This window comes from Nothobranchius furzeri, chromosome 11 (genome assembly GCF_043380555.1).
Source record: "Nothobranchius furzeri strain GRZ-AD chromosome 11, NfurGRZ-RIMD1, whole genome shotgun sequence".
Taxonomy (NCBI): Eukaryota; Metazoa; Chordata; class Actinopteri; order Cyprinodontiformes; family Nothobranchiidae; genus Nothobranchius; species Nothobranchius furzeri.
The window spans coordinates 19,879,306-20,023,484 of NC_091751.1; the positions used below are offsets into that span (position 1 = coordinate 19,879,306).

Below are 144,179 nucleotides of genomic sequence, written 5' to 3' on the forward strand. Positions count from 1 at the left end.
ACCTTTGGGACATGGTTTGACCCCCTTAGGAAAGTGCTATCATCATGAAACGTTCAGATCACTTACAACTCAATAGATTCTACCTTCCTGTAACGTTTCAGCCTGATTGGACCTTGTTTTCACACAAATGAACCCAGAATGATGTGAAATTGTGCTTTGTGCAACATAATTCTGGGTGCCATTTAAAAACCATAAGTGCTAATGACTCCATTCCTTTTTGGGGTAATGGGGGCTGTTAATTGGAGTACACTAAAACAAACCTGACCTCTCTAGGATATTCAGAAGCCAAGTTATAAGCCCACAAATGTGTAACTGGACTACTTCTTTAAAGTGACACCAGGCCCGGTGACCTTTGGCACATGGTTTGACCCCCTATAGGAATGTGCGATCATCATGAAACGTTCAGATCACTTACAACTCAATAGATTCTACCTTCTTGTAACGTTTCAGCCTGATTGGACCTTGTTTTCACACAAATGGACCCAGAATGATGTGAAATTGTGCTTCGTGCAACATAATTATGGGTGCCATTTACAAACCATAAGTGCTAATGACTCCATTCCTTTTTTTGGTTGTACAGGCTGTTGATTGGAGTACACTAAAACAAACCTGATCTCTCTAGGACATTCAGAAGCCAAGTTATAAGCCCACAAATGTGTAACTGGACTACTTCTTTAAAGTGACACCAGGCCCGGTGACCTTTGGGACATGGTTTGACCCCCTATAGGAATGTGCGATCATCATGAAACGTTCAGATCACTTACAACTCAATAGATTCTACCTTCTTGTAACGTTTCAGCCTGATTGGACCTTGTTTTCACACAAATGGACCCAGAATGATGTGAAATTGTGCTTCGTGCAACATAATTCTGGGTGCCATTTAAAAACCATAAGTGCTAATGACTCCATTCCTTTTTGTGGTTGTAGGGGCTGTTGATTGGAGTACTCTAAAACAAACCTGATCTCTCTAGGATATTCAGAAGCCAAGTTATAAGCCCACAAAGGTGTAACTGGACTAATTCTTTAAATTGACACCAGATCCGGTGACCTTTGGGACATGGTTTGACCCCCTTAGGAAAGTGCTACCATCATGAAACGTTCAGATCACTTAGAGCTCAATAGATTCTACCTTCCTGTAACGTTTCTGCCTGATTGGACCTTGTTTTCACACAAATGAACCCAGAATGATGTGAAATTGTGCTTCATGCAACATAATTCTGGGTGCCATTTTAAAATCATAAGTGCTAATGACTCCATTCCTTTTTGTGGTTGTAGGGGCTGTTGATTGGAGTACACTAAAACAAACCTGATCTCTCTAGGACATTCAGAAGCCAAGTTATAAGCCCACAAATGTGTAACTGGACTACTTCTTTAAATTGACACCAGATCCGGTGACCTTTGGGACATGGTTTGACCCCCTTAGGAAAGTGCTATCATCATGAAACGTTCAGATCACTTACAACTCAATAGATTCTACCTTCCTGTAACGTGTCAGCCTGATTGGACCTTGTTTTCACACAAATGAACCCAGAATGATGTGAAATTGTGCTTCGTGCAACATAATTCTGGGTGCCATTTACAAACCATAAGTGCTAATGACTCCATTCCTTTTTGGGGTAATGGGGGCTGTTAATTGGAGTACACTAAAACAAACCTGACCTCTCTAGGATATTCAGAAGCCAAGTTATAAGCCCACAAATGTGTAACTGGACTACTTCTTTAAAGTGACACCAGGCCCGGTGACCTTTGTGACATGGTTTGACCCCCTATAGGAATGTGCGATCATCATGAAACGTTCAGATCACTTACAACTCAATAGATTCTACCTTCTTGTGACGTTTCAGCCTGATTGGACCTTGTTTTCACACAAATGGACCCAGAATGATGTGAAATTGTGCTTCGTGCAACATAATTCTGGGTGCCATTTACAAACCATAAGTGCTAATGACTCCATTTCTTTTTGTGGTTGTAGGGGCTGTTGATTGGAGTACACTAAAACAAACCTGACCTCTCTAGGATATTCAGAAGCCAAGTTATAAGCCCACAAATGTGTAACTGGACTACTTCTTTAAAGTGACACCAGGCCCGGTGACCTTTGTGACATGGTTTGACCCCCTATAGGAATGTGCGATCATCATGAAACGTTCAGATCACTTACAACTCAATAGATTCTACCTTCTTGTAACGTTTCAGCCTGATTGGACCTTGTTTTCACACAAATGGACCCAGAATGATGTGAAATTGTGCTTCGTGCAACATAATTCTGGGTGCCATTTACAAACCATAAGTGCTAATGACTCCATTTCTTTTTGTGGTTGTAGGGGCTGTTGATTGGAGTACACTAAAACAAACCTGATCTCTCTAGGACATTCAGAAGCCAAGTTATAAGCCCACAAATGTGTAACTGGACTACTTCTTTAAAGTGACACCAGGCCCGGTGACCTTTGGGACATGGTTTGACCCCCTATAGGAATGTGCGATCATCATGAAACGTTCAGATCACTTACAACTCAATAGATTCTACCTTCTTGTAACGTTTCAGCCTGATTGGACCTTGTTTTCACACAAATGGACCCAGAATGATGTGAAATTGTGCTTCGTGCAACATAATTCTGGGTGCCATTTAAAAACCATAAGTGCTAATGACTCCATTCCTTTTTGTGGTTGTAGGGGCTGTTGATTGGAGTACACTAAAACAAACCTGATCTCTCTAGGATATTCAGAAGCCAAGTTATAAGCCCACAAAGGTGTAACTGGACTACTTCTTTAAATTGACACCAGATCCGGTGACATTTGGCACATGGTTTGACCCCCTTAGGAAAGTGCTATCATCATGAAACGTTCAGATCACTTACAAATCAATAGATTCTACCTTCCTGTAATATTTCTGCCTGATTGGACCTTGTTTTCACAAAAATGAACCCAGAATGATGTGAAATTGTGCTTCGTGCAACATAATTCTGGGTGCCATTTAAAAACCATAAGTGCTAATGACTCCATTCCTTTTTGTGGTTGTAGGGGCTGTTGATTGGAGTACAATAAAACAAACCTGATCTCTCTAGGACATTCAGAAGCCAAGTTATAAGCCCACAAATGTGTAACTGGACTACTTCTTTAAAATGACACCAGATCCGGTGACCTTTGGGCCATGGTTTGACCCCCTTAGGAAAGTGCTATCATCATGAAACGTTCAGATCACTTACAACTCAATAGATTCTACCTTCCTGTAACGTTTCAGCCTGATTGGACCTTGTTTTCACACAAATGAACCCAGAATAATGTTAAATTGTGCTTCGTGCAACATAATTCTGGGTGCCATTTAAAAACCATAAGTGCTAATGACTCCATTTCTTTTTGGGGTAATGGATGCTGTTAATTGGAGTACACTAAAACAAACCTGACCTCTCTAGGATATTCAGAAGCCAAGTTATAAGCCCACAAATGTGTAACTGGACTACTTCTTTAAAGTGACACCAGGACCGGTGACCTTTGGGACATGGTTTGACCCCCTATAGGAATGTGCGATCATCATGAAACGTTCAGATCACTTACAACTCAATAGATTCTACCTTCTTGTAACGTTTCAGCCTGATTGGACCTTGTTTTCACACAAATGGTCCCAGAATGATGTGAAATTGTGCTTCGTGCAACATAATTCTGGGTGCCATTTACAAACCATAAGTGCTAATGACTCCATTCCTTTTTGTGGTTGTAGGGGCTGTTGATTGGAGTACACTAAAACAAACCTGATCTCTCTAGGACATTCAGAAGCCAAGTTATAAGCCCACAAATGTGTAACTGGACTACTTCTTTAAAGTGACACCAGGCCCGGTGACCTTTGGGACATGGTTTGACCCCCTTAGGAAAGTGCTATCATCATGAAACGTTCAGATCACTTACAACTCAATAGATTCTACCTTCCTGTAACGTTTCAGCCTGATTGGACCTTGTTTTCACACAAATGAACCCAGAATGATGTGAAATTGTGCTTCGCGCAACATAATTCTGGGTGCCATTTAAAAACCATAAGTGCTAATGACTCCATTCCTTTTTGTGGTTGTAGGGGCTGTTGATTGGAGTACACTAAAACAAACCTGATCTCTCTTGGACATTCAGAAGCCAAGTTATAAGCCCACAAATGTGTAACTGGACTACTTCTTTAAATTGACACCAGATCCGGTGACCTTTGGGACATGGTTTGACCCCCTATAGGAATGTGCAATCATCATGAAACGTTCAGATCACTTACAACTCAATAGATTCTACCTTCTTGTAACATTTCAGCCTGATTGGACCTTGTTTTCACACAAATGAACCCAGAAAGATGTGAAATTGTGCTTCGTGCAACATAATTCTGGGTGCCATTTAAAAACCATAAGTGCTAATGACTCCATTCCTTTTTGGGGTAATAGGGGCTGTTAAATGAAGTACACTAAAACAAACCTGACCTTTCTAGGATATTCAGAAGCCAAGTTATAAGCCCACAAATGTGTAACTGGACTACTTCTTTAAAGTGACACCAGGCCCGGTGACCTTTGGGACATGGCTTGACCCCCTATAGGAATGTGCGATCATCATGAAACGTTCAGATCACTTACAACTCAATAGATTCTACCTTCTTGTAACGTTTCAGCCTGATTGGACCTTGTTTTCACACAAATGGACCCAGAATGATGTGAAATTGTGCTTCGTGCAACATAATTCTGGGTGCCATTTACAAACCATAAGTGCTAATGACTCCATTCCTTTTTGTGGTTGTAGGGGCTGTTGATTGGAGTACACTAAAACAAACCTGATCTCTCTAGGACATTCAGAAGCCAAGTTATAAGCCCACAAATGTGTAACTGGACTACTTCTTTAAATTGACACCAGATCCGGTGACCTTTGGGACATGGTTTGACCCCCTTAAGAAAGTGCTATCATCATGAAACGTTCAGATCACTTACAACTCAACAGAATCTACCTTCCTGTAACGTTTCAGCCTGATTGGACCTTGTTTTCACACAAATGAACCCAGAATGATGTGAAATTGTGCTTCGTGCAACATAATTCTGGGTGCCATTTAAAAACCATAAGTGCTAATGACTCCATTCCTTTTTGGGGTAATGGGGGCTGTTAATACGAGTACACTAAAACAAACCTGACCTCTCTAGGATATTCAGAAGCCAAGTTATAAGCCCACACATGTGTAACTGGACTACTTCTTTAAAGTGACACCAGGCCCGGTGACCTTTGGGACAAGGTTTGACCCCCTATAGGAATGTGCGATCATCATGAAACGTTCAGATCACTTACAACTCAATAGATTCTACCTTCTTGTAAAGTTTCAGCCTGATTGGACCTTGTTTTCACACAAATGGACCCAGAATGATGTGAAATTGTGCTTCGTGCAACATAATTCTGGGTGCCATTTAGAAACCATAAGTGCTAATGACTCCATTCCTTTTTGTGGTTGTAGGGGCTGTTCATTGGAGTACACTAAAACAAACCTGATCTCTCTAGGACATTCAGAAGCCAAGTTATAAGCCCACAAATGTGTAACTGGACTACTTCTTTAAAGTGACACCAGGCCCGGTGACCTTTGGGACATTGTTTGACCCCCTATGGGAATGTGCGATCATCATGAAACGTTCAGATCACTTACAACTCAATAGATTCTACCTTCTTGTAACGTTTCAGCCTGATTGGACCTTGTTTTCACACAAATGAACCCAGAATGATGTGAAATTGTGCTTCGTGCAACATAATTCTGGGTGCCATTTAAAAACCATAAGTGCTAATGACTCCATTCCTTTTTGTGGTAATGGGGGCTGTTAATTGGAGTACTCTAAAAAACCTGACCTCTCTAGGATATTCAGAAGCCAAGTTATAAGCCCACAAAGGTGTAACTGGACTACTTCTTTAAATTGACACCAGATCCGGTGACCTTTGGGACATGGTTTGACCCCCTTAGGAAAGTGCTATCATCATGAAACGTTCAGATCACCTACAACTCAATAGATTCTACCTTCCTGTAACGTTTCTGCCTGATTGGACCTTGTTTTCACACAAATGAACCCAGAATGATGTGAAATTGTGCTTCGTGCAACATAATTCTGGGAGCCATTTAAAAACCATAAGTGCTAATGACTCCATTCCTTTTTGTGGTTGTAGGGGCTGTTGATTGGAGTACACTAAAACAAACCTGATCTCTCTAGGACATTCAGAAGCCAAGTTATAAGCCCACAAATGTGTAACTGGACTACTTCTTTAAATTGACACCAGATCCGGTGACCTTTGGGACATGGTTTGACCCCCTTAGGAAAGTGCTGTCATCATGAAACGTTCAGATCACTTACAACTCAATAGATTCTACCTTCCTGTAACGTTTCTGCCTGATTGGACCTTGTTTTCACACAAATGAACCCAGAATGATGTGAAATTGTGCTTCGTGCAACATAATTCTGGGTGCCATTTACAAACCATAAGTGCTAATGACTCCATTCCTTTTTGTGGTTGTAGGGGCTGTTGATTGGAGTACACTAAAACAAACCTGATCTCTCTAGGACATTCAGAAGCCAAGTTAAAAGCCCACAAATGTGTAACTGGACTACTTCTTTAAATTGACACCAGATCCGGTGACCTTTGGGACATGGTTTGACCCCCTTAGGAAAATGCTATCATCATGAAACGTTCAGATCACTTACAACTCAATAGATTCTACCTTCTTGTAACGTTTCAGCCTGATTGGACCTTGTTTTCACACAAATGAACCCAGAATGATGTGAAATTGTGCTTCGTGCAACATAATTCTGGTTGCCATTTAAAAACCATAAGTGCTAATGACTCCATTCCTTTTTGGGCTAATGGGGGCTGTTAATTGGAGTACTCTAAAACAAACCTGACCTCTCTAGGATTTTCAGAAGCCAAGTTATAAGCCCACAAATGTGTAACTGGACTACTTCTTTAAAGTGACACCAGGTCCGGTGACCTTTGGGACATGGTTTGACCCCCTATAGGAATGTGCGATCATCATGAAACGTTCAGATCACTTACAACTCAATAGATTCTACCTTCTTGTAACGTTTCAGCCTGATTGGACCTTGTTTTCACACAAATGGACCCAGAATAATGTGAAATTGTGCTTCGTGACAACATAATTCTGGGTGCCATTTACAAACCATAAGTGCTAATGACTCCATTCCTTTTTGTGGTTGTAGGGGCTGTTGATTGGAGTACACTAAAACAAACCTGATCTCTCTAGGATATTCAGAAGCCAAGTTATAAGCCCACAAAGGTGTAACTGGACTACTTCTTTAAATTGACACCAGATCCGGTGACCTTTGGGACATGGTTTGACCCCATATAGGAATGTGCTCATCAAGAAACGTTCAGATCACTTACAACTCAATAGATTCTACCTTCCTGTAATGTTTCTGCCTGATTGGACCTTGTTTTCACACAAATGAACCCAGAATGATGTGAAATTGTGCTTCGTGCAACATAATTCGGGGTGCCATTTAAAAACCATAAGTGCTAATGACTCCATTCCTTTTTGGGGTAATGGGGGCTGTTAATTGGAGTACTCTAAAACAAACCTGACCTCTCTAAGGTATTCAGAAGCCAAGTTATAAGCCCACAAATGTGTAACTGGACTACTTCTTTAAAGTGACACCAGGCCCGGTGACCTTTGAGACATGGTTTGACCTCCTATAGGAATGTGCGATCATCATGAAACGTTCAGATCACTTACAACTCAATAGATTCTACCTTCAAGTAACGTTTCAGCCTGATTGGACCTTGTTTTCACACAAATGGACCCAGAATGATGTGAAATTGTGCTTTGTGCAACATAATTCTGGGTGCCATTTACAAACCATAAGTGCTAATGACTCCATTCCTTTTTGTGGTTGTAGGGGCTGTTGATTGGAGTACACTAAAACAAACCTGATCTCTCTAGGACATTCAGAAGCCAAGTTATAAGCCCACAAATGTGTAACTGGACTACTTCTTTAAAGTGACACCAGGCCCGGTGACCTTTGGGACATTGTTTTACCCCCTATAGGAATGTGCGATCATCATGAAACGTTCAGATCACTTACAACTCAATAGATTCTACCTTCTTGTATCGTTTCAGCCTGATTAGACCTTGTTGTCACACAAATGGACCCAGAATGATGTGAAATTGTGCTTCGTGCAACATAATTCTGGGTGCCATTTACAAACCATAAGTGCTAATGACTCCATTCCTTTTTGTGGTTGTAGGGGCTGTTGATTGGAGTACATTAAAACAAACCTGATCTCTCTAGGACATTCAGAAGCCAAGTTATAAGCCCACAAATGTGTAACTGGACTACTTCTTTAAAGTGACACCAGGCCCAGTGACCTTTGGGACATGGTTTGACCCCCTATAGGAATGTGCGATCATCAGGAAACATTCAGATCACTTACAACTCAATAGATTCTACCTTCTTGTAACGTTTCAGCCTGATTGGACCTTGTTTTCACACAAATGAACCCAGAATGATGTGAAATTGTGCTTCGTGCAACATAATTCTGGGTGCCATTTAAAAACCATAAGTGCTAATGACTCCATTCCATAATGGGGGCTGTTAATTGGAGTACACTAAAACAAACCTGACCTCTCTAGGATATTCAGAAGCAAAGTTATAAGCCCACAAAGGTGTAACTGGACTACTTCTTTAAATTGACACCAGATCCGGTGACCTTTGGGACATGGTTTGACCCCCTTAGGAAAGTGCTATCATCATGAAACGTTCAGATCACTTACAACTCAATAGATTCTACCTTCTTGTAACGTTTCTGCCTGATTGGACCTTGTTTTCACACAAATGAACCCAGAATGATGTGAAATTGTGCTTCGTGCAACATAATTCTGGGTGCCATTTAAAAACCATAAGTGCTAATGACTCCATTCCTGTTTGTGGTTGTAGGGGCTGTTGATTGGAGTACACTAAAACAAACCTGATCTCTCTAGGACTTTCAGAAGCCAAGTTATAAGCCCACAAATGTGTAACTGGACTACTTCTTTAAACTGACACCAGGCCCGGTGACCTTTGGGACATGGTTTGACCCCCTATGGGAATGTGCGATCATCATGAAATGTTCAGATCACTTACAACTCAATAGATTCTACCTTCTTGTAACGTTTCAGCCTGATTGGACCTTGTTTTCACACAAATGAACCCAGAATGATGTGAAATTGTGCTTCGTGCAACATAATTCTGGGTGCCATTTACAAACCATAAGTGCTAATGACTCCATTCCTTTTTGTGGTTGTAGGGGCTGTTGATTGGAGTACATTAAAACAAACCTGATCTCTCTAGGACATTCAGAAGCCAAGTTATAAGCCCACAAATGTGTAACTGGACTACTTCTTTAAAGTGACACCAGGCCCGGTGACCTTTGGGACATGGTTTACCCCTTATAGGAATGTGCGATCATCATGAAATGTTCAGATCACTTACAACTCAATAGATTCTACCTTCTTGTAACGTTTCAGCCTGATTGGACCTTGTTTTCACACAAATGAACCCAGAATGATGTGAAATTGTGCTTCGTGCAACATAATTCTGGGTGCCATTTAAAAACCATAAGTGCTAATGACTCCATTCCGTAATGGGGGCTGTTAATTGGAGTACTCTAAAACAAACCTGACCTCTCTAGGATATTCAGAAGCCAAGTTATAAGCCCACAAAGGTGTAACTGGACTACTTCTTTAAATTGACACCAGATCCGGTTACCTTTGGGACATGGTTTGACCCCCTTAGGAAAGTGCTATCATCATGAAACGTTCAGATCACTTACAACTCAATAGATTCTACCTTCTTGTAACGTTTCTGCCTCATTGGACCTTGTTTTCACACAAATAAACCCAGAATGATGTGAAATTGTGCTTCGTGCAACATAATTCTGGGTGCCATTTAAAAACCATAAGTGCTAATGACTCCATTCCTGTTTGTGGTTGTAGGGGCTGTTGATTGGAGTACACTAAAACAAACCTGATCTATCTAGGACATTCAGAAGCCAAGTTATAAGCCCACAAATGTGTAACTGGACTACTTCTTTAAATTGACACCAGATCCAGTGACCTTTGGGACATGGTTTGACCCCCTAAGGAAAGTGCTATCATCGTGAAACGTTCAGATCACTTACAACTCAATAGATTCTACCTTCCTGTAACGTTTCAGCCTGATTGGACCTTGTTTTCACACATTTGAACCCAGAATGATGTGAAATTGTGCTTCGTGCAACATATTTCTGGGTGCCATTTAAAAACCATAAGTGCTAATGACTCCATTCCTTTTTGTGGTAATGGGGGCTGTTATTTGGAGTACTCTAAAACAAACCTGACCTCTCTAGGATATTCAGAAGCCAAGTTATAAGCCCACAAAGGTGTAACTGGACTACTTCTTTAAAGTGACACCAGGCCCGGTGACCTTTGGGACATGGTTTGACCCCCTAATGGAATGTGCGATCATCATGAAACGTTCAGATCACTTACAACTCAATAGATTCTACCTTCTTGTAACGTTTCAGCCTGATTGGACCTTGTTTTCACACAAATGGACCCAGAATGATGTGAAATTGTGCTTTGTGCAACATAATTCTGGGTGCCATTTACAAACCATAAGTGCTAATGACTCCATTCCTTTTTGTGGTTGTAGGGGCTGTTGATTGGAGTACACGAAAACAAACCTGATCTCTCTAGGACATTCAGAAGCCAAGTTATAAGCCCACAAATGTGTAACTGGACTACTTCTTTAAATTGACAACAGATCCGGTGACCTTTGGGACATGGTTTGACCCCCTTAGGAAAGTGATATCATCATGAAACGTTCAGATCACATACAACTCAATAGATTCTACCTTCCTGTAACGTTTCTGCCTGATTGGACCTTGTTTTCACACAAATGAACCCAGAATGATGTAAATTGTGCTTCGTGCAACATAATTCTGGGTGCCATTTACAAACCATAAGTTTTAATGACTCCATTCCTTTTTGTGGTTGTAGGGGCTGTTGATTGGAGTACACTAATGACTCCATTACGTAATTGGGGCTGTTAATTGGAGTACTCTAAAACAAACCTGACCTCTCTAGGATATTCAGAAGCCAAGTTATAAGCCCACAAATGTGTAACTGGACTACTTCTTTAAAGTGACACCAGGCCCGGTGACCTTTGGTACATGGTTTGACCACCTATAGGAATGTGTGATCATCATGAAACGTTCAGATCACTTACAACTCAATAGATTCTACCTTCTGTGTACACGGCGAGGGCTCCCGAGTTGTGAGCTACATCGGCCGTACCTATAACAGAGGCATTTGTGAAAGACAGACGAGTGAAATTGGAATACGAAAACAGCTGTTCCGTGTATTGTCAGGTCGCGAAAAAGACATCTCGCGCTGACGCACACTGTGGACGACGCGCGGGATCAATGCTTGTCCTCTGTCACGGTTAAAGCGAGATGGCTGGCGGCGTTCAAGACCATGAGATCGCCGTGCGATTCCGCCGTGACGGATACGTTCATAGCGTGCGTGATGAAAGGCTTCTGTGTAAGGTTGGAACGCGACAACGTGTCTTGTTTTTCTACGGTACCGTGGCACGAACTTCGCATCGGAGACGTGATATTGTACCTGCGAGAAAAGCCCATGTTCGACGATGCCAGTAGATGGCTCGCGTAGTCTGCGCGCCAGCTCGATCGAGTTGGTGTCTAAATTTAGGTTTACGATTCCTGTAGATCTTGGGCGGCTGTGTTTGCAACATCTCGTCTGTCGTTTGATAATCTCTGGTTATGGACTTCCGCGTTGCCATCACATCGCTCGCATCTCGTTGAGCTCGTTCATCTTCTACTCGCCTGATCGTATCGTAGTCGGTCTCGGCAGAATCCACAGTCCCCATCGTCACACAGAAGCGCAGGAGATGTGGTATGTTGTCGTAGGTGTACACGGTGGACGTTTTGCTAGGTTTGAGAATATAGCCTGTGCGCTCTTCGTCGGCTTGTATCGTGTGCATTTCCGTGGTGTGTTTGGTTTTAATGAACAGATGGAACGAATCCCATGAGGTGCCGGGTGTCAACACAACATAGCCTGGTTTCTGAGCTTCCATAAAACAAACCATGTTAGTCTTGTCCGGACAATAGGGAATACCGCACCGCAAGACACCAAGCCGCCACAACGACAGTCTACCCATGTGGTCGTCACATTCAGGCGTCTTTTGCTTGACTGCACCTCGTCACCTATACACTGTGCGGCAACGCTAGATGCGTGTGCTGGTCAAGATACGTTGGACTTTTTCTCGGAGCCGATTCTTGTCCGTTGAGTCTATCGGCCATAGCTGAATTAGTTCAATCGCTAGTTTACACCCAACTAGGTATGCACGGTGTGTCGTCTTTTCAACAACACGACGCGTATGCGCTTGGTGTCTTACTCGTGAGATATCGAAATGAGTACAGTGTATAGGATCGGGCAGGGTCACCGGGTGACGAGGTGAATGAAAAACCTACTCCACCAGCTCTGTTTAATGCTCACGGATACCGTCAGCTCGTCACGGTCCTGGTCGACTAACCACTGTGCGTTGAGCATATCCACATGTTCCCTTAAGCGATAGCAAGCGTGCTCATTTGCGATGAATGTGAAGTACTGTGTATACATATCATGTAAATACTGTAACAATTGTTCACCGTGGCACACTTCGACCACGCCACGCAACTCTGTGTCAGCGAGGATGTCGGTACATCTGTCGTTCATGCACTCGTAGTCCACGAGCGGTGTCAGGAGCGGGTAGGTGGCATACAGGTTAAAGAATCTACCGCCACTGCGAGCACTAGCCTGCATGCATATACGCATTTGGTTTGAGTGAGATGACGCTGAGCGGCGCAGCACCCACGAGCACAACTCCGGATTGTTGTTCCACATCGACAGTGCAACGCTTAGATTTTGTCCTCTGATAGCTCTGTATATCCTATCATCGGCAGAACTCGTCACGTAGACCAAGTCGCCGTCGAAGGACAACCAAAACGCTTGTATGTCACTATCCCGAGCACATTGGTGTACGCGCTGCTCGCATGTCGTGGTTTCAGGTACTTCGCCTGCCATCATGCACCGCGTCTTGGTCGATTAACGATTCGCTGTTTCTCACGGGAGATGAACAGCGAACTCGTTTTACAGAGACGCCAAAAAATAACCAACAATATCTAAAGTGTAATTTCACCGGCAACGTGAACTGTATTAATTTCACCGGCAACGTGAACTGTATTAGACGTGCTTTACTAGGACGTTCGATCTCCTGCTCTGTAAGACACAGGTTTCGACCGCCTGACTTTTTAGCAAAGAAAGCCCTATCGCAACAATCCTGGGACATGAAGGTATCTGTGTATCGCGTGCGCTTTCGTTCACGACCGAGGACGCCGAATGGTTAAAGCGTAGTCTTAGAGATTCTATCGAACCCACCACTTCGGTTCCCATCGGTGTGGCTGTGGACTGTGTTCGCATTCGACTAGCAAAGAAGAGCAATGACTGTAAACAACGCGAACAAATGGAACGATTGCGCGAGTACACGCGGTTGTTAACAGATCGAACTTCACAAGCCGCGTTGATAAAAGAGGTCGGAATAGATGGCGCTAGACGTAGAATACAAGCGTTGCGTCAAAAAAACGTGTCTCCCATCAACCCTGGGTCTGTTGTGAGTAGGTTCTGTAAGATGATCGAGCGGGTGTTTGAGTATTTCCGTGCTCGATCTATGAAAATGGAGCCCTTTCAGGTAGATCTCTTGCGCGGTGTGGTGTTAGGCGTAACAACAAATCAGTTCTGCGATGATCTCTACAAACACAAGCACACGTTTTCGCTCCCTCCGGTTAATAGACTCACGGTTCTTCATTCACTGATGGATTTATTCCTCCTTCACACTTCTCTTCCAAAACACCATTAATCGACCGTCAAACTGTCATTACACCAAAGTACAGAATAACCAAACAAATATTACAAATAAACATTAACCCAAGTTAACAAATACGCTATAAATAAACACAGTTAACGTACCTCGCTGGCTGCACGTAACCATAAGGGAGTGAATCCGCTTCAGGAACAAAACTTAACAAAAGTAATTCGCTGGTTTCTTCTTCGTCTTCTCTATAGTTTACCCTTACTTTAAACTGCTCATTTATTCATTCCTGTGACTGCGTAGGTTATAGCTTAGCTTCTTTTCACATGCTCTTTTAATTCCCTTTCAGTCACCCAAAATGGACTGAGCGCAACACAGCATGAAACTTAGTTCCTACCCCATAAGAAACAATAGACAAGGGAAATAAGATACATACATAACACAATAAATCAAACAAATTGACATAATTTACATTGTGGCAGTTAAACACGTTGTTGTCCAAACTCGGGTTAGCGCCTCTCAGATCTGAAACGTTCGATTACACCAGGCCAACGCAGAGTCATCTTTATCATATCGAGAAGGAGTTCAAATGTTACGCTAACCCGTATACACTATGTCTTGCCCCTAGACAATGCGGAAAGAGTCTTATGATGAGACTGCTGATAGCAGCGGTGTTGTTGCACTTGGGTATCAACGTTACGATTCGGGCCCAAAACAATAACATGTGTACGACGTTGAGACTAGGAGTGGAGACTGCCGTGCCAAACTACAAATTTTACCATCTTTCAAAGAGGAAGAAAAACCGATCGGAGTACACGGAAGCCCCGAGAATAGTGTGCAGATTCCACGAGGGCTACAAAAGAGCATCATTTGTACATTTTCTATCATCCAGTAATGATGTTAGTATATATATGTATATATACATATATACTATGACACACACAATATATATATATATATATATATATATATATATATATATATATATATATATATATATATATACCAGGTAAGTGTGAGCTATATAACGGAGTACATCTGCAAAGAAGCCCGTTTCCCATGGTGAGCCGAGAAACAGAAGACCTAAATATGCACGCGACAGATTCAGCCTCTGAAGATATTCAGTACCAAGGGTGGTATTTCATAACTAAAGACTAGATCTCCAGGGATGTGTTTTACCTAAGGAATGCATCTAGCGGTCCTTTGTCCTTACAGGACAATGAACACCTCACGGCTTACATAGTGGAATCAGACATGGACACAGCAACCCCTTGTCTCATTCAAATTCTAAAGTCTGTGACAGTAGGCAAGTTCACGAAACACACATGTGTTCGAGGACAGGATATGGCATTCACAGACACAAATTTCAATGTGGCGTCGATCGCCGTGGACGATGACTTGGTGCAACTGTGCGGATGTAAAGGAGTATCATGCGTCGCGTACTTGATCCACTACCTAGAACGAGATAGCAGTTGTGGCGAAGAACACCATCTGGGTAAACAAATGTATTCTTTGTTTCATCAAACAGTAAAAGAAATGCTTCTCAGGATGCACGATGTAATGCACCACTACCCCTTGTTTAACCGCATCATCAAACACCATTTCTCTGAGCAAGAGACTCGACAACCTCCTTCACTCGAGGACGTGATCTCCCCGTCGGGATTGTTGACTAGAGGCGTTTTGTTGCACGAGAGGTTGCACGGGGTTTCTGTCACTGGCACAGACCATTTGACTTTTACAAAATGGACCGGGTCTCTTTGTTGCACAGGAGACAAATGAATATTTGCGTCAGACCGCAAAGATTTGGCCGTTGTTGATATTGCTACAACCCGACCCGTTTCACCGACTCGCGTCGACACGACCAGTCCGCTGTCTTGTCACAACCCTGAAGACGTTACCACGCACGCGTGCCTGTACGACGCAATGTCAGCGTTCAGTAACAACCCTGGGACATTGACGGATAGAGCCGAGGCATTTCCTTATGAATTCAACATACGCACAGGACAAGGTGTCACGTTCAACGATCTAGTAGAGTACTGAAGCAGGCAAACCTACAATAGACACATCGGTCGCTTACCGCCGCGTAATCCCATGTTGCTGATGCAAGACACACGGGACCCTGTGGATGAAACGAACACGGTTCATATGTACACCATAACGTCGAGAGGAAGGCTCTCGGAAACGACTACGCTCTACCATGATGAGAAGTGTTGTTACAATGAGGTGTTTCCACCCGGTCGACCCATCGGTCGACTGAATCTGGACGTAGATATGAAATGTTGCGCGCTGTGTCAAAGTCGATACGTCGCCAACGCAAATGTTGCGACACGTGCGATAAAGTAGCTCAAGCGATGTCGAGCAGCCTATTGATGGTGATAGCGGAATCTTTATTGAACTTTAGAAAGACAAACACTCGGGATGAGACCGCGTTGGCTGGCGTGTGTCTAAAGAGCCTACTCGGAGCAGTTGGGTCGACGTACAGGTAGAGCAGCGGGTGCGTTTTTACAATGACCTGTGTTACGTGAAAACGGTAGACCCTGGCGTGCGAAAACGATGCGAAACGCTCAAATCCGCGTGGACCAGCTTGTTCGTCAACAGGACTCTCAGCAAACTCGCAAAGTCCACGGTGCAACTGGAAACCCGCGTTCCAATTTGAGACTGTGCGCTACTTGGACATGTACAAGGATATGCTGACAAACGTGAAGCGTCTGCTGTCTAGCGGAACGTTGACCGAGTCCAAGTATATAGCGATAGGAAAATGTATGGAAATGTTCAACAAGGCTAAACTGGGTCACTATAAAATGAACAGCTGCGGTATGAACGTGATCGACCTGTACAGAATTTCCGAGACTAAAGACATCAAGTACTGGTGTACCAGCATGAAACTGAATGACGTGGTGCCGTACGCGATAACGAAACACAGACAAATGCATGGTAAACCAGGCAAAGACGCACGTAAATTGTACAAGACGTGGGTTACGACAGGATGGACTCGATGATGAGCGCGGGCAGTAAGAGTCTATTCGTTGGGCTGGTGTACAACTTGGTGGATTCCCAGTTGTGTTGCAGATTAGCAAAAGTTCTGAAACCCGTATCGGCGCTGTTTCACAGATGCAGGACAACGCTTAACATCGACGTCGTGGTCCACGGGCGAGGTGACATGTTCAGCGGTTTCGTCCTAAGCATACATTCCGTACACATCTCTCAGCTGAAGCTGGCGCTAGACACGCTCAGAGTTAAAGCCGGGCCCCTAGGTGCCACGCAAACGTCCAGATTGAGATGGTACCCAGAAGCGGTTGATGAGTATGGCGACACCTGGAAGGGTGGCGCCGTGTGCGAACCCCTAACCGGTCTACACTATGCGGGACCGGGTATGGGACTAGAAGTATCGTTTGACTTCTCTAGCATGTATCCTTCTATCATGTGTTCGTTGAACATTTCGCCGGAAACAACCATACCGTGGCCACCACAAAAGCAAACGCACAATCTCTCAGGGTGGATCTGCTACAGCTGGGAAGAGGAAGGGGTCGAGTATGCGTCATTGATACTCATATACGGTCCCGTGACGAAAACGTACATTAGAGCACCCGGCGTTTTCGCGTCCTCAGTGGAATAGTATCTCAATCGACGCTCGGACTTAAAAAAAAACTCACGGACCCCAACCTGAGACGCAGGAAGGTGAATGTAAGTACGCAGGAAGGTGAATGTAAGGTCTTGTCCAGCTCGTTTTATGGGACGGCGCCACATCCTTGCGGGCCTCTCATATCTGGTCACGGGCGACGGCAGATCGCGGTGGTGAATCGCTGCGTTTCACAGTTTTACCGACACGATGGCTCCGTGTCATCTAAGGTGACATGGATAGCGTGATGGTATCCGTGGGCTACGGACCCCAGGAACCGATTGAACCGGATCTATCGGACACTATCCGCGGCAAACGAATTGACAATCGAGAGGAACGGAGTCGTCTAGAAAAGTTTGTCGGCGATGCAAAAGAAGCGATGAGCGCCAAACTCAAAAGAGCAGGGCGAGATGTCCCAGACTTTCTTGAGAAAGTACGTACACGTTACACTCGTAGAGGACGTGCTGAAACGCATGTACGTCATCGGTCGCGGGAACACTCATGAAAAACTTGAGCATGACCCACTGGGTGGACTCACAAAGGAGGGTTATCCTGTGTACACGGCGAGGGCTCCCGAGTTATGAGCTACATCGGTCGTACCTATAACGGAGGCGTTTGTGAAAGACAGACGAGTGAAATTGGAATACGAAAACAGCTGTTCCGTGTATTGTCACGTCGCGAAAAAGACATATCTCGCGCTGACGCACACTGTGGACGACGCGAGCAATCAATGCTTGTCCTCTGTCACGGTTAAAGCGAGAGGGCTGGCGGCGTTCAAGACCATGAGATCGCCGTGCGATTCCGCCGTGACGGATACGTTCATAGCTTGCATGATGAAAGGCGTCTGTGTAAGGTTGGTACGCGACAACGTGTCTTGTTTTTCTACGGTACCGTGGCACGAACTTCGCATCGGAGACGTGATATTGTACCTGCGAGAAAAGCCCATGTTCGACGATGCCAGTAGATGGCTCGCGTAGTCTGCGCGCCAGCTCGATCGAGTTCGTATCTAAGTTTAGGTTTACGATTCCTGTAGATCTTGGGCGGCTGTGTTTGCAACATCTCGTCTGTCGTTTGAAAATCTCTGGTTATCGACTTCCGCGTTGCCATCACATCGCTCGCATCTCGTCGAGCTTGTTCATCTTCTACTCGCCTGATCGTATCGTAGTCGGTCTCAGCAGAATCCACAGTCCCCATCGTCACACACAAGAGCAGGAGATGTGGTATGTTGTCGTAGGTGTACACGGTGGACGTTTTGCTAGGTTTGAGAATATAGCCCGTGCGCTCTTCGTCGGCTTGTATCGTGTGCATTTCCGTAGTGTGTTTGGTTTTAATGAACAGATGGAACGAATCCCGTGCGGTGCCGGGTGTCAACACAACATAGCCTGGTTTCTGAGCTTCCATAAAAGAAACCATGTTAGTCTTGTCCGGACAATAGGGAATACCGCACCGCAAGACACCAAGCCGCCACAACGACAGTCTACCAATGTGGTTGTCACATTCAGGCGTCTTTTGCTTGACTGCACCTCCTCACCTATACACTGTGCGGCAACGCTAGATGCGTGTGCTGGTCAAGATACGTTGGACTTTTTCTCGGAGCCGATTCTTGTCCATTGAGTCTATCGGCCATAGCTGAAATAGTTCAATCGCTAGTTTACACTAGGTATGCACGGTGTGTAGTCTTTTCAACAACACAACGTGTATGCGCTTGCTGTCTTAGTAGTGAGATATCGAAATGAGTACAGTGTAAAGGATTGGGCAGTGTCACCGGGCCACAAAAAACAGTGCGAGGTGCATGAAAAACCTACTCCACCAGTTCTGGTTAATGCTCACGGATACCGTCAGCTCGTCACGGTCCTGGTCGACTAACCACTGAGCGTTGAGCATATCCACATGTTCCCTTAAGCGATAGCAAGCGTGCTCATTTGCGATGAATGTGAAGTACAGTGTATACATATCATGTAAATACTGTAACAATTGTTCACCGTGGCACACTTCGACCACGCCACGCAACTCTGTGTCAGCGAGGACGTCGGTACATCTGTCGTTCATGCACTCGTAGTCCACGAGCGGTGTCAGGAGCGGGTAGGTGGCGTACAGGTTATAGAATCTACCGCCACTGCAAGCACTAGCCTGCGCGCATATACGCATTAGGTTTGAGTGAGCTGACGCTGAGCGGCGCAGTACCCACGAGCACAACTCCGGATTGTTGTTCCACATCGACAGTGCAACGCTTAGATTTCGTCCTCTGATAGCTCTGTATATCCTATCATCGGCAGAACTCGTCACGTAGTTCAAGTCGCCGTCGAGGGACAACCAAAACGCTTGTATGTCACTATCCCAAGCACATTGGTGTAAGCGCTGCTCGCATGTCATGGTTTCAGGTACTTCGCCTGCCATCATGCACCGCTTCTTGGTCGATTAACGATTCGCTGTTTCTCACGGGACGCCTGAAAATAACCAACAATATCTAAAGTGTAATTTCACCGGCAACGTGAACTGTATTAATTTCACCGGCGACGTGAGCTGTATTAGACATGCTTTACTAGGACGTTCGATCTCCTACTCTGTAAGAGACAGGTTTCGACCGCGTGACTTTTTAGCAAAGAAAGCCCTATCGCAACAATCCTGGGACATGGCGGTATCTGTGTATCGCGGTGCACTTTCGTTCACGACCGAGGACGCCGAATGGTTACAGCGTAGTCTTAGAGATCCTATCGAACCCACCACTTCGGTTCCGATCGGTGTGGCTGTGGACTGCGATCGCATTTGACTAGCTAAGAAGAGCAACGACTGTAAACAACGCTAACAAATGGAACGATTGCGCGAGTACACGTGGTTGTTAACAGATCAAACTTCACAAGCCGCGTTGATAAAAGAGGTCGGAATAGATGGCTCTAGACGTAGAATACAAGCGTTGCGTCAAAAAACTGTGTCTCCCATCAACCCTGGGTCTGTTGTGAGTAGGTTCTGTAAGATGATCGAGCGGGTGTTTGAGTATTTCCGTGCTCGATCTATGAAAATGGAGCCCTTTCAGGTAGATCTCTTGCGCGGTGTGGTGTTAGGCGTAACAACAAATCAGTTCTGCGATGATCTCTACAAACACAAGCACACGTTTTCGCTCCCTCCTGTTAATAGACTCACGGCTCTTCATTTACTGATGGATTTATTCCTCCTTCACACTTCTCTTCCAAAACACCATTAATCCACCGTCAAACTGTCATTACACCAAAGTACAGAATAACCAAACAAAATTTTACAAATAAACATTAACCCAAGTTAACAAATACGCTATAAATAAACACAGTTAACGTACCTCGCTGGCTGCACATAACCATAAGGGAGTGAATCCGCTTCAGGAACAAAACTTAACAAAAGTAATTCACTGGTTTCTTCTTCGTCTTCTCTACAGTTTTCCCTTACTTTAAACTGCTCATTTATTCATTCCTGTGACTGCGTAGGTTATAGCTTAGCTTCTTTTCACATGCTCTTTTAATTCCCTTTCCGTCACCCAAAATGGGCTGAGCGCAACACAGCATGAAACTTAGTTCCTACCCCAAAAGAAACAATAGACAAGGGAAATAAGATACATACATAACACAATAAATCAAACAAATTGACATAATTTACATTGTGGCAGTTAAACACGTTGTTGTCCAAACTCGGGTTAGCGCCTCTCAGATCCGAAACGTTCGATTACACCAGGCCAACGCAGAGTCATCTTTATCATATCGAGAAGGAGTTCAAATGTTACGCTAACCCGTATACCCTATGTCTTGCCCCTAGACAATGCGGAAAGAGTCTTATGATGAGACTGCTGATAGCAGCGGTGTTGTTGCACTTGGATATCAACGTTACGATTCAGGCCCAAAACAATAACATGTGTACGACGTTGAGACTAGGAGTGGAGTCTGCCGTGCCAAACTACAAATTTTACCATTTTCCAAAGAGGAAGAAAAACCGATCAGAGTACACGGAAGCCCCGAGAATAGAGTGTGCAGATTCCGCGAGGGCTACAAAAGAGCATCATTTGTACACTTTCTATCATCCAGTAATGATGTTAGTATATATATGTATATATACATATATACTATGACACACACAACATATATATATATATATATATATATATATATATATATATATATATATATATATATATATACCAGGTAAGTGTGAGCTATATAACTGAGTACATCTGCAAAGAAGCCCGTTTCCCATGGTGAGCCGAGAAACAGAAGACCTAAATATGCACGCGACAGATTCAGCCTCTGAAGATATTCAGTATCAACGGTGGTATTTCATAACTAAAGACCAGATCTCCACTGGTCTTTAGTGTTTTACCTAAGGAATGCATCTAGCGGTCCTATGTCCTTACAGGACAATGAACACCTCACGGCTTACATAGTGGAATCAGACATGGACACAGCAACCCCTTGTCTCATTCAAATTCTAAAGTCTGTGACAGTAGGCAAGTTCACGAAACACACATGTGTTCGAGGACAGGATATGGCATTCACAGACACAAATGTCAATGTGGCGTCGATCGCCGTGGACGATGACTTGGTGCAACTGTGCGGATGTAAAGGAGTACCATGCGTTGCGTACTTGCTCCACTACCTAGAACGAGATAGCAGTTGTGGCGAAGAACACCGTCTGGGTAAACAAATGTATTCTTTGTTTCAACAAACAGTAAAAGAAATGCTTCTCAGGATGCACGATGTAATGCACCACTACCCCTTGTTTAACCGCATCATCAAACACCATTTCTCTGAGCAAGAGACTCGACAACCTCCTTCACTCGAGGACGTGATCTCCCCGTCTGGATTGTTGACTAGAGGCGTTTTGTTGCACGAGAGGTTGCACGGGGTTTCTGGCACAGATCATTTGACTTTTACAAAATGGACCGGGTCTCTTTGTTTCACAGGAGACAAATGAATATTTGCGTCAGACCGCAAAGATTTGGCTGTTGTTGATATTGCTACAACCCGACCCGTTTCACCGACTCGCGTCGACACAACCAGTCTGCTGTCTTGTCACAACCCTGAAGACGTTACCACGCACGCGTGCCTGTACGATGCGATGTCAGCGTTCAATAACAACCCTGGGACATTGACGGATAGAGCCGAGGCATTTCCTTATGAATTCAACATACGCACAGGACAAGGTGTCACGTTCAACGATCTAGTAGAGTACTGAAGCATGCAAACCTACGATAGACACATCGGTCGCTTCCCGCTGCGTAATCCCATGTTGCTGATGCAAGACACACGGGACCCTGTGGATGAAATGAACACGGTTCATATGTACACCATAACGTCGAGAGGAAGGCTCTCGGAAACGACTACGCTCTACCATGATGAGAAGTGTTGTTACAATGAGGTGTTTCTACCCGGTCGACCCGTCAGTCGACTGAATCTGGACGTAGATATGAAATGTTGCGCGCTGTGTCAAAGTCGATACGTCGCCGACGCAAATGTTGAGACACGTGCGATAAAGTAGCTCAAGCGATGTCGAGCAGCCTATTGATGGTGATAGCGGAATCTTTATTGAACTTTAGAAAGACAAACACTCGGGATGAGACCGCGTTGGCTGGCGTGTGTCTAAAGAGCCTACTCGGAGCAGTTGGGTCGACGTACAGGTGTTGGAGCAGCGGGTGCGTTTTTACAATGACCTGTGTTACGTGAAAACGGTAGACCCTGGCGTGCGAAAACGATGCGAAACGCTCAAATCCGCGTGGACCAGCTTGTTCGTCAACAGGACTCTCAGCAAACTCGCAAAGTCCACAATGCAATTGGAAACCCGCATTCCAATTTGAGACTGTGCGCTACTTGGACATGTACAAGGATATGCTGACGAACGTGAAGCGTCTGCTGTCTAGCGGAACGTTGACCGAGTCCAAGTATATAGCGATAGGAAAATGTATGGAAACGTTCAACAAGGCTAAACTGGGTCACTATAAAATGAACAGCTGCGGTATGAACGTGATGGACCTGTACAGAATGTCCGAGACTAAAGACATCAAGTACTAGTGCATGAAACTGAATGACGTGGTGCCGTACACGATAACGAAACACAGACAAATGCATGGTAAACCATGCAAAGACGCACGTAAATTGTACAAGACGTGGGTTACGACAGGATGGACTCGATGATCAGCGCGGGCGGTAAGAGTCTATTCATTGTGCTGGTGTACAACTTGGTGGAATCCCAGTTGTGTTGCAGATTAGCAAAAGTTCTGAAACCCGTATCGGCGCTGTTTCACAGATGCAGGACAACGCTTAACATCGACGTCGTGATCCACGGGCGAGGTGACATGTTCAGCGGTTTTGTCCTAAGCATACATTCCGTACACATCCCTCAGCTGAAGCTGGCGCTAGACACGCTCAGAGTTAAAGCCGGGCCCCTAGGTGCCACACAAATGTCCAGATTGAGATGGTACCCAGAAGCGGTTGACGAGTATGGCGACACCTGGAACGGTGGCGCCGTGTGCGAACCCCTAACCGGTCTACACTATGCGGGACCGGGTATGGGACTAGAAGTATGGTTTGACTTCTCTAGCATGTATCCTTCTATCATGTGTTCGTTGAACATTTAGCCGGAAACAACCATACCGTGGCCACCACAAAAGCAAACGCACAATCTCTCCGGGTGGATCTGCTACAGCTGGGAAGAGGAAGGGGTCGAGTATGCGTCGTTGATACTCATATACGATCCCGTGACAAAAACGTACGTTAGAGCACCCGGCGTTTTCACATCCTCAGTTGAATATTATCTCAATCGACGCTCGGACTTAAAAAAAAAACTCACGGACCCCAACCTGAGACGCAGGAAGGTGAATGTAAGTACGCAGGAAGGTGAATGTAAGGTCTTGGCTAACTCGTTTTACGGGACGGTGCCACATCCTTGCGGGCCTCTCATATCTGGTCACGGGCGACAGCAGATCGCGGTGGTGAATCGCTGCGTTTCACAGTTTTACCGACACGAATGCCCTGTGATCTACGGTGACACGGATAGCGTGATGGTATCCGTGGGCTACGGACCCCAGGAACGGATTGAACCGGATCTATCAGACACTATCCGCGGCAAACGAATGGACGATAGAGAGGAACGGAGTCGTCTAGAAAAGTTTGTCGGCGATGCAAAAGAAGCGATAAGCGCCAAACTCAAAAGAGCAGGGCGAGATGTCCCTAACTTTCTTGAGAAAGTACGTACACGTTACACTCGTAGAGGACATGCTGAAACGCATGTATGTCATCGGTCGCGGGAACACTCATGAAAAACTTGAGCGTGACCCACTGGGTGGACTCACAAAGGAGGGTTATCCTGTGTACACGGCGAGGGCTCCCGAGTTATGAGCTACATCAGCCGTACCTATAACGGAGGCGTTTGTGAAAGACAGACGAGTGAAATTGGAATACGAAAACAGCTGTTCCGTGTATTGTCACGTCGTGAAAAAGACATCTCGCGCTGACGCACACTGTGGACGACGCGAGCGATCAATGCTTGTCCTCTGTCACGGTTAAAGCGAGAGGGCTGGCGGCGTTCAAGACCATGAGATCGCCGTGCGATTCCGCCGTGACGGATACGTTCATAGCTTGCGTAATGAAAGGCTTCTGTGTAAGGTTGGAACGCGACAATGTGTCTTGTTTTTCTACGGTACCGTGGCACGAACTTCGCATCGGAGACGTGATATTGTATCTGCGAGAAAAGCCCATGTTCGACGATGCCAGTAGATGGCTCGCGTAGTCTGCGCGCCAGCTCGATCGAGTTGGTATCTAAGTTTAGGTTTACAATTCCTGTAGATCTTGGGCGGCTGTGTTTGCAACATCTCGTCTGTCGTTTGATAATCTCTAGTTATCGACTTCCGCATTGCCATCACATCGCTCGCATCTCGTCGAGCTCGTTCATCTTCTACTCGCCTGATCGTATCATAGTCGGTCTCGGCAGAATCCACAGTCCCCATCGTCACACACAAGCGCAGAAGATGTGGTATGTTGTCGTAGGTGTACACGGTGGACGTTTTGCTAGGTTTGAGAATATAGCCCGTGCGCTCTTCGTCGGCTTGTATCGTGTGCATTTCCGTAGTGTGTTTGGTTTTAATGAACAGATGGAACGAATCCCGTGCAGTGCCGGGTGTCAACACAACATAGCCTGGTTTCTGAGCTTCCATAAAAGAAACCATGTTAGTCTTGTCCGGACAATAGGGAATACCGCAACGCAAGACACCAAGCCGCCACAACGACAGTCTACCCATGTGGTTGTCACATTCAGGCGTCTTTTGCTTGACTGCACCTCGTCACCTATACACTGTGCGGCAACGCTAGATGCGTGTGCTGGTCAAAATACGCTGGACTTTTTCTCAGAGCCGATTCTTGTCCATTGAGTCTATCGGCCATAGCTGAATTAGTTCAATCGCTAGTTTACACCCAACTAGGTATGCACGGTGTGTCGTCTTTTCAACAACACGACGCATATGCGCTTGCTGTCTTAGTAGTGAGATATGGAAATGAGTACAGTGTATAGGATCGGGCAGGGTCACCGGGCCACAAAAAACAGCGCGAGGTGCATGAAAAACCTACTCCACCAGCTCTGTTTAATGCTCACGGATACCGTCAGCTCGTCACCGTCCTGGTCGACTAACCACTGCGCGTTGAGCATATCCACACGTTCCCTTAAGCGATAGCAAGCATGCTCATTTGCGATGAATGTGAAGTACTGTGTATACATATCATGTAAATACTGTAACAATTGTTCACCGTGGAACACTTCGACCACGCCATGCAACTCTGTGTCAGCGAGGACGTCGGTACATCTGTCGTTCATGCACTCGTAGTCCACGAGCGGTGTCAGGAGCGGGTAGGTGGCGTACAGGTTATAGAATCTACCGCCACTGCGAGCACTAGCCTGCGCGCATATACGCATTAGGTTTGAGTGAGCTGACGCTGAGCGGCGCAGCACCCACGAGCACAACTCCGGATTGTTGTTCCGCATCGACAGTGCAAACGCTTAGATTTCGTCCTCTGATAGCTCTGTATATCCTATCATCGGCAGAACTCGTCACGTAGTTCAAGTCGCCGTCAAGGGACAACCAAAACGCTTGTATGTCACTATCCCGAGCACATTGGTGTACGCGCTGCTCGCATGTCATGGTTTCAGGTACTTCGCCTGCCATCATGCACCGCTTCTTGGTCGATTAACGACTCGCCGTTTCCCACGGGACGCCTGAAAATAACCAACAATATCTAAAGTGTAATTTCACCGGCAACGTGAACTGTATTAATTTCACCGGCAACGTGAGCTGTATTAGTCGTGCTTTACTAGGACGTTCGATCTTCTGCTCTGTAAGACACAGGTTTCGACCGCGTGACTTTTTAGCAAAGAAAGCCCTATCGCAACAATCCTGGGACATGGCGGTATCTGTGTATCGCGGTGCGCTTTCGTTCACGACCGAGGACGCCGAATGGTTACAGCGTAGTCTTAGAGATCCTATCGAACCCACCATTTCGGTTCCCATCGGTGTGGCTGTGGACTGTGTTCGCATTCGACTAGCTAAGAAGAGCAACGACTGTAAACAACTCGAACAAATGGAACGATTGCGCGAGTACACGCGGTTGTTAACAGATCGAACTTCACAAGCCGCGTTGATAAAAGAGGTCGGAATAGATGGCGCTAGACGTAGAATACAAGCGTTGCGTCAAAAAACCGTGTCTCCCATCAACCCTGGGTCTGTTGTGAGTAGGTTCTGTAAGATGATCGAGCGGGTGTTTGAGTATTTCCGTGCTCGATCTATGAAAATGGAGCCCTTTCAGGTAGATCTCTTGCGCGGTGTGGTGTTCGGCGTAACGACAAATCAGTTCTGCGATGATCTCTACAAACACAAGCACACGTTTTCGCTCCCTCCGGTTAATAGACTCACGGTTCTTCATTCACTGATGGATTTATTCTTCCTTCACACTTCTCTTCCAAAACACCATTAATCCACCGTCAAACTGTCATTACACCAAAGTACAGAATAACCAAACATAAATATTACAAATAAACATTAACCCAAGTTAACAAATACGCTATAAATGAACACAGTTAACGTACCTCGCTGGATGCATGTAACCATAAGGGAGTGAATCCGCTTCAGGAACAAAACTTAACAAAAGTAATTTGCTGGTTTCTTCTTCATCTTCTCTACCGCTTTCCATTACTTTAAATTGCTTATTTAGTTATTCCTGTGACTGCGTTGGTTATAGCTTAGCTTCTTTTCACATTCTCTTTTACTTCCCTTTCCGTCATCCAAAATGGGCTGAGCGCAACACAGCATGAAACTTAGTTCCTACCCCAAAAGAAACAACAATAGACAAGGGAAATAAGATACATACATAACACAATCAATCAAACAAATTGACATAATTTACATTGTGGCAGTTAAACTCCCACCAAATCTCAACTTGAGATTTCCTCATACCTTTGAACCTTCACGTTATAAGCATTTACAACAGTTTAACACATGCTTATTCAGCTTCAACCAGTAGAACTATTTTTTGCACCAGCCTTTCAAGATAAGCTGGCCTAGTTGAATGTTTTCCCCGTTCGTCCAAAGTTGAGTCGCTAACCAACAGCTTCACCTCTCTGACCCTTCCGTCAGCAATGGGGTACACCTCTGTGACTCTTGCTAGTCTCCAGTGATTTCGCGGAGCACAGTCCTCTTGGAGAATAACAATGTCATTGACCTTGATGTTTTTCTTATCCCCATGCCATATCTGTCTTTGCTGGAGATGAAGAAGATACTCCCTCCTCCACGTTGTCCAAAACTCATTCGCCAAGAACTGCACCTGCCGCCATCTCTTATGCAGGTATAAATCCTGCCTTACGAACTGACCTGGAGGTGGCAATATGATGTTAGACTTCATCAGCAGAATGTGATTTGGTGTGAGCGGTTCAAGACTTGTTGGATCATTCAGGTGCTCTGTTGTCAGGGGTCAGCTATTTAGTTTAACCATCACTTCAGACAAAAATGTCCTAAGTGAGGCGGTGTCAAGCCTTTTAGCAGACTGATCAAGGATCGTTGTTAGGACACTTCTGACTGTCCTTATTTGCCTCTCCCAAATTCCTCCCATATGGCTTGACGATGGGGGATTAATTACAATTTCACAGCCATATTCCTTCAACTGCTCCTGATCCCAGTTCTTGATGAGTCCATGAACTCTCTTTTTGCACCCACAAAGTTGGTACCTTGATCACATCTCAACTGCCTAACATTCCCACGTATTGCACTGAATACGCGCAATGCATTGATGAAAGCATCCGAACTGAGGTCATCAAGCATTTCGATATGTACAGCTCTGCAACACATACAAGTGAAGAGAAGGCCATACTTCTTCAGTTCCTTTCTTGCATCCCTCACATAGAATGGTTTGAAGCAATTCATGCCACAATATGTGAATGGAGGGGTCATTTCCACTCTGTCCTTTGGCAAATCTGCCATTTTTGGGTCGTGCTTGTTCCTTCTATACTTTCTGCATGTGAAGCACTTAAAGATATGGGAGGCAACTGCACCTCTGCATCCAACTACCCATATCCCATTAGATCGCAATTCATTTACAGTCATACCTCTTCCTTGATGCTGCACCTTCTCATGATTATGCTTAATCAATAAAGAAGACACATGGCTTGTTGTTGGCAGAATAGCAGGATGTTTAACGTGCGGATGAAGATCACTTCTTGTCAAGCGGCCGCCTACTCTAAGCACACCCTGCTCATCCAAAAATGTTGTTTGTTTTGTCTTTGGATTTTACGTCCTTGCATTGTTGCAAATTCTTGATTTCACTGCTGAATACTTCTCTTTGGACCAATCTAATTAAGAAAAGTTCAATCAATCAATCAATCAAAGCTTTATTTATATAGCGCCTTCCGCAACCCTGTCAGGAAAAAGTTCAGCTCGTTGTCTTTCCTCAACACTTGTACTTCCATTGAGTTTGGGGCTAAGACCCTTAACTTGTTTGCATGACGTTTAAGACAAGCAATAGCCTTAACAACTCTTTTCCAGTCAGAAAACTTGGTCAGGCGATCCAGTAATGTTCTATTTGTCCTTGCAATGGTGATGAGTACTTGAGCCCTTTGAAGTTCTGGATCAGTATCACTAACCTCTCCCACCTTGGGATCCTTTGTGGGTAGTTCTCTTTCCCACAAAAAGTCTGGGCCAGTGAACCAATTTGAAGCAACGAGCCGATCTGCCGATAACCCTCTCGAAATGGTCCGCCGGATTGTCTTCAGACTGCACATGATACCATTGGTTGACATCTGTGGTGGCTTTGATTCTCTGGATCCTATTTGCCACGAAAACATGGAAGCGTCTGGCATCATTCTTAATATACCCGAGAACAACCTTAGAATCAGTCCAATAATATTCTATTTCAAGGTTGTCTATTTAAAGCTCATGGTTTAACATAGCACCTATCTTCGCAGCAACCACTGCCGCAGACAGCTCAAGCCTTGGAATCGTTGTGACCTTTGTGGGGGCAGCACGCGCTTTCCCCATGACAAGTGAGCAGTGTACGCTGCCATTAGAGTTCACTGCTCTTAGGTAAGTGCACTCCCCATAACCTGTGAAGCTAGCATCTGAGAAGTGATGTAACTCATGCTGCTTGACATCTATGAAGCTTGCTGGTATGTAGCACCTCTTAATTTTTACTTGACACAAGTTATGGAGATCTTGTAACCATGACTGTCACTGTGATCTGCACTCCTCTGAAAGTGGTTCATCCCAACTAACTTTCTCTCGACTCAACTGTTGCAAGATCAACTTGCCACGCAAAACAAACGGTGCTACGAAACCCAGAGGATCGTAGATGGAAGCTACTGTGGATAGCACTCCCCTTCTCGTCATCAGGTGTTTCTTGACAGTTACTCTGAACTGAAAGTCATCAGAGGATACGCACCATTGCACGCCCAGTGCTCTTTCTAGGAGTGGCTCCCCTAAATCTATGTCCAGCTCTTTGACACTGTCAGCACATTCTTCCCTTGGTATTGATTCCAATACCTTCTTGCTGTTGGAAATGAACTTGTGCAGTCTAAGCTTGCCTGCACTGCAAAGCTCTCTAGCTTCCTTGATCAGTTCAATTGCCTCCGCATCAGACCTTACACCCACCAGTCCATCATCAACATATAAATTTCTTCGGATGAACCTGACAGTGCTTTCGTTAAATCGATCCTGACCTTCTGTGGCTAGATGTTTAAGTCCAAAATTGGCACAGCCAGGTGAAGAAGCTGCTCCAAACAAATGGACTTTCATCCGAAAAACTGATGGTGGAGCCTCGAGATTATCATTCTCCCACCATAAGAACCTCAAGTTGGTCTTCAGGCTTTACATGGAATTGATGGAACATTCGTTCCACAGCACACATAATACAAAGAACTCCCACCAAGGTGTTTGTGAGCTCAGGACCTGTAAGAAGGTAGTCATTCAATGACATGTCTTGAAATCTTGCCGAGCAATCAAAGACCACTTGCAGTTTCTCTGGTTTTTGAGGGTGGTATTCGCCATAGTGGGGAATATACCAAGCTGATTGTCTATCAAGCTCCTCTTCTGGGACCCTTTCTGCTTCACCACGACTGATAATGTCCTTCATGAAGTTCATGTAATCTGCCTGATATTTCTGGTCACTCTTGAGCCTCCTCTCCAAGCACTTAAGGCGTTGGACAGCACATGGTTTGTTATTTGGTAACTCTGGCCTACGTCTGGCCATTTCAAGATGTCCGTCTTCTTTGTGTCTAATTTCTTCTTTCATTTTGGTCAAAAACTGGAGATCTTCTTGCGAAAGATTTGCCTCTTCTCCAAGTCTTTCACTGAAGTCCGATTCCAGCACCTTAAGTACGTCTTCTGGAGCCGTCAGTTCCTTAATTCTTGTTTTGAAAACATAAAGAACGTTGCTCTTCAGATTACTTGTTACTTTGGGTTCAGGAATCACTTGCCTTACAATGATGCGGTGACTTACTCCAATCGCATCACTGTGTAGTCTTCACTTGGATCACCATAGCTTACTATGCTCCAGCCTACGTCAGTTTTCTGTGCGAAGGGCTGGTTGTCCTCACCACATACAACTTCTCTTGGCATCAGTGCTTGTGGACAGTTATACCAAATAAGAAGACCGATTTCACAGTTCTTCGGCGGGGCAATGTGTTCTGCAAGATGCTCTAAATGAGGCCATGCCCTTGCTGACTCAGATGTTGGAATGTGTGTGCGATTGGCAGGTATGAATTCACGAGTGTAGACCGTTGGCACTGTGATCTTCTTAGAAGAAGATAACCCTCTTATTTGTAAACCTTTGATTCTTTTGCATGGTACAATTGTCTCCTTGGACGACATTGTGGACAGCTTCAACTTGACTGGCTCTGCATTAACATCAAGAGCATCCACTACTTCTTCAAGAATGAATGAAGAGTCACTTTGTGAATCTAACAGAACATAGACAAGGACCTCTATTTGAATTACCAGGCATTGACGCATAAACAGGAACTATTGCTGAAGTCTGAGCACTGTTACCATCATGTACAACTCTATTGGATGTGGTTTCTTGAATGGTGTCTTGCAGCGATTGTAGCTTTCTTTCCATAATGCAACTTGTCCCATCATTTTCTTGTTTTGAGCGATCCTCATGTAAGCATGTGGGGTGGCACTTAGAGCAGGTGTCACAGACCATCCAGTTGCTGCAATTCTTGGATTGATGGCCAGGACTCAAAGAGCCGAAACACAGTTTCTCACCTTGAATGAACTTCACTCGGTCAGCAACTGGCCTTGCAGTTAGTCTACGACACTTGTGCAAGACATGTCCTGTTTTCTTACAAAACATACATGTGCTTATGTTCTTCTCAGTGGTGTTAGTGGTAAAAATCCTTGCACTTGCTGCTTGGCTCTTAGGGGTCACTACATTCTGCGGTTTAGATCTAGTCCTTTCCTGCTCCCCTTGCCGCAAAGCATAGTAAGATGTAACAGGGTTACAAGCAATACTATCCTCCAAGGTCAGGAAAGTTACGAAATACTTGAAATCTGGCAACCTCCCATGCTCCAGCTGATACTGTGTGGCTTTTCGGTTCCATCTGCTGCTTAACCAATCAGGCAACTTGGCTGTCAGCCTTTGATTTTCGACGTCATCATCAAGAATACGCAGACACTCATTGTGAGTCATGGCAAATTCACATCTGCGTAAAAAATCCACAAATTTCCTTAAGTCAGCTCTTGACGCTATTTTTGGCCAGGCATGTAATTTGTCTCGGCAGACCTTTGCAATCATAAAAGGCTAGCCGTATCTCTCATTGAGCAGTCCCCATGCAGTTACATATGCAGTATCTGAACCAATCAGGAAATAACCTTCTAATGCCTCTCTAGCTGCTCCTCCAACATATTTCTGAAGAAAGAATATTTTCTCTGAACTTGAAATATTTTTCTTTTCAATAAGAGTTTGGAAGGATGATTTCCAATGATTAAACTTGAGTGGATCACCATTAAAAACTGTGGGCTCTGGAATAGGTAGCCTATTTGCTGATATAGCCTCAGCTAAGACTTTCACAAGCTCTCCTGTGCTGTCTTGAAGCACATGTGTTGGCACTGCATCCTTTGGTGATTGTGAGTGCCAGTTGTCAGATTTCATCTGGTTGAGTGGCTGCATAACCTTATGAAGATCAGCCCACAGAGCATTCCCTTGTGCTGGGCTGAGCTCATTCTCATCATACACTTGAAGCCTTGCTTTGGCTGCATTCATCCTTTTCAAATTCTCTAAACGATCAAGCTCTCTCTTTAGGTTCTCTACAGACCTCTATCTTGCAGCATTCTCTTCTTGCTGTTTCTTTAAGAGAGCGGCCTCTTGTTTCTCTCTTTCTAACCTGCGTTCGTTTTCTTCTCTTTCTCCTTCAAGACAACGAGCTAATGCGGCTGCTTCTTGGTCTGCAATGACCAACCTCTCTTCAGCTTCAAGATTTTGCAGCTTCTCTTGGTGGTCCTCTTGTTCAGCCATAATTTGCAGTACAGCCCGTGTAGCTGCATACTCGGCAGCAGCTTCTTGTCTTCTAAGTGAAGATACATTTGAGTGAAAAGAATATGCTTTAGAACCGTTAGAGGCAGAAAGTGAAACACTGGAAGTTGAAGATGCGAATACAGAACTGTGATCTGGCCAAATCAACTCCTCAGCTGTACCCTGTATTTCAAATTGAGCATTTCGTAATACAGTCTTGGTGATCGATCCATCTTGCGACGCATGTCATGGGATGGTTGATCAATTTTTCGGTAGTTATCATAAGCAATGTTCAATTCAGATAATTCCCTTTGAATACCGATTATGTGTTCTTGTAGGATGTCACTAGGATCCTGTTTTAACACAGATCTTTTAGCTACCTTAATTAGAGCTTTCCATCGTTCATATTTGCTGTCAAAGCGAAGCACTTGATTTGCTCTTTCTGAAACTCCTTTCCCTTTTCTGTTAATGTCCGGGCTCTTTCACTTCTACGAGGCACTTCAGGTGGTGCTATATTTTGCCCGATATTTGATTAATCTGTCTGCTCTAACTCGGTCTCTTCTTCCAGAGCAGCTGCTGCACCCTGAGCTTCTTTACTTGTATGTGACATTTTGATTATTTGTACACAGGCAACATACAAGAGCAAGCTGCAACACTATTTGTCAATGCTGAATAAGGGGCTTAACTAACTAAAGTCACTCCCCATGTAGAATATTACAGAGTAAGTACACTTAACAGAGTTCTTATAGACCCTTTTACTACCTACGTCATCAAAAGTTGCGCGCGCAGCCTGGCAACGAGAGTGAAGGCTTCCTCATTCACACTCGATACTAAAGCAGCGTTTTAAACACTTTGTTTTGAAGTTCTGAGCACATAAAAATGTCGGGTAGTTGCGTGTATGGATGCCAGAATCGCTTCTCTTCAAGCAGTGGAGTGAAACTTTACAAAATTCCGAAGGGAGCACATCCATTTCAACAAAATCGGAGGCGTCTGTGGCTGCAGGCCATCAAAAGGGTTGATGAACACTGGACGGAAAACACGATCCGAAATGCTCGAGTTTGTAGCGCCCATTTTATATCAGGTAAGGTAATTATGTACTAAGGTTACATATAAATTTATACACTTTATTTCATGCTTCAAATTAACATTTCATTCTAATTCATCTGTATTTTCCCACTGTATTTCTCTAAAATTAACACGATTGTACTCTGAGCACGCTAAAAAAAGAAACCTATGCTATTCTCACCCTGCCATGCAGGTACAGTTGGCTGTGAAGACGTAGTTCTCTGGTTTGTTTACTATGACCCAAGCCTCGTACATAGCAGTCTTGTGTCCTTGTCTTTGGCTAGGAAGGACTTCTGCCTTCAAGACGCAAAACTCAGAGTCTATGTCGTGATATTTTACTTTCTGTACGTGTATGCATCTAACGATTTGTATGCCCGTAGCTTCTCACGTGTGTACTTACTGGGCCTCTCCACTAAAAACGTATATATATCGGGCCACTGGATATCTGGCCACGCACCTACATCTTCCACCCATTCCATAATGCCACAGGGATCCGGGAGTCTGTTGCCATTCGTTAAAGTGAGTTTACTAATATAACATTCAAGATTTGCCGGTGATAACCCCGCAGCGTAGCTTGATAAAGCCTGAAACAACGCCATTCTCTGTTGCCAAGCTGCGCGCGCATTCCCGCTGACGTCATATTGTTTACAAACAGTAAAAGGGTCTATTATAACCTGTCACACACCGAACTTGTAAAGACACTGAACCGTAAATACAAACTGTGGATATCTACCAAATGTACAAAGTGTACTGCTGCTCCTTAAGAGCCAACTATTATTATTCAACTGAACATGAACTCACATCTCTTATTTAAGTGCACATTCATATACGTGAAACACCGTGGCTGCCAGGTTATACACAGTCCCTCTTAGTTTTCAACTCTTGTGTCACTTTTCAGACCAAAACTTTACAGTCTGACTTATAGACTTCTTCATGAAAACCTTATGAACCTGTGTGGCCTAAACAGTGGCTTATCTGTGTTCCCGTCTTGATGAGCTGCTGAATTTGCGCTGATAGGGCGTGTTTGGGCCTCGAGTTTGACTTTCGCTCCCTCCGGTTAATAGACGACACCACGGTTCTTCATTCACTGATGGATTTATTCTTCCTTCACACTTGGATATCAACGTTATGATTCAGGCCCAAAACAATAACATGTGTACGACATTGAAACTAGGAGTGGAGTCTGCCGTGGCCGAACTAAAAATTTTACCATATTTCAAAGAGGAAGAAAAACCGATCGGAGTACACGGAAGCCCCGAGAATAGAGTGTACAAATTCCGCGAGGGCTACAATAGAGCATCATTTGTACATTTTCTATCATCCAGTAATGATGTAAGTATATATATATATGTATATATACATATATACTATGACACACACTATATATATATATATATATATATATATATATATATATATATATATATATATACCAGGTAAGTGTGAGCTATATAACGGAGTACATCTGCAAGAAGCCCGTTTCCCAAGGTGAGCCGAGAAACAGAAGACCTAAATATGCACTCAAAAAATTCAGCCTCTGAAGATATTCAGTCCCAACGGTGGTATTTCATAACTAAAGACCGGATCTCCACGGGTGTGTTTTACCTATGGAATGCATCTAGCGGTCCTATGTCCTTACAGGACAATGAACACCTCACGGCTTACTTATATAGTGGAATCAGACATGGACACAGCAACCCCTTGTCTCATTCAAATTCTAAAGTATGTGACAGTAGGCAAGTTCACGAGGACAGGATATGGCGTTCACAGACAAAAATGTCAATGTGGCGTCGATCGCCATGGACGATGACTTGGTGCAACTGTGCGGATGTAAAGGAGTACCATGCGTCGCGTACTTGCTCCACTACCTAGAACGAGATAGCAGTTGCGGCGAAGAACACCGTCTGGGTAAACAAATGTATTCTTTGTTTCAACAAACAGTAAAAGAAATGCTTCTCAGGATGCACGTTGTAATGCACCACTACCCCTTGTTTAACCACATCATCGAACTCCATTTCTCTGAGCAAGACACTCGACAACCTCCTTCACTCGAGGACGTGATCTCCCCATCGGGATTGTTGACTAGAGGCGTTTTGGTGCACGAAAGGTTGCACGGGGTTTCTGTCACCAGCACAGACCATTTGACTTCTACAAAATGGACCGGGTCTCTTGTTGCACAGGAGACAAATGAATATTTTGCAAGCGCTAAAAGCGATCACACGCAAATCGAGCCTGTGGACTCTGTCGGGACCAAAGTGTACACCGCCGGTGGTGTGACAAACTCACCCGCTTCGTCAGACCGCAAAGATTCGGCCGTTGTTGATATTGCTACAACCCGACCCGTTTCACCGACTCGCGTCAACACGACCAGTCAGCTGTCTTGTCACAACCCCGAAGACGTTACCACGCATGCGTGCCTGTACGACGTGATGTTGGCATTCAATAACAACCCTGGGACATTGACGGATAGAGCCGAGGCATTTCCTTATGAATTCAACATACGCACAGGACAAGGTGTCACGTTCAACGATCTAGTAGAGTACTGCAGCACGCAAACCTACGATAGACCCATCGGTCGCTTACCGCCGCGTAATCCCGTGTATAGCTGATGCAAGACACACGGGACCCTGTGGATGAAATGAACACGGTTCATATGTACACCATAACGTCGAGAGGAAGGCTCTCGGAAACGACTACGCTCTACCATGATGAGAAGTGTTGTTACAATGAGGCGTTTCTACCCGGTCGACCCGTCAGTCGACTGAATCTGGACGTAGATATGAAATGTTGCGCGCTGTGTCAAAGTCGATACGTCACCGACGCAAATGTTGAGACACGTGCGATAAAGTAGCTCAAGCGATGTCGAGCAGCCTATTGATGGTGATAGCGGAATCTTTATTGAACTTGAAAAGACAAACACTCGGGATGAAGCTTGTCTAAAGAGCCTACTCGGAGCAGTTGGGTCGACGTACGGGTGTTGGAGCAGCGGGTGCGTTTTTACACGCTTTATTTCATGCTTCAAATTAACATTTCATTCTAATTCAAATTCAAATTCAAAAATACTTTATTAATCCCAGAGGGAAATTGATTCTCCATTCCAACTGAACTGATCTATAATCAAATTGTCCGGAAGAGGCAAGGGAGGTAAAGGACTCGGAAAAGGAGGCGCTAAGCGTCACCGTAAGGTTCTTCGTGATAACATTCAGGGTATTACCAAACCTGCTATCCGCCGTTTGGCTCGCCGTGGTGGAGTCAAGCGTATCTCCGGTCTGATCTACGAGGAGACTCGCGGAGTGCTCAAGGTGTTCCTGGAGAACGTTATCCGTGACGCAGTCACCTACACCGAGCATGCCAAGAGGAAGACCGTGACCGCCATGGATGTGGTCTATGCTCTGAAGAGGCAGGGATGTACCCTGTACTGATTCGGAGGCTAAACTTTATAAGAAATATAAACACCATCTGTATTTTCCCACTGCATATTAGTATTTCTCTAAAATTAACACGATTGTACTCTGAGCACGCTAAAAAAAGAAACTTATGCTATTCTCACCCTGCCATGCAAGTACAGTTGGCTGTGAAGACGTAGTTCTCTGGTTTGTTTACTATGACCCAAGCCTCGTACATAGCAGTCTTGTGTCCTTGTCTTTGGCTAGGAAGGACTTCTGCCTTCAAGACGCAAAACTCAGAGTCTATGTCGTGATATTTTACTTTCTGTACGTGTCCACAGACAACATAGTTGTATGCATCTAACGATTTGTATGCCCGTAGCTTCTCACGTGTGTACTTACTGGGCCTCTCCACTAAAAACGTATATATATCGGGCCACTGGATATCTGGCCACGCACCTACATCTTCCACCCATTCCGTAATGCCACAAGGATCCGGGAGTCTGTTGCCATTCGTTAAAGTGAGTTTACTAATATAACATTCAAGATTTGCCGGTGATAACCCCGCAGCGTAGCTTGATAAAGCCTGAAACAACGCTATTCTCTGTTGCCAAGCTGCGCGCGCATTCTCGCTGACGTCATGTTGTTTACAAACAGTAAAAGGGTCTTTTATAACCTGTCACATACCGAACTTGTAAAGACACTGAACCGTAAATACAAACTGTGGATATCTACCAAATGTACAAGGTGTACTTCTGCTCCTTAAGAGCCAACTATTTATTTGAGTTTGACTTTCGCTCCCTCCGGTTCATAGACGACACCACGGTTCTTCATTCACTGATGGATTTATTCTTCCTTCACACTTCTCTTCCAAAACACCATTAATCCACCGTCAAACTGTCATTACACCAAAGTACAGAATAACCAAACATAAATATTACAAATAAACATTAACCCAAGTTAACAAATACGCTATACACACAGTTAACGTACCTCGCTGGCTGCACGTAACCATAAGGGAGTGAATCCGCGTCAGGAACAAACCTTAACAAAAGTAATTCGCTGGTTTCTTCTTCGTCTTCTCTACAGCTTTCCCTTACTTTAAACTGCTTATATATTCATTCCTGTGACTGCGTAGGTTATAGCTGTAACTACCCGATCCGTACCGGAAACCCGATCGGTACCACGCATGCGCGAAGGGCGTCTACTTCCGCTCGAAACATTTTACGATAGTTACGGGTCAGAGTATCTGTTAAGATGTTAAAAAATAATAAGTATCTATTTAAATGTTTGCAATAGTGAAACATTTCAATATAATGTAGATTAAAAAAAAAAACGTCGGACCGTACAGATCGGGTCTACCTGATCCGTACCGCGCATGTGCAGATGCTCTATTCTTCTTGTGATCCGTTCAATGGCAGTTTACTCCGCAGTGTACGAGGATACTGCCACTTGCTGACCGAGCGAATTAGCCCGATTGTAAACTGAAATTGCGTTGTTACAAATCATGTTTTTATATGCGTGTTAAATTTGATTTAGTGTGTTTATGCTTGTATGTGTGGAGACGATTGATTTGAATTATCTTGATGTTCTGTTGATAATGTCCACTGTAAATTGTCAGTAAACACTGGCTGATTAGTCTTCAGGTAACCTATTACGTTTGTTTTTTCTCCACACAATAGGTTATATTTTCATTTAAAAGATGAAAATGTGTCACTGTGATACAGCAGATATTCTTAATTTGCACTACATGTCCTATGAATGTTTTCCAATATGAAATGTAATATATTCTTGCACAAAAGCCAATTTGGCTCATCACCTAAAATTTGTTTACTTTCTACTTTTGTTAGATTTCTTAGTTTGCCACTTTGTCTTGAAATAACTTAATTCTTTGTAAGACCATAGTGATCATTTTCACAATGCTGCAAAATTAATGTTTGAAAATAGTTTATCAAGGTATTCATAAGTTAAACATATTAAATACAGATTTAACTACACTCATGTTTATATCCATATAAAATAAAACAGGACCACTTTATAATTTCCACAGGTTTACTGTAATAATGCGGAACACAAACAACAGATTACAAGAGCATGAACAACAGAAAAAGGATTGAGAGGATGGTTACAACCCAGATGATTTGAATAAGGAGACACATATTGATGGAAATAAAAAGCTTTTTATTTTCAGCGTGCCCTTTCTGGCAGTGTGGTACTCTGAGTACCAGGTACAAGCCCAACAGATTCACTTTCTCAAACAGAGTGTGACAGTGTGAGTGTCCTGTCACAATGTCCCGATTGATCATCCTTGATCAGTCCCTTTGGCTGACTGGTTAGAGTGTATGACTCTCACCCGGGAGTCTGGGGATTGAATCCCACCCGGGCCCTCGTCATGGACGTAATTTTGGGGGGGGACAGGGGGGACATGTCCCCCCCACTTTTTCCAAAGTCATGTTTTGACCCCTGCACTTTTTACCATCCAAAAACAATGTTATGCTATCTTAGGTGTGTTCTTGCTGTGTCTTTGTAAATCCATGCTTTCGTTCTTTTTTAAACACAGAAACAGTTTTGTTTACCTGTTTGTAGCTACGGTTTCGCCGACAGCTGCCGGCTTCTTCAGCGTCAGCCAGCACCGGCAGCTGTCGGCGAAACCGTAGCTACAAACAGGTAAACAAAACTGTTTCTGTGTTTAAAAAAGAACGAAAGCATGAATGTTATGCTATATTAAATTGACACTAGTTGAGCTCTAGGACCAAGCAGAAAACAACCGTTAGTGTTGAAGCCTGTTTCCTATTAGAGCAAACTGTAAAGATACCCCCCACCCCATGTCCCCCCCACTTCCAAAGTGAAAATTACATCCATGGCCCTCGTTTATCCATCTTGCCACAAGAGCATTACAGTTTTTGCTATAGTACTCCAAGAAGAATGATCAAAAACTCTCACAAAACTCTCCAATATGTCCATTAGGACACGTTCTGGTAACTGCAAAATTTATGCCAGGTGACAATAGTGAAAATACAAAATTTGTCCATAAAGTTTCAGAAATATGAGGACTGAAAACACATTACACTGAGTAGTGTTTCATAACTATTACTTCATTCTACTACTGGATAATGTATCTGAAGGAGCTGCCTGTGACTATAACTACTAATTCAGTTATATCAACAAATGAAAGAAACAGGAAAATCAATAGATTACCTCCAGTATAAGACACCTGTCAGCCTCAGCCTTTAACAGAAAACATGATTATCACATTAGACTGAAATGAAGACTACCACCATGTATGTAAACCTGCATTGTGATGAATAGTCTCAACATTGTGTGGTTCTGTCCTACAAATAGTCATCTGATTGTTGTCTTCTCACCGGTCTGATTAGACTTGGTGAAGGCTTGGAGGAGGTTGCCTTTGGTACCCTGAAGACAGGCTGGAGAGTCCCCTGGAGAAGAAGGGATGCTTCTTCTGTCCAGAAGGCAAATCTTTGTCCATGCCTTTAGAAAACAACGCCAGTCTGAATGGACTCTAGTTGTGTACTGCTGCTTTCTTCAGTATGTTCAATCTCAGGGTTTACAGTAAGCTACTTTCACAAACATTTGTTTGACCTGATGTCTTGCCTGAACCAAAGCTGCAAATATGATGGTGCCAGTTTGTCTAAAGTGCCTGCCACACCCCTCAGTGCCGAATCTCTCCATCAGCTGAATGCACCACCACAGGCGAATTGCTGGCATTTCCTCCTGAAGACAAATATAATGTAAGGTTTATGAAGACTGGAGACTGGCACAGATACTTTGGTGGTACTGTCTGAAAAAGCTTACCTCTGTGAAAGATGGTGGAGATGAGGTGCAGATGCAGAGAGCATACTGTAAAGTAAAATCAATCTTTAACATGTTAAAATGTTACATTCAAGTAATGGCAAGAAAATTCTCACCATCAGCATAAAGATGCCGCAGCAATTTCCCATGAACTGCTGGGGAAAGAACTGTAAAAAGAAACATGTTTCATTAAATGAGGAGAGCTGACATGCACCTGCTAGTTGTTAATTGCATTATGATGCACCTGATGAGCTTTCAAACTTTTGCACTGAAAACATACCTCAAGGTCTCTTCCTGTTTTCTCCTGACAAAAGCACGTCATTGCCTGCTTGAACAACACACTGCCTTACTAGCTTCCTTTTCCGTGTTCCAAAGGTCTTCTTCTGGGTGTCCTGTGCACTCTCAATATTGCGAAGAACCTACAAAAAATTTACATGAAAAGCAGAGAGAGAAATATAAATATTTATTATTCACCAGGTCGCCATGGCAATGCTCATTCTGGAAATATAGAAATACAGAAAAGTTAGCTACTAAAGCAGTAAAAATGTTGAATACACTAACCACATTTCCCCTTTTTCCCTCAACAAATCTCCTTTCCCTTCAGTCAGCCCTCTTCAAATGTACAGACTGTTTCATTCAGAACCGTCATCTCCTCAACTCTTGTGTCGATGTCCTCTTCTGGGTCTGCAACCTCAAAGTCATCGTCCATGGGACAGGTGTTCATCACAGCAGGAAGACGTGGATGTCGGTGGAAGACCAGGAAATAGGGACTGTGGCGGGTGGAGTGCTGATCACACAAAATCTCTCCATTAATTCATTTTCTCTTGCACTTGTCAATAACTTCTTTTTTTTATAAACAAAATTAAAAACATTCTTAAGACGATGCTACACTGTGAAGCAGCGTAAAAGTCATACAAAATGTCAAAATAGGAATACCTGCTTTGCAGTGTTGATGCCGTACACCACAGCAGCAAGGTGAACGTCCCAGTCGTCATGGTTCTGGTTCACGTACTTTCTGAGAGCACGCTTAATGTTCTGGTTGGTCCTCTCATCCTTGAGTTGTATTGGAGAATAGATAAAGAATCATGACTGATTTCCCATGAGTTACTCAAGGTTAGATATCCAAATGCTAACCTGCCCGTTGGTCTGGGGGTGGTACGCACTGGAGACAGCATGTTTAATATTCAGCATGCTGAAAATGCTGTCGTTGAGCTGCAGTGGCATGAGCAGACTTGGTCTAAATACATCATCTCAAATGTCAAGTTACGACTAACACTTTCACAAATTTTACCTGGTTCACAAACTCCTTTCCTTGGTCAGTGATGATCTTCCTCACCATGCCAAACTTAGACTTCATGACTGCAGAGACCTCAGCAGCAGTCTTGGACTTAAGAGGTTCTGCAATCACCCAGATCGGTCATGGTCAGGACATATCGGTTCCCTAGACGTGTTTCTGGGAGTGGTCCAATTAAATCCATGCCCAGGAACTCCCAAGGTTCTTTACCTGCAGGTCACAGAACTTATCAAGTGAAAATTTAAAGCTAACCTGCAGCAGACAAGCTTATTAACTTGAAAATTAAATGTAAATAGCTTTAAGATGTACCTTGACGGGATGTAATGTTGGTGCCACGGTCTTGATTGGGTCATTCATCTGGCAGCGATGACAACATCTGACCTGAAAGGCGTATTCCAAACAATACGTCTAGCAAACCCTAAAGCAGTTGATGTAAATTGATAATAAAATAAAAAGACAGAAACTAATGTTGAAATGTAAGTGTGAAAGTAAACACATTGAATTATATAGCCTACAGATGTTTTAGAAAAAATTATGACGACCTGATTTAGCTTCTTCACTCACATAAGGCCATTACCCATTCACTGATGTCCTGGTTCAATGTTGGCCAGTAATAGCCAGCAACAACCCTGTTTCGGGTACCTCTGACACCATTGTGGTTCCCGGTACCAGGGTTATTGTGGCACTCCATCAAAACAGGCTTCTTCTCCTCCTCTCACATGACTAGCAGGCGCATGCTCTGCATACTGGGGCCAATGTAGAAGAGTCTGTTGTCTGGAACAAGATAAAAATGAAAAAAAAAAAAAGATGAGAGTTGCTGACTAAAGTAAATTGAAATGTCTGACAGATATTAAAGTTTGAGATCTGCACCAATATGGTACATTTACCTCCAATTGCAATTATCTTTAAAAAATATATATAAAGGCTATATATATATGATATTGTATTTATGATTTAAAAAAAATCTAAAATAAGACCACACACCAAGAAATAGACCTATATATAGAGTTTCGATATTACAGACACTACACGTATACACTGTACACTGATATTACTCGTTACACCCTCCTGAATCAACGCAGGCGTCATGCAACTTTAGAACAATAACAGAGTCTGTACCCTCAAGCAGCAAGGGCAGCTGTAGACCATGATAAAAGATCATCTTTAATTTTCGTACTTACCTTTAAGTCTGTAATTAGGCGCCATTCTTCTTATTTTACGGTGCTTTTGTTCAATCGTCGGAAGCTCTCCGTTGAGGAGAAAATCATGAATTTCGTTGTATTCTGAGGTATTCATTGTTTAAACGTCCCGCAGTCGGTAACTGTCGCAAAGTTGGCAAAGAGAGGAAGTGACGTAAAATTTGCGCATGCGTGGTACCGATCGGGTTTCCGGTACGGATCGGGTAGCGACAATAGCTTAGCTTCTTTTCACATGCTCTTTTACTTCCCTTTCCGTCACCCAAAATGGGCCGAGTGCAACACAGCATGAAACTTAGTTCCTACCCCAAAAGAAACAACAATAGACAAGGGAAATAAAATACATACATAACACAATAAATCAAACAAATTGACATAATTTACACTGTGGTAGTTAAACACGTTGTTGTCCAAACTCGGGTTAGCGCCTCTCAGATCCGAAACGTTCGATTACACCAGGCCAACGCAGAGTCATCTTTATCATATCGAGAAGGAGTTCAAATGTTACGCTAACCCGTATACCCTATGTCTTGCCCCTAGACAAAGCGGAAAGAGACTTATGATGAGACTGCCGATAGCAGCGGTGTTGTTGCACTTGGATATCAATGTTATGATTCAGGCCCAAAACAATAACATGTGTACGACGTTGAGATTAGGAGTGGAGTCTGCCGTGGCCGAACTACAAATTTTACCATCTTTCAAAGAGGAAGAAAAACCGATCGGAGTACACGGAAGCCCCGAGAATAGAGTGTACAGATTCCACGAGGGCTACAAAAGAGCACCATTTGTACATTTTCTATCATCCAGTAATGATGTAAGTATATATATATATATATATATATATATATATATATATATATATATATATATATATATATATATATATATATATATATATATATATATATATACTATGACACACACAATATATTTATACCAGGTAAGTGTGAGTTATATAACGGAGTACATCTGCAAGAAGCCCTTTTCCCAAGGTGAGCTGAGAAATAGAAGACCTAAAAATGCACGCGACAAATTCAGCCTCTGAAGATATTCAGTCCCAACGGTGGTATTTCATAACTAAAGACCGGATCTCCACGGATGTGTTTTACCTATGGAATGCATCTAGCGGTCCTATGTCCTTACAGGACAATGAACACCTCACGGCTTATATAGTGGAATCAGACATGGACACAGCAACCCCTTGTCTCATTCGAATTCTAAAGTCTGTGACAGTAGGCAAGTTCACAAAACTCACATGTGTTCAAGGACAGAATATGGCATTCACAGATGGATGAAACGAACACGGTTCATATGTACACCATAACATTGAGAGGAAGGCTCTCTGAAACGACTACGCTTCACCATGATGAGAAGTGTTGTAACAATGAGGTGTTTCTACCCGGTCGACCCGTCAGTCAACTGAATCTGGATGAAATGTTCAAAGTCAATACATCGCCGACGCATATGTTGCGACACGTGCTATAAAGTAGCTCAAGCGATGTCGAGCAGCCTATTGATGGTGATAGCGGAATCTTTATTGAACTTGAGAAAGACAAACACTCGGGATGAGATCGCGTTGGCTGGCATGTGTCTAAAGAGCCTACTCGGAGCAGTTGGCAAGATAGCTGTGTACATGAGACGATCGTCGGGCAAACCCAAGTTGAGTTTGCGGATATTGTGGTATTTGCTCGTGGAACTGTGCAGCGTACGCGGAATAGAAGAATACAAAACTCTACTGCAGCCTATGGAACGGTTTTCTCTTCGATATGTCCTACTGTCATACCTCGAATGATCACACTCATGCGGACTGTGCGATCTGCGTAAAGCGGTATCGCGGTCCACTTCAAACCAACGGTGTTTAAAGTTGCCCAACGGGCCGTGTGCGGACAGATGGCCCCGTATTCTTACAGAAACGCTAGGTTTGAGTATGTTGCGACCTTCAACGATCAGTTCAACACTCTTGGTTCCGGGTTCGACGACCCTCTGTCTCTTTCTGTGGGCCTTTCGCCGAATCCTATAGCGAATGACGTTACGAGTTTAGGTTATGAATTTGCAGGTTTGTTGGATGAGCGCAGCAGCGAACTGGCGCTCGCACACGATATTCAAAGTACACCTGACCACACTTCCATCGTTCTGTCTTCCGCGTTGTTATGTTAATGCACCGTTAATCTACATTAATCGTACAGTGTTAGACACCTCGCCCCAGCATGGAGTTAAGGATATTGCTGCTACTCTGCATCACCGCTCGCATGGGGTCACCCGCGACCTACCATGCCCTGATGAACATAGCCTGCATCTCTGCACACTCATCGTGTCCTACACCGATGGCGTACATGTCGTTCTGTCTTGGAAACGTCCTCCAATGTCACATTAACTGCCCCTTAGGACAACCTACTGTGTCGGGTCCCCACACGGACGAGGTCCGGATTGTGCGGAGCTGTATGCAGCAATGGTACGCACGTCGAAAAACGTGTCGGCGACCCACGGTTAGAATGCTGCGTACAAAACAGACCATGCCCAAGAAGAGAGGTAACCGTGTTACCGGGCTCGCCGTGGCACGATAGTATCTGTGGTCACCAGGAAGACGCGAGACTTATCGAAACGCTAGCCGAACCTCTGAAATCACAATGGCTAAGTTCTACATTAAGCCAGGCGTACACTGTGCGACTTTTTCACTTTTTTGAGCCGATTTTCCAGTCGTGCGAGAATCCACGACATCGGGGCGAGTTTTGCGCCGAGCGGTCGTGTAGTGTACAGGGGGTTACGAGAGGCGATTAACACCACGTGACCAGCTGCCGATCAGCAGTCGTGAGGTCGCACGGACTTCTGGCGTGTTTAATATTTCGCTCATCCCTCGTGAGGGTATCGCACTGTTGAAGCAGCGCTGCAAGCAGCTGCGACCCAAAAAGTATCAGAACCGCTCACGGTGCATGCGCAATCCTGCATCAACGCCGCTCGCTATTTCCTTAATAACACACGTTGTTCGTTTTTGTTTCTACACGTTTTTTACTTACAAAGCTTGTCAAGAAAGCGTGTTTGTCGTGTTCATGTCAAATTAAACTGATCACAAAACACAGATTTACTTTCTTTATTTCGTCTCATCCAACCCCCATAAATCCCTGTGTGTCCTCCTGCAGCACTCCCGAAGGACAACAGGCAAAACAAGACAAAAAAGTCTGACGTGTTGAGTAAAAACTGCTATTCTTAGCATATTTTTAGGGTCGACGTGTTGCTACCAGACGTACAGTGTGAGCAGTCAGGTCGCATCCGAGAACTGGGTCGTACAGTGTGAGCGCATGACTCGTGAGATCTGCTCTGCGAGGAAGTCGTACAGTTTGAGCTGAAGCTGAACGCTGCGAGTGAAAAAGTCGCACAGTGTACGCCCGGCTTTAGATGACCTGACCATCGCCTGGAGTAGAGCGTTGTCTCACCTCGACTACAAAGAAATGTATGCTTTGCTCGGGGTCATAGATATTGATGATATAATGTCCGTGGATCATTTATTATCAACCGTGAAGAGCACTGTGCACTACTGGACAAGCATTCCAAACTGGTATCGCAGTAGGGTCTGTAAACTGCATCTAAACCACACACAGGATACCTGTAATAGATTCTACACGCTACACTTCATGCGCAATAACTATACAGAGCTGGAGACGTTGGCTTACTTGTTAACTACCGCGAATAGACACCGCACGTCGTACGCACTGTACAAAGCCGTAGCTGCTCCGTTTATGATTGATGGACTAAATCCATGTGAGGTTACAATTACACACAACAATGGTCTGGTAACAGATCTGGCGACCGGTCACTCCTTCGCAAACTCTACAATCACTATACCCATATCAGCTTGTTACGTATACAAACAATGCACGTTATACTGGTATTTGTACCAAAACGATGAGGGGGTACAACTCACACCCTTAGCGCCTGGTATTACATACACAGCTACATATCCCGATCGCGTTGACCGCAAACTTATCTATGCCTATAGTTATGGTTACTCTTATTGACGTAAAGGCTTTCTTGTGGATGTAATAGATGCGAGACAGGCATTGCAGAATAACGAGTGTAACACGCTTCAGTACAATCTGATTGTCAGCATTTGTTCGCCTCAGGTTCCTTAAGTGGTTTCTCTGTTTTTACTGTTAAGTTCCTGGTCTGTTTATAACATGATTCCTTTCCAAATCCTCATTTAGCAGTCTGGGTGTTACTAAAATAAGATACGTGTTCCTTTCTATCCATTGCCAGATCTTCCTGTGTTTGGGTCTGGCAAGCACGCAACACCTGGACATCTTTTCAGTTATCTGTGTCTTGCCCTTCACTGACAGGTATTCTGTCAAGGGTATAAAATAGAGCCACCTTCAACCTTGCACCAAATCATGCATATAAAAAACATTTATAGGTGTGTGGAGGGATGCTGAATCTAGCACTGCCATAAAGGCCAGCTTTTAAATATGTTGACTGACCTGCACCTAAGACATCTGAAGCCAATCTGAAGATTGCAACTTAACAAGTGTCTTATGCACCTCTTTAATGGAGTACTGGAACATGTACCAATGCCAAAACAATGGATTACACCATCCCTGAACACACATAGATCGGTTCTACAAATAAAAGTTGAAACATTCTTCAATGCATTACAATTTCCCTGCTGTACAGCATATGTTGTGTTTTGGATGCTGGTATGCTGGTCTAGCATGTGATGCTAGACCAGCATACCAGCATCCAAAACAACATGTGCTGGTTTATTCAGCAGGGCTAAGAGATAAACAAGTCCTCAGGACAGTTCAGACAACTATACATAATCTACCGCCATTTAAAAATTCTGTTAGTCATCACACACAGAGCCAAATGGTTGCAGCCACTGAGGAATCTCCCTTTATCTTCGGTAACACAGGAAGAGGTTAGCACCCTAAAGGATGTCTGTTCTTGTTGGAAGAAAGACTCTGACGTCATCTAACTGGGCTCATACACCTATCTCCTTCTCCCTCATTTGTCCTGACAGCCTCTCTTTTTCTCCTTGTAAGGAGGACGATGTTCATTCATGGTGCCAGAAATGTAAATGAAATTACTTTAGAGAATGAGCTGCAAACACCATTTTTTGCTGCAACTTTTCCATTGGGGAGATCCTTAGAAGGTCAGGTGTTTATTTGACTTTAAAAAATGCATAAAAAAGGAAAAGCCATCACAGAAAAAAAAAATATTAAGGGGTCTGCCACTTGGCAGGGCTCTTGCTGCTTGCACCCCCACACATTTTACATCAAAACTATCAGCTCAGCCATGGGACGTGTGCTATTATTTTTATGAGCGATCCGATTCACCATGGTGAAATTATTAGCAAAAAACATAGAAAATTGTTCATTTAGAATGTGTGCATGTCTCAGTCAGCCAGGCCAGCTAGAGCTTTGTGTGCAGCCACTTACTCTTCTTCACTGGAGGAAATGATCTCTTGATTGGGAGCGTGCATCCCCACAAATTCTACTTCAAAATGACTGGTTCTACCATGGGAAGTGTGGTATGTCATGTGTAGCGACATGAATGGCCTCATTTTGTGTCCCAAAGGTCACACTTCCCCAGCTAGGTCACGTTGTCCTGGCTGAACTTCTGTCCCACAGATTATCCATCACAGCAGACATAAAGTCTGCTGAAGACCATCTTTAATCTGACTGCTTTTATCTGTCTGCTGTTCCTCCGCAAGATGAAGGACACTTCAAGATAAAAAAAATAATCATTTTTAATAAACTTTTTTTACTGTTTATTACAAGGTTCAAAATAATTATCATAAATAATCATTATGGTTCATTATAAATGTAATTAATTACTGAAATGACTTATTATTCTTTGGATTAATAATAATTATTATTTATGATAATCAGTAATGTTTGACAGTGTGAAGAAGGTCACTTGCACGTGTACACATCATGCAGAGGGGACTGAATTCAGGGTAAAGGTAACTTGCTCTCACATGTCTTTGCTCCATAACAACAAGCTTTCTGTCCCTGAGAGGGCGTGTCCTGAGGTTTTGTTAAAACCAAAAACTCCTCAGTTCAACTTCGGTTCTTGAACCAACCAGATACTCTCGTGGCGACGAGAGTCATCCCAGAGGACGAGGGTCGGCCACCCGAAGCCTCACTAAGCTGTTCTTTCACGCCGATAGAATTGCTCCGAATAAATGCCACCTGTAACCAGCTGACGCAAAACTCCTTCAGAGTTAAGCCAGATGCAAGCTGTGTACCCTGCGACAGCTCTTGGACCAGAGAGTCGGTACCACTCGGGTCTTCCCTACCAGACTGGGCACCCAGAGGCTGACAACATCCTCCCTTTGACCTCCGGATCCACACAGAAAGTCTAACTGGGTGAGGTAGAACACAGATTGCGTCTGATGCTGTTCTCTCTAAGAAACAACTCAGTTAGCTGCAAAAACAACTTTTTCCACCCAGAACGCGTTTCTCTCTCTGAAAGAAATCTTCTGAGATCCATCCACGCATCCAACATACGCATTCCATTTTAGTTTCCATTCAGACACAGGTTTGCTTTTAATATCAAGTTTTAATATCAAAGCTGTTACAAATTGTCATTTATAAATTGTTATTTTTTAAATTGTCATCTTTAAATTGTTAGTAATAAATTCTTAACTTTTTAAACCTGACTCTTCTTTGAAATGAAACACAGAATGGTGTATATTTGGTTATTGAATAAGCAAAGACTCCATTAAGTCTTCTGTTTAATAAATAAACTTTTGCTATTAATTTAATTATCTTAAATTAAATATTAATCTTTGGATTAAATACAGACCAAGACAGTTGGTGTATGAACTTCTATCGATTGTATAAATATCCTGGATATTTATGCATGATATAAGTTCATATGCTAATTTATTTTATCTTTCTCAGGATCTAACAAAGCTGATAGCAAACAGCGTTAAATCCTAGTATGTAGATCTTCTACGCTACACATGATTTTGGGTTTAACACATGGGCACTATCTTCTACCATGAGCAGGTCCCCTTTTAAATATTCTTCATGATTTATTTTTGTTCTTGTTAAAATTAATTTTAAAATGAAAAGATTGATCATTAAATTCTATTTTTCTAATTCAAAATTCTCTCTCCCTTGGTGTTTGTATTTTACTCCAGCTGATGGTTCTGACAGACCTTTGCTAAGTTAATCACTCACTGTGGCACATTCCACTTGCTGTAGTTGCTGGTCTGGAATCACACTTTAGATTTCAGCACCAACACATTGACTGGAGGTTTCCTCGTCTCTGAGGTGATTTCTATTCAGCCAAAATCCCAACTGAAGATGTGAACTGGCTAAATGTCCCTTTATGAATGTCAGTTGGGTACAAAGACGGTGCTGGCTTAACCTGTGCTTGACCCATCTGAGCACATTTTCAAAGATAATACAATATCTCTCTGACAGTCTTCTCAACCATTTCCAAAGTCATCAGATTTGATGGCAGCTGATGCAACACAGCACAACTCAGACAAGATCAAAATGCATGGTGCTAAATGTGCTCAAGAGTTATGAACAAAGAGACTTTTGCACACACCCCTTTTGCATCTGTATATGAAATTAGGACAAAAAGCAAGGGAATGTGTTTTCCTCAAGAACACATGCAATTAAAAGACTTTCTACAGATCAAAATGACAAAAGGAGAATGAATGAACAGAGCTACTTGACTGTGGGCTGGTGATTACAAAAGGAGAACAGGTGAGCAGGGTGAGGACTGGGGAGCTGAGGGAAAAACCAAAACTGAACAAAACACAAGCAGATCATGTGTTTATTTCGTTCACAAGGGTCTGGTTAACCATTCACTTCCACAGTCCAATCGTTTAAAATGTCATGTTTATTCAGACTCTGATCACCCAATCCAACAATCAGCAAAACAAGAGCCAGTGACAGCTGCCTTTAAAATGTATTAGCATGTGACAGAACTGTATCTAGTAAGAGGGTTACCCTTGCACAACATATTTTGCAATATATATTTTACATGGCTTTTAACGGATTTTAAGCTATTAATTTTAAAGCCAATGACATTTTATTTTATTTTAGTAGGGATGCACCGATAAAAGTTAACCAATACCAGGAACCGATATTAAATTCAATTCAAGTTTATTTATATAGCGCCAAATCACGAGAAGAGTCGTCTCAAGGCACTTCACATAATAAACATTCCAATACAGGTCAGTTCATTAAGCCAGTCAGTAAAAAGTTTCCTATATAAGGAACCCAGCAAATTGCATCAAGTCACTGACTAGTGTCAGGCCTAGTCCACACGTAGCCGGGTTTTTTAAAAACGAATATCCGCCCCTCCAAAAACTTGCATCCACACCACCTCGTTTTAAAAAAAAACTCTGTCCACACCAAGCCCCCACAATGCGGCTCTAAAAATGGTCCCAACCCGGAAGTAAGAAAAATTGCAGTTCCACCCTCATCCACTAGGGGCTGGTTTCAGAAGCAAGCAAATCCTCATTGACTCCCATGTTAAAAATGCCAATTTCACAGCAGAAATAAACATGTTTACAGCCTGGTACCAAAACATGTTTTTTGTCTAAATTATCTAGTTTACACTCATGACATCTCTGAGGGGGGTGAATTTTTTTCTCACTCTTCTGTTTAAGTGTATTGAAAGCCTAAAATTCTGTATAATTAATGAGCATCAGACCCACGTGACCACAGAGCTAGCTCCGTGGAAAGGGCTCAGTACAGCCTCGGTCTCTCCTGGAAACTGTTTCGGGATTTTGAGTCTCTGTGCTTGTGAATTCTGTTTTGGATATAATTGGTGCAATTGTTGGACAAAATGACTTGCTGTGGTATTAATTGCACTAATAGAGCGTCCAAGGAGTCTCCACTTCATTTTTTTCGGGAAGTTAAAATCTCTATTTGTATTTTATGTCACTGCTGCCTTTAAACTAGCTGAGTTTATCGAAGTAGCTAGCTAACTATCATTTTAGCATGTAGCATGTACTGTTTAACCATGAAATTTAGATGTAAAATATGGTAAAATAATTAATAGGGCATATTTCGATGGGTAAAAGGGTAAAACCCGGTGCATTTAAGATAAAAATGGGTTGAAATATGATGGAGCGCTTGGAGGGACACTTTTGTGTTCCATTCTTCCATCCGGTACTCCCCAGCGGTCAGGCCGGTCAGCCTGACCGATGCGGCGCCTAGCTGCTGCGCGGGCTGACCACTCGTGGAGCTCTCGGACTCGGAGACAGATCTGACCGGAGATATACTGCAGCTCGGTGAGTTGGTGTATAGTGCTTGATGTTAGAAGTCTGTATGCCATACCAAGGACGGATAATGGAGTTGCGTGTCTCAGCACTGACGCAGGAGAAGCATGAATCAGGCTTAAGATCAACCCTCCTATATTCATGAAACCTAAGAAGTCCAATTGCCTTCTTTAAAAATCCATTTGATGTCATACTGAACAATGTATTGTATTTGTATTTGATTCTAATTTTAATGATTCTGTTTCAGGTGGAAAAGCTGTGTGATTCCTGTGTCCTGTGGCCCATGACCCTCTGTCAGCCCGGTTCTGGATGTGGCCTTGCTGAGTTCTCTGTAGCAAGGTTTTCTGGTGCTTGTGGCCGTTCCAGAGTGCACCTGATCCAGTCTAACACTTCACATCCCAGCACACGCACGAACACATGCTTGTCGATGTTTGTTGTTCATGATGTTTGTGGTTCATGCTTTACATGTTTAAAGTTGTTCATCCCACGTTTTCTTGATGATTCTTAGAAATGTTTCTTCACAGGTGCAGCTGCTGGTTGCTGTTTTTATGTTGGTTTCCTAGTTGTATTAATTTTTCTCTTATTTACTTGTTTATCCTCTATCAGCAGTCTTTATTCCAGATTGGTTCAGCATTTACATGCTGATGTGGCGATACATAACCCAAACAAATATTACTCAAGGGGAACCTCGTACACATTAAGGCTCCTCTTGATAGAGCAAATCTGTTCAGCACATTCTGACAGACAGACCACTATTCTTCTGTCATTTTCTATGACACTATATTCTATGACGTCATATTCTATGACCACTATTCTTCTGTCACTTCTGCCTACAACCTCTGATTTTATTGAACTGTTTCTCTCTTTGTTTTTTCTTCTTTGGGTTTTATTATTGTTTTATTGTATTTCATTACGTGTTTTGTGTAAAGTGACCTTGGGTGTCCTGAAAGGCGCTTTTAAATAAAATGTATTATTATTATTATTATTGTCATGTTGCTGTACAGGACATTTTTAGAGTTTTTCTTTTTAAAGATGAGTAGGATTTCATTTGAAGTGCAATACTTTCACATTATCATTTTCCCACACTTTCTGTATACCTGTATTTTATTGTTTATCAATAAAGAATGACAAATTATTTAAGTTTGGTTTTTGTTGCACACAAATATAGATCTGTAAAAAATATCTACAAAGCTAATGTTTACATAACAAGTATGATTGGGTTTTGCAATACGGCACTCTGTTTATTTTAGTAAGATTTTTAAACCAAGTAAAGTTAGTAAAGAACACATTTCTATTGGCTGCTAAGAAACTGTTGGGATTTAAAATGGGCCTGTTGTACAAATAACTTGTAAATGATTATTCCTCACTTTTTGTTTTAACCAAAGAAATTCCAGTAATTGAGCAAAAACATTTATTTTTAACACTACATTTTATAAAACAGGGTACAAAGTGTCGGCACATAAAAAAAAACCTTACTAAACTGGGCCCAGAGAGCTGCAGAGTGAGTGCAACATTGTGGTTTGAAGGAAGAACAGTTCAACAGTGTAATGGCTACAGATAAATTACATCATCAGCACATTATCTATAGCAGTCAGGGATATGTTTATCCTGTTTGCCTGAAAATAAATCAGTCATAAAGGCCAAATTCAAAAGCAGCGAGACTCCCACCTGGAAGTCTTTCACTGCTTTTGGAGCTGGCCATTAAGACAATTGGCAATATTAGTTAAAAATATATCATTTCCCCTATTTGTGAAATGAACTCTGTCTGACAAAAATATCCCTGGACTGTCATGTCTGATGTGAGGATGTACAACAACGGCACCATTTAAACTAGAAATAAAAGTAACCATTACATTGTTGACGAACCTCCAGGCCTACTCAATTTTGGCAGGTTTTACACCTGCCCTCCATCTACACCTTTGGGTGATGGACGACATGATGATGGTCATATATGGGTGGAGAAGGTGAAGCCGGTGCAGGTCCTCCTTCATCATGTTCACCAGCTTCACACTGCTGACCACCCCCATGTCATTGCCGCCGCAGTGAATGAAGAGGACATGAGGATCTGCTCTTCCATGCAGGGAGTGAAAAAAGGGGAAAAGGTCTTTCCACCTCAGTCCGCCCCAACCGAACCAGGAGACACGGACGTCAGGGAGGCCAAGGTTGTCTCCGAGGGTCTCTGCAGCTCTCTGGGCACCATGCCTCACTCAGCTGTCACCGATGATCCAAATGGCTATAGAGAAAAAAATAACAGGTTTGGCCTAGCTGTTTAAAGTACAAAACCATTCATGAAGTGGTCAAGACAGGTATTTGGAACTTACACTTGCTGCGTTGTGTAGCTGATGCTGGAGACACAGGCTGCCATGTTGACCTTTTAACAGATCTAAGAAAAAAATGTAATAAAAGAATGAAACTTAAAAACTCCCAGACCTCATGTCATATTTACTAATCAGCTATGGCTGATTTTTTGTTTGGATCACAGTGAGTTACACTAATTCTAATATATTTTTATTTCTATTACACATACATACTTTTTAACTGTTATTTTCACATAACTGTTATCAGGCTCTCTTGTTCTGGTTCTCATGATAATTCCATTTCTTCCAGTAAGTTATCCTGTGCTTACTTCATCTGTATAATGTCTCTTTACTTTTGGTGGATTGTACTGAGTCCAGAATAAAGGCTAGTTGGCTGTACAAGATACAAACAAGTATTACGTTTTGGAAATACATGAAATGTATTTAGGCTGCTATAACTACCGTATTTTCTGGACTATAACTCGCACCTTTTTTTATAGTCTGGCCGGTCCTGCTACTTATACTCCGGAGCGACTTATATAACAAAATATTTAGGCTACACTGCGCTGCTGTGGGCCGACTCCGACCCGCCCAAGAATGAGTTACCCTGTCCCGCTGGGAGGGTTTCAAACACCGCCATCCTCTCCTCTGCTGGCTGAAGACCATAGCAAGCTGCTGCGCCCGCGCTGTTCATTCTGTTATGTTTACCGGTGCTTGTCTTGCAATGTGAAACGCTTGGTCTCAGATTTTGTAAGAAAAATAATAAAATGTCACCCCAAAATACGACTTAAATATATTTTTTCTTCTTGATTATACATTTAATGGCTGGTGCGACTCAGGAGCGACTTATAGCCTGGAAAATACGGTACTGAAAAGTTGCTCAAAGGAAAATATGGGTTCATTACGGAAATAAATTATAAACTTACCGATTTAATACTTTTTTAATCCAGGTACAGGACGGAACCTGTGACACGGTCAAAATGGCGGTGGTGGCCACCTCCCATTATAGACAAAAAGGTGTTATTGGAGCCTATGGAATCGAATTGTCCAGTATGTATGTCGATGGTCCACACGTACCCGGATAAATACATTGTTAAGGACATGCCAGACCTGTAGGCGGCAGTACTTCCCCCGTTCTTAACCTCGTCCTTCGTCTGTGGTCTTCCGCAAGGATCAGTAATTCCGCTTGCAAAAACAAACAAGCAAAAAGCGCTTGGACAATTGATAAAGCGAGCACAGCTCTGAGGGCATCCATGCTGTCGGCTAGTGTAAACACAGATCACACACGTGATGTCAGCATTTTTTTGTCGCGGAAAGTGACGTTGCGGACCTTAAAACTCCGGTTTTGTCTGTCCACACGCAGACACCCAAAACGGAGAAAACTCAGATCTTCTCTTTGGCCGGAGTTTTTAAAAATATCCGTTTTCGTGTGAAAAAACTCAGTTTTCGTGTGGATGACAGGCCAAAACGTAGAAAACTATCTACGTTTTGGCAGATCCCCAGCTACGAGTGGACAGGGCCTCAGAGTCTTTACAGCAATCCTCATACTAAGCAAGCATATAGCGACAGTGGAGAGGAAAACTCCCTTTTAACAGGAAGAAACCTCCAGAGAATCCTGGCTCAGTATAAGCAGCCATCCTCCACGACTCACTGGGGCGATACCAGTGCAGTTGCCTGAAAGTGGCTTCACTGTAATTTGTCATTTCTGTTCACCTAATATTTAGTTTTGTGATAATTCCGATTATATATATATATATATATATATATATATATATATATATATATATATATATATATATATATATATATATACATATATAAAAAAATTAATCCACCACACAGTCTTTTCCTGTTGTAACCGGAGAAGAAAATAAAACCTGTATTCAAATTCATTGCATTTTTTTGTGTGATAGAAGTATCGGTACCGGTAATTGGTATCGGCGAGTATTCAGTAGTGATCTTACCTGTGACACGCAGGATTCGAAGCTTGTATCACCAAAACGAACCACCGCAGAGCAAAGCACTGTGTCGGAGCTTGATTTGTTTACTGAAAGTCACATGACCAATGAGCAACGATGCTTCATTCACCCTTCCACCCACGTGACCGCTTCACACGTTGCTTCAAACATTTAAAGCAACGCAAACCGCGAGGCGCAGGTTTATGGCAAGCCAAATGAGCATTTATTCTGATATCAGGATGTCAGCCAGAATTGTCATGAACATGTAAGCCATTTCTGTCCACTAGTTAACTAGTTAGCCATGTTTGTGTCAACTAGTTAAATAGTGACAACGTAAATGTCAACTAGTTAACTAGTAAGGCCTAAATTCTCTCTAGTTAACTAGTTAAAATGTTTCATATCTTACTAGTTAACTAGTATTGCTCAGTGTGTTCACTAGTTAACTAGTGTGCATTTATGTCTACCACAAGTTAACTAGTGTGCACATTTTGACCCTCACTCGTTAACTAGTGAGACAAATACCTTCAAGTAGCTGACTGGTATGCATTTCTGCTTTTACTAGTCAACTAGTGAGCAGTTTTTGTGTCAACTAGTTAACTACTGAAGCCTAAATGTGTTCACTAGTTAACTAGTGTGCATTTCTGCTGTCACTAGTTAACTAGTGGGCACATTTTCACCCTCGATATTTAACTAGTTGACGCAAACATGGCTAACTAGTTAACTAGTGGACAGAAATGGCTTACATGTTCATGACAATTCTGGCTGATATCCTGATATCAGAATAAATGCTTATTTGGCTTGCCATACAGGTTTGTATGACCTGAGATTGACGGTTCAGGATTCAGTATTCAGTGATAAAACACTGAGTCGCAAAAATGGATCCTGTAGCAAAAAGAGGGCGTTCTGAGATGTGGGAATGTTTCAGTTTAATCTCTCCAAATAAGGTTTGAAAATGTATTTGGTCTAGTCTAGTAAATTACCTTTATAGTAGTAATACTTGGTGCATATTGTAGGGCTATATCTTATAGACCGTCTGTCATTTTCCTTTAATTAAATTAAAATCTAGTTTGGTATGATTTTTCTTCTTTTATTGGTAATTAATATAATAGTTGATGAGCTTTTCAGTTTGGTTGTACGTGTAATGGAATTTAGTATGTCCTATCCTTATGTGAATTTTCTAATCTTCATTTTGTTACTCTATTTCTAAAAAAGATACATAAATTGAGCTAATTATTCCTGCCTAATAATCCAATAGAAATGTGAAAAGTAAAATATTTGAATATGTAGAGAATGTTAACATGTGTAAATTCGATATATTTCATCACGTATCCCATAAAAATAAACATTGTTTCATTTCAAGTATTCACACCAAGACAAGCAATTTTAGTATATTTAATGTAATGTTCAAATTCAAGATACTATTATTATATGATCCTGAGGAAGCTTTTTAATGCTTTATTTGTCCATAAAGTTCAATACACCATTCTTTTTCAGTAGAATTGGCTGACAATACAATGAAATACAAACATTTACCAGCAGATGTCCTCACAGAGTTTTGAAGCATCGAACCTTGAACCTTTTTTCAATACATTTGGATTGTAAAGCTTTGTTGGTTCAAAAGGCTTCACATCATCATCACTAGTATTCAGATCCAAGTATCGGTTTTGTATCGGTTTAGGAAAAAGTGGTATCGTTGCATCTTGTGAGGGATCAAGTCAAATGAGTGGAAGAACACAGGAAATCTCCAAAAATAGAGGCTCTTTAATTTCCTTTTCTTTTAAAATATCCTCACAAAAACTAGCACGAGCTCGTAAAAGAGGTCAAACAAACAAACTGAAACTCAATAAACTGCTAACTTAACATGCTGACTGACTGAAACCATAACCGACCTAGCAAACAAAGACACACAAGGGTATATATACACACTGGCTGATCAGACCATATGAACAATAGGAATTACTAGACAAACATTTACTAACTAAAACTAAAACCACAAATCAGTACAGTCAGATTGTTAATAAACCTAAACACCCTAACCCATAAACCTAACTATTTCACTTCAAACTTAAATTAATTAACAAATGACAAAATAACAATCTAAAGGAAACCCTTCAGTCCCCTCTTCATGGAGCTATTGGTTTGGCCCCATCAGCTCCTCCTGTATTTAGCTGACAGAACCCCTTCACCACTGTTTGCCTGTCCCATCTCAGGAAGCAGGAAGTGGAGAACCTCTCAGCACCGGTAAGAGAAAACATAAATTAACTTAAATTGAACAAATGACAGGCATAAAATACAGCAGTTAACTAAATTTGTGCGTTTGCAATCAGAACTAATGCATTTAAGCCGTCTAAACAATAAATCCAAAGAAATATAAACGTACAAACTGAAATCATGTAAGTGCATGAGTGTACTAACGTTCACCGTTGTGTGGACATAGATGTGGCCATCACACATCTCTAGTTTTTTGTCTAAAAAGATAAAAGTTTTTATCTGCAAAAACAGCATTACCTGAAATAAGACAAATATTCCTAAAAATTAACAACTAATCTTGTTTTAAGTAAAAAAAATTGTTAATGGGATTAGCAAATGTGTTTTGCCTAGAACTGTTAAGAAAATCAGGGGCGCGGCCACAGAATTTTGATAAGGGTGGCCAGAGGGTGCAAAATAAACCTTCGAGGCGGCACACCAAAAATGTTCCTTGAGGTAACTCTGGGAGTGTTTAGCTTGTGGCGATGCATTGCTCCTTCATTCTTTTTTATTAAAAAAAAAACAATAACTATCCAAAACACTTACATATGAGAAATACAAACATTTCAGAAAAGTACGTTTCAGTTTTTAGAAATTTTATTTCAAAATTTATTTTAGTATTTTAGTTTTAAGTTTATTTCACTTGTTGCTGTCGTCACAAAAACTGTGGAGACATGACCCTTTTTTAAAATGGTGAGTAGCAGAAACATATTATTTTTAAAAATTGAGAATATTTCTTTACTCATTAATTGTAAAATTTTATTGGGTTTTACAATAACGTCTCGAATTAAGTAGATTAATTTATGGTTTGAGTGAACATCAATATGATAACACTGGCCTTTCCTGGGGGGTCAGCAATTTTCTATGGGTGGCCATCCCCCCCCCCCCCCCCAAGCCCCAGCCACTCCTTAGGTGGAATTATCTGCAATACTGGTGCCCCGCAGGGAACAGTTTTGGCACCATTTTTGTTTACCATCTACACCGCAGATTTTTCCTGTAACTCTACAAGTTGTTTCCTCCAAAAGTTCTCCGACGACTCAGCAATAGTCGGCCTCATTAAAGAGCAAGTCACCCCTTACAAGAAGCGTACTTCACTCCCACTTCATGTTTGAAAAATGCAACAAATGCTGTTGCCTAGCAGACCGAGAGGGTGGAGCCACTAACAAATACACACACTCACGACATTGTGACATCATAATGTACCAGTTTACATCATAGCATACCTCTTAGCCAATAGCGGTGGCAGATTTAAATTCAAATGCAGTGAAGAGTTTTTACCTGACAACGGCACAACACTGACAGTTTCAGGCAGAAACTTTAAATTTTAACTAAAATGCACTAAAGTGCAAAACTATTGACTACACGTGTCTGCAGCACGATTAGACACGCATTTATATAGTTTATCAGAAAAAAATAGTTGGTTTGGGGGTGACTTGCTCTTTAATGACGGGGATGATAAAGAGTACAGGGAGCTGACTCAGGTCTTTGTGGATTGGTGTAAGCAAAACTACCTCCAGATCAACACCGGAAAAACCAAAGAGGTGGTGGTAGATTTTTGCAGGCAAAGGCACCCTCCAGTATGTCCACTGAACATCTAAGGAATGGGGATTTAAGTTGTTGAGACCTACAAGTACCTCGGTGTTCATTTAAATAATAAACTGGACTGGTCAGATAACACAGCAGCTCTCTACAAAAAAGGGCAGAGATTGCTGTACCTGCTGTAGAGGCTTAGGTCTTTTGGAGTCCAGGGTCCACTACTCAAGACCTTTTACGATGCTGTTGAGGCCTCAGCAGTTTTTTACGGCATGGTTGGCTGGGTTAGCAGCATCTCGGCTAGGGACAGGAAAAGGCTGAACAGACTGATCCAGAGGGCCAGTTCTGTTCTTGGAGCCCCTCTGGACCCACTGGAGGTGGTGACTGAGCGGAGAATGGTGGCCAAGCTATCTTCTCTGATGGATAATATCTCCCACCCCATGCACCGGACTCTGGCAGCACTGAGTAGCTCATTCAGTAGCAGGTTGCTGCATCCACGCTGCATGAGGGAAAGGTTCAGAAGATCATTTCTCCCAGCAGTGGTTAGATTTTATAACGAGGCCACTGCAGCTGGCCATTGAATGAGGAAGATTGTGGTTTTCTTTTGTTAGTTTTTATATTTTAAAATATTACTGTTTTTTATCAAATTATGTGTTTTTGTCTTACCTGTTTGTCTGACTGTACTGTCCTCTATGCTGCAACGATGAAATTTCCCACGTGTGGGACTAATAGAGGTATTGTCAGCTTTCTGTCCCTGAACTCTTAACACCTGTTTCATCTTTGGTTGTAGGTTAATCACCACACTGTAAACTATTAAATGAGTGCCAATATCGCTGTTTCCTGAGTTATCTTCCCACTTATTTAAGGGAGATGAGAAAGGTGAACAGCTTTAGTCCCGGGATCAAATGTAATGCGCAAACAAAGAAAAGGGCCAAAAATCCATGAATGAAACAAGATCTGATGATGTCAGCAGCTCTTTGGTTGTATATTTAGGGTGGCAGCATTCATGGGTGACTTACACATACAAGGACATTTGTCCCATCTGGTTGTTTATGTTCAGCTTGACATTGGAAGGACTTGAGTTAGCCCAGACTGGTTTTTTCACATCCAAATGACATTCCTTTAATTCTCTTTCACCTTTTTTCTTCAATGAATTAGATCTTGCTCCAGTTTCTACTGTAATCCCACTTCACTTGTGATCCTTCTTCATCTTCATTTACACACACGTGTACGCACGCTTGCACACACACACACATACAATGTCAAAACCCTTCAGGGGTAGTTTGGGATTTGTAGAGAGCAGACAAGGAAAAGGCAAGTACTGCCTCTTCAAAGTGTCTGCAGACTTTCCTGCAGCCTCACAAGGATTAAGGCCTCTTCAGACCAGTTCTGATCCCACTGAACACCTCATCAGTTTCACACAAAATCCATCATATACACTTCAGTTTATGCTTCCCTCTTGATTTGATCTAACCTAAACTCTTATTGGTGCAACTTGCAAGCTGGATAAACATCTGGTTGACTTAGGGATCAGTTAACAAACAAGGCGATGCTTTCAAACAACAAAAGCACACAATTTGAGCTACAGGAAGAAATGTTTTAGTGAAGTTTGAAGTAGTCTTCCTTAGAACCTTTCTCCCACTCTTAACACCCACATCAAATCAGCATCCAGTCTCATTCACGCTCCAAATACATTGACCTCTAAAAGTAGTGCTCCAAAGATATAAATCTCTCTGCAAAGTGTCCTGTGAAAATAAGTAATCGGACCAACAACAGATGAAAATTCAAGGTCTTAATTTTTTTGGCATCCACAGCGGAGAGCCCCCAAGGGAGGTTTTGCTCATTTGAATCTCAGTTGACTGATAAAACTGTCAGTGGCAGCGCAAAGAGCTATGATTGCTGTCATCTAAAATAGTTCTGGTAACCTTCAAAGATGGAGAAGAAGAAAGTGGAAAAGAGGAAGAAGGAAGCACGGTCTCTTCTCACTAAAGTGATAGAGACATTAGAAAGCTTTAGTTTATAATGTTGTTGCATGATTTCCTTCAAACAAGCAACCAACAAAACCAATCGATTCACTGCAAACTTTGTTTCCCCTTTAACATGCACACATTGTTGTAGTACATACATATACTGTATGTGAATGAAGTATTTCCATATATATATTTTGCACATTGAGGTATACTGGTTTTCCTCCCACAGGAACCTGCATGTTGGGATAAAAGCTTATGTTTGTGTCTGATCCCTCCAGTGTTATCTTCTATATGTTGTGCCTCGGGATAGTTAAAGGCTTCGTAAACCTCACAGTGATGGAGGACGAAAGCAGGCGATCAGCTTCTCCTCCCACAAACCAAAATGCAGCTACACAAATCTGGTCCATGATAAACAAAACTGTAACTCCAGTAGCTCATGTCATAAACGTAATTATTAACATAAATAATGTATGTTTTTATATAATTTATCTATGAACAAATTCTGAGTAACATTTCAATCCAGTTTGTCACAAGTGAATTTTCAACAACATTAACACTGATCACCGAACCCTGCTGGGTTTGAACACTCAGGGTGGACTCAGTCCATGTTTGACCTGTTCTGGGTTACCAAAATAAAATAAAAATTGACTTTTTATTGTTTGTTTTAGAGTTTATAAAATGCTCTGTTGTTGAATGATCAAGAAAATAAAAATATTAAATTGTACTGTTGCTCAAATATTCATCAATGAGATGGACTGATATGTTTATTTATAATAATAATAGAAATACGCTTATGTAACTGTTTAAAACCGTGACAATTAATTGGGTTTAGGTCTTAATCACAGTTTTCCACAAACAACGAAACTAAAATTTAAACAAATCTAAACATCAAAAATCATGAAACTGTTAATTCACAAACATTTCTATTTAAAATCATTAGTGTTCATTTGAATGTAATGGTGCCAGAAGAGGCAATGCTGTTGTCAAGGAAACGTCTAAAATGTAATAAATAAATAAATAAATAAAAAGAAAGAAATTGCTGCAAACAAAATATGCTTCCATCAAGAATAATAACAATATTAATTTTATACACATTTACAGACCGACGTGAATTGGGAATTACCAAACAGGCTAAATTGACATTTTTTGGTCAAGTAATTTGGGACGGTGTGTGTGTGTGTGTGTGTGTGTGTGTGTGTGTGTGTGTGTGTGTGTGTGTGTGTGTGTGTGTGTGTGTGTGTGTGTGTGTGTGTGTGTGTGTGTGTGTGTGTGTGTGTGTGTGTGTGTGTGTGTGTGTGTCCCTTGCCCCCTACAGAGGCAGCTCTTGCGCGTCCCTGTTTTACCCTGCGCTCTCAGTCTCCCGGCAAAAGGACCAAAAGTCCGCCGGTGGCCTCAGGAGCATCACCGTGCCTCCACATCGGACGCAGCAGCAGCAACGATCTCCCCCTCCCCTCCTCTGAGCCTCCACCCTCCTCCCTCTGTGCGCTCCCCCCGCCGCCGATGCTGCAGCTCACAAGTTGAGCTGATCGTCTCCTGCACAACAAGTCCGTTGTCTCCGGTAGCCCGACCGGCGATGCTCGTTCCCTCGCGTTAGTCATAAATGGGCCTCCTAGGATGTGAAGCCTCGCTGAAAGAAGCAGGAGGAGGATGGAGAAACCGGGCTTGTCTGCAGTGGTGCTGCTGCTCCTGCTGGGCTCATTCCTCTCGGCGTCCTCCGTTACAGCCGGTGAGTTGAACCACAGGTTGATGAGCGACCGTTGCGAGTAAACACGGGGGGGGGGGGGGGGGGGTGTGCACCGGCTGATCAGACACATGCTGTAATCTCCATCTGCAGGACTATAAAGCAAGTCATGCGTGCAGCGCTGGACGGGCATCATGACATGCGCTTTGCATGTGTGTGTCTTTCGTGTGCATTAACTGGTAAACAAGCTTTAGAAAGCCAAAAATGGCTGACAACAGATCATCTCATACTGCAACATGTCTTGACTTAGATCACAGCTAGAAATGTATGACACATGGAGGTTCTAAAAAGAATGTGGACAACATGACTGGGAGAAATCCCTCACCACCTAGAGAAATCATGCCTTTACGGCTTACCTTTGTTTGTTTGTGAACATCCTTTACATCCTGGATGAAGACAGTATCAGATTATTATTGTTTCAGTGTGATCCTATCCTATCCTTCATGCTGGAATGAGTCACGCTCAGGAAGAAAACGAATTTCTCGCTTAAGATCTTACATTGTTTCAAGATAATATGCTGAGAGATACCAGATAGTCCTTTTAAAAGAGCCCAACTCTCTGTGATAAGATCATGTGGGCTTTATCTCAGCCTACAGAGAGGGGCTTTTATTTGGCTCCCTGGAGTCAGAAATGAGTAGTTTTCAGAATTTCCAAAATTCTGCAGCCATCTTTGGACATCAGAAGGCTTGAGAATAGTTGGGAATCTCTCCCTGCTGGAATTGTGTGTCTGGAAGATAAACAGTGAAAAACAAAGTCAAGCAGGGCGTCGTATAGCAATGGATCACTCACACACGGGCACTCAAAACCCTTTAGACCACAGCAGCAGCAAGAAGAATTAGGCATTTTATCTCAGTAATCTCCACATCTGTGGAATACTCAGCAGTTGCAGCAGCACTACGCTGACGACATCAAGAAGTGCAACCCTTCCATTGCATGACCTGATAAATCAAGCTGTGACTTAGAAGTTGTGTGGAGTGGCTAATCTCATTTCCTAAAAGTGACCGATGATTATTCCACGTCAGTCTGGTAAACAGAACATCAAATAAAAACACATTTAGTAGAAAACCTTTAAAAAAAACAGCAATTAACCCCAAAATTCTTTGGGAGATCATCTATTTTTAAGGTAGGCACAAATTCGAAGTGGAGGTTCACTGAAAATTGTGAAAGGCCTACTTGTTCTTTTTCAATTATGATCAGTCAGATCCAGACCGTCAGTTGGCGAAGCAAAATGATTTAGCTCTGCATGTCGGTCTAAGCACGCTCCATTGGACATTAGATTTGGGCTTTCCTTTGAGTCAAAGGCAAATATAGGTACTTAAAGTGACAATGTGTAGTTTTTTTCCATTAATCTCTGGAAATATCAAAATGTTGTTAAAATGAATTAAATGATGACCAGAAGTTGAAAAATGTCAGCAGCTTTGTAACATATAACCATAAAATTTGGTCTAAAGTACGTGGGAGCGGGTCTAAGTCTCTGGTAGTTGCCATATTAGACACTATGTTTCCTTCTACGGAAGCCCGTGAGGACAAAAAACATTTACTGATTGTAGCAAACAGTTGCAAAACTTTTGTCATTCATAAATGTTGTTTTACACATTTACCTCGTCGCTCATTGCCAGTGATGATAGGGAGTCTGACGTGCTTGTTATTTTGCTGAAGGTTGTGCTCCCAGGGATTTTTGATCGTAATGGCCATCCGTTGGTAAGGTCTTAGTCTAACACAAAAATACTACTTGCTGCAATAATTTAGGTATTTACTGCCCCCCATTGCCAGCAAAAATACACATTGTCACTTTATTTAGAAGAAGGATGTATTTGCGTCTTCTTGCCAGAGTATGGTGGACTGCTGCGATGACTGACATTTGTAGCAGAGTTAGTGTCCAATAGCAGGGGCGGATTAAGGACTGAAGAACATCCGGGGCTTAACACACGCACGCACGCGCACACGCACGCGCGCGCACACACGCACGTGACACGCACTAGTCAACATCATATATGTCTTGTACTACATAATTTTTAATCTGAAGCTACATATTAAGCATTTTCAGTGCAGAGTATTGTTCCTGTTAGTGTTTAGTGTGAGATGATAGTAAATATTCCCTTTCTTTCTCCAACAACTTTACCTGATAAGCTAACTTTAGGCAAACCAGCAGCACAACAAATATTTTCAAATAAGACTCACAAACCTGAGTCAGCACCAGTCTCATCAAAGCTGGGGTTCCGTCGCCGTACTTTTGGTCTAAAAAACGTCCTTATGTCCATCCTCACTCATGCATTTCAGGCAGAGAGTGTAGAAGAAACCGGCTGCTGAAGGGCTTCTTCTTCAGTGGTGGAGGCTCAGGCAGGCTGTATACAAACTACTGCCAGCTGCTCCCTCTCCTTTGGACTTTGGTACTGCATGTTAGTCTAATGAGCTTTGAAAGAAACAGACGTACTGCATGTTACTTCCGCGATTTAGATCCGGGGCTTCCTATGAAACATCCGGGGCTTCAGCCCAAGTAGCCGGGCCTAACGCCGCCCCTGTCCAATAGTATGCAGAGACAGTTTGAAGGACAACCATAGAATCTGCCCCATGACTTAGAGCTGTCAATGGGTTGTGGCCAGACTATGTATTCACATAGGATGTCTTGCCAGGCTACCCATTTCATGTATTAGCCGCAGAAAGGAAATAGGGAGCCTAAAGCCGGGCGTACACTGTGCGACTTTTTCACTTTTTTGAGCCGATTTTTCACTCGTGCGAGAATCCATGAGATCGGGGCGAGTTTTGCGCTGAGCGTCGGGTAGTGTACAGGGGGTTACGAGAGGTAATTAACACCACGTGACTAGCTACCGATCGGCAATCGTGAGCTCGCACGGACTTCTGGCGTGTTTAATATTTCACTCGTCCCTCGTGAGGGTATCGCACTGTTAAAGTGGCGCTGCGAGCAGCTGCGACCCAAAAAGTATCAGAACCGCTCACGGTGCATGCACAATCCTGCATCAACACCGCTCGCCCGCTATTTCCCTAATAATACACGCTGTTCGTTTTTGTTTCTACACGTTTTTTTTACTCACAAAGATTGTCAAGAAAGCGTGTTTGTCCTGTTCATGTCAAATTAAACTGATCACAAAACACAGATTTACTTTCTTTATTTCGTTTTCCTCATCCAACCCCCATAAATCGCTGTGTGTCCTCCTGCAGCACTCCCGAAGGACAACAGGCAAGACAAAAAAGTCTGACGTGTTGAGTAAAAACTGCTATTTTTAGCATATTTTTAGGTCCGACGTGTTGCTACCAGACGTGCAGTGTGAGCACATGACTCGTCAGGTCTGCCCTGCGAGGAAGTCGTACAGTTTGAGCTGAAGCTGAGTGCTACGAGTGAAAAAGTCGCACAGTGTACGCCCGGCTTAAGTCATGCTCTTCAACTTCCTGACCGTGGCTACCCGGAAGAATGAAAAAGTGAATGCAAGTCAATGGGGCTAAAGTTGCTAATTTCTAATCTCGTTTGTTAAGTGTCATGGATTTCACATGGTGTCCGTAAATTTTAAAGATGCGTTTTGATGCCAAGAACGTGCTTAGGCAAAAGTTTTTTCTAGGTTTTGTGTTAAACTATGTCCAGGACTACAATTGTGCATCACCAAATTGATGTCATCAAACCAGACTTGGAGAAAAGGAAAGGAAAAAATGGCTGTAAGTTTAGCAAACTTCAAATCATTCCTTCAGGAGGAAAGAACCACTATAAATCTGGCCATGTGGTAAGTTGCAGCTATGCTAGTGGAGAGGAGATTCTCTGGTGACACCATATAGATGTGATGTACCAACGTCCAATTTAATGCTAATTACGAACTACAAGTTGATAAATCTCAAAATATGTGACTGGCATGGTCGAAACACACACCATTTCATTTCAATTGAAGTACAATGTATGGCTGGGTGTAAGGCAAAGCGGATTAGGAAATATCTCTTTTAGTGTCATTGACTTGCATTAATTTTTTTGTTCTTCCCGGGACCCATGAGCCGACCGAAAGGGGAGGAGACTTAGGCTCCCCCTAGACTCTCAGGTCAGAACAAACCAGACCCTTCTATATCACAGGGAAATATTAGCATCCATCGAGACCTTGGCTCAAAACCGGATAAAGCTGTTGTTGATTTAGCGTCCAGGAGAAAGAAGAGAGCATCTACGCTAGTGGAAGCTAACCATTAGCATTAGCAACTTCACCACAAAGTGGAACTCCTTCAGGCTTGTGTTCTTTGTGGAGATGAAACTTCAACTTTGCAGAGTGAATGGAGTCAGTGGTAGTGTTGTATTATTGTTAGCCAGTCAGAGAAGAGACTTTATTTATACTAGAAACCACAGCAGATTTATTATCATTAAGAATGTAGGCTCACTTTAAAAGCTGAATAAAACTTAAAATGTGCTCATGCTAATATTAAAGCTGCCTTATTTTAATGTTAACAGTTCAAACTTTGTGCATCAGTGCAGCCCACAAGTCCGTTTGTGATTGGTCAAACCATGAACACCACATTTTGTAAGATCTGACCCAATATTACTGTTAGCGCACAGACAGTGCAGTGAAATCATAGCTCAATAGCTTTAAAATGCAATGATTATAACGATTCTGTGCTTTGCTATGGCCGAATTTGACTATGTTTGGGTTGCTGTAGATTTAAACCTAATGATTACTTTCTGAGAGCTGTTTTTAAATTTAGGTAATACTAGATAGTGTGTTAACAAGAAATTAATCCTGATGAGCATGCAGTTGTTCGTTTAGACCACATATGTCAGACTCAAGGCCCGCGGGCCAGATGCGGCCCGCGGAGCATTTTTATGTGGCCCGCGAGATAAATATCAAAAATATATTAAAACTGGCCCGCTGGCCGATTTTACCGCAAAGACTTCAACTCCCATGATGCTTTGCAGCGTCAGCGCGGAGCCGACGCGCCCCCTCCTTTGTGTTTTTCCCAGCGCCTGCTTCCGGTGTCTGCAGCTCCGTTGTCTCAAACTACACTCCTCTCACTCAGCGCCGAGTTCACGCGTTTTCTGACGTTGAAGCCCAGAAACGGAGATTCTAGCCGCTCAGTAATGTGTTCACGACTGAAAGAGAAAGTTTTCCAACTAACGTCCAGACAGAGCTGATATAACTCCAGCGAACAGCGACACGCTCAAACCAGCACGGCTCTGTGGTTGCTGTCGTTGTGTTTCCTCCCCGACACACAACAACGTGGTCAAGCTGCTCAGACATGTTCATCAGCACAAACCTATGTGAGCGCCTGTTGTCATCTAATGTTGTCGTTATTATGATGAAGATGAACAAAACAACAGGAGTCTCCTCCTCAGCTCAGATCAACCCCATGATGCAGGTATCTGGCTGGAACAGGTGAGCATCACAGTAAACCAGTGGAGCAAACTGAGCTTTAAATATGTTGGTTTTATGCTCTTTTTCTGCTCCAAAACATGAAAGTTAACAGGTGAGATGTTGCATTTTCATTTAAGATAAAATGATATTTTTATTTTGTTGTTGGCCCGTGAGAAAAGATTTAACCTACAGTAAACAGGAAGTGGAAAGGCTGCAGATGGATGAATAGAATAGAAAATCCCTTTATTGTTCCTCAGTGGGGAAAGCTAGACATCACAGCAGCGATGACACGTATTACAGGAGAAAAAAAGGAGAATAAAAAATAAGAAAAATGAATAAACAAGAAAACATAAATCCTGAATAGATTTTTAAAATGCTGATTATACCACAAGTAATGAATACCACTGATGCCTTTTATTTAAAACTGACTTGCTCGTGTGTAATTTGGTTATTCCACATTCAGTGTTAATGCAGAAATAAGTTTGTTTCCAAGTTTAAAGGTTCTAAATTGCATAAATGTTGATAAAGAAAATGTGCAAATTTGCCGTCACTTTTTCAAAAAATGTTAAGTTTGGCCCTCGACTCCGTCCCAGAGTTTCATTTCGGCCCCGTGTGAGTTTGAGTTTGACACCCCTGGTTTAGACTATTTATACCTCAGATAAAGAGACATTGTTGTGCTAGTCAAGTGTGTGTGTGTGTGTGTGTGTGTGTGTGTGTGTGTGTGTGTGTTTCAATATAATGTCAAGGTCTGGCTCTGCTGTTACTTTGTCAATTGGACTCATGGGAAATATGTCTGATCATAGAAGACCTTGGGTTGGTCGTAACACACGCACGCACACACACACACACACACACACACACACACACACACTTTCCTAGTGTAGAAATTAAATGAGGTAAAGAAGATGTTATTTTTATTTATCACATTTATAAAGTATTTTAACAGTTAGGATTACTTGACAAGAGCAGAAGAAAGGCTGCATGAGGGTGATTTGTGTGTGACGAAGTGGATAGAATACATTAAAGGAAAAAAACTTAAAAAGAATCAGAAGAAAACCTTCTCAAGGGAAACAAAGAAACTTCAATGTGCTTAATTAGGCCTGCATTAATGAAAGAAGAAAGCCTAATTTATGTGAGGTGGAGAGACGATCCCAGGGAAGTTGGACTGAAGGGTGGAACAAGAAAATAGAGTTAGAGGGTAAACGTTACGTGTGTGCATGCTAGAAGCTCCTGTTGGAAGATCTATTGGATCTATTACGGAATAAGAGAATTTATTATAGACAATATTTATCATCTTTTTAAAACTTTGTTTCATTTAAACATTTTGGTGTGTGTGTGTGTGTGTGTGTGTGTGTATGTGTGCGCGCGCGCCTGTGTGTGTGTGTGTACATCTGTTAGACACTTTGCTGTCAGCTCCGCTCAATGTGACCATCAGAGAGCTTGAGGTCAACTCGGCCGTGGTGACATGGGAAATCTTGGAGGGAGACCCCGTAATTGGATTCGCCATCACTCAACAGGTACCTCTGAGTATTATTTACATCACATATGTCAGACTCAAGGCCCGCGGGCCAGATGCGGCCCGCGGAGCATTTTTATGTGGCCCGCGAGATAAATATCGAAAATATATTAAAACTGGCCCGCTGGCCGATTTTACAGCAAAGACTTCAACTCCCATGATGCTTTGCAGCGTCAGCGCGGAGCCGACGCGCCCCCTCCTTTGTGTTTTTCCCAGCGCCTGCTGCCGGTGTCTGCAGCTCCGCTGTCTCAAACTACACTCCTCTCACTCAGCGCCGAGTTCACGCGTTTTCTGACGTTGAAGCCCAGAAACGGAGATTCTAGCCGCTCAGTAATGTGTTCACGACTGAAAGAGAAAGTTTTCCAACTAACGTCCAGACAGAGCTGATATAACTCCAGCGAGCAGCGACACGCTCAAACCAGCATGGCTCTGTGGTTGTGTTTCCTCCCCGACACACAACAACGTGGTCAAGCTGCTCAGACATGTTCATCAGCACAAACCTATGTGAGCACCTGTTGTCATCTAATGTTGTCATTATTATGATGAAGATAAACAAAACAACAGGAGTCTCCTCCTCAGCTCAGATCAACCCCATGATGCAGGTATCTGGCTGGAACAGGTGAGCATCACAGTAAACCAGTGGAGCAAACTGAGCTTTAAATATGTTGGTTTTATGCTCTTTTTCTGCTCCAAAACATGAAAGTTAACAGGTGAGATGTTGCATTTTCATTTAAGATAAAATGATATTTTTCTTTTGTTGTTGGCCCGTGAGAAAAGATTTAACCTACAGTAAACAGGAAGTGGAAAGGCTGCAGATAGATGAATAGAATAGAAAATCCCTTTATTGTTCCTCAGTGGGGAAAGCTAGACATCACAGCAGCGATGACACGTATTACAGGAGAAAAAAAGGAGAATGAAAAATAAGAAAAATGAATAAACAAGAAAACATAAATCCTGAATAGATTTTTAAAATGCTGATTATACCACAAGTAATGAATACCACTGATGCCTTTTATTTAAAACTGACTTGCTCGTGTGTAATTTGGTTATTCCACATTCAGTGTTAATGCAGAAATATGTTTGTTTCCAAATTTAAAGGTTCTAAATTGCAATTATGTTGATAAAGAAAATGTGCAAATTTGCCGTCACTTTTTCAAAAAATGTTAAGTTTGGCCCTCGACTCCGTCCCAGAGTTTCATTTCGGCCCCGTGTGAGTTTGAGTTTGACACCCCTGATTTACATGATCCTCCCATTGTAGTAATACATTATGTGCAGCATTGTTTGACAATAATAATAATAATAAATTGATCAAATATAAGCATATCAATTAAAAAACTATAAAAGTTGCAGCTGACCTCTAAATTCAGGTCATTTCTCAATAGTATGGGATACTTTGCTTTCCCAAGTCCGCAGAAGGACGCATCAATGCATCTTCGATATAATGGGTGGAACAAGAACACATCTGGGAACTTGCCATGGTATGTATGTACTTAGGAGGGAAACAGTACTTGGGCCATTATTTCACAAGGATGTGAGTACACAAGTACAGACAAGTACACATATTGAGAAATGGCCTTGGACTTGTGTAAAACAAAAATGGCCTGCCAAAATAAAGCTGGTTTAGGAGATCCCCTATCTATTGTCAGTTCCTTTGATGGTTAAGATCACAACAGTTAATTTAATCTTGGAACAGTCATTATTGTGCCCGGAAAACCAGACAGGAGCATGGAAATATGCTCCATGGATGAGCAGACTCTCTCTAAAGGTGTTCCAAGATGTTCGAAAGGAGATCTTCTCACCCTGCTTTTATTTTGGTAGGCTAGTCCTCATAACAGTCGTTAAGCTGCACGTTTGCTAAAAAATAGACACATTTTAATTTAGATTTAAACATTTAAATGTTTAAGTTTGATTTTAAATATTTATTTACAATATTATCTTTTAGATTTTGTTGACATATTTTGGTTTTCAGGAAACTATCTTGTACTGGTAAGATGGTAATTATTTATGACTTTTACTCATAACAGCCTTTCAGACTGATTCACCTGGTAGAGGTGTTATACTTGATAAATATTAACAAAAAAATAAATAACTTACCCTAACCCTAACCATCTAACCCTAACCCTATGACATTTGAAGTGCTATAAACACTTTAATTTACTAAACAAATGCTCAATTTATGAAGTTTACTTTCCACAGCCATGCGGTTAATCAACAGGTGCACTTCCAGATGCCTGTCAGATTTACATTATGTCCTTGTGAAGTTGTAATGGTTTAAGCTATTTCCTTCTTTAATTACTTGGTAAATTAAAGAAGGAAATAGCACCCCAACCGTACTCTTTAATCCAATAGGAGCCAATTGACCCAAGCGAGCAGGGTAATAGTGTGCATTTCTAGCAGAGTGCACATGGCCTTGGACAAATTCTGTTTCTTTAGCTTAATTGCATTGTAGAAAAGACCCCAGGAGGCTTTATTTAAAGTTTTTCCTAACCATTAACCAAAAAGAAAATGCATGCATGAACTCAGCCTTAAGGAGGAAAACTGACTTCCCCACACTGCACAACTGATTAAATAAATAATGTGTCTAGCTTGTAGCTAAAAGCATCTGATGTTTTAATAGTATTGTTTGCATTTTACCTCTAAAAACTGATAATATCTCTCCTTCCTGTTGCTTGTCTGGCCCATGTGGAACCGCAGAAAAAGGATGTTCGCATGTTGAGGTTTATCCAGGAAGTGAACACCACCACACGCTCCTGCGCGCTGTGGGATCTGGATGAGGACACCGAGTACATCGTCCATGTCCAGAGCATCAGCATGGGAGGCAGCAGTCCCCCCAGTCAGCCCGTGCTCTTCAGAACACCAAAAGAGTCAGAGAAGATGGAGTCCAAGAGTCCCAGTGAGTCTTTACCAGGAAATTAAGGACAGATCTACATACAGTTTAGCAGAAACTTAAAGTAAAAATGAAAATGTCCCTCTCAGAGAATCACCACTGCCTGTGAGGTATTATTCCCATTCCTTCCAAGCACACATCTGTATATATTTCTATCTTCCTCAGACATTTCTCATGCTGGAAGCAACACGTGTGAGAAGAAAATTGAAAATCTGTGCATACAAAACCCCCAGAAACAGAGGCAATCTTGCATCGACACAGTGACTAAGATGGAGTAAACAAACACTCTGTCTCTTTGTTTCTCCTCTGCAGAGACACACACATCTATATGCACGTTTGCTCACACAAGTACAAGCACAGACTGATTTTTTAATGAGCCATTTTGAACTCCGACAACGACACAGCAGAGCTCTAATATTTGTGTTTATGCTTCTCCAGGCCAAACAAAATGGTCATAAAGCACAAATCTTTGTGGGAACTCCCCTCATCATTCTATTCACTCACAAGCTCACAGGCTGCTCTTATCTGGAGCAGCTCACAAGGCCTCCAGTTTTATCATATCCGACCCAGTTACGCTGCCAAAAGCAGCTGCTTCGGAGGGGCAATGCAAAGAGCTAAATGTTCATCAGCTGAGAGGTGATAAGAGCAGACACTGGGACTTAAGGGAGCAGTGTATTTCCTAGAGACCTCAGGGAAACATGCTTAGAAAGGAAACTGTCCTTATTTTAAAAAATATGTCCACTTTGTGCCATTTAGTGTCCTCTGTGACATGTTGACTCAGTTTTTGGCTGACACAATAATTGGTTAAATATGAAAGGACAGATAAATAAAATATCTTGTATTTATTAAAGCAACATTTGTTAAGTTTCCTGTTTGCCCTCCTACTTGTAAAAGTGTAATCACGGCTGCTGTAAACAACCTGCTGTAGCAAGCGCTAACATCGAGTCAGTGCTAATATGAGCCAACTGATAAGCCATAAAGTAAAAAAATCCACAATGTTGGACAAATTACACTCACCTAAAGGATTATTAGGAACATCTGTTCAACTTCTCCTTGATGCAATTATCTAATCAAACTAGTTAGGGTGTGGTCCTGGTCAAGACAATCTCCTGAACTGAAGGCCAGAATGGGAAAGAAAAGTGATTGAAGCTATTTTGAGCGTGGCACGGTTGTTGGTGCCAGACGGGCCAGTCTGAGTATTTCACAATTTGCTCAGTTACTGGGATTTTCACCCACAACCATTTCTAGGGTTTACATAGAATGGTGGGAAAAAGGGAAAACATCCAGTATGCGGCAGTCCTGTGGGCGAAAATGTCTTGTTGATGCTAGAGGTCAGCGGAGAATGGGCTGACTGATTCAAGCTGATAGAAGAGCAACTTTGACTGAAATAACCACTCGTTACAACCGAGGAATGCAGCAAAGCATTTGTGAAGCCACAACACGCACAACTTTTAGGCGGGTGGGCTACAGCAGCAGAAGACCCCACCGGGTACCACTCATCTCCACTACAAATAGGAAAAAGATGATACAATTTGCACCAGCTCACCAACTGAAGACTGGAAAAATGTTGCCTGGTCTGATGAGTCTCGATTTCTGTTGAGACATTAAAATGTTAGTCAGAATTTGGCATAAACAGAATGAGAATATGGATCCATCATGCCTTGTTACCACTGTGCAGGCTGGTGGTGGTGGTGTAATGGTGTGGGGGATGTTTTCTTGGCACACTTTAGGCCCCTTAGTGCCAATTGGGCATCATTTAAATGCCATGGGCTAGTGTTGTGAAGCGCCTTGGAGGGTTCTAGAACCCTAAGAAGGTGCTATACAAATACAGGCCATTTACCATTTACCATGTACCCATCCTCTGATGGCTACTTCCAGCAGGATAATGCACCGTGTCATAAAGCTCCAATCATTTCAAATTGGTTTCTTGAACATGACGATGAGTTCGCTGTACTACAACGGCCCCCACAGTCACCAGATCTCAACCCAATAGAGCATCTTTGGGATGTGGTGGAACGGGAGCTTCGTGCCCTGGATGTGCATCCCACACATCTCCATCAACTGCAAGATGCTATCCTATCAATATGGGCCAACATTTCTAAAGAATGCTCACAGCACCTTGTTGAATCAATACATTTGACTAAGGCATTTCTGAAGACGAAAGGGGGTCAGACACAGTATTAGTATGCTGTTCCTAATAATCCTTTAGGTGAGTGTATATACTTACAAGTCCAGTAGCAACAAAGCCAGGTCGCTATCAGTAGCCCTTTTTACAAGACACACCATACCGGCAAATCGGCGTAATATTACCCCAATGGTTTGTCTATAAACGCGCCATGCTGGCATGGCGTTGCGCAAATTTTGTGGCATTCGTTCCACCTCACTTGGTAGTAATATTGCTGTAATGGTCTGTCGTATGCGCCCTGGCGTAACAGAGGCAGATGTCATGATGACACAGGGAGTTATTGCTGAGTTCCGGCTGACAAATTTATTGAAAATGAAAGTAAACACAGGCAATAAGGTTTGCTTTTTGAACAAAATCAGCTGAGATGGCAAACTGGAACGCAGCAACGCTCCACGAGCCTCTCTGTTAGAGCTGAAGCTCAGATCACCAGAGACTGCACAGGGACTGATGGGGACTGACACCTTTAGGAGCTGCTTGTTAAAAAAAAACGTAACGATCATGGCTTCAATCGCAATAAAAAGCAAGTTATGTCCAAGATAAACGGACGTCTGCGGCAGCGCAGAGACCGCCCCATACCTCCTTTATGCCGCCATCACCTAATCTTTCATAAAACTGCCACGATTGCGCCACATTACCGCCACAGTCTGATCTTATAAACGACCTTTATCCTCCCCAGGGAGCTGCGGCAAATCCCATTTTGCAAATGCTATGGTCCTGTAAAAACAGCTAGTATGTGATTTTGTAGCCTTCTTTAGCTCCCTAAAGCTAGTGTAGGTTGCGTCCATGTTTGCTTTGGTTTAGCTCTTTGTTCGCTTCCAAACACTTTACTCTCTTACTTCCTGGTTCCACCATGATGCCCACAAAAAAAAAGCTAAATTCTTACTGTTCATCTTTTGCTTTTTATTGATAATCATGAATTGAAAAAGCTAACTGCTAGCCTTTATATGAGCTACAGGCAAAGTGCACAGGAAGAGCTCCACCTAGTGAACCTGCTTGTACCACAAAACTGTTAAGTGTGGTTTCTGGTCAGCAGAGGGCAGCAGAGTGCTGTACTGTCTGAAGCTAGTAAAGTTTCTACCTACAAAATCACTGAAACTAGTTAGAAAGCAATAGCTTAGTGTTAAATACTCCAGTGATGCTTTAAGGCTAAAATGAACATGAGCGTCTTGTGACAGAAACACGATCAAAGTTTGCGTGTAAACTGCAAATATGGCTCTATAGATGGGAATAATGAATGTGAGTTGTCATGTATGTCTGGTCACGTGACGTAGGTTTCCGGTTGGACCATTTATCTTGACGTTCAGCAGCTCTGACTTTGATGGATGAATTTGGTGTGTGATGGTGGAAGCATTCATTAGCTGTCCTGATTAAATCTCTTGGCCATTACTGCTCTCCTCCCCCTCTAAGCGGGTATTACTCAGCCTGACACAACTTTGCATTTGTTGCTGCAGTACAACTGCTCACACGGCTAGCCTGTGCTGCTTCTGCCAGTCTGCCTACCTGTCTGTCTTTCTGTCCGTCAGGGATTCATGAGGTACTAGTGTTTATAAAATGGTGAAATCATTTAATTTTCTTTGTTAGATTTTTCCATTTTATTTGATTCTGTCAGTCAGCTGAACACGGTGTTGCTTCATAGCAACCATGTTTCCCAGTTACACAGTGGTCCTCTCCCAAACAAAAACGCAACAAAGTTATTGATAACCTAGAAAACCAATATTTTACCATAGAGTGATGGCTGTTTTTTGAGTCCACAACTGTATAATAATAAGGCTACAGCACACTTAGAATACAAAATCCCTTTTTAGTCTCTCAGTAGGAAAATTTTAGAGTCACAGCAGCAAATCAGATACTCAACTGTCATGTTGGGGTTAATGCGCTTGACCCAAGATCTGCAGAATCAACACAAGAAACTACGGTGGCCCTGAAGTGCAAACCACAAAAACAAATCACTTAACGCAACAACTAATTGAAAACCACAAAAACAAAACACAAACCGGAAAAGGTAGGTACCAATGCTGCAACAACAGGCATCACTGATTGGATGATGGATCCGTTGGCCTTTTGAACCGGAAGTTGTTCTGCCGAACGTGGTTATGTGAAAGAGCAGTCAGCGGGTGTGTCCGAATCCACAGGAAGGATGCTTACGAGTACGGGTCCTCGCCGGTCTAGCAAGGCCGGGTCCTTGCCAGACCGCTAAGACCGGAACCCAGCGGCTCTGAATTCGGACAGTCTAGCCTTCACCTCTACGGTGACCCGTAGGTCCCGTCACAGCCGTGGCGGCAGCTACACGCAAAGGAAAAATGCTAAAGCTAGCGAAAATGGATCAGGAATATTAAGGAGCTACAACTGCTTCACGTCCACCAGCAGCGTTTGTTCACAACCGTTTTCAGGTAAAGTAACTTTGTTTATTCTAGAAGCTTTCAGGACTTACATGTTAACTTTAGATGGTTTCATGTATGTTTTAAGCTACAGAATGAACTTGTTAAACGTACACAACACATTTCTACAGAGTATTATCATGCAGGTAATTAATATAAACCAAATGCATTATAAATGTTGAATGCTGTAGGATGTTATCTAATGTAAATTGGACCTTAGAACTTATTTAGCATCAAATGAGGGTAAAACGCTTAAAAAAACAGGCTTTTTAATAAAATAGCATTGAAGTGCAATGTGCATTTGTTTATTCAACTTAAGCCTAATAATGATTAGATCTGTCTTAAAAATGTAAATTCTCTGTAGTTTTCCCTGCTGCTTTTCTTTAAACTGAACAGAACCAGTGTACTGCAGGTTATATGTTTGTTTTACATTTTTCTATTTAAAAAAAACTCTTTTTTAATCTATTACAGGTCAGCATGCACTAGGGATGAGTACCGAATTCGGTACTTTTTAAGGTACCGACCGAATTCCATAGTACCGACCGAACACCGATTGACGTCATTTCAAACGGTGCCTCGTTTTGGTACTGCCAAGACAGTTGCGCATGCGCAAGAGCGTTATGTCGCCGGTCCCTGCGAGCCCGTTGTAAACAGAGCAAGCATGGTAGAAAGAACGCACGCTAAAGCTTGGGTCCACTTCACTAAATGTGATGGGTAACTGGGTGATGAAACTAGCGACAGACAACGATCTAAGTGAGACATCCTCATCTTAATCTGCTCCAGTAGGTAAATAAAATGTTTAAGATAACGTTACCTTGATTTGTTAGCTTCCGTTTCGCTATGGTGCGTTCGCTTTCTCCTCGGAACTCCGAATTTCCGACTAGAAGAACATGAACGCGCTCTAAAGTTTGGCTTTACTTTACTAAATGCGACGGGTGAATGGGTGAAGGTAAAACCAGCGACAACGATCTAAGTTTGAGGCATCATCGTTTTAATCTGCTCCAGCAGCTAAATAAACTGTTAAAGATAACGTTAACTTGATATGTTAGCTTCCATTGCCACCGTTGTTACCAGCTAATGGTGCGTTCGCTTTCTCCTCGGAAATTCTAACTTCCCAGTAGGAAAAATCAAATGAAAAAGGACGGCAAAAGGAATGAAGATACACAGTAAATTTAGTTCACAGTAAAGATGTTTGCTTCAGTTTAATTATCAGCTTATAAAACTACAAGGACGATGTTAAAATACAAACTTGTATGTTATTTATCGTGATATTTATCATATATGGTTATATATTGAGAAAAATATATATTTAATTATAAAAGAGAATTAAAATAATAAACACTCAAAAGTATCGAAAATTGGTACCGTTAAGTACCGGTATCGACTCGTAGGTACCGGGAATTAGTACCGGATCGATTCAAATGTCAAAGGTACCCATCCCTAGCATGCACTGTGCTGCACATCTGCCTCTGTGCTGGTGAAGTTGTGGGTCTGGAGGATGAGCGTGAGGAAGATGTGTGTGGAGGAGGTCAGTGGTGCTCTGTCCTGCAGGAGGTACCAGCAGACCACCACTACTGTTAACAGGCAAGTCATTCACAGAGATGTAACAGTCGTCGTCTGAGCCAGCCCAGCAGTCCCTGTAGATGGACGATGGAGTGGACAGTGAGAGGAAGCATCCCAAAGCTCTCTCTGCAGACCGTCCTGTTCTCTTCTGGCACTCACAGAGTACAGTCGCTTCCCTTTTTGCTCCCTTATCTTTTTCCCCAAGGCTCTTTGTCCCGTCTGCCTACAGAGCGCTTCTCTGCATTTTCTCTGGGAATCCCTATTTTTTAGAAATGGATTTAATTAATTGGTCATTCAACGCGATTGATAAGATCTTTTCCACGATGAGAACGGAAGAGGGGGCTCCCACCTGCCCTCAAGGGACACACGCAGCGGGATATGCGCTCGATTCCTGGAAGGTCTGGAGGATCGTTTGTCTCTCTCGGCTGTCCATTGAGGATGTCGAAGATGTGTGGATATTTGGCCTGATGATAACTGGATTTCTTCTGATTGGAGTGGGAGGATATCTGGTTTTCTGGAAATTTGGGAAGTCGGGAGCAATTGGAGTGCGACCCGCACCCACGGAAAGCACCGCCCAGGCGGATGCCTCACAGACTGGGACGTTACTCGAGGTGAACCGTAAGCTGGACAATGTCCTTGCTGCGTTGCTGGTATTAGTGCGCAAAATGGATGTCATCTCGGAGAGGGTCACTGGACAGTGTGGAGATGTTTAATACCTGGATTGGGTTCACTGGAGGACTTGAATGATCAATACAGACTTTAAAGCAGAGAGGAAAATTATCTCTGCCTGACCCAAACAAAGTCCTGTTATCCAATCTGACGCCATAGCGGCCTTGGAGTTGCATGCTACAACCCCCACGATGGAAGGAATGCAGACAGATGCTGTGAAAACCCTACCTACACCCCCACCTTCAGATTGTGGTCTCTGCAGCGAGTTCATCAAAATGCAGGAACTCAATGTGCTCTGTGCTTTCCCATGACCTCCCACCCACCTGTGGATACAGTTGGCTGAGCACCACACGGGATGCTCCCACTGAGGAAACCAGGATCCCCCCCCCCCCCCCCCCCCCTGGGTCTCATGTTGTGAACTGTGACGTTCGTGCTTATATGTTGAGGTGTTTTTTGCATAGTAGAGCTACTCCCTGCCGGGAGTAACTCTGTTCTGCCTTTTTTCCCTCCCCCAACTCTCTAATCCCCACTTCATCTACTGAAATGAGCGCCGTTATGGCTGCACTCATGGTCCGCCTGTATCTGTTCCGTCTACATATGTGTGTGTAACCTTGGTCAGGCTGTTCTGCGGAGTCAAGTTCCTATGCTCTGGTTTGCTGAAGCGCTGGCAATAAAATTCTCTCTGATTCTGATTCTCTGATGATGTTCCTCTGATCAGAAACGTCCAGCCACGGGTCTGCTCCAGCCCTCCATCCACGTCTGGATCCTCCTGCAGCAGATCCAGCTGCACTGTTAAAGACTTCCTGCTCACTCAGTTTAAATAAATGACCCGGGAAGAGTCACTCAGGTCAATCCTGCTTTAACCGTACGTAACTGGTCCAACTGGTTTTGATCTGTAAATAAGTGTAACGTATTATAAATAATCTTGTCTCCTTACCATCTTTTCATTTTCTGTTCATGTAACATGTTCAAAAACATCTAATAAAACTGGTGATAAAATCAATGACCAGAAAGAGTTATCAGTTAGTATTTGTTTTAATAAATGTGTTCAAATGTCAAACAGCTAAATACAGGGTATCTGCAGGTTTAAGGGAGCCAAATTTAAGACTTCTTAAGACCTTTTTTAAGGCAACTTTGACCAAATTTAAGCTACTTTTGAAATTAAATTTAAGCTACAATTTCTAGCTATTGCCTGGAACCGGTGCTAACCACATTGAAAAGTGGGATTAACCATCCAGTTACCATTAAACTTGCACTTCCCCATGGCGCAAGCTCCCACTAGCTTAACCAGCTAATGTGCTCATCTAAAATTAGTCCCCTTTCACAACCAACTGAATGTGTATGTGTACGGTTCTGCTTATGTAAGTATCATACACAAAAAATGCTGAATACTAACTAGAAATTCACCAAATTTAATAAACAAAATAATTTTGTTTATTGGGTCTTTGGTAATTTAAGACCTTTAAGGATTATCTGTCATTTTTAAGGATTTTTAAGGCCTTACATTTGGAAAAGCAAATTTAAGACTTTTTAAGGACCCGCGGATATCCTGTAAATAACATTAACATGATGACAGTAGAAGGCCTCTCTCCCAGGAGGACCACCAGGTGAAGCCTCTTCTGACCCTGGACACCTGCAGTCCTACAGAGAAAATCAGAGACCACAGGTGACAAAAAGGCAATAAACACATTTTTACATTTATACACATGAGAAGATAAAAATTATAGTCTTCACACAACTCCTCCTTGAACCGTCACCTTATCGTGGTGGAGGAGTTTGAGTGCCCTAATGATCCTAGGAGCTATGTTGTCTGGGGCACTTAGTGCCCCTGGTAGGGTCTCCCATGACAAATTGGTCTTAGGTGAAGGGTGAGACAAAGAACGGTTCGAAGGATCTTTCATGGCGGTTAAAACGAAGAGTCGGAGTACCCGGCCCGGAGGGTTACCGGGATCCCACCCTGGAGCCAGGCCTGGGGTTGGGGCCCGTGAGCGAGCGCCTGGTGGCCGGGCTTTCGCCCATGGGGCCCGGCCGGGCCCAGCCCGAACCGGATACATGGGCTCGTCCAACTGTGGACCCACCACCCGCAGGAGGAACATGAAGGGTCCGGTGCAATGCGAATCGGGTGGCAGACCAAGGCGGGAGCCTTGGCGGTCCAATCCCCGGACAAGAAAACTAGTTTTTGGGACATGGAACGTCACCTCGCTGGCGGGGAAGGAGCCGGAGCTTGTGGCAGAGGTTGAGCGGTACCGGCTAGATATAGTCGGACTCACCTCGACACATTGCATTGGCTCTGGAACCCGAGACCTGGAGAGGGGTTGGACACTCTACTTTGCTGGAGTTGCTCCGGGTGAGAGGCGGAGAGCTGGGGTTGGCTTTTTGTTAGCCCCGAGACTCTCTGCCTGTGTGTTGGGGTTTACCCCGGGGGACAAGAGGGTAGCTTCCTTGCGCCTTCGGGTCGGGGAACGGGTCCTGACTGTTGTTTGTGCTTATGGGCCAAATATCAGTTCAGAGTACCCACCCTTTCTGGAGTCCCTGGGACGAGTGCTAGATAGTGCTCCATCAGGGGACTCCATTGTCCTGCTGGGGGACTTCAATGCTCACGTGGGCAATGACAGCTTGACCTGGAGGGGTGTGATTGGGAGGAACGGCCCACCTAATCTGAACTCGAGCGGTGTTTTGTTATTGGACTTCTGTGCAAGCCGCAGTTTGGCCATAACGAACACCATGTTCGAACATAAGGATGCCCACCGGTACACTTGGTACCAGGGCAGCCTAGGTCACAGGTCGATGATAGATTTTGTAGTCGTATCATCTGACCTGCGGCCGTATGTTTTGGACACCCGAGTGAAGAGAGGGGCGGAGCTGTCAACTGATCACCACCTGGTGGTGAGTTGGATCAGATGGCAAGGGAACATGCCGCGTAGACCTGGCAGACCCAAACGCATAGTGAGGGTCTGCTGGGAACGCCTGGCAGAAGAACCTGTCAAGACGGTCTTCAACTCCCACCTCCGGCAGAGCTTTGACCACGTCCCGAGAGCAGTGGGGGACATTGAGTCCGAGTGGGCCTTGTTCCACTCTGCGATTGTCGAGGCGGCTGTTGCTAGCTGTGGTCGTAAGGTGGCCGGTGCCAGTCGTGGTGGCAACCCCCGTACCCGCTGGTGGACACCAGAGGTTCGGGGAGCCGTCAGGCTGAAGAAGGAGGCCTACAGGGCGTGGCTGGTCTGTGGGTCTCCGGAGGCAGCAGACAGGTACCGGATAGCCAAGCGGGGTGCAGCAGTGGCAGTTGCCGAGGCAAAATCTCGGGCGTGGGAGGAGTTTGGTGAGGCCATGGAGAAAGACTATCGATCGGCTCCAAAGAGGTTCTGGCAAACTGTCCGGCGCCTCAGGAGAGGAAGGCAGCAACTCGCTCACACTGTTTACAGTGGGGATGGGGAGCTGCTGACGTCAACTGAGGCTATAGTCGGATGGTGGAAGGAATACTTTGAGGAGCTCCTCAATCCCACCAATGCGCATTCCGAGGAGGAACCAGAGCTGGGAGGCCTGGGGATGGACTGTCCGATCTCGGGGGCAGAAGTTGCTGAGGTAGTCAAACAACTACACAGCGGCGGAGCCCCGGGGGCGGATGAGGTTCGTCCTGGGTATCTCAAGGCTATGGATGTTGTAGGGCTGTCATGGTTGACACGTCTCTACAACATTGCGTGGTCATCGGGGGCAGTTCCTAGGGAGTGGCAGACCGGGGTGGTGGTCCCCATCTTTAAGAAGGGTGACCTGAGGATGTGTTCCAACTATAGGGGGATCACACTCCTCAGCCTCCCGGGAAAGGTCTACGCCAAGGTACTGGAGAGGAGGGTCCGATCGATAGTTGAATCTCAGATAGAGGAGGAGCAATGTGGTTTTCGTCCTGGCCGTGGAACTGTGGACCAGCTCTATACCCTTGCAAGGGTGATGGAGGGGGCATGGGAGTTTGCCCAACCAATCCACATGTGCTTTGTGGATTTGGAGAAGGCTTATGACCGTGTCCCCAGGGGCACCCTGTGGGGGACGCTCCAGGAGTATGGGGTGGGTGGCTTTCTGTTAAGGGCCATTCAGTCCCTTTACCAGAGGAGCGTGAGTTTGGTCCGCATAGCTGGTAGTAAGTCGGATCTGTTCCCAGTGAGGGTTGGACTCCGCCAGGGCTGCCCTTTGTCACCGGTTCTGTTCATCACTTTTATGGACAGAATTTCTAGACGCAGCCGTGGTGTGGAGTGTGTCGAGTTTGGTGGCAGGAGAATCTCGTCTCTGCTTTTTGCGGATGATGTGGTCCTCCTAGCTTCATCCAGCTCTGACCTTCAGCTCTTGCTGGGTAGGTTCGCGGCCGAATGTGAAGCGGCTGGGATGAGGATCAGCACCTCCAAATCTGAGACCATGGTTCTCGACCGGAAAAGGGTGGCTTGCCACCTCCGGGTCGGGGGAGAGGTCCTACCTCAAGTGGAGGAGTTTAAGTATCTCGGGGTCTTGTTCACGAGTGAGGGTAGGAGGGATCGGGAGATCGACAGGCGGATCGGTTCGGCGTCTGCAGTGATGCGGACGCTGAGCCGATCTGTCGTGGGGAAGAGGGAGCTGAGCCAGAAAGCCAGGCTCTCGATTTACCGGTCGATCTACGTCCCAATCCTCACCTATGGTCATGAGCTTTGGGTAATGACCGAAAGAACGAGATCGCGGATACAAGCGGCCGAAATGAGTTTCCTCCGTAGGGTGGCCGGGCTCAGCCTTAGAGATAGGGTGAGGAGCTCGGACATTCGGGAGGGACTCGGAGTAGAACCGCTGCTCCTCCGGATCGAAAGGAGCCAGTTGAGGTGGTTTGGGCATCTGGTCAGGATGCCTCCTGGACGCCTCCCCGGGGAGGTGTTTCGGGCATGTCCTGCCGGCAGAAGGCCCCCGGGTCGACCCAGGACACGTTGGAGAGGTTACATCTCCAATCTGGTCCGGGAACGCCTTGGGGTCCTGCCGGAGGAGCTGGTGGACAAGGCCGGGGAGAGGACGGCCTGGAGCTCCCTAATTGGGATGCTGCCCCCGCGACCCGGACCCGGATAAGCGGAGGAAGACGAAGACAAAGACGAAGACGAAGAAGTCTTCACACAAACTTTTTACTTCATTATAACGTGTCAGCTGTGTAAATCCCTGAACATAAAACTACTTTTCACAGAAGAACTTCTGTGGTTGTGTGTAAACAGCTTCACTTTCCACTCGTGCGAGAATCCACGAGATCGGGGCACAGGGCCGGCTCTAGGTAATTTGGTGCCCAAGGCGAGACTGCCCATGTGCACCCCCCCCCCCCCCGCCCCCCCGTGCCTGCATGCCTCTCACCCAAACCCAAGTCCACCCACCCACCACACATTGGAAAAAGCAGCTCCACAGTTATTCTTTGGTTACTAATTTTTTATTTTAAATATTCACACGGCAACTCTTTAAAGTCAACAGCCTGAAGAATAAATGTAAGCTTGAAAGATAAGTAACCTGAGAATATTACAATAACCAACAACTCAAAATGTTGAGCAAACGTCATTGGAGGATGCAAAATCAAAAGCAGCATTAAACTGTGCAATCAAAAGCAAAACTCAAATATAAAAGTGTCATCATAAAGAAAGTTCTACTTTCCATTTTGTTCAACTGCTGTGGCCAGTCAGCAGGATCCATGGGGCCAGCAGCTCATACATGTTCACAGACATCTGTTGAAGCTGATGATGGTGTCTCTTCAGGCTGTTGGATTGGAGCATTGAGTCTGCTGGTGTTGGGTTCTTTTTCTGTGAGAAAATAAACACACACACACACACACACACACACACACACACACACACACACGCACACACACAGCAACTTAACCCTCTGATGCATGAATTACTTAACAACAGTGCCACTTTCATGTTCAATATTCCACAGTCATGTGCAGTGATGCTTTTCATTATTTTTAATGTTACTGGACTTTTTATTTTATTGATCTTTTTTTTAATCTGTTCTATGAAAACCTGAATAAAATGATCAAAAACAGGTGGAAGTGAGCGCATCCATGGGGAATATTTGAAAAAACTTATGTCTCACTCTCAGGTGCTCTTCAGCATCAAATAAATTTAGAATATGAGGAAGAAGAACCGGTGATCTGAGGCACTCTGAGGATTTCATTTATTAAACAAGGAAACGCCGAAGCGTTTCTGTACGACCTTCTTCAGGGCATAAACCTTTCTGCCCTGTAGATGACTCACTAATGTCACAAAAACTAATGTCCATCCTTTTTTTTTTACAAATTTACAGCCTTAAGGAGACAATTTCAGATGTGCATGTTCAGATTATTTAATATTCTCAATGCTAAATCAATGCTGCACTGATTGTGCCAAAAACAAGTGTCTGGTGTGGATTTAAATCAATTAATTTTGCATATCGATATATGTGATAAGCCGTTTAATTTGAAAAAGTCCGTTTCTACTGCTGATTACAAATAGCCTAACAAGTAACTTACTCACCTGGTTCCAGATGCTGAGATTGTAGCTCAGTAAATGTGCTGCTGCGTGATGCCTGGATGAAGACGCTGCAGCATAAATAAGAAAGAGACGGTATAAGATGTCATGTTGGGTTTGGGCAGTTCTCACTCCCTGCCAACACCGCTCGCCCGCTATTTCCCTAATAACACACGTTGTTCGTTTTTATTTCTACACTTTTTTTACTCACAAAGATTGTCAAGGAAGCGTGTTTGTCGTGTTCGTGTCAGATTAAACTGATCACAAAACACAGATTTACTTTCTTTATTTCGTTCTCCTCATCCAACCCCCATAAATCCCTGTGTGTCCCCCTGCAGCACTCCCGATGGACAACAGGCAAAACAAGACAAAAAAGTCTGACGTGTTGAGTAAAAACTGCTATTTTTAGCATATTTTTAGGGCCGACGTGTTGCTACCAGACGTACAGTGTGAGCAGTCAGGTCGCATGCGAGAACTGGGTCGTACAGTGTGAGCACATGACTCGTGAGATCTGCCCTGCGAGGAAGTCGTACAGTGTGAGCTGAAGCTGAGTGCTACGAGTGAAAAAGTCACACAGTGTACGCCCAGCTTTAGCTTAATAACAATGCTTCTTTGCTCCTTGTCCTTAAAACAAATGACAAGTTTAATTCGCCACACACACACACACACACACTTACACCCACCCACACACGGGAATAACTGGGACCTGCAAAACAAACTCCTTCTGGGTGATTTCTGCCTAAAATGTAATTTTAAAAACAAATATACAAACGAAAAATGTCTATAAACTGAACCGCTTTAAGCTTTTTAGGTTTCTATGGCATTTATAACGCATTTGGTTTCTATTAATTACCTACATGATAATAGCGGTCTGGCAAGGACTCGCCAAATGATGTCAATGCTAATTGGCATACGACGCAATGACGTCATCTTGTTTGCGTGATGACGTCACCACGTTTGCGTCATGACGTCACAGGTCTTGTAGAGTAAATCAAATAAAACCCACGTAATTTTAAAAATAATTATTTTATTTCTTTTTTAATACTTTATTAAAAATAAAAACCCCATAGAATACAAAACAGCAGCCTTTAAAACATCAAGGAAAGATGGCACAAAAATGTAAGGAATATTTATATTTTGTCTGAAGAGAATGGAACTCTTAAACACAAAAAATATTAAATTGGTAGGAATATATGTATGATTGAATTAAAATGAATTTTCTGTTGTAGTTTTCAAGTGCCTTGAGATGTATTCTTCTGTTGTGATTCAGTGCTATATACTGACCTATAAGATAATATAAATACATTTTGTTTTTGTTTGGTTTTGTTGTTTTTAGTACTTTTGTGTAAAAAGAAGCAGGTCGTATTTAGTATTCAGAAACGTTACATGCAAACTGCCAATGACTTACAGTATTATTCTGTTTTTTATAAAAGTTTTAAATGTGCTACGTTATTGAACTCATCATAGAGTTCCAATGTTCCTTGAATGCACCACAAGTGGTATGAGAAGCCATTTAATTTAATAATTAATTAATTAATTAATTATTTAAATTAGTTTTTGTTCTGGTTCAAGATATTTATTAAATTATATATTTGTTGGAATGTATTTGACATTTGATAAAAAGTAATAAAATTTCTATTAATTGATCACTCCTTTCGGATCATTTTAACGGATTTATTATTATTCAGTTTTTTTAAAGTAACAACATAGGATAAATTAATGGTGAGGGAAAACTGTAATACATAAAAATCATTTGAAGATAACAACAATAAAACAAGTATGTGCATTTAAAGCAGGATTACCCTGAGTAACTTCTCCTGGACCGTTTATTTAAATTTGGTAAACAGGAAGTCTTTGGCGGTGATAAATCTGCAGAACATGGATCCCTGAGATGGGATGGAGTGCTGGAACCGAGACTAGTGCCTGGACTTTTCTGGTTGGAGAGTGGAACATCACACAGGGTGGTCTGCAGAGGGTGCTTCTGGATGCATCATCTCACTGTCCACTGCATCGTCCATCCAAAGGGTTTGCTGGGCTGGCTCAATCAACGGCTGTCACATCACTAACATTCAGATATATGCAAAAGGAGATATATGGATTTATTAATATAATACGTGTAACTAGCAGATCAAAAGACTAAATGCTTTTTAAAATGAGAGATCCCTACATAAATTACTTGCCTGCTAACAGTGGTCTGGTGGTACCTCCTCCAGAGCAGACACCTCAAAAACAAGTTGGTCCCGCCACAGTGCACCACTGACGGCCTCCAAGCCAGCCTCTCCCTCATCTTCTGCAACATCATTCTCAGGTTCATCCTCCTGCGGCACAATGTCACCAGCACTGAGGCAGATGTGCAGAATGGTGCATGCTGTGATGACCTGGAATACAGACAAAACATAATTATATATTTAATTGTAAATCAAAGAATACATCCAACACTGGACTGTGTGTTAACTTACATGAGGTACAAAGGTGTGGTGCACCTCCAGCGCTTTCAGGAAGATGGTCCTGAACCTGGTCTTCATCATTCCAAAAGCACGCTCTATGATGCAGCATGCCTTGGAATGATGGCTGTTGAAGCGCTGGGCTCCCACACCTGGAACCACCCGTTTGTAGGGGGTGATGAGGGGGAGTGGATGTTGGAGGCAGGGGTACCCTCCATCTGCAAGGATGAAGTGTCCTGGAGGAGGATAGGCAGACTGCCTGTACAGTGGGCTATGGCAGAGCGCCCTGAAATCATGGACCGACCCAGGCCAGCCCAGCCCACATAGGTGTCAATAGAGTGGCCCTGATGGTCACCAACTGCCTGTAAAAATGTTTAAATTAATGCTTTTTTAAAAAGAGATACAGGCATTAGGCTTAAGATAAAAAGGACAATAAACATTAATATTTCAATGCTATTTTATGCAGAATACAAACTTTATGCACACAAAGAAGCATGAAGATCAAATAAATTTTTATTAGTAAATTAAAATTTATTTAGGCAATATTATTTATCTACTTGTTAGTATGTTCTATAGTAATTTGTACTTTTAGCCACAGGTCTTTCAGTTGCTTAAAAGATAAATGAAGCTAGCTAAGTTAGCATATGATTCCTGAAAGCTGGTTCACTAAACAAAATATATATATAACCTGGATATGGTTGCTTCTCAGCCTTAAATAACGTCGGCGACGGAGATTAAGCAGGTCATTAACTAAAAAGTATAAAAGGAAAAAACAACAGATTTCTGGATCCATTTTCCCAGCTTGTTAGCCTGTTTGCCGCTGTCATGGTAGCTAAGCAACTGGACCTGGGGGCGGGAATAAAACGAGGCTAGTACTGTCCGAATTCAGAGCCGCTGACTTCCGGTTTTAGCAGTCTTGCAAGGACTCGGTCTTGCTAGACCGGCGAGGACCCGTACTCACAAGCATCCTTCCTCTGGATTCGGACACAGCCCATGTGTGAGTGCGACGCTGGTGCCAGCCGAGCTCGGCTGCCGAAATGCGGCAGGATGGCGGAACGAGCGGTCGCCTTTATGTAGCTCCGGTGGCTATCTCAAATAATGGACTTGTGAAAGAAACCCCACAAAAAGTTTGATTGGCCAATGGGGGTAGCGTGATCATGCTGCAAGCACATGCGCAGATCATTTTCTTTCTGATCCTCTGGAAGGAAGGACGGTCCTGTCACTTCAGATGCCTCGCTAATCTGCAGGTAAAGTCTGCTACAAAGTTGTAGTCAAAGTAGCTGAGGGGGGTCAGAAATGTCACCAGATTTGTCGCTAGGCGCTTTTTTTGAAAAAAAGCCGTTAAGGGGGTCTGAAAAGTCGTTAGAAATGGTGACAAAGCCGCTAAGTTGGCAACACTGATTCCTGCCTGTGGACTGCTCTTTCACATAATCACGTTCGGCAGAACAACTTCCGGTTCAAAAGGCCAACAGAATCATCATCCAATCACTGATGCCTGTTGTTGCAGCATTGGTACCTACCTTTTCCGGTTTGTGTTTTGTTTTTGTGGTTTTCAATTTGGTTTTGCGTTTAGTGAATTTGTTGTTGCATTTTTCAATTTGTTGTGCATTTAGTGATTTGTTTTTGCATTAAATGGTTTTTTGTTGCGTGTTTCAATTTGTTGTTGCGTTAAGTGATTCGATTTTGTGGTTTGCACTCCAGGGCCACCGTAAGAAACAAATGTAAAATTAAACAAATTTTTTATTAAACGGTGCACAACTAAGGACGTCCCAAACTGGGAGATGGGGGTGGGGGTGGGGGGGTGGTGGGGGGGACTGGGGACTGGGGACTGGACCTGCAAGTAGATTCTGAATTAGTAGGAGGTCTGGTGGTTTGATGGTACGTGGGGAGGAGAGTTAGGTCTGAGGTGGCAGGATCCAAGTGTCCAGTGGGGTCGAGATAAGGGTTCCTGAGAGGAGTGGATGAGCAGTGGTGAAATGGGCTGTGCGGAGGAAGATGCAGGCTGAAGAAAGGTCCAGGAGTATGGCTGAAAGTGTGGAGTTGATTAGGGTCTGAGAAAAACAAGAAGCAAACAACAGGTAGAGTGATCAATAATATGAGTAGAGTGGAGACTGTGTGGAGACTGCGTGGCAGGAGAATATCCAACTGGAGATACCCGTGTGGAGTAATCAACCGGCACTGAGCAGTGGTCTCCCTCCCTTTTAAGCCAGCAGTGGCTGATGATGAATCTGCTGCAGCTGGTCCCGTTCAGACACCGCTCACCTGGAATGAATGCTAGTGGCTGATTAGAGAATGAGCTCATGTCAGACCATGACAACAACAGGAATAAAAATAAAGGACAATAAAGAAAAAAGGAAGTACAGTGAACAAAATTATGTACGTGCTAGAAATATTTAAAATATTCATCTGAATTTACCACATTTTAAAAAGTAAAAACTAAATACTGTCTTGATTTGGAAATGGGTAGAAAGCCGGGTCAGGGATGAGGTCCTGCCCCAAGTGGAGGAATTTAAGTATCTCGAGGTCTTGTTCGCGAGTGAGGGAAAACTGGAGCGTGAGATCGATAGGCGGATTGGTGCTGCATCTGCAGTGATGCGTGCGTTGTACCGGTCTGTCGTGGTGAAGAGAGAGCTAAGCCAGAAGGTGAAGCTCTTGATTTACCGGTCGATCTACGTTCCTACCCTCACCTATGGTCACGAGCTTTGGGTAGTGACCGAAAGAACGAGATTGTGAATACAAGCGGCTGAAATTAGTTTTCTCCGCAGAGTGGCTGGGTTCTCCCTTAGAGATAGGGTGAGAAGCTCGGTCATCCGGGAGGGGCTCGGAGTAGACCTGCTGCTCCTCCACATCGAGAGGAGCCAGTTGAGGTGGCTCGGGCATGTGGTAAGGATGCCTCCTGGACGCCTCCCTGGTGAGGTTTTCTGGGCACGTCCAACCGGGAGGAGACCTAAAGGTAGACCCAGGACACGGTGGAGGGACTATGTCTCTCACCTGGCCAGGGAACCCCTTGGGATTCCTCCGGAGGAGCTGGCCCAAGTGGCTGGGGAGAGGGAAGTCTGGGCCTCTGGCTTTAGGCTACTGCCCCCGCAACCTGACTCCGGATAAGCGGATGAAAATGGATGGAAAACTAAATACTGTGTAAAAATAAAAAAAAAGACTAGCAGAAAATTTAGAGTTGGAACATAATGAGTCAGTATTTAAAGTTCCATATAGATTCTGCATGATTTCAGCCGTGAAACAGATGTGAATCTTCCGGAGTCTCATATTTAGATTATTTTGGAGTCAAGTATTTGACTAACGGGTATAAAGTTTCGCATTTCTGTCTGATAGATGGGGGCGGTAAACGGCCAACAGGATTTTCTGTTTATTAACTTTTTGAAAGAAAATATCTGCTTGATTTTTTTTTCGTACCAGGAACAAATCTCTTTTTGAAAGTCTTTGTATGATAAATAAGATAAATGAACAGCAACTCTCAGTATTTCCTCAAAATGAGTCTGTTGTCTTCAGTGCCACCTTTAGATGTCTGCTACCTCTAAATAATTCAACCTGCAGAGGTACCAGGAGCAGAGACACTGGTGATGCATTTTACATATTCTGATGCTAATCTAACATTGTGGCGTTGCTGCTCAGTGAACTTCCTTCTAGTTTTGCTATCATTTTGCACATTTGTGCAAATGAGTATCCTCCTAATCACAAATGATGTAAAAGTTTGAACCAGCACATCTTATACTGATGTTACATTTTATGTTAACTAAAAATTTCATTACATGTTATTTTAGTGAATGCTTTTTCATGCAGGCTGAACATGAAATAGTGTCCTGCACCTGTTTCCTGCATTGGCTTCTGATAGAAAGTAGACAGAATAATACTCGCTTCAAAAACTCCTGACAGATCTACGTCACATCTTGGCTCACGACAGTTAAGACTGTTGAACGATTTAGTGTCCATGAAACAGCAATGAATGTTTCAGCTAGTAGAAGCTAACCTTTAGCTTTAGCAACTTCACCACGCAGCAGAACTCCTCCAGGCTTGAGTTATTTGTGGAGATAAACCATCCATGTTTGCAAAGCAAACAGAGTCTGTAGTAGAGTCATATTGCTGTTAGCCAATCAGAGGCAAGATGTCCAAATTTCAGGTAATAGGTATCCAAATCCTGCTGTCTGAAGCAACTTTCTCTTCTGGCTGCCTTCTACTAAAAGAAGCATCTGAGCTTATTTTGTCCCAAAGTCATTCATTCCTACTAGAGACCACTGCAAATGTGTAAAATATGTTAGAAAACTTGATCTTTAAATTTGCTTTAAGACCGAATAAACCCACTTTGCCCTTCCGTGACTAGCCATCAGCTCATCAGTCAGAACTTTATTTTTCTCCAAATCATTTTAACAGCGATCTCTTTAGGTGAGATACTAATTGTTTATAACCTTTTCACAGAACTCCACTTCGAAAGACTCAAAAGAGAATTTGCTGCTGTGTTTTTTAAACAATATATTTTATTTAGAATATAAGGTTTGTTTGCTGTGGCGTCTCCCAGAGGTTTGAAATCAGCTATTACATATCTGACATCCACTCATGTTGTCATTTTCTCTGCTGGTATCCGTGGTGAAGTCATATCTACAAGCCAAAGGTGTGTCCTCGCCACAGAAACATACCGCTTATCAGCTTATTAAAGTGCATAAACTCCCCACGCCTGTCAGGCCTGAGGCATTAGATTTAGTTCAGCGGGATCACTATGGTAACAGGACTACAGAGGATTGGACATGTCACTCTGAGCTCATTCAGAAAAAACTGTCCCTGAGAATATGTGGGCAAGTCATCGTCTCCTTCGGGCCAAAAAAACAAGTTTTGAGAGATCTAAGAGTGGCTGGTTAAACATTATGTAAAAAAGTGTTGCTTCATCAGTTGTCAAGTCAGTTGAAAGCAAATTCAGAATGTCAGATATAATATCTCTCACCACTGTCAGTGCACCCCAGGGCAGCTGTAGCTACATCGTAGCTCATCCCCACCAGCGGGTGAATGTGTGTGTGAATGGATGATTGTGTTGTGAAGTGCCTTGGGGGTCGTAGAACCCTAAGAAGGCGCTATACAAATACAGGCCATTTACCAGTTACCATTTAATAAAATATACTAAAACCAAAGCATAAAGCTACTCTAAAAGTACTAGACGCAGAGTCATCAAACTTCAACTGAGAACCAAACTAAAACATGATTAAACAGCTATTACCGTAAAACAGATCGAGACCCCCATTAATGTTCCCCATTGGTGTCATTTCTGGCCTGCAGAGGGCTCCAGAGTGCTGTTCAGTGTGACGTTTCTCAAGTTTCTGGCTCAAGAATCACTGAAACCAGCCAGAAAACAATAAGCTAAAACAGCAAATTTGGAAAACAAGTGAGCTTAAAACATTTTTTTCATGTCTTTTAGCAATGCTCTAACGTATAAATTTGCAGTTGGAATAAAAAAAAAAGAGTAAAGTGATTCTCTTGCATTTAGATTGCATTTGTTCAAAAACCTCCGCCAGTGACACGTTTGAGACCAAAAGCAACTCTTGGACCGTCCAGTTATTGGCTCGTCAAACCGCCGCTCTTGCACACTTTCCTGGGTCCTCCATTCATTATGTACTGGCATATTTAGCAGCAAAGAAACACTGGTGCAAGAGGGATTTGGGGTTGGGGTAAGGTGTCCAGAGCAGGGGAGGGGGTTGGTTGAATAGGGCAATCATGAGGTATGCTCCACCATATGAGAGGCAGCAGGGGCAATTCTAGGGTCTGACTTTATGGGTGATCAGCACCCAGTGAACAGCTGGCTGCAACTGACTACCTGGAACCCCACCCCCCAAAAAAAGATTAAAAGAAAAGAAAATTCTGTGTTTTGACAGAATTTGCGTCCATAAATAGATTTTGGTTTAACGTCCTCAAGATGAAGGAGGGAAAACTGAATAGTTCTGTGAAACAGATCAGACTTCTTCACAGAATCCTAGAATTACACAGAACAAAGATCTCTGGCAACAATAGGATACTCACTACAGAAGGCTGACTTAAAAATGTTGGAGTGAACAGAAGCCCACTGTAATCAGAACGCTGAAGATCACAAAGAAGAAACAAAAGAATTGTAGAAAGTGTTGAAGGGGTGGATGCTTCTCCATGTTTTTGTTTTTTTCTCTATGTAGCGGAGGCAAATTTATGATTTATCTGTTATGACCAGGAAGATGTAATATTCTATATAAATATAAAATATTAACCTGCGAGGTCTATATTGTAATTATTCAGAAGATTCTAGGATTTAATTCAGATCTAGATCTTTTTTGCTTTTTCAGTGATCAACCACTTCGTGTTACTTCAAGAAAGAGTCAGGCTTATAAAATTAAGACTTTATTTTACAAACAATTTAAAACATGACTAATTAATTAAGCATTGTGAGTACATGTAACTAAACGTGCTGAAGGAACCTGTGTGTGAGTGCGATATCAGTCAGAGCTTCCTTATCAAAGTAAGCTGAGTTCTGGTGAAAAGAATTTTGTTTGCTCTAAGGCAGCGGTTCCCAAACTTATTTAGCCGCGCACCCCCCAGCCCCCACATCAGGGCATGGCAATATATATATATATATATATATATATATATATATATATATATATATATATATATATATATATCAGACGTCACACTAAACAGTCACTCGACAGACAAGGTTAAACAAATATGATCAACCTTTTCCCCCATCACTTTCATTTTTATGTTTATGTATAATGTATTTTTTTAAAGTAATTAATAAACATTCAATATCATTACAATTTCCTTTGATTTAATTTTAAATCAACATTTAGAGTGCCCAGGTAGCACATAAACAATGCAATTTAACGGTTTTCTTAAAATAGGAATGTTTAACCTGTGGCCAGAGCTCTCTCCTTCCTTCTGCTCTGCGTAAACCTGAACTGGTCACCTACTTGTGCGTAATCAAATATCTATAGGGGAAAAGATGGAAAAGCTATAGCCATGAGGTTCACTTTTGCCTCAGACCGACTTATTGCTGTTTTATGGTGTGGCTGAATCTGCGATCCGCTGCCATACTGGAATAACAAATGCTGCAGTAACATGATTTGTGATCAGGTTCATGAGGAGTCACTGGCTGCAGCGGACCCGACTTTAATACATCATCCCAAAATAGAAGCTAATATCTTAATTTGACCTTGAATGAAAAATGTTGTTATAAAACCTCTTAAAAGTTTTTATCACAGAGGAGGCAGCGCTCATTTCTGCCTTCAGTCTGACGGCGTGGTGCAGCGTGCGCTTGCTGAATCAGTATCACCACCTTCAGATTTCTCCAACATGTTAAAAATGATCAAATACGGAACATATCTTGCTACTGACAGCGTGCGCAGGTCAGAGTGCTGAAGCTAAGTGCTGGCGCATTATTATTATGAAGCTAGGGCACATGCGGAGGACACACACACACACAAGCAAAAATACTTGTTTTCAATTGCATTTATTGGGCCCACTTACTTTTTCATTGGCCCAGCCACAAATGAGTTTCTACGCTAATGGTGACTTTTGACAGACTTCTCTGAGCTCCACAGCCATTACACTTTTCACCTCGCGCACCCCCTAGCGGCAGCTCGCACCACACTTAAGGAATCCCTGCTCTAAGGTATAACGTGGTTATCATCAAAAGAACATTCAGACGCAATCTGTCATGTCTACTTCACCCGTTTCAGAGAGACCCTCTTAGTGGATCAGAAAGTCACAGGGGCCGGCTAACCGCTGGCACCGGAGGGCTGTAGAATACCGAGGTACCGACTCTTCAGTCCAGAGATGTCTCGGGTCACAACAGTCAGGATGGAACCCTGCGTGTGGAGGACTCTTAAGGAGTCTAACAGTATCAGTATTGCTTATGCAGGAACTGTTTGTTCATCAGCTTTGCAGGTGCAAAAAGGTTTTGACGACGTGTCAAAATCTTTGATGGTTAAAGAGGTTTTGCTACAGATGGCCGGTCTGAGCGATTCTCTAGAACTGTTGAATCTCTCAGATTTATCTAGGTTTAAGGTTTAGCTGTTATGATTTGGACAGCCAATCAGAGGCTGACAAGTTTGAGAGATGTTACCAAGACAACTCAGAAACACACCCTCTTGATACAGGATGTTCTGACTGGTTTAATACGATGTGTGTCAGGGTTTTACTTAGCCGTACTTGTTATGTGTGAGTGCAGGTGTGAAAACCTGTCGTCTAAACATGTTGAACACATGGCAGTCTTAGTAGACATCATACAATAGCATCCATTCAGTGAGCACAGATTAATGAAGCATTTCATTATACTATAATTATTATAAGTAGTAATAAACAAATGTTTAATGATTATCTAGATTATGAGTCATATAAAAAGTTCATATTGATTTGTTTAATCATTCTTGAATTTAGCAGCTGATTCGTCCTGGAGTTCTTTCTTCTGGAGGCAGACAGATGGGACCTTGACGAAAGAAAGTTATTGTTTATCTTTCAGACTAGCAGAGTCTGTGAATTCCAGCTGGTGTGAAGGCAGACTCATTTACGGAACACATGTAATGTTGTGTCTCCTTTCTGACCAGATGTTGAAGAGATGGTGAAAAGGTCATGCTGTACCTAAACTGACCATTGCTGGACACACTACATCTATTTGAGACTCAAAATCTGATCAAACCTGGTTACAAAAGAAATGTACTACAAAATGCAGCAGACAAAGAAGTGACGTAGGTGTCATCAGTCTGATTTATACATGAATAAATATTTGATCTGAACAGCCAGGAGAAACAGGCCCTGCAGACTGACTAAAGGGATGCAGGATGGAGAGCTATTGTCTTGTGATGGCTGCAGAGATGGAGAGGTTGTAATTCAGACTGTGTTCCAATCTTTAAGCCTGTGATTGGTGTTATGTCTTGACTGCCAGAATGCTGTCAGCAATAGAAACCCAGTGAGTGATTGGGTTGGGGGTCCAGCTCGCTGTCTCTGCACACCGCTGTTCTCTTTTAGCTTTAATTACACTGACCAGAGTGGAGAATTTACCTCTGTCAGCCTCTCTGCCCTGTTGCCCCGTTTTATTCTTTTATCTTCCCCTGCAGAGTTTCACATTTGCTCTTTTGGCCGATGAATCCCAGCGTCCTCCATGTGAGCTTTGTTGACTGTGTGTGTGTTTTCTCTCTCCAGATGAGGTGACGATGGAGGAGGTTGGTCAGGCCCAGCTGAGGGCCGGAGAACTCATCATCATAGTTGTGGTGCTCGTCATGTGGGCAGGTAATCTTCCTCTTCAGCATTGCTCATTTATCACTGCACACCTCTGGAGAAAATGCTGCCTGTAGAGCAAATAAGCTCTCTGAGTGAGTTCCCGTCGGGGGGTGGGGGGTCATTTCTCTGCGATCGGTGTTTTGGTCCCTGATGTCCTTTAGGCATGATGTCAGGATACTGTGTGTTTCTTGGAAGATGACTTGGCCCCCAAAATGTCTCGAAACAGCCCTGGGTGTGTGACTGAGTTTTGAAGGTGATCTGAATTGTATCAGATGTATAAATATTACACGTGTATAACTTATTGTTTTATACAGGTAAAAACGTGTAGTGGAGATAAATCTACCTACATTTTACTTTGTTTTCTTGTTTTTATTGAACTATGTCCTGTCCTGTCTGTCTCTCATCTTCCTACATCTCCTCTAAACTCTCCAGAAAAACTGCTGCCTGGATTCTTACTTTTTCACCTCATCGGTTACTTTTGAGCAGATCAAAGGGATCTCCTGACCGCAAAGTGGAGAGCGTGTTTTGATGCGTCAGTGAGGTGAAATCACCGCAGCACAGGTGATGAGCTCCGCCGCGGCAGAGCGCTTCAGGCACAAATAAGACAGAAAGTAGAGAACATGTGTGGACATGAACGATCGTGTGTTAATTATAGTTTTTTGGTTGTGCCACTTTGAGAATGGACCGTGTGCTGGACGCAGCAGCCTGGAGCGCTGCGCAACAACGATCAGCGCTGTGCCGCTCTCTGTGCTCTCTGCTCAGAAGAGTCCATAAATGATGTCATATAGGTAGAAAACTTTTTTCCGGCTCCCCTGGATGTGTAGGATATCCAGCTCCCCCATAATTCGATCCCTGCTCCTGGATGAAAAGCCGGACATTTTCATCAATACAAGAACCCGCAGTCCGGACGCCCCAGACAGAGAGTGAAAAGTGGACATGTCCGGGGAAAACAGGACGTACGGTCACCATAGTACTCATAAAGCAGGAAATTACAGATACAGTATTTTTGCTCGTGCCCTTGCTGCCCTGGGCCCTTTAGAGTTCGTGGGCCCTGGGCAATTGCCCAATTGCCCATATGGTTAATCCAGCCTTGCGGTCCAGTCCTCCAAACAACACCAGCAGGCGGTTAAGTGGGTTAAGTGTCTTGCCCAAAGACACAATGATGGCAACAGACTGAGCGGAGCTCAAAACTGCAACCTTCTGATTACGGGGCGAGCGCTTGATTCCTGCCACCGTTGCCCCTAACAACACTTTTATATAACCAGGGGAAACCCGGGTGTGCACTCACCAAGCAAATACTTTTCAGATCATCACATCTACTGCTTTTACTTCCGGCTGCGGACATTTTCTCCCTTTAGACATAACTTTTACCGGCATAAACATTAATATATGATGTCTGGTTAGCGATAGCTTGTTCAAACAGCGGCCAGCTCCGGACTCTAATTGGTTCTTTTTTCGCTTAGTCCCACCTGTTCTATTTGCTGATCTATTATTTTTTCACGTCTTTTCTGTTTTCAAATTATTCATCATTGAAAATGTCAGTCAACATTCTTCATAATTTTGTCATTATTGGTGTTTATGTGTTCTTTTTGTTTTAGTTCGTGAAAATGCATTCGTTTTGAAAAAACCCCGAAAACATTTAGTCAGTGAAATTAAGACTGCTTTTAATGGTAACAAACTTTGTTTAGCTGTAAAGGCAGGGCCAAAGCCAGGAGAATGTTGAACCTGTCAGTGTTTCTGGAGAGGTAAGAAGGCAGTTTGGGTGATGTGATTTGTCCTAAATAAATAGTGGAATTGTTCATAAAATTCATTGTTAGACATTTCTCAGGATCTTGTCATTGAAAGTTTGAAATAAGTTGATAATTGTAAAATATTTTAAGGTCTAAGCCTAGCTTATTGAGGATGAAAGTCTCTGAAGACAGTTTGAAGCTTAGTGGCACCACACCTGAGGACAGAGAAGGGTTGGTATTGTCAACTGTAATAGAGCACAAAGCAGGAAGACAACCATGGGGTTGGGGACACAGGTAGATGTAGATGCTTTGGCTTGAGTGATCACCTTAAACAACTGAGAATAACTGGCAGAGGATAAACAGGAGAGGGAGCACAGAGGCTGATGTGGTGCCTAAACCACTTTTTCTTTGCTTAAGGCATTAGTCAGGGTGGTAGATCAAGGAGCCAACCTACACTTTTGGCCAAGTATAGTAAGCCCTAAAAATGTTTTGCCTTTCTCCTTAACTAAGAAATGTTTGAGCTTGAGTTCTTTTAGCTTGACTCCCATATGAGAATGTATCCCTGGTTCTCTAAGCTGGGCTTATGCTGCTTGTAGATAAGAAACCAGGCCTTCCCAAGTTATCCATACTGCTAGTGTCATTGGCTACTATTTACAGCAAAGCTTTCTGTTTAGAGCTTTTCTTTGCTAAAACAGGCCTGAACGATGTTGAAACAAAGTGGCTAAGCACATTCATCTCAGTAATAAAGGTGTTTTATTTTATTTATAGAATGTCATATTACACAAACCTGAGCTGTTTTTCACAGTGAACGACAAATAACATAGAAGAAATATTCTCTGTCCTTGTTTACCTCACTGTTAAATGTAACACCCGTAAGACCCCTTGTTACGGCTGGTGGCTTTGTACACTTAGTTTTGTTTGCCTTCTATGTGTTGTTTACAGGTTGTGTTGCAGCTGCAGCATTTCCCCAGCTGGTTTTGCCATTTGGACTATATCCCAGATGATCCCCCCATTAAAATGTTACGACCCGCCTCTGCCAGGTGCAAGAGAAGTACCATTTTAAAATAACCTGATGTAAGAAAAAGTTAAAAGTTAATGATGTAGTTTAGCCATTATTGGCAAACATTTATTTTTCTTCACTGAGTTTGAGGGGAAAAAAAAAACAAAATATCACTAAACAAATACATCTACTAACTTTTAACAGTTTCTTACATCTGGTTATTTTAAAATGTAACTTCTCTTCCTCCTGGGTGATCCAAGTCGTAACACCCTTTCCATTGAAAAAGCCAAAAATATCTACCTCCTACTGATCCTGTTTTGAAGTACAGCTCGTATTTCCCTTTCCTCAGATGTCTCTGCTCCTTACATCTCTTTTATTTCTCGTTTGAAACTTCAAACTGCCTCTGATGTCCTTATCCTTACTTAAAAAGAAAGCGTGTGCCTGCAAGTTGGATCCTCTGCCAGCTCACTTGGTAAAAGTCTTGTCCTTTTTGACCAGTGATACACATTCTTGATTTGTCTTGTTTGTTTTCCCATCACTTAAAACACCTGCAAAAAATAAAAAAACGATCCAGCAGGAAATCCAGAAATGTCAAATGTGTAATCTTTTTATACATGTAACAGTGATTGTCCTGTCTTGTTGACTAAAGACACAACCCAGTTCTTCCTCTGGCTCAGTTCTAACGAAGCGAGCTCAGTTCTGTTAAAAAAGAAATATGACTTTGTTCATAGCCACACACATAGAAGTACATTTAAAATGACGAGGCTGCCTGTTCATCATCACACCCATCTGTTCACAAAAGGTCAGTGTGACATTTAAGCTGTAAGGGAGAGACATTCTTTGGTGCATCTTGTTTCTACTTCACCAGCACAGAGTGGTCCAGATACTGTATGTGGTGTACATTCCACAGTGGTTCTTCCTAGCAAATCAACCATGAGAGAAGTAATATACTGAGAGAGAAAGAGAGTTAGGGGAGGACCAAGGAAAGAAAAAACTGAGCTGGGCAGTGTGGTCAAAGAAGAAACCTGACGTGAAGTAGCCGAATTGTGTTTTTCAGAATTTAATTGGGTCTGTGGGGCATGCTGGGGGTTATAACAGGAAGATATCCAATCTTGCACTTTGGTTTTGTGATGATCTGATGAGCAGAGGCTGACATAAGCAAAAATACTGAATCCTGTTGGAGCCTGGTTTCAGCCCAACACGTGCTTCTCCACCATCATAAATTATTCCCTTTCTCATTTCTTCAAGCTTGTTTTCTATCTGCTTTCACATCCACAACTCAAGTGCTGCCTTTCAGTTTTTTTCTGTCTTCAACTTGAGACAGGCTGGATGTGCCTGTCTCAATGTCAGATTCATGTTTCCATCTCCTCATTTCACACTCTTCACATGCTGCTCATTGACACATCAGGAAAGAATATCTGTCCCCCTCTGGCTGATATTGACAATACCTGTTTCTGTTTGAAATCCACCAAATGAATTCAGAGGCACGAATAACAAACTGGTATCAGAGTAGAATTGCATTCCTTTAAAACAAGTGAATGTAAATTTATTAGGTTTAAGTTTTACACATTCTCTATTTCTTTTGTTTATCATATTCCAACATTCAGCCCTTTCTAATACTGGATTCTGTAACTGAATGTATGATATGTTAACCCTTTCCTGGTATGTTGGCTGTGTTATATGGTTTCCTTTAGCTGTTCAAGTTTAGTTTTAATCCAGTTTGGCGTTGACACAACACCATCCACTACTCTTGATAAACAAAGATACAATAAATATAATGATTTGATCTAAAACTGAGTCAAAGGTTAGAAAAACTGATTAATAGTGAGCAGCATGAATAATTTCTGTGCTCTCTTTTCTCTCAGGGGTGATCGCCTTGTTTTGTCGGCAGTATGACATCATTAAAGACAACGAGCCCAACAACAACAAGGACAAAGCCAAGAACTCGTCAGAGTGCAGTACCCCAGAGCACCCACAAGGGGGTCTACTGCGCAGCAATGTCTAGGACCAACTCTATCGCCTTCTGCAATAACGAACCTTAGATCTCAGGACAGGTGAGTGTGAGAAATGTATTCCATCTTTAAGAAGTTGTTGTCTGCCATCATACCAATAGCTGTTTTTCTCTCTGGCTTTGAGCACATAGTGAATGTGTCTAGCATAATCGAAACAATGACAAATCGTTGGGTTTCTAACATTCAGAGGTGATACTTCTTGACTTTAGAGACTTTTTGGTCTAAAAGTATAAAACTTGTTTAGAATTCAAAATGTCATTAGGATCTCATAGCTTTAAATAATGTTTGGAACATCTAATACCATTATATACAGAGGAAGAAACTGAAATAATTTTTCTCAAAAGCTTTTTCTACAATACAACCTTACTCCGAATTTTAGTTTTTTGTCTTTTTTCCACTGTGCCTGTCAACTTTGGTACCTAAAGCCTGTTTTACTCCAAATGTGGTATGAAGGAGGTCCGGTTTCCGGACAGACTGCCACTCATACCGACTGAGGTTTGTGCGCTGAACGTTTGGATATCGGCTCCCACAAGAGCACCAAATGGTTATAAATTTGACACAATAAGCTAAAAAAGATACATGTAAAAATAATAAGTACTATCATACACTGTGATCTGATATCCCCATTCATAAAACAAAAGCCATCAAAAATTTTGTGACACGGGTTTTATTCTTGAAATAAACTGGATGTACCTCACTTAAGCATGCCTCACATTCTTTCTGGAGCTCCGCATCCAGGTCCGCACTGCTCCACAGCCAGTGTGGGTGCTTTGATTGGACTCAATGTTTTTTGGTCTGTGAGGAAGCCGTATGGAAACCGGGCCGCTTCGGTGTATAGTAACATGCTAGTGACAGGATCGAACCGGAACTTATTTCTTGTATCCCTATGTAGGATTATATGGAATATCACATCTTATTGGTCATTTAATGTAATAAATGTAGCTAAAATCCTCACCACTACATAATGGCAAGCCAGCCAGGAGATACTGATAAGATGTGATATTCCATATAAATAGGAATTATCAATCTGATTGGTCTTTGATTATTTGACTTAATATTACCTTAGGTTATCTGACTATTCAGGGAATACACACTTCATATTAATTCAGACAGAGTCAAGAATGTAGTTGATCAAAATGAATTAAAATTCTATATTTCTAAACCTATGATTATACATGAAAAAGTATGAATGAAATGATGGTTGTATGGGATGACAGATATTGAATGAAATTATGGAATGTAAGCTAGATGCTTGTAGCAAAACCTCAAGTATCTGAGAGGTCTTGTGATGTCTGGGTTGTAAAATCAGTTTAACTGTATAAGCTAGAGATTATTCAGAAAACCATCCGACACCATCGTGCAGAGTCTACGTTACCCCTTGTGTGAGGGTATCTCTTGAGTAGTCCGGGGAAGAGGCAGTCTGAGTGGTGAGTTCACCGGACGTTGCGGCTACACGAATCTCAAAGAGTCGTAGCCCCTTTTGAATTCAGATATCACCAGCCAGAAGATACTATCAGGGTCTGCAATTTAGATGTTCCACATTTGAGGTGATGTAGTGTCTGATATCGCTCGCAAGCGTTGCAGAGAGGCTTTAACATTGGTCAAAAGAGAGGATGGTTCCAAATGCTTGCGCTCCCGGTCGGCCTAACCAAGTGAACTGGTGAAGAACTGGTTAGATCAGGAAGTGATCTCTGTTTTTAGTAACTGTTGTTGACAAATTTAGACAAATCAGAATTTGACAAGTTTAAAAGGCCTTACGAAAATATCTCAGAAGATCCCTCCTTCCCTCAGATACTTAGAGAGGTTATTTCTTAGTGTGAAGTGAAAATGTTACAACATTAATAATAATATTATGATACTATTGTGTTCATACTTATAGATGAATTATTAATTCAACAATTACTGATCTGGTGTAATTTAAGATAAGAAATGGATCATTACAGGAAGAAAGTATAGAACACATTAATCAAATACTTTGGACTTAATTATATTGTTCATTCAACAAAAAATGATTACATGACGTTTTAAAGTAATTTATGTCAGGGAAGATATACTTTATTCAGAGAGTAGAAGATAAGAAGTCCTGCATTTTGCAGCCTTGAGGACTCATGACACATGCAGGATCTGATAAAAATATTTGCTCAAGTTCATTTCTTCATATCGGCACCACGGTGTTAGATTGACCCTTCTCTTCTCTTCTGGCACTCGCAGGGTACAGACGCTTCCCTTTTTGCTCCCTCATCTTTTTTTCCCAAGGCTCTTTGTCCTGTCTGCCCACAGAGCGCTTCTCTGCACTTCTCCTGAAAAACCCTATTTTTTAGAAATGTATTTAATTAATTGGTCATTCAACGCGATTGATAAGATTTTTTCAACGATGAGAACGGAGCAGGGGGCTCCCACTTGCCTGCAAGGGACACACCCGGCGGGGTATATGCTTGATTCTTGGAAAGAATGGAGGATTGTATGCCTCTCCCAGCTGTCCATTGAGGACGTCGAAGATGTGTGGATGTTTGGCCTGATGATCACTGGATTTCTTCTGATTGGAGTGGGAGGATATCTGGTTTTCTGGAAATTTGGGAAGATGGGAGCGATTGGAGGGCGACCCGCACCCACGGAAAGCACCGTTTGTGTGGAGACGTCACAGACTGGGATGTTACTCGAGGTGAATCGTAAGCTGGACAGTGTTCTAGCTGCATTACCGGTATTAGTGCGCCAAATGGATGTCATCTCGGAGAGGGACACCGGACGGTGTGGAGATGTTTAAAACCTGAATTGGCTTCACTGGAGGACTTGAATGATCAGTTACAGACTTGAAGGCAGAGAGCAAAATTATCTCTGCCTGACCCAAACAAAGTCTTGTTATCTGAATCTGATGCCATGGCAGCCTTGTGAATGCCAACAACAAACCCCCACGAAGGAATGCAGACAGATGCTGTGAAAGCCCGACCTACCCCCCCCCCTGCCTTCGGATTGGTGGACTTCAGCCTGGCGAGGTCATCAACCTGCAGGTGTCAATGTGCTCTGCGCTCCTCCCAAGATCTCCCTCCCAGCTGTGGCTACAGTGGCTGAGCGCCATACAGGGCTGCTCTCGCTGGGGAAACAGGATCCCAGCCCCCACCCCCACCCCACCCCCACCTTCCTCTCGGTGTCTCATGTTGTGAATTGTTGATGTTTGTGCTTATATGTTTGAGGCGTTTTTTTTTTTTTGCATAGTAAAGCTACGCCCTGCCGGGAGTAACTCTGTTATGCCTTTTTTCCCTCCCCCAATTTATCCTCATGTAATCCCCTTTTCATCTAATTGAAATGAGCGCTGTTATGGCTGCTCTCGTTGTGTGTGTGGTCAGGCTGTGCTGCGGAGTCAAGTTCCTATGCTCTGGGTCGCTGGAGCGCTGGCAATTAAGCTTTTTCTGATTCTGATTAAGGAGTTGGCCTGAAAGTCAAAAGTTAACTTCTGGTCATTTGATGAAATAGTTGGCCTTTTGGTATGCAACACCCTAAGAATCCTTCTCATTTATTTGTTTTACTCTAATACTGAGTAACGAAAGCTAGATGCTAACATTGAGCTAACAATGCTAACGGTGAAATAGAAGCAAATAGTTGGCTCAAAAAAGCTATCTCAAGCTACTTTTTTCAATTACCAACAACTCAATATTACAGTGAAATATATTTAACTACTTATCAACGTGCTGTGTATGACTCGTCTTTGCTTGTCATCTAGAATCTTCTGGCGCTGAATTGGCAACAGCCATCAAACTCACAGAACAGGAGGGAGAAAGTGACTTGTGTGTTTTGAAAATCGGCTACAGTAACCAAATTTGACCACAGGATGTCTGACGTGGTCTGGGGAAGGAGTTTAACCCAGGACATGCAGAATCAACACACTCACAGGAATAATGATCAAAATAAATGAACGGGAACAAACAGCGCACTGAAGCATTCGGTGGATGGAGTAAAGTCCGTACTCAGCGTCTGAGGAGGGGAGAGCAAAATAAGGTGAATCCTGAGAAGTAAGTCTTAACTGAGGGAGGTGCAGAGATAAGACTTACTGGGCAAAGGAGATGAGGAGGAATAGGGAGGGGCAGGTTGAGAGTTGGGTGAGTCGAGGTGTGTATATCCAGGAGAGGGAGCGTGTGGGAAGCAGAGGAGTGGAGCGACTGGAGAGATGGAGAACACTGGGGAGCTGCGTCCAGAAGGTCATGTAGAGGCGCTGAGTATCCTGACAAGTTTAGTTAATCCAAAGAGTTCCTTCAACAGAGATTCTCCAAAATTCCTGAAGCAGGTGTGAGCATAAAAAAACACAAAGCATATAAATCCAGAAAAATCACTAGAGGCTCAAGAAAACTAATCACTTTAAGGCTGAAATCTACCAGGTAGTAGTAATCATCCCGCGTTGAGGTGTGTTCTCCAACTCCTTAAGAAGCCAGTGCCGTTGATTGCTAACCAGAAAAGCTGGGCACCTCCCTCTCCTGAAAAACAACTCAAAGATGGAATGTGCGACAGGAGTACTCACCCCGACTCATGACAGTCCCCCCCCCCCCCCCCCCCCCCTCAATGGATGCCTCCTGGCGTCCTGGCAGATGCCTCCTCAAACTCCCGGATGAGGGACGGATCTTCAATAAAGGAGCGTGGAACCCAGGAACGCTCCTCCGGACCGTACCCCTCCCAGTCAACGAGGTACTGGACGCCCCTGCCACAGGGTCGGGAGTCCAGAATCCTGCGAACAGAATAAACCAGACCCCCCTTGTAGAACCGTGCAGGCGGGGGAGGAGCAGGCATAGGGCAGAGACGGCTCGTGGTCACTAGCTTCACCAAGGACACGTGGAACACCGGGTGAACCTTAAGAGAGGGAGGCAGGGCCAGCCGGACCATAGAGGGCATGGGGATGTCCAGAGTCTTGAAAGAACCCAGAAACCTGTGCGAAAGTTTGCGGCTGGATGCCTTCAGGGGGATATCCTTGGAGGAGAGGCAAACCTGACCAGGAGCGTAGGACGGGGCAGGACGCCGCTTGCGATCAGCAAGCCATTTGTTGGTGTCAGCCGTCCTGTCCAAAGCCGCCCGGGTGGAGGCCCAAGCCGGTTTGGCCCCCCGGAGAAACTGTGGAACCGTGGTGAGGGCTGGAGACTGTGGAGGGAACAGGGAAGGTTGATAACCCAAGGAGGATTCAAAAGGGGACTGACCTGTTGCTATAGAGACGTGAGAATTGTGGGCTAATTCGATCCAGGGGAGGTGCGAACTCCATGATGATGGGTGAGCGGAACATACACAGTGTAACATAGCCCCGAGTTCTTGGTTCATACGCTCACATTGGCCATTGGTCTGGGGATGTGTCCAGAGGTAAGGGCGACTCGAGCCCCCAGAGCCTCTGCAAACTCTCTCCAGACTCTGGATATGAACTGGGGACCACGATCAGACAATATTTCCTCTGGGATACCGTGTAACCGGAAAACATGTCTGATGAGCAGTTTGGCTGTAACAGTAGAATATGGAAGAGACTTAAAAGGAATGAGATGGCATGCTTTGGAGAATCTGTCCACAATGGTGAGTATGGTGGTAAACCCATGAGAACTCGGTAAACCACATACAAAATCCAGAGCCACAGGAGACCATGGTCGAGAAGGGGTCGGCAGAGGGTTTAACAGTCCAGCCGGAGCCCGGTGATCACCCTTCTGCTGAGCACAGATGTGACAACCTGAAACATAGTCCTTGACATGACGGTACATGGCCGGCCACCAGAATATGCGTCTGATGAGTGCTATTGTACGTCCTACTCCGGGGTGAAGTGAAAATCTGCCAGTAGGAGCCCAGTGAATGACCTTGCTTCCCACAGCCTGCGGAACCCAGAGTCTGTCAGGAGGTCCCTTACCTGGATCAGGGTCAGTTCTCTGTGCCTCCAGTACCTGGTCACGTATCTCCCACATCACACCTCCCACAACACACGCCGGGGGTAGGATGGTGGAGAGCTCCGTCTACTGGTCAGAAGTATATTGTCTCGAGAGAGCATCTGGTTTTATGTTCTTGGATCCGGGTCGGTATGAAATCTGAAAGTTGAAGCGAGAGAAGAAAAGGGACCACCTGTATTGTTGTGGGTTGAGTCTTTTAGCCTCTCTGAGGTAGACCAAATTCTTGTGATCGGTCCAGATGACGAAGGGAATCTCAGCTCCCTCAAGCCAGTGCCTCCTCTCCTCAATGGCGAGTTTTACTGCCAAGAGCTCTCTGTCGCCCACGTCGTATCGGCTCTCTGTTGGGGTGAGACGGCGAGAAAAAAAAGCACAAGGGTGAAGGCGATGGTAGGACGGTGATACCTGTGACAACACGTCGTCGACTCCGGTGTCTGAGGTGTCCACCTCGAGTGTAAACTGGAGTTGGGGTTCTGGGCGATGGAGCACTGGAGCGTTCCTGAATAATCTTTTCAGCTTCTGAAAGGCTGCTTCAGCCCCTGTGGACCAAACAAAAGGGCGGTTAGTGGATGTGAGGTTGGTTAAGGGTGTGGCAGTCTGACTGAAATTTCTGATGAATCTTCTGTAGAAATTGGCAAAACCCAGGAATCTCTGAAGCTGTTTACGTGACGAGGGGGTAGGCCACTCTGTGACCGCCTGGACCTTCTCGGGGTCTGCCTTCAGTCTCCCACTTTCGATCACAAATCCTAAAAACGTAACAGTAGAGACATGAAACAAACATTTTTCTGCCTTCACCTAAAGCCGGTTCTCCAGGAGTCGTTGCAACACAGATTGCACATGCAAAACATGTTGTTCCAAAAGTCTTTGAAAAATTAAAATGTCATCCAAGTAGACAGTCACGTACTTATTCAACATATCTCCTGAAACAGAGTTCACCAGAGACTGAAACACAGCAGGAGCATTAGTCATGCCGAAAGACATTACCAGATACTCAAAATGTCCTAACGGAGTCTTAAATGCAGTTTTCCACTCATCACCCTGTCTGATTCGTACCAAGTGGTACGCGTTTCTGAGATCCAGGTGGCTAAAAATGGTGGCGTCCTGAATGGGTTCAAATGTGGAGGTTAACAGAGGCAGAGGATACTTGTTTTTTACCGTTATTTGGTTCAGTTCCCTGTAATCAATACATGGCCTGAGAGTCCCCTCCTTCTTAGGAATGAAGAAAAACCCCGCTCCCAATGGTGAGGTGGATGGCCTGAAAAGACTGGCTGCTAGAGACTCCTGGATATATTTCTCCATACTCTCCCTCTCAGGTTTAGAAAGGTGATATAGTCGACTGGAGGGAAGTGGGGCTCCGGGTAACAACTCAATGCTGCAATCAAAAGGTCTATGTGGGGGAAGAGAAGAAGCACGGTCCTTACTGAATACCTGTCGGAGGTCATGGTAGGCCAGAGGGACGTTGGAGAGGTCTATCTTTTCAGAAGGAGAGGTTGTGGAATTTTGGAGAGTTGGCGAGGCTGAGCGAAGGCAGGCTAGAGAACACTCTGGACTCCATCCTTCAATCTGACTGGTTCTCCAGTTCAGCTGGGGATTGTGGTGTTTCAATCAGGAATGGCCAAGAACCAATGGAGACTGGGGAGAGGGAAATACAAAAAATGCCAGAAGTTCTGTGTGGTTACCTCATACCTTTATCTGCAGAGGGATGGTCTGGTGAGTGATGGTGGACAATCTGCGATCATCTAGAGATGAAACCGTGAGAGGAGACGACAAACGGGTGGTAGGTGTATTCCACCTCTTTACCAAACCGACATCCAACATAGATTGCTCACAACCTGAGTCCACCAGAGCTTCTAACTGAAAATGTTCAGAATTAAAATACACAGTGCATGGAATTGAACAACGGGAGCTGGAAGAGTCTGAATTCCCGCCCACCAGTAGCCCCGGCTTTACTGATGGGCTCTCCCTTTTCCCAGAGCAGGACAGGCTCTGGCAAAGTGTCCGGTTCCCCCACAATATAAACAGAGACCTGACCTCAAACGATGTTCCCGTTCCTCTGGGGTAAGGCGAGTGCGACCCATCTGCATAGGTTCATCAGCTGTGGTGGTCTCAGAAAAGGAGCGATGGCCACCCAGATTTCGGTCAGGAATGGGAGCTGGACGGGCACTGCTGGCGGGGCGCCGTAGCTCCTGGTGACGTTTATCAATGGAGATGGCTAGGCGAATGAGCCCCTCGAGAGACTGAGGTTCGGGGCACAGCGCCAGCTGATCCTGTGCACGATCACTGAGGGCCTCCATGAATGCAGCTATCAACGCCTCCTCGTTCCACGAAGTCCTAGCTGCCAAGGTTCGGAACTCCACCGACATGTCTGCAACCGATCGTCGGCCCTGCGACAGGTTCCAGAGTCTTTTCCCAATATCTGTCCAAAAGTTAATGTAAAGTCTGTTAAAAACTCATCAAAAGGTCCTGCTAAAAAGGCAGCACAATGGCTCTTAGCTTCCGCCCACCGTAGGGCTCTTCCACACAGCAGTCCAATAACGTAAGAAATCTTACTTAAATCTGTGGGAAAGGCTCCAGGTGAGCGTTCAAACGCAAGCCGGCACTGGAGCAGGAAGCTGTGGCACTCCTCGAACTCACCGCTGAATGTCTGTGAAGGAGGAGAAACGGCTGGACGAAAATGGGTTATCTCCGTGGAAACAGTAACTCCCGGTCCGGAGGCAACAGGAGCGGCCGCTTGAGGTTCCGACCTTGAAGTCTGTGGCTGCGGCTGCGTAACCCGGTCATGGATCTGCCGGACCAGGGCCTCCAATTGCTGGTTACAATTGTGGGCTGCGTTGAGCTGATCCATAAGCAGTGGTAATGTCTGTTCCTGTTGGGACATCCTCTGAAAAAGATCTGAGAGGGTTGAGTCTGCTGGGTTAGCGGAATGATTCTGACATGGTCTGGGGAAGGAGTTTAACCCAGGACATGCAGAATCAACACACTCACAGGAATAATGATCAAAATAAATGAACGGGAACAAAAAGCGCACTGAAGCATCCAGTGGATGGAGTAAAGTCCGTACTCAGCGTCTGAGAAGGGGAGAGCAAAATAAGGTGAGTCCTGAGAAGTAAGTCTTAACTGAGGGAGGTGCAGAGATAAGACTTACTGGGCAAAGGAGATGAGGAGGAATAGGGAGGGGCAGGTCGAGAGTTGGGTGAGTCGAGGTGTGTATATCCAGGAGAGGGAGCGTGTGGGAAGCAGAGGAGTGGAGCGACTGGAGAGACGGAGAACACTGGGGAGCTGCGTCCAGAAGGTCATTTAGAGGCGATGAGTATCCTGACAAGTTTAGAGAATCAAGAGTTCCTTCAACAGAGATTCTCCAAAATTCCTGAAGCAGGTGTGAGCATAAAAAAACACAAAGCATATAAATCCAGAAAAATCACTAGAGGCTCAAGAAAACAAAGCACTATGAGGCTGGAATCTACTGGGTAGTAGTAATCATCCCGCGTCGAGGTGTGTTCTCCAACTCCTTAAGAAGCCAGCGCTGTTGATTGCTAACCAGAAGCAGCTGGGCACCTCCCTCTCCTGAAAAACAACTCAAAGATGGAATGTGCGACAGGAGTACTCACCCCGACTCATGACGATGTCATTCTTACTTTATTCTTACAAATTGCACCTTTAACTACGTACAATGTTTAATGAAATATAATTTGCTCATCTCATTTTTGATTTCTCATTCCATCACTCTGGTTGAGAAAAAAGGAATTACTGATGACCATTAATGCTATTTCCTTTTAGCTAAAATTCAAAGCTTGTATAACATAGCAACTGTTGCAAGGATTGGTTTGGCTCAGAGATGGGCCACTAACTTCAAAGCAGTGACAGGTTTGCAAGTACTGTGAAATAAATGCAAATCTTATGCTGGATTGGTCATGTGTTGATCTAACATCCCTGAATTGTCGTTTTTTTCTTCTTCAGACCCTGAGAAAAACAAAAAGCCATCCTCCAAAACACAACCTACCAAGAACAGATGGAACCATTACAAAAACCATGTTGACTCAACTGAGAACTTCACAGAACGGAAAACTGAGAACTTTTAAAATCAGTGGCTACAAGCAAACAGTGAGCAGCAGAAAACAGCAGTTTTTGTTGCAGATGAACTGGACTGTAGCCTGCTTCCAGCAGGTATACAGGAGTCTCTAACTGAGAACCACTTGAATCATACGGTTTTTTGGTTACTCCTCATTAGTAGCATGGAATCCACAGAGCTGATCTTCCAACGCGAATGTCGATGATCAAGATGCCAGCTCTCAAATTGTGGAATCTTTGGCAGCCAAACTGGATTCACCAGCCCAGGTTTCAGCCAGCACACAGCAACAAGCTAGACTCTGTTTTAAATCAAAGACTTTCACATTTTCTGCTGACCTTTATGCATTACTTTTCTGTCTATTACAACCCTTTGTGTAGCGGCTTCTCTCTCTTTGTCCTTCTGTGTCTATCTTTTCTAGAAGCATTTGGTGCTCCTCCTTTTGTGATTCCTTGAACATCCTACAATCTTGATTTGGGTTTGATTTTATTATTCGGTCATGAGTATTGCACGAGTTTTGTCTACTGTCTTTCTCTGGCATCAGTTAAATGATGCATCTGTTCTTTGGCCCCACTAACAGGAAGTTCAGACTCCTGTACAAGTTCAAACCTGAGACACTCATTAAAGCCACCCACAGTTGGTCTGACGATGACTGACTACAGCTAGGATTCACGCAGAGTTCAATAACTGACCTGCAGTCTCGTTCACATCACATTTATTGCTCCGATGTCCAAAAGCTTGCATGCAGTGCCGACTTTTAGAAGAGTGGCATGACGGGATTTAGGACCATATACAGGCTTCATTGTTCATCGCTGCATATTCAGCACCATATGCTGTTTGCGGTCTGCAGGAGGACGCACAGAGAATATGGATGTGGAATCATCACCTAATGCAAAGTGTACAGTGGGCAGAGTTTGGCTGAGTTTCTCTTGCGGTTTGGCTGATGACCAACAGGGATGCCAGGAAGTGAGAGCTCAGAGGGGATGTGTGCTCAGCTGTGTGGCTGAACAGTGTTTCACCATCCAGACCGTAGGGTGATTAAAACAGAAAAGATATTTTCTGGCTCCTTTTTAGAAGAAACGTTTGAAAACCAAGTTGTGGAGGCACATTGCACACCAGCATGATGCCTTATTACAAGCATTCTTGAGATGTATTTGTGATTACTATACCACATGAAGCTACTGCCACACCAGCTGGTAAAAATGAATTTGGCAGTCTTTTGTAGTGGCTAAAGTTAATTAACCTGTAACTGGATTGACTCAAATAAGTAATCAGTTGTATTGATCATATTTTTGAAAGGTTACAGGATACAAACAATAGTAAAAACAGTAAATGACAAAGTTTTAATAGATGATTATTGGTCAGCTCTCAGACTGTTTGAGGTGACTCCAAGGTTTTTGTCCAAAATCAACTGAGGCATTTTTGTGCTTGCTAATGCTGACTAGATGGGCTTTTTGTCGCAGGCTAAAAGTAAAATGAGCTTATTCAAATTAATACCAACAACTTGCCTTGTAATTGTTACTTTAGCCTTTATTCTTTGCCACAGAACACAAGATTGTCATAGGACCACCAACCCTACTACACTTTGGAAGCATCAGCAGCGGAATGCCACTGCTTCAAATATAAAATCTATTATAGTTTATGTGGGAGATTCAAACCAGCCGCAACGTGGACCTTTGTGGGCGTGTCTCAGAAGAGGCATGCCAGGCCGTGCCGCACTGCTAAAGATGGGTTTTGGTCCTATTTTTTCCGCAAGCCGCTTCTGGGATATGACAATTTCCACAGTTAACATAAGGCAGGAAATCACATACAGTTTCAGTGTAAAACCCCAAACAATTTTCAAAATGAAAGACTATTGCAGTGATGCTGTTTCATATCTATGTAGATTATGTCAATACAAGTGACCTAATGACTTACTGACTCCCAGCAACGTTCCAGAAGTGCAGCGGTGTGTTTTTCATGGCTTTAATCTTGGCAGTGGAGAGGAACAACGTCATATATGCCATCAAACAGCAAAATCAAATAGGATTATCTTCTTTTTGGTTTAGTTGCTGATGGCACAAACAAACTGTGACCTTTGAAGTCTAGACGGATTTTGTGATCTTGCGAGTCCAGCAAGGGCGTAGAAGCCGCTCTGCGGCTGAGATTCTCCAGCTGTGTACTGGCATGCAATAAATGATAATGATAAACGACCCGCACTTGTATAGCGCCTCTCAGAGTAAGGACTCCAAAGCGCTTTACACTACAGTGTATCATTCATCCATTCACACACACATTCACACACTGATGGTGATGAGCTACAATGTAGCCACAGCTGCCCTGGAGCGCACTGACAGAGGCGAGGCTGCCGAGCACAGGCGCCACCGGTTCCTCCGACCACCACCAGCAGGCAAGGTGGGTTAAGTGTCTTGCCCAAGGACACAACAGCAGAATTCTCTGTCCAGAGCTGGGATCGAACCTGCAATCTGCCGATTACTAGACAACCCGCTCAACCTGTTGAGCTACTGCTGCCCCAATGAAAGTCGCCAGTAAACAGTTTTGCTGCCGTTCCGCTTTGCTGATGCCTCCAGTGTGAAATAGGGGTAGGCCTTTTTGTTGCATGTAGACATGTCCCATTATAACAATGAATGTATCACTGGCATTTTTCCTGAGTAGTTCCTAAAGTGTCCTGCTGCTGTAACAAAAGCGTGGTAATCCTCTACTGGAAACAGTCCCTAACCAATGAATAATGTGTTCTTGTTTGAGCCACAATGTCTTGAGTTAGTAATAGCTCGGGCTAGAGTGAGCATTAGCTCAAACTAATGTTTTGTCGTAAGCATTACTGCCACCAACATTCACCGATGTTTGAGGTGGGTTGGAACATACAGATTTAAGGGTGTGTTTCTGTACTTAGGATGCATAAAAGCAGCTTTTCTCAGAACAGCGGCCATTAGGAAATGGCAAGTTTTCACAGGAAGTCAGGAGGCACAGACTTTTCGGTGTGGTAAATGAGGTTAGAAATTCAAGAACCCTTTTAAAAGTAAAATATTGTTTTCTAAATAAGGGGAATAAACCGTATTACTTGCACACACTTTAGCTCTTGTAAATCCGTGAGTGCATGAAAGCTCCACTGAAGCGAAGTACTTCACCAGAATTACTTAGCTAAAGATAAACATTCATTATCTTTTTTTTTCCCCGAGCTTCCTGTTCAATTAATTTGTGCTGTCTGCTCCCCAACAACAAGTGGAGTTCACTCAGTCAGAGAAATGCTGTCAGACTGAAGTCAGCTGAGGTGCTTCCTTGTTAGAGATAATGAGAGAATGCCTGAGCGCCTCGCTGGTTGAGATGACTGCTAATCATCAGCACAGATGGGCATGTATGCACACTCACTGCTGGATTTAAATACGGTTTTGCCTCAGTCTCTAAAACAGCAAAATCACCTCACCCCTTCACTCATTTTTAAAATTATTCCTCCTTTATCGGCTTTCTTGTTCCTCCTCTGACTCCTGCCAACCTCATCTTCAGAACTTCACCCTCACTTTTCCATCACTCTTTCATAACCAACACTCTCTCCCCTTTCATATCTATGTCCACCATCACCGTCCAGCTCCCCTGTTTCTCATTATATCCACTCTCATACTCCTGTTGGCCACCTCCTCCCGCTCTGCATCAGCTCTTCGCTCTCTCATTCAGCCGCGGCCCATTGCCTATCCCTCGCTCCTTTGCTCATTTATCACTTTTTTGTCTCGGAGCACTTTACCTGGTAAACAAGTAAGAAAAAATAGAGGTGAAAGAGCAAGAAAATATCAATAAAAATGGGAGAGGTATAATGGGGAAGGGAAAAATAGCCTCTTTTGCTCTACTGATAAGCAGTTGTAGAAGGGATAGGGTTGTGCTTTTCAGCTAATGAAAAGTTTGGCTGAATAAAAAAGCATCGGATACACGTTAAATTATGAAGAAACAAGCTTTCTGTTGAATGCAGGAACAAGAAGAGAGATAGCATGAATCTTGAGCTGATGATTGGGTTAGGGTACTGATGGGACAAAGAGCAGAATTTAGCAGGCCTTTATTGTGATGAGTAGAGCAGGGTGATGGGTGGATTTCTGCTTTAACACGTATTTCTCATCCTTTACTGTTTTTTTATTCTTTCTCCACTTCAAAAACATCCTGATGTTCATGAGTACTGTCAATGTCCTAAATATGTGACTATACAGTCAGGCCACGGCCCATAGACGGTGCTTAGTTGTGGGGCAGAATCAGTGTTTGTACTTCAAACTGTCTCCGCATGCTATTGGACAAGGATCAACATCACATACTCACCGCTATGGATGTCAGTCAATGATGCAGTCCACCATACACTGTTGAAGAAGACACAAATATGTTATCTTTCTAAATAAAAGACTTAAGTAACTATATCTGCACTTGACTCAAAGAAAAGCCCAAGTCTAAATAGTCCAAAGCTGATGCCACAGCTGTTTCAAACGAGCCGCCGCCATCTTAACTGTTCTGCTCCACTGCATCATCCCGCCGTTAGAGCTCTGTGATTGGCCCACCAAACCTATAGAGCACTGTGATTGGCAAAGCACAAGATTGTTCAGGCCTGCTGAGGCTCCAGTGAACCAACATGCAGAGCAAAATCATTTTGCTTCAGCTGCTGTCTGTCTAGATTTATTGACTAGCAAACTGCAATGAAAAATGTAATCATAGATGCACAAAATTCTGAATGAACGCAAATGAACGATATATCCAAAAACAGTTCTGCTTCCTGATGCTTGTGTGGTAAGACAGATATCTCAGCCTCAAGTAGAACAGATGGATAAGGAAATACTTTACTTAACACCACATTGCCATAACTGTCGTCATTTAAAAAAAAAATTACAGTAAATGTTATCCGTGGAACAGAAAGCACACAACCTCGGTGTGACTCCTCAGACGTTGATTGTCCTTTGGTTAGTTCCATCGAGAGAATGCAATGCCGATTGTAGTTTTTCGGCGCTGTAGTTTTCGGATCTGCTCAGGGTCCTTCGCGTACTGATGATGTCTTCATACAATGGCAATACCAAAACCGCTCAGCCAAAATATATTGCATCTCTTTTTTATTCTGTTCTTTCACACAGGTTTGGAATGTAACTTAACCAATCATCTAGTGTGACGTTTTCGACAGGCGCAGGACCACGAGCCAGCCAGAAGGAAATATGGCGTCTAATATGGCGTCCCCCAAAGACGGTAGAACTATGTACTTTAGATGCGATATTTATAGTTACATGGTACGAAGCAGCCAATATTTTTCAACCACAAATAAAATGGGTGGGGGTTGGGGCAATATGGGGTAGAGGAGGACAAGAAGTCACCAAGTATGGAGTGGTGCATGAAAATGGAAAGTAGTGAGTGGTGGATGGTGGACACTTTTCAGGGCTAACAAGAAAAATAAAAATCTGTGAAATTAGTCTAATCAACAAAACCAAACTTTTTGCATTGATGCCTAATGATCTGGTTTTTGGATACTTGTTCTGTGTTCCTTGGTGTACCTGAGAGAACAAACACTGTCTTGGTTCTTGCTGCCCAGGGTGGGTGACCCTTCTGGGTGTCACTGTCAATCTAATGTAGAGGGTGATAAAAGCACAAATGTGTCAAGTGACTGCAACACCAATGAGCTTGACATTGTGATTTTCCAAGCACACGAACACACATGCTTAAACATTCACTCATCCACCAAGTCCATTCTCTTGCTGGCTGCAATCCAAAATGACACATCTGAGGAAGTGGAAGATGGCAGATTTGACCCAGACGTCTCAGTCACCATCTGTCTGACACTGCAGGATCTGAATGAACAGCTGCTCAAGGTGAGCATCCAGTGAAACATGAAAATTGGAAGCTTGAGAATAGAAGAGACCTAAAGACAGAGAGGCAAAGAGAGACCATCACAGAGGGAAAGGGTAACCAGGGAATCAGATTAAAGCTGAGAGCAGGAGAAAGTAAAAGCTTAGTCTACTCACGTGATGTCTGAACATGTCTAATGTCACATAAAGGTGTCCTTAATATTCCAAATCTAAAGAAAACTATAACAAATACACATCTATGGAAAGAAAATAACATAATGCATGATCATATAATTCGTGTAATCCAATTCTGATGATAAGATGCCAATCATTGTTGTTCTTTGTCTTCATTAAAGCTCTGCTTCAGGGGACCTGTGAGCCTATTCACTGTTGCCTCTTTCCAAAAAGACATGTTTGAATCTCTCAGTACTTACACAACTATGTGCTTCATGTAAACTCATGCCCCTACATTGCAGATCTATGACAAAACAAGCATCCCAGTAATCGTCAACCAAACTCCATCTCACCTTATTTTCGTGTACCAAAGGAGGCCTGAAATACGGCTAAATTCCCTGTGATATGCCTGTCCTGTAAATGACCAAGTTAAGCCGGGCATACACTGTGCGACTTTTTCACTTTTTTGAGCCGATTTTCCACTCGTGCGAGAATCCACGACATCAGGTCGAGTTTTGCGCCGAGCGGTCGTGTAGTGTACAGGGGGTTACGAGAGGCGATTAACACCACGTGACCAGCTGCCGATCAGCAGTCGTGAGGTCGCACGGACTTGTGGCGTGTTTAATATTTCGCTCGTCCCTCGTGAGGGTATCGCACTGTTGAAGCGGCGCTGTGAGCAGCTGTGACCCAAAAAGTATCAGAACCGCTCACGGCGCATGCGCAATCCTGCATCAACGCCGCTCGCTATTTCCCTAATAACACACGTTGTTCGTTTTTGTTTCTACACGTTTTTTTACTCACAAAGATTGTCAAGAAAGCGTGTTTGTCGTGTTCATGTCAAATTAAACTGATCACTAAACACAGATTTACTTTCTTTATTTCGTTTTACTCATCCAACCCCCATAAATCCCTGTGTGTCCTCCTGCAGCACTCCTGAAGGACAACAGGCAAAACAAGACAAAAAAGTCTGACGTGTTGAGTAAAAACTGCTATTTTTAGCATATTTTTAGGGCCGACGTGTTGCTACAGTGTGAGCAGTCAGGTCGCATGCGAGAACTGGGTCGTACAGTGTGAGCGCATGACTCGTGAGATCTGCTCTGCGAGGAAGTCGTACAGTTTGAGCTGAAGCTGAACGCTGCGAGTGAAAAAGTTGCACAGTGTACGCCCGGCTTTAGCCAATACTGAGATCTTTAAGTACTCCCCCGAGGCCCAACATAGACTAGTAAAGACATGGGTCATTTACTTATGGCATATATTTGTACTTGATGTGGAAGCAAATAACCAAGAAGCATGGAATTACAGCAGAATAATTGAGTCGATGTTTTATGTCCAATCACAACGTCTGTATTGAACCATTTTTGATGTTCATGGGATAAAACCTGTTCATGAGGGCTAGCATGACTCTGCTATTGTTCACACCCATGGTATACATATATAAATATATACTATTTCTATGAAAATATAAATGTCTAATTATGTATTAACACAGAAAAGAAATAAAATATTTTCAAAGCACCACTGATGTATCTTGTTTATTGATGTTTCTGTGAACAGATGCACAAGAATGTCTCTGACACTGTCACTCCTCAGTTTGCGTCAGTTGGAATGCCACGTCGGTAACTTAATGCCTTCTGTCCGCTGCATGTGAAAGCATCACGAAATGGCAGCAAAATGTACTGCGCAGCAATTAGCCATCGTTATAGTGAATGAGTTCCTTTCCACCGGCAGCAAAGTGTGATGTTATGGCCCTGCCCAGAAGTAAGTTTATTTTTTACGCACTATGCTTCCAAAACACATCAAACTATGCAGATTAGATCACACCAAGTTCACGCCTGTCGCAGTCGTGAACTTGGTAGAGACCAGCACTCAAACAGTGAGCCGAGAAACCAACCTCAAGGTGGAACTCCTTGTCACAGTCGGGGAGCGCCAAGCACGGAGCCGAGCACATTGCGGCTTTCAGGTCATTCATGGCCTGCTGGTGCTGCTCCGCCCACTCGAATGCCACATCCTTCTTCAACAGATTAGTCAGAGGTCGTGCTATATCCGCGTAATGTTCCACGAACTGACGCGAGTAGTTGCAGACCCCCAAGAAGCTCCGAAGTTCGGAGACGTTTGTCGGAGGTGTGATGGTGGCAATGCCCTGAATCCTGCCAAGTTGAGGCTGCACTCCCTGTGGTCCCACCAGGAGGCCAACGTACTGAACTTGCGACCTGCACCACTGTCCTTTGGCGAGAGAGATCTTTGCACCTGCCGCCGCGAGCTGACCCATGACATGGTCCAGCTTGGACAGGTGGTCATCTAATGTACGCTTACGAACAAGAATGTCGTGTTACCCCGGGTTTCCACGGGAGCCGTCAGCAGCACGTTACTGCAGCAGCACGTCTTGCTCGCGTAAGCTGCTGCTTGGCCCTTCCCACGAGACGCGAAGCAGCAGGGGAGCAGCTGTCACCGACCGAGCACGAAGTCACACGAGTGACTTCGTCAGTAAACACAACAACAAGCAGGAGAAAACTACAACATGGTTTGTCTTTTATGTTCTGTCCGTTTTATAATCGCCAATACGGACCTGAAAAACAAAGGAGACCGCTAGCTAGGTGATAACTTCTCACGGGGACGCACAGTTAGTAACTGTTTTTAAAAGTAAAGCAACCGGAAGGCAGTACGTTCTTTATTCTGAAAATCTCGGTAGCTTCTCTCAATTTCCGCGTCCGATTTCCTGTCTTTCCTTCCCCAAAAATGTCGAACTTGACCCGTTTCAGAGGCGTCGCGCATAGAAAATAGAACCGCGTGTAAAGGCCGCGACATGCTGCTCCTGAGACGCGGCCGACTCGCGCTGCTGACGGCTCCAGTGGAAAAGGTTCTGTTGACCACAGCGGTTCCTATCAGCAGCTATGACGTGCTGCTGCAGTAACGTGCTGCTGACGACTCCCGTGGAAAGCCGGGGTTAGAGTCGGCTTCATCCTGTAAACAAACAAATGAGTGGTAACAAAAACACCACGTCTGGTTCTGGTGGAGGCGGAGGACAACACGCACCTTTCCAGGAGCAGAACCCAGATGTTCTTGTTGCTACAAACAGAGACGAGCAGAGTTAACAAACCAGGAAGTGAGAGGGACCAGCTGCTGCAGACAGGTGACGCTCACCTGAGCCTGAACCATAGGAGCCTCCTCAGCCATCAGACCTTCTGACTCCAGTTCAGATGCCACCTTGTTGATGTCCCTCAGGCGGGACTCGTTGGCCTTCAGGTCCTGCAGGACAAAAGCACCTGCTGATTATCACCTGAGCTGATCTGACAGCTGCTGCTGGAAGACGGAGAGGAGGAAAAGTCCGACCTTCTGGAAGTCGTCAAACTTCTTCTGCAAGACCTCGACCTGCTCCAGGTCCGACCCGTCTCTCCATCCTCATTCAGCTAAAGACGCGAGTTCAAGTAAAACAACCTAAAGTCACACAAACACAAAGCAGGTGTGGAGATGTTCGCTCTGAGCTGGAGGTCGTTCCTCGACTGTGAAGGGCACACGAACCTTGTTGGTGCTGTTGAGCAGCGTGAGGATGTCGCCCTTCTTCATGGTGACCTCTCCAGGACTCTTCTCCTGGTAGTCGTACAGAGCGAGAACCAGCTCCTTCCCGGTCTCATCGTCATTTGGAGCCACTTGTTGCTGTCGGGTTAACAGGTCTGGTGTTAGAACGTGGTGGATAAGAATGTTCTGACGGGCCGAGGGTTCTGAACCAGCGAAGTGACCTGGACCCAAACAAAGTGAGCCAGAACCTGCAGACACCTCAGAAACATGTCAGGACCAGACCTGCTCTACCTTCCTCCATTATGGTCTCTCCTTTCTGGGTGACAGCCTTGATGCGAGGTTCATGACCTGTGATCTCAGCCTGCAGAGCCTCGTGCTTCTTCAGCAGGTTCTGGACACCAATCAGGTCCTTCCCTGAGGACACATGTTAGAGTTCAGCATTATGCAGTAGACAGACCAGTTTAACCCAGGGGTTTCTTTCTTCTACAATCTGCTCTTTAACTGTATTATTTCCTGCTATTTCAGCTGTTAACTTTATTTTTTCTCTAAGTGTTTTTCTCCCCAGAAGAAGCTACAACGATGTTCTGCTGAGCTGTGGTGGCCTCATGGAGGGGGCCATCGTCTAGCACACTGCTGCTAACCACTTAATCATTCTCCCTCTCCTGATAATAACATTTTACTTTCTTTGATGTTGGATGTACTACTACTAGTTTACCCGTTTAATTATAGATTCACTAGGATAAATACAATAAAATTTATCTCTCGCCAAATAGAATATTTACTAAGAAATCACAATGTAACGTGCGTGTGTGTGTGTGTGTGTGTGTGTGTGTGTGTGTGTGTGTGTGTGTGTGTGTGTGTGTGTGTGTGTGTGTGTGTGTGTGTGTAAAAGCCATGTGTAGTGTTTATTTATAAAGCATATGTTGTTGGATTTTATCCAGAATCGAGACTTTGAAAATATATAGTTTAATTACAGTTTGATTTATTTGACATCTGTATAATGTTTATTATTTTGTTTTTTCCCCCTAAATACCTAACGTTTTAGTTAACATGAATATTAGTCATTCATCCCAATACATGAAGTTACACATTTTAAATTTTAATAGGGGAAGACTGCAGGAGGGAGCGGTAAAATCATAGACTGTACATACTTGCTACCCGCCGGCTGTGATCACAAGCGACAACATATTAGTTCCCGCTGCTTCTTCGGTAAACAGCGCAAACAAAAACAAAGAAACTTGGGATCTTGTCGGCGTGGCGGTGGGATTTAAGGGAAACGCTGTATGCCCTATAGACTTCTCACCGAGCTGCAGTATTTCTCCGGTCAGATCTGTCTCTGAGAGCTCCACGAGTGGTCAGCCCGCGCAGCAAGTAGGCGCCGGATCGGTCAGGCTGCCCGGCCTGACCGCTGGGGATTACCGGGTGGAAGAATGGACACAGAAGTCTCCCTCTTAGCGCTCCGTCATATTTCAACCCATTTTGATCTTTTACCATATTACCCATCTAAATATGCCCTATTAATTATTTTACCGTATTTTACATCTAAATTTCATGGTTAAACAGTACATGCTACATGTTAAACTGATAGTTAGCTAGCTACTTCGGTAAACTCAGCTAGTTTAAAGGTGGCAGTGACATAAAATACGAATATAGATTTTAACTTACCGAAAAAAATGAAGTGGAGACTCCTTGGACGCTCTATTAGTGCAATTAATACCACTGCAAGTCATTTTGTCCAACAATTGCACCAATAATATCCAAAACAGAATTCACAAGCACAGAGACTCAAAATCCCGAAACAGCTTCCAGGAGGGGCCGAGGCTGTACTGAGGCCTTTCCACACGGAGCTAGCTCTGTGGTCACGTGGGTCTGAGGCGGCGGTCACGTGTGTGGGATGCTCATTAATTATACAGAATTTTAGGCTTTCAATACACTTAAACAGAAGAGTGAGAAAAAAATTCACCCCCCTCAGAGTTGTCATGAGTATAAACTAGATAATTTAGACAAAAAACATGTTTTGGCACCAGGCTGTAAACATGTTTATTTCTGCTGTGAAATCGGCATTTTTAACATGGGAGTCAATGAGGATTTGCTCGCTTCTGACACCAGCCCCCAGCGGATGAGGGTGGAACTGCAATTTTTCTTACTTCCGGGATGGGACCATTTTTAGAGCGGCATTGTGGGGGCTTGGTTCCCACGCATTAAGTATCTCGTGGCCACGAGTACTTTTTTTTCCCTCAATGTCAACAGACGGGCACCGTACTAGACTGCTTTGTGGTCATTTATCTGTACGTGACACAAATTGCTCTTTTAAAGGTGTTAAAGCAGGTCATGTCTGAAGTGTGACCTGGGGGTCATTTGCATCCCACATATTGATCTTGTACTGTCACTTGTAGTTGTAGATTTGCCTTTCTATTTATGTAGATCAACACATTTTAACATTTTTGTGCATATTTTCACTAACATGTCTGTTTTAGGCCTTTTGTGAGCAGCACAATTGAAAAAAAAACCACCATAAATTAAGCATTTCTTAAAACAAAAAAGTCCCTTTGTGACGCATAAGAACTTTTAACTTGATGATGATTTAGAAAATTGCTCAGCTTTAAATAACATTTACGGAATTCTTTAATTATATTATCTGCTGTAAAAACATCTGATACAGCCCCTCTGGGATGCTAATTTTCTCTGAACATTCACAACGCAATCATAATAACGGATTTTTCAATTCAACAATATTTTCCCCATTTGTGTCTTTTTCAGTCTGTAGAAACATTTTATTTTTTCTATTATTATTTTTTTTTTACGAGTGCCAAATATTCATATGAAGGTAAATCCTTCAGAGCCTCATGTCCTTAGTTCCCTTGGCTCCGGGACACAAAAGGATGCAGAGTAACCAGCTCTGTGTAAAACAGAAAACATGTTTAAATTTGTCTTAACAGAATATGAAACTGGGGAACAAAAGACCCTGGGATACTGTTTGCTTTGATGTAATTTTCCATTTTCCAGAATGCCAATCCTTGCTGCTGGCTTTGGCATCAAATGAAACAGGCCGACACAAAAGTGAGATCAGACTTCTTATGTGCCTCATGTCAAAAAACATCTAAATATTTTAGTTTTGTTTTATTTGTCTTTACAGAATACCTCCTGTCCTTTTCCTGCTTTGAGACAGGAGTACACAAGTTTTAGTGTGACTGTGATTTGTTCTTGTGTATTCCAAATAGCTTAAAGAATAGAAGAAATCAGTTATTTTACATTGTTTTATTTCTCTTACACATAAAATTAAGATTTCTACAACAGGTACAATTTGACCTAAAGGGTGCATACACTTAATTTTCTGTTGCTTGTGTCTCCTTTCTGGCAACTGACCTTAATGCAGGCATGCAAGAGACAGTCTTTAATGCCCTTCATGTCCTCACCTGCAGTGTATGTCCCCTTTTTGTGGGTTAGAACACGTTTACCTTGCTGTTTCTTCCTGTGCAGGCTTTCATCAAGCATGCAGAAAGTGGAGACAGAGAGCTGGAGCACCATTTGAGGGAAGACTGTTAAATAATGCAGGCGGTTAAGTAAGCTTGTCGGGACGAATTGTAAAAAAGCCCCAGCTTCACTGAGCCAAAGCCTGTTAGGGAGAGAAAAGCGGAGTCCGTGTGACTTTCAGCCCCCTAGAGTTTTGCTCACACATGGGTGAAATACAGAATGTGGCAAAGGAAACGTGTGTGTCTCTGTGTGTGTGTGTGGTTACTGAGGAGAGCAGACAGCCAAAGTCCCAGTGTCATCTTCCTCTCCAATCAAGTCCTCCTGCTACAGATTTAAGATTAGTCCCAGTGGCGAATTTCCTTCAGAGTTAATAATGTCATGTTTCCATGACCTGCTTGGATCTATATGAATGCATTAAAGCAAGAAGAGAATGGACTTTATAAACATAATTTCACAGTTAAACATAATTGTCTGCAAACCAGTGGTACAAATGACTGTCTTGGTCCAGAGTTGGGGATCACCTCCAGCCTCAGCAATCTTCTTAATCATGGTGGTATCTTCACTCTGTTATACAGCATATGGCTGCCCCCTGCTGGTGCTACATCAAGTAGCACCTTCATTCTTCAGGCTCTCAAGATTGCATATAATCTCCTACATGATAAGATTCAAAAGGAAATATGACCACTTCTGTTGAATTTACACTTCCCTTTTGTTCCAGGTTTTCATATGAGAGCATGTGTTGCTAAACCACTAGAATGGATATTAATCTTGTAAACCAAAGCATATTAGCTTCCTTAATGAGAAGAAGAGGAACCTCGATCTGATTGCATTAGTTTGCTGTAGATTTTCTTTACTGCACAAAAAGTCAAAAGGCATCTTTTAACATGTAGTTCTGAAGGATCTGGAATGTTTCTAATTATTCAAGGGGTTTATTAACGTCCTGTAAGTGATCATCGGTGACACAAGCTGGCAGTTTATCTTAAAACTGAAAACAATGAAATAATATTGTAAGATAGTTCTCCTGTTACCTTGAGATGGAAGGAAGTTCGGGAACTGCTGGGACAATGAATGCCGCTGCAGTCAGTAAAGACGGTTTTACATGAGCAAGGACTGAGAATGTGGCAACAAAGAAGTTCCTCCTCCTAAAGAGATATTTTTCAGTTCAACTGAAATATTTTGCTGCCTATGAATGACATTACTGGAGAAACATTTATAGCCAGAAGATAGAAAAGGCTATTTGACCAGAATGACAAAAATATTACGTTTGGAACTGACAAGCACAGTGGTGGAAGTATTATGGTGTGGTATAGTTAGACGATTTAAAAACCAAGTTCAATAAGAAACCATTTTTACTAGTTACTTTCCTAATATGATCTATCACTCTGAGTTCATTATGCAGGCCGAACGTTAAAATGGTCTTCTACCCCTATATACTGCATTAGCCACCAATAGAAAATAGACGGGGAAACACTTGGGTTAGGAAACCCACTAAAATCTACGTCACACTGTAAATTAGCATTCATGGACTGACCTATCTTGCATTGCACCGGTTTGCCGTGGAGAAGAGAAAGCTGAGCTGAAAGGGAGATAGGGTGAGATGCTCAATCATCCAGGAGGGCTCTGAATAGATCCTTTTATTTTTTTATTTATTTATATATTTTTCCCCCTGTGTCCTGTCTGGCTGTGAAGCAAACTGAACTAGAAAAATTGCATTTATTGCACAAATACTGTTTGAATGCGGGATAGCTGAAACTGTAAGCTGAAGCTGCTGAACAGCTGAACTGAAGCTGAAATTAAGCAAAACTGTGAACATGAGTTGAATGTCTTGAAAGATGTAGAAGCAAAAAGCACCAACAAGCAGATAAAGCACAAAAAGTAAGTGAAGAATAGAGAAAAATAAAAATAATGCTAATAATAAATAAAATGCTAAATAGCAAAAAAAACTTAAATCTGTGAACACTGTATAATAATCTGGACAGCTTAAATGTCTAAATACCTGCTATTTCAGTTTGCCAAGTTTAACAGTTTAATCTTTACATTTAGCTGAACTGTGAAATTAGCAGTTTATGTTAAATTTGGTAACTGATTGCTGCAGTTGTTGAATAGCTGAAGTGAAGCTAAAACTAAGCTAAACTGCCAAATGAGCTGAATGTAGTGAAAGATGTGAAAGCAAAAAGCACCAAGAAGCAAAAAAAGCACAAAAAGTAAGTGAAGAATCAAGAAAACCATGTGAGCACCTGTGTGTGTACACGCGCTTGTACATGTAAGGTTTCTCTATAGGAGCGTCCAATAGAGAGTGTGAGGGGCCACAGATCTGCCCCCCAAAGATGCGTAGGAGACGGGGGGAGCTCCAAGTCCCAGAGATCCAGGAGCTGCCCCAGAGCACAGGAACCCCAAGGAGACTGCAACCAGAAAGGCCCCCGCCCCCCTGAGAGGTGCAGAGGATCGCCTCGGGGGCCACAACCAGCAGCCGGCAGAGTCCCGGGAGATATCAGCGGCAAGCCCACAGGCCCGCCCGCAGCCTCCCACGCTCCAGCCGGCCGAGCCCGGGACTCAGCAACGTGGGACCCAGGGGTGACCACCCCCGCCGGGGACCCAGCAGAGCCCAGGGACCCAGACCCCACCAGGCAGCCTCCGGGATTGATCAGGCAGACGCCAAAAATCTTAAACCCCCTGACCCGGGAACACTCAGGCAAACCGAGGCACCACACTCCACACCAGGTGCGGCAGGGGGAGATGAGACGAAGATGTATATCATCAAAAGAAGTCCCAGGAGAAGGGAGGAGTCAAAGGCCCCACCTGACATATACAGTCATACACAGACACACTCCCTCCCTCATGCTCACACATGCACATACAACCAAAGACTTACAAAAATGCACGCCGGACACCCACTCATGCTCCCCATACACACCCTATTCACTCTGGTCCCGGTACTGCTGCACATGGGGTACAACCATTACCGGTAACCAGAGTTCAACCCTTTCCGCTGGGGTGCTGATGAGCAGGCTTCCCCGCCATACGCTGAGCAAAGCAACCCACCACCCCAGACCCCAACCAGACGGCCAGATCTCCCTTCTAGCCTCCAGCCCCGGGAAGCCAAGTGACAACAGAGGTGTGCTAAGACCCCTAGTCTCCCTCTGCCTGCTCCAATATAGTGTTAGTGCGTGTTGATGAGGTGTATTCCATGGCTGTGGTGAGCGGGCAGTGCGGGCATCCACTTGCACCCACAGCCCTCTGTGTCTAAGTGCAGTTTAAAATTGGAAGTGGGCACCGGCACTCGGGATGAGGCAGTTGAATGAGCTCACTCCCAAGGCCCTAAGTGTGTGTTTGTGTGGAATGTCATTGGTGGAAGTGTTTTAGGTGCAAATAAAATTGGGGGGCAGGTCCTATGTGCATGATTGTGTGATGATTTGAGGGAGCAGGAGAGGAAAAATGTTTGGGGATGGGGAGGAATGGCTGGTTGGACTTGAGCTCTGAATAGATCCGCTGCTTCTCCACATCGAGAGGAGCAAGTTGAGGCTCAGGCATCTAGTTAGGAGGCCACCCTAGTGAGGTTTTCTGGGCACGTCCAAATGGGAGGAGACCTAAAGGAAGACCAAGAACTATGTTTCTCGACTGGCCAGGGAATGCCTTCCCCCCGAGGACTCCGGATAAGTGGACAATAATGGACTCACCCATTTTGGCTTGCAACAGGGAAGGCTGTTGTTGATTTAACAGAAGAAAACAGAATAAAAACAGACTTTACTGATCCCTCAGTGGGGAAATTCACTTACTATGTCGCGTGCACGTCCCATTTGTCGGTTCCGTTAAAACCCAGTTCCGTTAGAACTTATGAGACTATGCATCCATCAGGGTTCAGTGGGGGTGTCGGTGAGTATTATAGTATTAGACCCTGGGTTGGGCGTCCTAAGTTAGAATCGTATCTTTTATTTTAAAGGTGAAATAATATGTAAGACTTTTCCTTCTGTAGTAGCTCACTTCTTTTTAAGCAATCCCGTTATCTTTTGGTGAAGATACTAGGGACGAAGCCCGGAGAAAGGCCAATTCTTCCGGCAATTCTTTGGGTTATTTGGATTAATTGCGCCTCTAACAGCTTATTTGGGTGGTTGGTAACTATAAAATGATTTTTGTTAGTTGATCAGGCTAACATAAATTTATCAATTTATTTAATTAATCCAACCCTCCAGCTGATAGAGACTTTTTCAACTTGCGAATCAGAGCCAAAATTAACCACTAATTTTCTGGTTTTAACATCCTTAAGACAACTCATCACTCGCGGGTGAGGGAGGAGTCAAGCTCCCCTTATCTTAAGGTTTCTTTATATTAATCTGTCACAAACCGAAAAGTAAGTCCTGATAATTCAAGAACCCATAATTAATGTGCTTACCTCTGTGCAATTAATGGTCAGGGCTCCCACTCGTGAAGCTTTAGAGAAAACCTGAAAGAATCAGGATTATGTTTCTTTTTCAAAAAAGTTTATTACAAAATTAAAAAATACAAAAATGAGTAAATATAAAACAACCGCCTTCCCCCAAGGAATGATTGAATGATGATGATGATTAAATAAAAGAGTTGGTTTACACCAGCTCCTGTCTTCTGAGAATCTCCCCAAAACTTCTCCCAGCTCCTCTCCAAAAAACTGCCTGTCATCCCCCATCCAGCAGGACGGGGGATGACCCCTCCAAATCTGCTCTGTCTCTTCTTGTCGTCTGCCCCAGCTGCTTGTCGAATCTCCGAATCTGAATCCCCCTCTGCTGTTCAGAGCTTTTCTTATATACCCTTCATGGGCCAGCTTAAGGTCATGGGGTCATTTACCAGACACACTTTGTAGCTCAACACAAGACATTTGGTATCATGCAGCATTCTTCTTAACACAGGTCATTACAAGCAGTACTCTACATAAGGGCACAGGTCATTACATCATATTTTGCAGCAAATTGTAGATCTTCCTTCAGCATTCCTGAGATGGCTCCTGGATCCGATGGGCTTGTCTTTACTCTGTTCTCCTCCAATCCCATCTTTCCTAAGCCAGGGGTGGGGCCAGAGGTTGGGTCAGTCTCCTGACCTTTCGCCCAGTTCTGTCCTCTTGTCCCTGTGACCCTGGTGTGACCCTTGTTTCTGACCACAGTTTTTTGACCTGCAGCCCAGCTCCTGTCTTCTGGCTGATTTTGCTCACACAAGCCAGTTCAGTGTGGCTCACCTTTTGACCCCGTACTTGCCACTGTCTTTGGCACATAGGCGTCATTTTAACCGGGGACGCCGGGGACATGTCCCCGGCAAAATTCGTGATTGGCAGCTGTGTCCCCCCCCCCCCCCCCCCCCCACTTTCAAAAAATCCTGCTGATGAGGATTTTTGTTTTACCTGCTTAGATCTTATACCAGGGGTCGGTAACCTGTTCCCATCAAAGAGCCATTATTACCCGTTTCCCACAGTAAAGAAAACACCGCAGCAGCCGCAGCGTTGCGGGCGGGGCCTACCCTCAGACAGCAGAGAGCTGCTCACAACAGGTGACAGCAGCCGGGGGCATCGCACCCGTGGGGGATTCAACACCCACACTTTTCCAGCTGTTTTTCTCACCTCCACACCAGTCTGGTTTCTTTAAGTCGCACTCACTCTGTTTGCCTCATCTCCTTCTTCACCTCCCAGCCGATGTCGGGTTTCCAGGAGAGCAGGAGAGGGAGGGACGGAAGAGCTCGACTGAATTCATAATTTTACATCTTGACATTAGCTGTACAAAGTCTGAGTTTGATAAAGTGAAGAACAACAATTTGCAGAGGTTTATAGGCGCGGCGCCAGGTTTTCATTTTTGGGTGGGCCACGGTAATTCTGGACGGACCTTAATAAGCAGTGACTTAAGTGAAGCAGGCAGGACGCGCTAGAAAATTTAGTTTAAAAAGACGTCATAAATGTGTTCCCCCGTCATTTTTGTTTCTAAAATATGAAGTAAAAACTCACAATTTAATTTTCATTCATTTGTCATTAATATGTAGTCTACACCCGTGCGTTAAGTGGACCATCTTCCAGTAAAAGAAAAGCATCCAGCCCATCTCTCCAAATGCGTAAAATGTGCATCAGCCGCTAGTTAGGCGTGCCGCGCGCACCGTCAGCTACATCAGCCCAGACAAGAGCAGAGCAAATAGAGAAAGAATAGATAATTGTGTCTGGATGTGGATGGAGATTACATTTTACAGCAGCCTGATCATCATTTAAATACGTAAACCATCACCTGTCTTCTAGTCCACGCTATCAGCATTATTTTAATTGGTGTGTGTGTGTGTGTGTGTGTGTGTGTGTGTGTGTGTGTGTGTGTGTGTGTGTGTGTGTGTGTTTTCCACTTCAAACACTGGTCTAACCAATCAGACCTGCGTGTCCAGTAACACATTAATGTTACAATTAAACTTGATTAACCCCAGAGCCATGCGCACTGCACTGTACTGACTGTAAATGAGGGGGAAACGATTTAATCAGATCCTTTTCTTTTCAACATGGTTTAATGTAAAGTTTCATTCAGTACAAACTTTAGTTACACCAATCTAACGAGACAGAGCCTGGATTTGTATTCTGAACAGTTTAAACATGTTTAAAACGGAGACATGCGTGACGCGTCCAAAATTCGCACCTGCTCCGCTATTACGGAAATTGAACTAACAAGATGAATAACATGACATTATCTTAGGCACAGACAACATCCCCCACACTTTTGAAAAGCTTGCAACGCGCCTGATCGCTCATGTACGTCTTAATTATCTTTCATTAGACGATAATCAATAAAACGATTTATATAAAATGGATCCAGAAGTTGTAGCCCGTCTCTGCCTTCCATTTTTGGTATTTTTCACCCTGTTGATGGTTTTACTGAGCAGGTGCCACTTTTGTCCTACGTTTCTTTTTAAAACATGTTTAGACTGTTCAGAATACAAATCCAGGCTCTGTCACGTTTGATTGTTGTAATTAAACTTTGTAGGTGGGGAAGGTCAGAAAGCGCCGATATGATTACGCACAAGCGTGACGCATCAACCCGGTCTCACAGTAAGACCGGGTTGGAACTGTTCAGGTTTACGCAGACAATCTTTACATTTAGAATTAGCTTACAGATGTAAAATTAATGCAGTAAAATATAAAGCTTTTTATTTAAATATCCATTCATTATTTCACAAGCACAGAGAGCCGCATCAGATGGATGGAAGAGCCGCATGCGGCTACAGAGCCGCCGACCCCTGTGCTAGCCTATATTGTCCCCAGCAATTTTTAAACCCCACTCAAGTGTATGGTTATTGTCCCCAGCAATTCTGACAACAAACTGACGCCCTTGCTTTGGCATGTGGGGACTGGCAACAACTACAGCAGCACATACAGTTAGAGATTATTGGAGAAAGTTATAAGATTATAGGTATACACACAATTATTGTAACCTTTGACCACTAAACACAACAAATAAGAAGGAAACGTGTGGTTCCAGAACTATGCAGCGTGAGGGACACAGACATACTAATGTACATCTGGTATAGCACAACTATTGAACTCATACTGAATATTGCATTGATGTTATTGTGTACCAGGATAATACCAGTACCAGTTAAACTGAGGAGTTATGCACCCTCACTGCAGAGGGGATGAATGACCCATGGTAGCGTTCTGTTTTACATCAGGGATGTCTCAGTCTGCCTCTGGAGGAGCTGTCCCTGGTCTCCACAGTGGGATGCAGTGGGTGAGAGGTGCATCCTCCTTTCACACGTCTCCTCAACTGAATCTACTTCGAAGCCCGGAACCGAGCTAGCTTTGTTAACTAGCTTGTTCAGTCTCTTTCAGTCTCGGTCAGAGCTGCCTGCACCCCAGCAGACCACAGCAGCGTGAATAACAGAATCAAAAACAGAGTAATAAAATGATTTTAGCAGATGTGAATTAACTCTGAAGGACCTTAACCTCCTCAGGAGGTGGAGGCAGCTTTGGCTCATCTTGTACAGAGCATCTGTGTTGTTGGACCAGTTCAGTTTACTGTTGAGGCGAACACCCAGGTATCTAAAGGTATCCACCACCTCAATGTCTGCTCCCTGGATGTTTACTGGTGAGTGAGGAGGAGTGTTTCTACAGAAGTCAGTCCCCATTTCCTTTGTCTTACTGGTGTTCAAGGAGATGGCGCTCGCACGGAATTGAGTTCAGATGGCGCTCGCGCGGGTGCACACAGCGAGCTGCTCGTCCTCTTTACGCAATGGAACCTTGCGTTTTATTGGCTTTTGTGTGTTTTTGTTGTCTCTGATGCTTTTTTGAATGGTGTGGCTTCTCTGGTTACTTATGATTGAGCTGCGCTGCTGAGGCTTTGTCCTCCTGTTGATATAACGGGCGCTGCGCGCTGGGAACCTCACAGATGGCATTGTTGTTTGGACTGCCCGTGTGCTCTCTCCCCCCAAGCCGTGATGTGTCGGCCCTCTGTCCGCCCCAGCTCGAGAAGGAAGCATCGTAGAAGACGGGGAAAGCGAGGTAGCCGGCGCGTGAGACATCGGGCTGGACTTCCTAGATCTCTGAAGAAGAGGCTGGTCCGATTCGGTCCAGCTTGTGACCCGGTGGTTCAGAGATGTGTGATGGTCTACTCTGCGCCCTGCCTTGTGAACTTGGCCGGCTTTGAGGGTGAGCTGGCACCGCGCCACAGCCAATCGGCTCGAGGGCCTCGCCAGAGTGGGGTTTGCTGGGAGAATCTACGCTCGGTTACGGGCTCAGAGTCGGAGGAGACGGTGCCCGTGTGCGATCCCGGTGCTGCGGCCCTGCCACAGACCCGGTTTGGTTTGGTCAATGCCAGGTCTGTGCAGAACAAAACTTTTATTCTTCTGGATTTTTTTTATTCAACATGACTTGAGTTTTCTGTGCATCTGTGAGTCCTGGATCCCGTTTGGTGACTCAAGCGCCCTGCTGGAGCTGGTACCACCTGTCTGCTCCTGTTTTAATATCCCTAGATCGTGGAGCAGAGGTGGTGGGCTGGTTGTTGTTTTTAAATCCAGCTTTCCTTGTAAACAGCTTACACCCACCATGCCATTTTCTTCCTTTGAACTGTGCTTATTTGAACTGTGCATCTCCCCCCGCCTGCTGGTTGTGCTGATTTATCGCCCTCCAAAGACTGACTCTAACTTCCTAAATGATTTCTATGATCTTGTGGCAGACTGTATCCTAAAATATGATTATGTCCTGTTTTTTGATTTTAACATCCATATCTGCTGTCCTGATAATGTGCTTGCTAAAGGTTTTTTTAATTTGCTAGATTCCTTCAATTTAGCTCAATGGGTATCATCCCCAACTCATGCCAGGGGTCACACCCTGGACCTGGTTCTCTCTTTTGGTCTCCCCATCATGAACCTTGTGACTTTGCCTCCTGTGTTCTCTGACCACTCTCCTATACTCTGTGATGTTACGTTGCCATGTCCTGTCCCTGTGTGTGAAGCTCCAGCTACTAGGTTCAGAGCCCTGGATGCAGAAACTATTTCAAAGTTTGTGGACTGTATGTCTGTAAGGTTAGAGACCTTTAACCCAGATCCATCTAACGTTGATCACTACTCACAACACTTTGATTTACTTTGTAATCAGGTCCTGGACGTGGTTGCCCCTCTCAAACTTTGCAAGTTCAGGCCTAGGAGGGAACCTTGGCTCTCTGATGTCACATGGGCTTGTAGACGGGCGTGTAGAGCCTCTGAGAGAAAGTTGAAAAAGGATGGCCTACAGGTCTTGCGTGAGTTGTTCAGAGCATCTTTGGTTGCTTATCAGGATGCAGTGAGGGCTGCCAGAACTGCCTATTTTGCAGACATCATCAAAACAAACTCTAAAGCCCCCTTCAGACAGGCCATGAAAAACGGAAATGTTCAGGACTCTGTGCTTAAGACCTTTAAGTCTGAATACAAACATCCGGATAACCTTTTCCGTAGTTAAACCGGACGAAGCCCCTAGTAACAGGACTGGACTTGTCACGGACAGGGTGGCTGCTTCAGACTGGTGAGGTTGAGTTCCGGACAGGGAGGAGGCTGTGTGGAGGCAGCCGAACGGACAAGTTCAGGTACAAAAGTGGTGTGTCTGAAAACACAGTTCTGGTTAAAAACCGGACTGAATTGTCCACACATATTCCAGAATGTCAATCTGAAAAGGGCTTTAGAATCCCAAGATTCTCTACAAAATACTGAACTCTGTTCTGGTGTATCAGGAGCCTAGCTTCATGTCTCCTACAGCTGCTGGAGACTCTGAAGATTTTCACAAATTCTTTGTTCATAAAGTATCAGGCATTAGAGCAGCTATTTCTGGTAACTCTATTGACCCTGTTCCAGTTCCTCCATCACCACCCACCCTGAGCTCCCTCAATACCGTTTCTTATTCTGAGCTGAGTAAGCTAGTTGCGAGGCAGAAGCCATCTGGCTCTCCACTTGAGGTTCTGCCGCCTCGTCTCTGGAAGGCTGCCTTTCTGTGTCTTGGCCCATCACTTGGTCAGATTATCAATGGGAGCCTCAGCACAGGTGTGGTCCCAGCTGCTTTGAAAGCAGCAGTTATTCGGCCGACCCTGAAGAAACCTGGTGCTGATGTCTCTGTGATAGAAAATTACAGGCCTATCTCTACCCTGCCTTTTACTTCAAAACTGCTTGAGAAAGTCGTTTATCAGCAGCTGGTCTCACATTTAGCTGACTCTGATCTGTTTGAGGTTTTCCAATCAGGGTTCAGGTCTGGCCATAGCACAGAGTCTGCTCTACTAAGGGTCCTAAATGACATCTATCTATCACTAGATCAGGGTACATCTGTGGTGCTTCTGTTGTTAGACCTGACAGCAGCCTTCGACACAGTCGACCACGCGATTCTACTTGATCGCTTGGAACGATGGGTTAGGATCAAAGGGTCAGCTCTGGATTGGTTTAGATCATATCTCCACAACAGGACATTCTGTGTTAAACTGGGCAATGTTTTTTCCTCTTGGGAGGGGCTCCGCTGGGAAGTCCCGCAGGGGTCGATCCTTGGTCCTCTTTTGTTTGCCATTTATCTGCTACCTCTGGGGTCAATCTTTCGTAAACATGGCCTAGCGTTCCATCTCTATGCTGACGATTGTCAGATTTACTCTCCATTGTGTCAGCAGAAAGGTCACTCTATCCAGTCCTTTGTGTCCCGTCTTAACGAGGTAAAGTCTTGGCTAATGGCCAATTATCTGCATCTGAATGAGGGAAAGACAGAGCCCATATTTTTTCACCCCAATAGCAGGAATGTGGGTCGTTATGTTGATCTTGGCCCTCTTTCTCCCTACTCAATACCAGTTGTCACCAGTCTGGGGGTGAAAATTGATGCTGGATTTAAATTTGATGCTCACACCAACTCTGTGATCTGGTCCAGTTTCTTTCATCTGAGACGCCTTGCAAAAATCAAGCCTATGCTGTCAAGAGCCCACCTGGAGCGGGTACTGCAAGCATTTGTCATTTCTAGGCTTGATTACTGCAACTCTCTATGCAGGGTTGTGTCAGTCATCACTGCGTCGCCTACAGGTTGTGCAGAACAGCGCAGCCAGGTTCCTGACTGGGACCAGGAAACGCGACCACATCAGTCCAGTTCTGGCCTCCAAGCACTGGCTTCTGGTCTGTTATCGTTCACACTTTAAACTCCTCGTCTTCCAGGGTGGTGCTCCCCCCTATCTAGCCACACTCCTGAACAGAAATTCCCCATCACGCGCTCTGCGTTCCTCTGACCAAGGCCTGCTCGCTGTCCCTCGTTCTAGGTGTCGTACTCGCGGGGACCGGGCTTTCTCAGTGCTAGCACCGTCACTCTGGAACCAGTTGCCACCCTCAGTTAGGCTGTCCCCATCTCTGCCAGTCTTTAAGAAATGCCTAAAAACCCACCTCCTCCACTTGGCGTTCCCTGAACGTGTTTGAATGTGGCCCTCTTTAATTTTGATTTTATTTCCCTGTTTTCATTGGTCTCTTTATCCCTTGTTTTACCCATTTTTCTTCTACTTTAATGTTTTACCTTCTTTGCACTATTTGAATTGCTTTTATTTTCGATTTATTCATGTTTCACATTTCTCATGTACCATGTTCAGCGCTTTGGGCTTCCCGACAGGGTTGCGGAAGGCGCTTTATAGATAAAGCTTTGATTGAATGATTGATAATGTGATAATGCTCAAAGCCAAGTCATCTGAGAACTCCTGGAGGTGACAGCTGCTGGTGTTGTAGATGAAGTCTGAGGTGTAGAAAGTGAAGAGAAAGGGTGAGAGCACTGTACCCTGTGGAGTTCCATTACTGCAGAAAACTACCTCAGACATATAGTTGTGCAACCTCATGTCGATGAGAGAGCAGATAATGTCTCGGCTAGTAGATGCTAACCATTAGCATTAGCTCCAACTCATGGCAGAACTTCTTCAGGCTTGTGTTAATTGTGGAGATAAAACATCAATGTTGCAAAGAAAACGGAGTCACTGATTTAGTCACATTGCTGTTAGACAATCAGAGAAGAGTTGTCTGAATATCGTGAAGAAGACCCCAAATCCTGCCATTCTCTGCTCCTCTCTGCTCTGACAAACTTTTACTTCCTGAAACAGGAGCGCCAGAGCTTTTTTCCTCAGAGATCGAATGACAAGGCATGCATTTATTCTAGAGACCACAGCAAATGTATTTTAAAAACAAGTGAACTTGATCTTTAAACCATGTAACAATTACCTTAATCACATCAGAATTAGTTTAAAGTTTGGATAAAGCAAGATTACACACAAGATTTTGTCAATTTGAAATGTATAAAAATACAAAAACATGTTAACATGAATGCATTTTATTTCTATACAAAGCTGTTACAATAAAAAGTACATTAAGATGTCCACAGTGCTTTGCAAACACATCAACTCACAACTGAAAGTTTACTTCAAAAAAAAAAAAAAAAAAAAAAAAGGTTAGGCCAGCAACAGCAAGTGCTGAGTGAGCCAAAGAGATTTTAAATAAATATCACATAAATTGATTTTTGGATAATAAAAAATGTATATAATATTCTGTCGGTCATTGAGGCAGAAGAGGAATAAAAAACTAAATTTACAGATAAAAGTATCGGCAAATACTTATTTGAGGTTAGCACAGCTGATTGTCTTGCTGTAATTAATGTGTGTTGATTTAGTCTGTGCAACAGTCTGATCTAGGCCCGACTTCAATCAAATAAAAATATCTGTATTTATACATTGTTTCTACAAATATCTATCTATCTATCTATCTATCTATCTATCTATCTATCTATCTATCTATCTATCTATCTATCTATCTATATCTATATATCTATATCTATATATATATATATATATATATATATATATATATATATAGATAGATAGATAGATATATATATATATATAGATAGATAGATAGATAGATAGATAGATAGATAGATAGATAGATAGATAGATAGATATAGATATAGATATATAGATATATATGCATCTGCTGCCAAAACTACTGAAACAAGTATCTGTGCACCAGCAGTCAAAATCCCAGGATATTGTCCTCAAAGGAGCTGCAACAATCAGAAGAGTGTTCGTCTGTGTTGTCTCAGTCAGGTTCAGTAAGCCAGTCCGGGGGCATCATCCCAGAGTCCAAGATCTGGGGGTTAAAACGTGACACTGCCAGTCTGGGAGGGTGCAGGGTGGGAAGAACAAAAGGTAAAAACTTGAAATTAAAGAATAAAACTAGAAAATTTTCTCTGAATATTTTACTCAAAATCAGAAACCGACTTTATTCCTCTTCTATTTGTAAGTAATATGCATAAAACTACTTCTGATTAATATGTTTCAAAGAGACTGTATAGTAGTAGATTCACTATTACTTTTCAAAACTGGCTTATTTAAAAATATTTCAATCATTTTTTAATCAAACTACACAAAGTTAAGTTAGGACAAAACTAGCAAAACTATTAAGTGGTGATGTTTTCTTCTTCAACGTCTTTTAAAGGTGTTTATCTGAAAAACATTCCTTAATTATTATTTCTGATTATATTCGGCCAGTCTGAGTTTGTCAAGGAGGATGAAGATGACAATAGTCTCCTACACCGATCTCCTGCATTAGCTTCTGATAAAATAGACAAGGAAACGTTCAGATTAGAAAACCCACTCATCTTAACTTGCAACAGGGAAGGCTATTGATTTAGCATCCAGGAGAGGGCAGAGCACCTTTTGGCTAGTAGAAGCTAACTGTTAGCATTAGCAACTCCACCACACAGCAGAACTCCAGGCCTGTGTTATTTGTGGAGATAAATCATAGCATTGCAAAGCATATAGAGTCAGTAGCCTCTTTTACAAGACAAACCTTGCCGGCAAATCAGCGTAATATTACTGCAACGGCAACTATATTGAAAATGAAAGTAAACACGGGCCGCAAGTTTTGCTTTTGTAAACAGAATCAGTGGAGACGGCAAACTGGAGCACTACAGCACTCCTGCAGCTTCTCTCCGGTAGAGCTAGAGCTCAGACCACCACAGACTGCACGAGGACTGTAGAGGACAGACATCTTTAGGAGCGGCTTGCTAAAAAAACTTGATGAGCACAGCTTTGATCGCAGTAAAAAGCAAGTTATGTCCAAGATAAACAGAAGTCCGCTGCAGTGCAGAGACTGCCCCCATACCCCCTTTTTACTGCCATTGCATAATTGTGCCACATTACTGCCATGGTCTGATCATTTATAAACAACCTAAAGATCCCTGATGCTGGCACGGCGTTGCAACAAATGGACGGCATTGTTTTCTGGTAGAGTTGCGTTGATTAAACGTGTGAACCGCATCTTTAAATTAGAAGTTAGGTACAACTTTCCAGACCAACTGAAAATAAATTTCAGTTTCAGGTCAACAATTAGTAAAGAACATTTCATTTTAAAACTTGTCCAATAAAAATGCTCTAATATGGTCTCTTATACTTGGCAGCAAGAACCTTTTCCTATCAAGAATTGTAGCATTAAAAAAGTCACAATCAGCATGCTTTACCCCACTTGAGATAAGAAAAAGTGACCCAATGCACAACGTTTAGCTCCTCAAAACAAACACAGGAACTGTCAACAATAACCACTCTGTAAAGCGGAATCATGTGCCGCTGCATACTGTATATACAAAAACATCAACACAATCAAGGGAAGTAGACAGACAGACGATAGACAGATAGACGGACGGACGGACGGACGGACGGACGGACGGACGGACGGACGGACGGACGGACGGACGGACAGACAGACAGACAGACAGACAGACAGACAGACAGACAGACAGACAGACAGACAGACAGACAGACAGATAGATAGATAGATAGATAGATAGATAGATCTAAATAATTAGAGGTTTTGTAATTAATTAATCTCAATTGCATTTTGATCGTTCAAGACAATTTGCGCTCAAGCAATTCAAATTTCTAAAATAATGTCAGTGAGGCACAGATAACATTTCCACACTTAGTATATTTCTTTAACCACAAGGTGTATTTGATTACTTTGGTCTCATTGTAAATGTAACCATTGTGGGATTAGTTGGGATGTGTAAATATTAGTATATGTGTTAATAACGAAGTGTAAATGGACACGGAACATTGTAAATGTGCGTAAACTGAACACTAGGTGGCAGCAGAGCACTAATAATATATAGAGAGGTGTAGTGTAGAGTTCAGGGGAAGTTCTTTTGAAAGTTACAAGATGTATGCTGTGTGTATGCTTGTTCCTCCTGCTGCCATAAAGTTCATTTGGATAAAGTTACCTGTCTGCTTTCTACCAACAATAAAACATAGCAGTAAAAAATATGATTTTTTTCTTCCTTTCCTGAAGAGGGATTTATCATGACTCCTTTAATTGTAGTTTTAGCTGTGTTTGAGCACATAAAAAAGGTTAAAATGGTGTTGTAGCCCATGCTTTTTTTTTAGATAGGACATAAACAGTGAAGCAAAACTTTTCTGGCCCCCAACTGGAGGATGTTCGGGCTCAAAGGGGTCCATTTTAACGTGTTATTTTTTCTAATTAATCTTAATTAACGCTCTAATATAGCCTGGCAAGCCAGACTAAATAAATGTATTATTTAGTCTGGCCATGCTCCATTGACAGCTCTCGGTTGTGGGGCGGGTTCTACCTTTGTCTTTCAAATGATCTCCACATTCCACTGGACAATGAATGTAACATACTCTTGTTTCACTCTGTTGCATCATCCCACCCACCAGGCATATAGAGTGCCCTGATTGGCCCACAAAGCGGATAAAGCTCTGTGATTTGTTCACTAAGCAGATAGAGCACTATGATTGGCCCACCATTATGGACCAATCACAGCTCTTTATGTGTTTGAAACCCCTCTAGAGAGCTGTGATTGGCCAGCCAGAGTCCTGGTAGGAGCTGCTGAGGTTCCTATAGAGCTCCGGGAGTTGACGTCACTTCTCCCGGCATGCAACAGTTCAAATCGAAACGGCGCCATATTGGCATGCAGAAGCCGGCAGCTGGACTATTTACTATTGTCAGAAAACTCAATCAAACGGGAAATATGGTAGATTCCTGTTGTGCCCCAGGATGCAGAACAGACGCGGACGACATAAGGAATGAGACATCTACAGGATTCC

At 43.4% G+C, this 144,179-nt stretch overlaps 2 protein-coding genes and 1 pseudogene across 6 annotated transcripts in view; 2 read left to right on the forward strand and 1 right to left on the reverse strand.

The window, feature by feature from the left end:
• Nucleotides 1-37,173: 37,173 nt before the first annotated feature.
• On the forward strand, nt 37,174-37,999 carry LOC107396964 (histone H4-like; annotated as a pseudogene).
• A 21,922-nt stretch (nt 38,000-59,921) lies between these two features.
• On the forward strand, nt 59,922-116,464 carry fndc5b (fibronectin type III domain containing 5b). Of its 3 annotated transcripts, none has more exons than XM_070556202.1 (7): nt 59,932-59,988; nt 64,813-65,223; nt 71,973-72,091; nt 74,785-74,983; nt 99,876-99,962; nt 104,549-104,737; nt 112,291-112,370. In XM_070556202.1, the coding sequence occupies exons 2-6, from the start codon at nt 65,145-65,147 to the stop codon at nt 104,686-104,688; spliced, it is 624 nt and encodes a 207-aa protein (XP_070412303.1). In that variant the 5' UTR covers nt 59,932-59,988; nt 64,813-65,144; the 3' UTR covers nt 104,689-104,737; nt 112,291-112,370. The 3 variants fall into 3 exon arrangements, with proteins under 3 accessions (XP_070412304.1, XP_070412303.1, XP_015832305.1); XM_015976819.3 differs by lacking the exon at nt 112,291-112,370 and adding an exon at nt 114,550-116,464 and having other exon boundaries at nt 59,935-59,988; XM_070556203.1 differs by lacking the exons at nt 64,813-65,223; nt 112,291-112,370 and adding an exon at nt 114,550-116,464 and having other exon boundaries at nt 59,922-59,988.
• A 23,915-nt stretch (nt 116,465-140,379) lies between these two features.
• LOC107396970 (low density lipoprotein receptor adapter protein 1-B) overlaps nt 140,380-144,179 on the reverse strand; it is a 14,011-nt gene continuing 10,211 nt past the window's right edge. For all 3 annotated transcript variants that reach the window (XR_008560895.2, XM_054736862.2, XM_054736863.2), the window contains one exon: nt 140,380-141,235. Coding sequence is in view for 2 of the 3 variants with exons in the window: in XM_054736863.2 (XP_054592838.1) it covers nt 141,157-141,235 (79 nt within the window). In the remaining variant the exon portion in view is untranslated. The remainder of the gene's footprint in view (nt 141,236-144,179) is intronic.

What these genes read in the sequence shown, in the direction of transcription:
- fndc5b (XM_070556202.1), top strand. Translation starts at nt 65,145, where the DNA reads ATGGAGAAACCGGGCTTGTCTGCAGTGGTGCTGCTGCTCCTGCTGGGC. An exon ending in GATGGAGTCCAAGAGTCCCA is followed by an intron (nt 74,984 to 99,875) that starts GTGAGTCTTTAC and finishes TTCTCTCTCCAG; the next exon opens with ATGAGGTGACGATGGAGGAG. An exon ending in GGTGCTCGTCATGTGGGCAG is followed by an intron (nt 99,963 to 104,548) that starts GTAATCTTCCTC and finishes CTTTTCTCTCAG; the next exon opens with GGGTGATCGCCTTGTTTTGT.